The sequence below is a fragment of the Pongo pygmaeus genome, chromosome 20 (genome assembly GCF_028885625.2).
Source record: "Pongo pygmaeus isolate AG05252 chromosome 20, NHGRI_mPonPyg2-v2.0_pri, whole genome shotgun sequence".
NCBI classification, from domain to species: domain Eukaryota; kingdom Metazoa; phylum Chordata; class Mammalia; order Primates; family Hominidae; genus Pongo; species Pongo pygmaeus.
In genome coordinates, this window is record NC_072393.2 from 2,613,863 (window position 1) to 2,757,223 (window position 143,361).

Here is a 143,361-nt window from a genome sequence, read left to right on the forward strand (position 1 = left end):
ACTCTAGAGCTCTCCTGTTGATTCCATAAGGTATGTATTCAATAATAAGAGCATTGACTTTTTGCTCTGTCCTGGTTCTGCTTCTGTCTCCACTTACTTTATTGGGGCCTTCGCTTTTTTTGATCCTATTGTGTCAGCCTTGTTTAATATGTAGTTTACTCCCATTATATTCTTCTCGGTATGGAATTTGATCCTGGAAGAGAATTTGGCCTGGTTATTTTAAGAGCTGTAGAAACCATATGGTTCCAGCCTCTTTTTATCTTATCCTGCACTCTTGCTTATTGATGTATGCAAACTCCCACCCTACTCAGTTTCAGCAGCTCTTTTTTAATTACCTTGCACACTTTCTAAAGAATCCTTGTTGCTGACTTGGGGAGTTCTCAAATCTACATATGTTCTGTTCACCCTCTCTGCTTCATCCTGAAAGGATTCTGATTCCTCATGGATATTGCTGTTGCACCTGATTTGTCTATGAGTATTCATATTTGGGATTTTTGTAGAGTACATTGTCACTCAGTGTTGTTGTAGATATTGTTCATGAATTTTGATTTTGTTAGTCTAGTTTTTCACTGTTTTTCTTTAGAGGTTTGGAAATGGTCTGAAAGTATACTGCACCTCTCTATCTTTTCAGAATTTTAAGGTACAAATTTTTAAAATGTGTAAACAAGGAATGCCTCTAAACTGGATCTCAGTGTGTTTAGCAGGTTCCATGAGCTGTGTGTAACAGAAGACCAGAACAAAAGAATTGTAGAAGTAGCTTCTCCACAGGCATCATGGCCTTCTTCTCTTTAAGTGTTTAGGTATGCTGTTTCCTCTGTCTGGACGTCACTTCCACTTCCAATACTTCTTTTTTGAATTAATACTTGTTTTATCAAGGATAAATTTTGATTTAATTGCCTTGCAGAAACATTTTTACATTTAAAAAATTGTACTTTCTATCAATTGCATTGCATTCAAGGATCTCCCATTATTATGTACAAATATATATATAGTGTGTATACATATACATACACACATACATGTATATACACACACATACATATACACACACCCATAGAATCAACAACACTATTTTTTAAAATTTCTGGTACTTAGGTCAAAGTTGGGATCAAATTCTAGCAAGGGTGCAGGTCTTTATGCATTGCAGACGAATATCATTCACTGAATTTTTATTTATTGAATGTAATATATCTTGTTATGTCATATGCATTACTTAAAGATTTTGTTGGAATTAAATAAAGGAGAAATATGGATGGTGAAAGGAATAAAGGAGAAAAAATGTGAAAATTAACCTAACATTTTCTGTAAATCTACTGTGAGATAGGTACTTTATAAGCATTAAGTGTAACCTTTACCTATATTTAATCTCACTGTAATTTTTTTGTTTCATTTTTGGTTTTGTTTTGAGATGGAGTCTCTCTCTGTCACCTAGAGTGGCCCGCAGTGGCATGATCTGGGCTCATTGCACCCTCTGACTCCAAGGTTCAAGCAATTCTCTTGCCTCAGCCTCGAGTAGCTGAGATTACAGGCAGTGTCACTGCACCCGGGTAATTTTTGTATTTTTAGTAGAGAGGAGGATTCACCACGTTGGCCAGGCTTGTCTCGAACTCCTGACCTCAAGTGATCTGCCAGAGTCAGCCTCCCAAAGTGCTAGGATTATAGGCATGAGCCACCATGCCTGGCCTAATCGCACTGTAATTTTATTCCCACTTCAAGAATGTATAGATGAGGTAACAGAAAAGCAAAGAGATCATTATTTTAACCAATGATATTTTATTATAATAGCAAACTCAGAAGTTCAGTTTCTATTTGTCAGTACTTGCCCTTTTTAAACCAAATAATACCATCTTTAACTCTGAGTGTCATGAAGTCAAGAATTGTACCTTTCATCTGTGTGTCCCACACAAGGAGGGCAAGACTTAAAAAAGAGTAGGGGCTGAATAAATTTAAAAACACTGTATTTAAAATCACAAGCAAAGCCCCAACTGCATTTGTACATCTCACTATCTAGCCTGAGCTATAGGCCTTACTACCACTTAGTGGGAAATGTGACTTACAGTATCTTCTAAATTGGAAGTAAAAAGAATCAGATCTTTAAAGTTAATTTTGCAAACTTGAAGCGAAACAAGGGGCATAATATGCAAATACATTTTCTAAATAAATTCAACCCATCAGCCATCTAGAATTCATGAAAAAATGGTAAAAATGCCTAAATCCCCAGAATCTGTAAGAAAATGAAAGTGTGATGGTAAATTTTATGTGTCAGCTTGAATTGGTCTCTGTAAAGTAGATTTCCCTCCCCAGTGGCTCCTGAATAGAACAAAGGGCAGATGATAGAGGAGTTTGACCCTTTTGTTCCTGCCTCACTTCTTAAGCTAGTACATCCCATCTTATCTTCTCCTACCCTTGAACTGGGGTTGACACCACTGGCTTCCCTGGTTCCCAGGCCTTCAGACTCAGATTGAATGACACCTCTGGCTTTCCTAAGTGACCAGCTTGCACATTGCAGATCATGGTATTTTTTGCCTCCACAATTTTGTGAGCCAATTCTTCATAATAAAATTAGTCTTTCTGGGTGGGCGGATCACTTGAGGTCAGGAGTTCGAGACCAGGCTGGCCAACATGGCGAAGTCCCGTCTTTACTAAAAATACAAAAATTAGTCGGGTGTGGTGGCGGGTGTCTGTAATTCCTGCTGCTTAGGAGGCTGAGGCAGAAGAATCGCTTCAATCTAGGAGGCGGATGTTGCAGTGAGCCCAGATCACACCACTGCACTGCAGCCTGGGCGACAAGACACCGTATCTGTCTCTGTCTCCTCTCTGTATTATTCTATCTCTCTCTCTGTCACTCTGTTTCTCTCTCTATGTTGGTGCTACTTTTCTCTGAAGGATGATGACTAATACACTAAGGAAAAATTACATAAATATATGATAAATTTAACAAAATAAATTTGTTAAAAATCGATAAACATTATAAAGTCAACTTAATAATAATTACAGTAAATAGCAATTTTCTTTTTTATAAGTTATTTCAAATATACACATCAGCATAATATTCATGATTTTAAATTCTGTAAGCATTAGATTGAAAGTCAGAAGCAAGCCAAGAACATATTACTTTATTATTGCTTAACATTCTCCTGGATATTTTAATCTCATACATTTAGAAATTAGAGGTATAAAATGATAAATATTTTCATTATTCTCTGAAACTTATTTACCTAGAAAAAACTTATAAATAAAAATTTACTAAGATAACTAGGGACAAAATAAACACATGATAGTCAATGGTTTTCATATAAAAAGTATACAACTACTTCTGTAATGCTTATACTCATGAGAACAAAAAATGAAAATAGCCAGAAATGTTTAAGAGAATAAAGGTATACTGAGAAGGCACTAACCTTAGGTTGATTTTCAAACATATTAGTAAACCAAAAAAAATTAAAACAATGTTATATTGGTGCATGAATTCATAGAGAAGACAGTGAAATAGAATAGTGTATTTATCTATATGTGTCTTTCTGTGCATCTTTCTATCAATCCTGAGTGCTTAAGGTGAGATTCACTTGCACCTGAATCAGGAGTAAATATTTGGAGCTTCAAGAATAAATGCAGATGGCACTTACAGATGCTGTACCCAATGTCATAAGGGATTCTGTGGGGGAGCTCATTCAGATGAAATAGGTAAGTTTTTATTTTGTATTTTCAATTTTTTTTTTTTTGGAAATGACAAAGAAAAGTCTCAATGAAAGCTAAGAGTCAGACATATATATAGAAATATTGCTGCCTACTCCCAGGCATGCGAGTGACCAACTCCTTACTTCAGGGAGTGGAGGAGAGAGATATCAAGAGTACAACAATTTTCTTAAGACACCTACCCCACCTTTCATCAAATATCCCCAACCCTAGATTAAGTGCAGGAGTCCTGAAAAACATTTCCACAGGGAAGGTCAGGGTCCCAGGCTCATGGGTGTCTTCTTACTGCCTTTAGCAGAACAAAAATGAGTAAAGCAAAGCTTCTTGCTTCAGAAATATTCAGTCTAATACAGTGTGTACCCTACACCTAATCATCGCTTCATTCCAGAAGCTTTAATTGCAGAAAATTCACTGGGAAAGGGATGATATTTGCCTGTTTTTTAAGGATAAGGTTGGTATTGGCTAAAACTTATATTTATTCTCCCCAAAGAGTCCCTCCCAGGTTTGTAATCCTGATTTAAGAGGGTGCTGCACCAAGTTGCTTCTTTCCAACCTCTCCTACTTTGTGTAGAGGAGGATAGCGGGGAAGGCAGAAAAGAGAGAAAAAAAAAGCAAAGAAGTAAAAAGAGGCAGAAGGAGAGTCCCTTTTCCTTGACACGAATGGCATGAATGGGCTTTTGTGGAGAAACTCTGCCTGACCCTGGAGTCTGAGTCAGGCGGAGTCTGAGTCAGGTGGAGTCCCAGTTAGAAGTCCTCTGAGGAAGCTGCATTAGAGTCACTGCCCTCAGACATCAACTTCCATTTCTTCTCCACTACTGCAGTCTAAAGAGGTACTGCTTTCTTCCTCTTCGCCATCTTTCTTCCTGTTCTCTTCTGGTTCCATGGAGATGTGACAGTTTACCCAAATAGTCTGTGATGCATCTGCTCCTGCAGCCTGGAGCCCCTGCCCCTCCCCAAACCCTTCTTGCAGACCCTTTGCTGATGAGGACTGCGGATCTGTTTGTCTCAAGTTGGGGGCCGGACCTCCTGTCATTGCCATATTCTTACCCTTAGCATAGGTCGATTCTTTGTATGCAGCATAATCTTCAGGTGACAAAGTCTTGAGCCAGAGATCCAATTTCACTTTGTATTGCTTCTGCAGCTCCTCAGCCTGGCTCTTATAATGATCCTTCTGGCTCTGCGGGATGCGCAGCCAGCGTCTGCCAATCTCTACCATGCGCTCCCTCAGGGACAAATGTTGCAGCTCCTTACTTGACCAGGAATCTTGGTGAAACTTGTGGTATCCATTCATGGGGGGTTTCTGAGGCTCTCCATGAAATTTTACCTTCTTGAAAAATCAATCTGTTTTTGGAAGAGACCTCACTTCTTCAATATTTTTCTGAACCTTCTTTTGCACTTTGGTTTGAACCCTCTTGGAGATATCAGATTTCTTGCCCTTCTGGTCTAAGTCAGGGTGTTCTTCCCTGAATCGAGCAAGTTTTTCCTCACATTCTTGCTTTTCCTTCTGGAAATCCTGAATATATTTCTGTTTCATCTGCTCTGGGAGCGCCTTGTATTTCTTTGACAGGATTTTGGTCAGTTCCTGGCTTCTCATCCCAGGGTACATTTGGGAGTACTGGGGCCAATTCTCCTTGAAGAAGCGGATATAAGCAGTAAGGGGCCTCTTTGGAAAGTCTGGATGGTTCCTGCCTTTTTGGCTTTTGTTTGTATTTTTAACACATTTCTTAGCTTCCAGGACTAATTCTTTCAAAGTGCTGAATTTTCTCAAGCTGCAAGAAATCTCTAACCATTTGAGTCTGCACATTTCACCAGAAAAGTTTTTAAAAGCTACTTTTCCCCAGTCCATGTGTGACTGAGTTGAGCTGAACGTGCCGTTGTCATCAGATGGGAGATTATTCTCCATGCATTCCAGTAACCTCAAGATGTCTGCATTGGACCAATGGCTTTGGCTTCTAGGCAAAGCCATTTTGATGTCTTTGGCTTACTTATAAGATCCCGGTTATGTAGACATCAGAGTAAGAACACAGAGTTCCTTACTTTTAAGAGTCAGTGGATGATTTCTTTCTGGAAGTCCTGCAGTATGTGTGAGTCTGTATTTCTGAGGAGAAAGAAAGGAAAGTTTCTCTGCTTCATTGGAATTGATGAAAAAAATTACACCCTATTTGCCATACATCCCTTGTATAATTAATTTACTCTTAACGATATAAATAAAATATAGCCCATTTCTGAATTAAAATCCATATTTGCCTTTTATATGCTACATGTGCAATATTCAATATCTCCACACTCCACCCCAGTCTTCTTTCTGCCAGATCTCACATGAACCGATCTTAAATTGAGTTGCATAAGGCAAACACCAGACCACTCATCACTTAAGAAGCTTAATAGAACAGAAATGCCCTGAAGACAGAGTCAAAAGTTAAAGTGGAAGGAGAAATGCCTAAACGGGAAAGACTGTTCATTCTACAGTGCCCTGAGTATGGCTGTTTTCTAAACACAGCCCAAATGGCCATAGCTAAAGTTGCAGATGAGAAGTTAAAGATACAATAGGACAAGCCCAAGAGCTCCTCCAGACATGCATCCAACTGTTACCTTTTTATGAGGGAATGTGAACCTGTGATAAAAGACTGAATTAAAGATTCTCCAGGACCCATGCATGGGAATGAATGCTTTCTAGTGAACCATACTGCTTCTCCTTTTAAATATTAAGGATTTAATGGCAATTATAAAACATTTCAATTTTATTTGGTTAACTGTTCATCATCTTTAAGCCTCAGTGAAAGTTTGGCTTCCTCCGGAAAGTGCCTCCAAAATACCTGGCATTTTCCACTATAGAACTTGAAAACATGGCAGATCCGATAACTACTGCTTTTTTTTTTTTTTTCCCCACCAATTTTGTTTTGCCTAAAGTAATTCCTCTGGGGCATGATTTCCCAACTAATTCTCCAAATTCTCGTAACTCTTTCACTAGTCTTTTTAGGATAATCTTCTATTCTAAGACAAAGCCTAACTTCAGTAAAATTGTGTACAAATACATACAACATTAAATTAAACCAGATCTTAAATAGAGGGTGCATAAGGAGTGTAACATGGGGCCTTCGGGGGAAAATATGCATTAGAAGGGAAAGAGAACAGAGTTAAGATGCCAGTGAGAATGATGATTTCCAATTTCATCCATGTCCCTACAAAGCACATGAAAAACTGAAAAACCAAACACCGCATGTTCTCACTCATAGATGGGAATTGAACAATGAGAACACATGGACACAGGAAGGGGAACATCACACTCTGGGGACAGTTGTGGCGTGGGGGGAGGGGGGAGGGATAGCATTAGGAGATATACCTAATGCTAAATGACGAGTTAATGGGTGCAGCACACCAGCATGGCACATGTATACATATGTAACTAACCTGCACATTGTGCACATGTACCCTAAAACTTAAAGTATAATAATAATAAAATAAAATAAAAAAGAATTTCGGAAAAAAGTCAACAAAGTGAAAGGACACCCCACAGAAGGGGAGAAATTATCTGCAAACTATCTATCTGACAAGGGATTAACAAGCAAAACATAGGGCAGGCGAAGTAGCTCATGCCCGTAATCCCAGCACTTTGGGAGGCTGAGGTGGGTGGATCACCTGAGGTCAGGAGTTTGAGACCAGCCTGGCCACCATGGTGAAACTCCGTCTGTACTAAAAATACAAAAATTAGCTGGGCATGGTGGTGCGTGCCTGCTGTCACCCAAGCTGCAGTGCAGTGGCGTGATCTAAGCTCACTGCAACCTCTGCCTCCCGGGTTCACGCGATTTTCCTGCCTCACCCTCCTGAGTAGCTGAGATTACAGGTGAACGCCACCATGCCCGACTAATTTTTGTATTTTCAGTAGAGACAGGGTTTCACCATGTTGGTCAGGCTGGTCTTGAACTCCTGACCTCAGGTGATCCGCCTGCCTCAGCCTCCCAAAGTGCTGGGATTACAGGCGTGAGCCACCACCCCCGGCCCTCATTTCTTTTAATAGATATGAATTTAAAAATGTATGCTTTAGTATTCACACATGTCCGATGCAACGTATTTAACCAGTCATCTCCAGAAACGTTGTTCCAATTTAGACGTTCACCAAATTGGCCTGACTGCTTTTTTCTTCCAATGCATTGTGCAGTTATAATTTAGAATAAGTGACCAAAACACTTAAGAGCCCATCACGCAAATTGTTATCTGCTGGAAATCTACCTTAGGCTGTGGACGCTGGCGGCCGAAATCTGATCCGGGGTTGCCAAGACAACCTCAGAGCCCAGGGCGCTGCCAAGAGCCCGGCCGAGTGCAGCTCGAGCGCCGACGCCGCCAATGTGACGCACAGTGATGACGCAGGACGCAACTTCGTCAGAATGGTCCTCCGCCGGCTACGCCGCTGCGTCACTGGCTTGCGGGCGCTTTCCTCTTGGAAGTGGTGACTGCTGCGGGGTTGAGCGCTGGTCTCACGCGGCTGGGCAGCCAGGTTGGTGGCGCGATGAGGCGCAGCAAGGCCGACGTGGAGCGGTACATCGCCTCGGTGCAGGGCTCCGCCCGGTCGCCTAGAGAGGTGAGTGGGTCTCCAAGAAACCGACGGTCTCGACCTGGCCGGGCGGCAGCCTGGCGCGGCTCAGGCGTCATGGCTCCCGATGGGCGCTGCTCCCTGGCGCGCTCTGTTGAGGCGCCGGCCGGCTAGCGCAGTCCTGTGGGCGGCGTGGCGCTTGCAAGCGCAGGGAGAGTCCTGGGGGGACCGCGGTGGACGGGAGACCGTTGGTGCCGGCGCTTCCTTTTTCTCCCGGCTTGTTCCCGACGGTGCTCGCTCGTGGGCCCGCCCTGGCCCAGGCTTTCTGGCCGATGGCGCGCCGCGTAGTACCGGCGCGGCTTAGTTCTCGGGGGCTTGGGCACCCGGGTGCTATATCGGCGGGTTTCTTCCCATCTCCTGGACATTTACATTATATGCTGCGGCGGAGGTCGTACCTCTTTGGCCTGGAGGAACCCAGTGGGGACTGACGCAGCTCCGGGGTGAGCTTTGGCGGCTGTGTCGAGTGACAACGTAGGCATCTCAGCGCGGACATTTGCAATGGTCCGACGGAGCAAATGACACGGGAAATCCCCTTGTTTTGAGTATGAGGTGTTTGTCGCTGTCCCTTTATAAGGGTCCACCTCCACTGCGCTCCTCATACTCACCTCCCTCGCCCCCCTCCGCCTCCACCCAGAACACTTTGGTAGCTGCCTTTGCTTAAAAAAAAAAAAATTCTAAAGTTCTTACAAATCGTTAGTATGGCTTACAATTTTTAACCTTTTCCACAAATGTTTTTAGGGTATTTTTCCTCTTTACAGGTAAATAATGTGATCTATTTTGGATTCAATAAGACTTTAGTAATTGGATCTAAAGAGTGACGGAAGAAGCTATTAAAGGTGGATGTGCACAGAATCTTGAGTCAGTTTGCTTTGGCTTGAATAATCACAGCACTGTCGTTTATAAGCTGGGTATTTGGGGCCAGTTACGCTTTTCATCCATAGATGGAGTTGTAACATTAATAGAATTTGATAGGATGATCCATTTTAAACATTTAGGGTTGTGCTTGACACATAGCACTAAATGTTAGCTACAAGTCACTTGTTTTTATTGTTGATGTTAAAAGGATATTGGTGGGGCGCAGTGGCTCACGCCTGTAATCCCACCACTTTGGGAGGCCGAGGAGGGCGGATTGCCTGAGGTCAGGAGTGCGAGACCAGCCTGGCTAACATGTTGAAACCTCGTCTCTACTAAAAATACAAAAAAAGTTAGCCGGGCGTGGTGGCGCACGCTTGTAGTCCCAGCTACCCGGGAGGCCTGAGGCGGGAGAGTCGCTTGAACCCGGGAGGCGGAGGTTCCAGTGAGCCGAGATCGCGCTACTGCACTCCAGCCTGGGCGACAGAGGGAGACTCCAAAAAAAAAAAAACCGGAAACTCACGGATGACCGTGATTATAATAGTAGCACAATTGTGTCTCTTATCATAACTAAGCATAGGTTATCTTATTTTGCGCTTCCAGCAACCCTGTGGATATTGAGACCTGTAGAGATTTAAGATACTTGTTCAGGGTCAAATAGGTAGTGCAGCAGAATTTTGGCAGTGGGTCTGATTTAGTTTCTCTTGGGAACAGTGGAGTAAGTTACAGTCTATTCTTCCAGAGGAGGAGGATAGATATCTACTTGTACATTGTAATTTCAAACTGCTAGCATAGTATAAATATGAATGTGATGATAGAGTCTAAAACAGACCTTAATTGAGGGTTCCTGTAACTTCTGAAATTAAAGACTTCAATTTTTGTGTTATTTTATTTTTTTTGAGTTGGGGTCTCATTCTGTCAGCCAGCTGGATGCAGTGGCGCTATCTCGACTCACTGCAACTTCCGCCTCCCCAGCTCAAGCGATCGTCCCACCTCAGTCTCCCGAGTAGTTGGGACCACAGGTGTACCCACCACACCCGCTGTTTTGTTTTGTTTTGTATTTTTGGTAGAGACTGGGTTTCACCGTGTTGCCCAGGCTGTTCTCGAACTCCTGGGCTCAAGTGATTTCCCCGCCTCCACTTCCCGAAGTGTTGGGATTACAGGCGTGAGCCACTGCACCGGCCATTATTTTATTTTTGAGACAAGGTCTCTTTCTATCTCCCAGGCTGGAGTGCTGTTGCGGGATCGTGGCTCACTGCAGCGTTGACATCCTGGGCTCAATCCATCCTCCCACCTTAGCCACCTGGGTAGCTGAGACTACAGGCATGCCAGCTACAGGCATGCGCCACCATGCCCGGCTTTTTTCTTTAATGTAGAGACGGGGTCTTACCATGTTACCCAGGCTGGTCTCCAACTCCTGGGCTCAAGTGATCCTCCCGCCTTGGCCCCAAGTGCTGAGATTACAGGTGTGAGCCACTCTGCTCAGCCTGATTTTTTTTTTTTTTTAAACAAGCTTAAAAAAAAAAAAAAAGCAAGCTTAGAGCCTTTCTGAGATTCTTAGTGGGGACCTTGGCTTCCAAAAGATTAAAAACCACTGGTCTAGACAGAAATTAGAATGTTCTTTCAACTACATAACTTTTCCATTAAATAAAGTGGAGTGCTGGCAAAATTTTGAGGATTGGTTATTATGACCACCTCTCTTACACTTACGGAGTCTTTTTTTTCCCCCAAATTGAAAGTCATTTACATTAGAACCTGGGGATTTCAGCGGAATATGGATTAACTAGTGAGTAACTTTGGAACATGTGAAGCTATTCTGTAAAGTTAGGTTTGAGTGAAATGACAAAACAGGGTGCTTTGGATAGAAGGTAAAGAATGGAGGGAGAAGAGGCAGTGGCTGTGAAGAATATAAAGAGGTTAATATTCTCCCCCAGTTTGGCAGAGGCTGGCCATCTGTGAACCGACCATGCTTTCTAGAATGTCTGAGTTTTGGAGTGTGATGATGCGTCTGTATATTATATCTTTCTAGTCTTCCACTGTGCTTTCATTTGTTAGTCTCCTCTTGTTTTGCCATTTTTTTCCTCCCTCACATGTGCTTTTGCCCTTCTTAAAAATATTCTTCGTCTGTAATCCGAGCACTTTGGGAGGCCGAGAGACCAGCCTGACCAATATGGTGAAAATCCGTCTCTATTAAAAATACAAAAATGAGCCGGGTGTGGTGGCAGGCGCCTGTAGTCACACCTACTCGGTAGGCTGAGACAGGAGAATTGCTTGAACCCTGGAGGCAGAGGTTGTGGTGAGCAGAGATTGCGCCACTGCACTCCAGCCTGTGTGACAGAGCGAGACTCTGTCTCCAAAAAAAAAAAAAAAAAGAAAAAAAGGAAAAAAAATCATTCTTTCTCTAGTTTTTCTTTTTCCAGATGGCTTCTGTTTAGATTTTCTATGTTCTGTCAAGTTGCTTTCTTATTCTGCAGCTGATTCCTACTTCTCAAAGGCTACTTGACAGCACTTATTTTTATTTTTATTTTTTTAGAATAGGGTCTTGCTGTGTTGCCCAGGCTGGCATCAAATTTTTGGGCATAAATGATCCTCCTACCTCTGTTTCCTGAGTACTTAGGACTACAGGCAGGCACCTTTGACAGCTGTTAGTTATTTTTTCTGCCCTTTACATCTATACTTCATACTTCTGAGTAACACACATATATACTTTTGTTATTTTTAATTCCCTTTCTCCCATTTTAGACATTTTCTTTTCTTTTTTTTTTTTTTTTTTGAGACGGAGTCTCGCTTTATCCCGCAGGCTGGAGTGCAGTGGCGCGATCTCGGCTCATTGCAAACTCTGTCTCCCGGGTTCACGCCATTCTCCTGCCCCAGCCTGTAGCTGGGACTACGGGCACCCGCCACAACACCCGGCTAATTTTTCAGTATTTTTAATAGAGACAGGGTTTCACCGTGTTAGCCAGGATAATCTCAATCTCCTGACCTCATGATCCGCCCGCCTCAGCCTCCCAAAGTGCCAGGATTACAGGCGTGAGCCACTGTGCCCGGCCCCATTTTAGACATTCTGTACTGGCTATTATGCTCCTCCCAAACTGTCCTCAGACACTTAGGTTTGCCCCTCATTCTTTCAGTATTGTTATTGCAGTTTTTGTTTAAATGAATATTTAACATTTATATAAATATAAGGTAAATATTTTTGCATTTGAATTGCCCTTGTTTTGCAGTTTTGTTTTTCCTGGACTGAATAATTGCTTTATTTTTTGGTTTGCTTGTATGTTGTGTTACTACTTGTTTACTTAAACTCAGCAATTTAAACCCTCAAATGTGGTCAAACTGGTCACATAATCCCATCAATTTCAGCTTAAAACATTGATTGATTGGTTGATTGATTGATTGATTGTCTGTCTACCTGGAATACCCTTACTAACTGACTTCTCCAACCTGGATTGGTTTTTCTTCCTCTTTGCTACACAGCTGTGCTCTTGGGACTTCCCTTTATCATCAGTTTGAGAATTCCCTTCATCTTTTTTCTGAGTTAGACCCTTTGTTTCTTGTATCTCATGTCCTCTTGATTTACTTTCTTTGTTTTGGTGTAGCATGGTCTCACTTGCTTTGAGGAAAAGTGGTTGAGAGGTGTTTTTGTTTGTTTTTGTTTTGGGACAGAGTCTTGCTTTGTTGCCCAGGCTGGAGTGCAGTGGCATGGTCTCAGCTCACTGCAACCTCCGCCTCCCGGGTTCAAGCGATTCTCCTGTCTCAGCCTCCCGAGTAGCGGGATAACAGGTGTGTGCCACCACGCCCGGCTAATTTTTTCTATTTTTAGTAGAGATGGGATTTCACCATGTTGGTCAGGCTGGTCTTGAAACTAATGGTATGTCTGTAAAACATCTTTACTTAATACAGTTGATCATTTGGTTATCGAATTCTGAGTTTGAAATAATTTTTTTCGCAATTTTGAAAGCATTGCTCCATTTTCTAGAACTTCTGTTGTTAGGAGTCCGATGAGATTCTTGTTCTTGGTAACTTAAAGGTTTTCTGGAAGTGTCCTTTCAATTGGGATACTCATTTCTTTCAGTTCTGTAACATTTCTTGTATTATTTCTTTGACCGTTTCTTACCCTTTTTTTAATGACGTTTACCTGAAAGCTGGAGTTTCTCTAATTTTTCTCTTATTCTCCTCTTTTGTTTGTTCTGCCTTTTGAGAGATTTCCTTACCCTTATGTTCCAGGGGAAGAAGATTGGGGAACTCATGGTTCAGTATCTAGACTTTTCTTCATTGTCCTGTATAATCACGGCCTTCACCCTTGTTGGGACTCCACAGATTTGGAGCTGATCAGATGGGTTTATTGAGAACAGCAGCTTTTTTGGAGGATTTTAGGGGGAGGGAGATTCATTTGACTGTGCAAGATGGGCGACAGAGCGAGACTCCGTCTGAATTAAAAAAAAAAAAAAAAGAGAGATTTAGAACTGCATAATGAAAAAGTAGGCCACAAATATTAAGTTTTGAACAATTACAATTACATCTCTATCTTATTGTGCAAGATAGAGATGATGTGGCATCTCTTAGGGTCTTACTGTTCCTGTTTTCAGCCCTACATCAGTTCTTGATATTTGGCAGCTTAAGTGAATTCAGGTATTTGTTTATAGTGACATCTGCCGTCATGTAAAGAAGTACTGCTTGAATCAGATATTGTCTTGTTTACATAACATGGGCTGTGCTCCTTCCTAGCTGTATATCTTTAAACAAGGCATTTACCTGCTTGAGCTTCAGTTCTCTTGTAAAGTGAGCAGGTTAGAGGCAAAAGATCATATAGAAGAATAATTTGTAAAGTTGTTTAATTATCTTAAGATTGTCTAATAATATAGTTGGAAGCAAAGAAGGTAATGGAATTATTTTTCTATTATGTTTTGGCGTTGTATCTTGAATCTATTTCTTCATTTTGAAAAGGGGGAGCTGGCGGGGCTCGGTGGCTGACGCCTGTAATCCCAGCACTTTGGGAGGCGGAGGAAGTCAGATCACAAGGTCGAGAGATTGAGACCATCCTGGCCAACATGGTGAAACCCCATCTCTAAAAATTAGCTGGGCATGGTGGCGTGCGCCTGTAGTCCCAGCTTGTACCCAGGAGGCAGAGGTTGCAGTGAGCAGAGATCGAGCCACTGCACTCCAGCCTGGCGACAGAGCAAGACTCCATCTCAAAAAAAAAAAAAGGAAGGGGGGGACAAGCCTTGTTCCTTTACGTGCTGTCCTGACTGTTGTGTATTATTTTTGTTAAGATTGCTATAGTTCTTTTTTTTTGAGACGGAGTCTTGCTCTGTCGCCAGTGCTGGGATTGCAGGTGTTAGCCTGGCATTGAGCAACGTTTTGTAATTTAAGCATACAAGTCTCTCACCTCCTTGTTTACATTTATTCCCAGGCATTTTTTTCTTTTAGATGCGATTGTAAATGGAATTGCTTTCTTAATTTCCTTTTCTGATTGTTCGTTGCTGGTGCAGTAGTCCCTTCTTATCCACAGTATTGCATTATGTGGTTTTACTTACCTGCGTCACCCGTGGTCCAAAAATATTGAATGGAAGATGATATAAATAAACATTTCATGAGTTTTAAATTGCAAACAGTTCTGAATAACATGATAAAAATCTCACAGCTTCCTGCTCCGTCCTACCCAGGACACGAATCATCCCTTTGTCCAACATATTCATGCTGTATGTGCTAGTTACATACTAGCCATCTCAGTTATCAGATCAACTGTTGGAGTATTGCAGTGCTTGTGTTCAAGTAACCCTTATTTTATTTAAAATGGCACCAAAGAGCAAGAGTAGCGATGCTGGCAATTCACATATGCCAGAGAGAAGCCATACAGTGCTTCCTTGAAGTGAAAAGGTGAGTTTTTGACTTAGGAAAGAAAAAAGATCATATACTGGGGTTGCTAAGATCTATGGGAAGAACAAATCTTTTTGTCCATGAAATTGTGAAGAAGGAAAAAGAAATTTGTGCTAGTTTTTGTTGTGACACCCCAAACTGTAAAAGTTACAGCCACAGTGTGTGATAAGTGCTTAGTTAAGATGGACAAGACATTAAATTTGTGGGTGGAGGACACAAACAGGAAACATGTTTCGATTGATGGCAACCTGGTTTGGTACTATTCATCGTTTTGGACATTCACTGGGGTCTTGGAATTTCAAAAATAAGATGTTTGAGTAGCTGTATACTCTTTATCACATGGATGGACTCTGGTTGTATCAGCACTTTTTTTTTTTTTGAGACGGAAATCATTCTGTTGCCCAGGCTGGAGTGCAGTGGTGCGATCTTGGCCCACTGCAGCCTCTGCCTCCCGGGTTCAAGCGATTCTTTGCCTCAGCCTCCCAAGCAGTGGGGATTACAGGCATGTGCCACCATGCCCAGCTAATTCTTGTATTTTTAGTAGAAAGGAGGTTTCTGCATGTTGGCCAGGCTGGTCTCGAACTCTTGGCTTCAAGTGATCCGCCCGCCTCAGTCTCCGAAAGTGCTGGGATTACAGGTGTGAGCCACCGCACCCAGCCTGGTGTGCATCAGCATTTTGGACTTTGGAGTTTATGAACCAAGGAGCCAGGCTGTGGACCTTGTTTATTACTTGAAGAATTCATTATTTATTTCTGCTTTTTTGACTCCTTGACTGTAAAATACTGATCTGATCTGTAGAGAGAACAGTACATGGACCAGGGAATCCTCAGTGCCTTAATAGATCCTAAGTACTTACTTATTCTTTCCCATAGAGGCTTACACATGGTAGGAGAAGAGATTTCTGGAATACCTTTCCTCCCCAAAGAAAGCTGGTTTCTTTTGTTTGTTAAGTGAGAGAGTGGTACCACAGGGTTTCCAGGATTTCCAAGGCTGATGAAAATTCTTAACTTCTGTTGTCTGCTAGTCTTGCTTTCTTGAATTTATTTTTTGTATGTATGTATTTATTATTTAGAGACAGGATCTCCCTGTGTCACCCAGGCTGAAGTGCAGTGTCACAGTCATAACTCACAGCAGTGTCAACCTCCTGGGCTCGTGATTCTCCTTCCTTGGCCGCCTGAGTAGCTAGGAACACAGGCATGCTCCACTGTGCCTGGCTATTTTTCCCCCCGGAGACAGGATCTTGTTGTGTTGCACAGGCTGGTTTCAAACTCTTGGCCTCAAAGCTAGCCTCCCACCTTGGTCTCTGAAAGTGCTAGAATTAAATAGAATTAAAGGTGTTACCAACTGCACCCAGCTTATTGATGATGATGATGATGATGATGATGATGATGATGTTTGGGAGATGGAGTCTCGCTCTGTCGCCCAGGCTGGAGTGCAATGGCACGATCTCAGCTCACTGCAACCTCTGGCTCACTGCAACCTCCACCTCCTGGGTTCAACTGATTCTCATGCCTTAGCCTCCCGAGTAGCTGGGATTACAGGCACCCGCCATTATGCCTGGCTAATTTTTGTATTTTTGTGGAGACGGGGTTTCACCATGTTAGCCAGGCTGGTCTCAAATTCCTGACCTCAGGTGATCCGCCCACTTCGGCCTCCCAAAGTGCTGGGATTACAGGCATGAGCCACTGCACCCAGCTCTATTTTTTGTTTTGTGATAGGAAATTATAAAACATGGAATTATGCATTTGTCAGGCTTTAAAAAAAACTTTTAAGTGAATGAAAATGGCGTATTTGAACATAAACTTAGGACAGGTTTTTACTGCTTTTGAAAAAATGTTGGAAAATATTTCTGTATGAAAAGTAAAACAACTTTTAATTTTTTTTTAAAAGTCAATGAAAGGATTCTATTTTGCAAAGCTGTATTATGAAGCTAAAGAATATGATCTTGCTAAAAAGTAAGTACAAACTGTAACATGTATTCGTTTTTTAAAAATCAATGCCTTTTCTCATTTTCTTCTTTGAAATAGGTAAAAATATGTTCTTAGTAGTTCTTCCTAAGTGTATTCTGGAATAAGGGATTTATCACTCAGACTGATGCTAAGGACCAGCCTAGATTCCATTGAGATTGAAACTGTAATTAGTGTTTTCTGCATGCTGCTGCTTGTTTATACCAAGGGCAAGAAATTGTTTGGCTTAAAACACTTTTTCTAAAAATTGTCTTCTGTTGGAGTAAAAGAGGACCATGCCTATATCTTAATTTGTTTTTGGTTAGATATCTGATACCTTAATCAGATGGAAAATAGCAATGAATAAAAAATTAAACTGTAAGTGTAAGGCAGGAGGATAGCTTGTATAAAAGGTCTTTAATTGACACAATATGTGATGCTCTAAGGCTCTATCCTAGGGATAAGAAGCTTGGTGATTCTGATTTCCTGGCTTGGAGTGGATTAAAGCAGGAAATTAAGAGGGAGGCAGGCTTTTTTTTTTTTTTTTTAAGGCAGTATCTGTCTCTCTTGCTCAGGCTGGAGTGGAGCAGCTGACTCCATCTTTGCTCACTGTAACCTCTGCCTTCTGGGCTCAAGAGATCTTCCCACCTCAGCGCCCCAAGTAGCTGAGGATACAGATGCGCACCACCACACCTGGCTAAGGTTTGCATTTTTTGGTAGAGACAGGTGTCACTATGTTGCCCAGGCTAGTCTTGAACTTCTGAGCACAGCAGTCTGCCTGCCTCGGCCTCCCATAGTGTTGGGACTACAGGTGTGTGTTACTGCTTCCAGCTGGGAGGCAGGCTTTTAAAGGCATCCAAAGGAAGATGGAAATGCTGGTAAGAAAGGAAAATGGTGGTACATAAATTATGTAACTAGCAGCACTGTGACTGTTAACTCTTGTACCTTTTTACTGTAAGACTTTAATCCCTTAGTTTAGGTCTGGCCTAATTTCTCTGATCGTAATACTGTCAAGGAACCTAGAGGATATTTACTTATTTTAGTTGTTACTTGATTTGAGAAATGGAAATTTCCTGTATTTGGTACTGTAAGTAGTAATTTTTCTTTGTTCGATTTTAGCTGGATATAGTACTGTTAGAAATTACTTTCTTGCTTAAAGGGTAAATGTATTTCCCTTTGTTTGGGAAATTGTTGCTGTTTAGTATTTTGTGTTATGACAACTTTAAAAATGTTTACTATAATCACTTCTAATTTATTTGCAAAACTGTTAGTGCTTTATTAAAATGTGATCAGGAAGAAAAAGCAATTTATATGTTCATTTCTTATGTGTGGATAACACTGGAGAAAAATTTGGTAAATGTGACATTTAATGGTAAAATGAGTATGTGGTCAACTCTATGTACGTGTTTTTAAGTATTACCCATTTCTTTCTATGAATACTTTTGAGTTATCTGCATAAATAGTGGTAGTTTTGGGTAACAATATAAACGAGTTTAGTGGTTGCTTTGGTTTAAGATGTATTCTTCGGTTAGCATTTAAAAGTACAGTTCTAAGTTTAATTTACTTTTGTATTACTTTTAAAAAACAGATACATATGTACTTACATCAATGGGCAAGAGTGGGATCCCAAAGCTCATAGATTTCTGGGTCTTCTTTATGAATTGGAAGAAAACACAGACAAAGCCGTTGAATGTTACAGGGTAAGTTATAGGATTCAAATATAGCCTTTGCATAGCCAAACACATGATGCCCAAAGAAATTTATATAAGTAAGTCAAATATATTTTATGAATATCATAAAACAGGCATTGGTATCATAGTACAATTACGTGACACAGCTTGGAACAGCTGTAGAATTGTTTAACACCTATAAATTGTAAGTCTAACATGGTCAGAAATGGTGTTCTTTTGTGTTTTTTGCATTCAAATGACACAAATATAATTTTTATTTGATTCATTTCCAGAAAATTCCAAGACACTTTTATTTTAACACCTTTGAAGTAACATGTTTTCTCTAGAAGTAGAATTTTTTAAGGGTTGGAGTGATAATTTTTTAACCTTTATATATAAGTATATATACTCCTACATACATACATACTAATCTTTAATTTCTTTTCTGATATTAGCGTTCAGTGGAATTAAACCCAACACAAAAAGATCTTGTGTTGAAGATTGCAAAATTGCTTTGTAAAAATGATGTTACTGATGGAAGAGCAAAATACTGGGTTGAAAGAGCAGCTAAACTTTTCCCAGGAAGTCCTGCAGTTTATAAACTAAAGGTAAACAAACAAAACATAAAAGGAGAAAACTTAAGACATAACCATTTCTAATATTTGGAGTTTAAATTACTTTTCAATAGCAAACCTTAAGCCCAGGTGTTTGTGTTTCCTTTAAAATTTTTCTTTTAAAAAGTGTATTAAAACCTTTCTGAGCATCTACTGTCTTATTAGGCATAGTTATACTTTATAAGTGACATCTCATTTACCCTTCTGGAATAATTAATATTTTAGGGATTTTACAGTTTAGTAGCTGTAAACTAAGTAGAGCTAAGATTTACATTAAGTTCTGTCTGGTATCCAGTTTTTGCTTCTTTAAGTGAAAATTACCTACAGGATGACAATTTAGGGATATTTTAAAGAAGAGTTTTCTAATAACTATTGTCTGAAAGTAGAAGGGATTGTATTTTGAGATAGTAAGGTTTTCAGGCAAAAGATAAAAGGTGGTTTCTCTAGTATATAAGACGTAATTACTAAAAATGGTAGGAAGTTCTTGCTAGTGTGTTGACTGGTCCTGATATTCTTTATAGAGTAAAATATAGTTTACTAAGTAACTGTTCTGGAGAAAATCTACACAAATATGTTTGGCAAACATTTAAAATGTATATTGTAATGTTTTATATATTAATGTATACTTTATTGTGTATGTACAATATTAAATTATAAATGTATATTTGCCTTTAGTCTCCTCCTACCCCCATTATATATGTTTCTGATAGAAATGTAAAAAATTTTGATTTTGAAATAATTATAGATTTTTTTGCACAGGAAGTTGCAAAGATTGTACAGAAAGATCCTATATGCTACTTCATTTTTTCCCAATGCTTATACAGGTTGAGCATTTAAAATCCGAAATCCTAAATGCTCCAAAATCTGAAATTTTTTGAGCACTGACATGGTGCTCAAAGAAAATGCTCATTGGAAAATTTTGGATTTCAGATTTTCAGATTTGAGATGCTCTACCTGCTAAGTATCCTGCAAATATTCTAAAGTCTGAAAAAATTCAAAATCTGAAATACTTCTGGTCTCAAGCATTTTGGATAAGGGATACTCAACCTGTTTAACCCGACCAAAGCACAATATCAAAATCAGGAATTTTGACATTGGTACAATGTGTATGTATAGTTTTCTTTCATTTTATCACGTGTAGATTCATACCACCACTGCCGTCAAGATACAGAACTACTCTATTACCACAGAGATCTTCCTCATGCTGCCCTTTTTGTAGTCATGCTACTTACTTCTCTTCACTATGCCTGACCTCTGGCAACCATTAATCTGTTCTCCATCTTTATACTTTGATGATTTCAGAATGTTATGTAAATGTCATCATGAAGTGTGTGACTTTTTTTTTTCTTTTTTCATTTTTTTTGAGACGGAGTCTTGCTCTGTTGCCTAGGTTGGGGTTCACTGGTGCAATCTCAGCTCACTGCCACCTCCGCCTCCCAGGTGCAAGTGATTCTCCTGCCTCAGCCTTCCGGGTAGCTGGGACTACAGGCACATGTTACCATGTCCCACTTATTTTTGTATTTTTAGTAGAAACAGGGTTTCACCATGTTGGCCTGGCTGGTCTTGAACTCCTGACCTCATGTGATCTGCCCACCCCAGCCTCCCAAAGTGCTAGGATTACAGGCGTGAGCCACCGCGCCCGGCCAAGCATGTGATCTTTTGAGGTTGGCTTGTTCAGTCAGCATAATACCATTTGTGATCCATATAAGTTTTGTATATCCATAGTTGGTTCCTTTACTTCTGAGTAGCATTTCATGGTCCACAATTTAACCATTCACTATTTTTTTTTTTTTTTTGAGACAGTCTTGCTCTGTCGCCCATGCTGGAGTGCAGTGGTGCTATCTCGGCTCACTGCAACTTCTGCCTCCCGGGTTCTCAGGTGATCCACCCACTTCGGCCTCCCAAAGTGCTGGGATTACAGGTGTGAGCCACTGTGCCCAGCCTTAACCATTCACTTTTGAGGGGCATTTTGGTTATTTCTGGGTTTTGGCTATTGTTCAACTGCTATGAACAATCACGTACAGATTTTTGAAGCTGAAAAAGCATTGAAAATGCTTCCAAAGATAAATATTACTGATAAGTTTTTCTCCCCAGTAATAAGCAGCTGGATTTTAAATATTAGTCTAAAACGTGAGGTCTAGTTGTGCAGATTTCTTTACTCTCTTAGGAGTTATGCCTCAAACATAATTCCCATATTGGGCGTGGCAATCCAGTTAATCTGGTGTCAGTAGTGTTAAAGAACATATGTAATGATAGGGGATTCTTTTCTTGCAGTATAACAAGTTAGATACTTTGAAGCATTCTTTAAAGATTTTCTTTAATGACTTGAAGGCACTGTGACACCTTTCCTGTATCAGATTTTTTTTTTTTTTGGAATTGAAATCCATGAGATTTATAACTGTCATGCAAAGTAATTCCATTTCTCCTAAAATTTAAGGCTTGCTAAGGTAAACAGTTTCTGACGTTTGTTTAATAAATGAGAGTATCACTGTTGAGAAGGCTTTTTCTCTCAAGTATGAGATAGAACTTTTTAAAAGCACTCATAGTGGTTTTTAAAAAAATGTTTAACATAGAGTCAAAGACCAGGGCTTTTGCAATAGGGAGAGGCCAGGGTATCATCCATCTCATCCAGAAGAGGAGAAATTGATAAAGGAGAGAGGGGAATGAAATACAGAGTACTAATGGGCGGCTTGGTCTTGAGAGTTGGGGAAAGACGAATTTAAGTAGGTAAGGTAAAATGGAATTTATGTGTGATAGCATCAAGTTTCTCAGTGAAGGATGAATCTAGGTTATAGGTTGAAAGTGAGGGTCAAAGGAAGGTATGGGGAAGTTGAGGAAATAGGAGGAGGTGTGAAGTGTCAGGGAGTGGAGAAAGTGAGTCTGTTAGTACTAAAATGACATTTTGTTTTAGGCAGCACCAGTTTGATGGTTGAGATAATGAAAATGTAATCAGTTAGCTTGGGGTTATAAGCACACAGAAACCAGTTGGGAGGGTTCTTCTGAGGAAAAGAGGGAGTTAGTTGAAGGGATCTGTAAGCAAACAGTAATTATGGATATAAGGGATTATAGCATTTTTTGCCTGACAGAAGAAAGTGTGTGTATTTATATGTGTTTACAGGTGTTTAATACTTGATGATGTTATTGTCTTGAAGGGAACTTGTCATGTGGTGGAGAAGTATATTTCTGAAAGTAAGGGTATGTAGGCCCTCAGTGAGGTGGAAGAATAAGAAGGGTGGTACGGTGGTTTCGGTGGTATGTCCAAAATACAGATTTTGAAGACCTGTGTCAGTGGCAAGTGGATGGTTGAGGTTGGAGTGGAGGATAACATCACTGGAGATGAGGTGATTAAGGAACTGAGTAGTCAGCCTGGGCCACATGGCAAGACCCCATCTCTACAGAACGTTAAAAAAAAATTAGCCGGGCATGGTGGTGCATGCCTGTGCTCCTAGCTTCTTGAGAGGCTGATGGAAGAGCATCGCAAATGAGAAGTGAGTGGCCACAAACCCTGCTTCCTCTCCTTGTATGTAAGTTCAGAGAGAAAAAGCCATCACGGTAGTGGGGGTTATCCTGAGATGATACTGTCTTCATTTAAGGTCAGGAGGTGATGACAGTGCTTTGAGATGATGATGAAGGTAACAGAACAGTGGGAGGAGAGGGGATGCAGGATTGAGTCAGATTTAAGGAGATACAGAGCAGTTTGAAGATAAAGACCTTGTTGCTGAGGATTGACTGGGGAGGTCTAGGCTTCTGGTGGTGACTCAGTTGGACAGGGATGTGTGGCAATAGTCGTGGTGGTCTCTGAAGAGAGTATGAGCTACTGCAGTAATCACAGATGCTTTTCTTCACATACAGTTCTTGAGGCTTAGTTTCTGGGTTGTAAGCAACTCTCAGAAGGGATGAATAAGGTATATAGGATGGTGTTTTTGGTGGCATCATCATAAAACTAGACATAGTGGAATGGTGCTCTTTGGGAGCATGACTTGTTTAAAATTGCACAAGTGTTACTCTAATAATTTTTCTTTTTCCCCTCTAAATAGGAACAGCTTCTAGATTGTGAAGGTGAAGATGGATGGAATAAACTTTTTGACTTGATTCAGTCAGAACTTTATGTAAGACCTGATGACGTCCATGTGAATATCCGGCTAGTGGAGTTGTATCGCTCAAATAAAAGATTGAAGGATGCTGTGGCCCACTGCCATGAGGCAGAGAGGAACACAGCTTTGCATTCAAGTTTAGAATGGAATTCGTGTGTTGTACAGACCCTTAAGGTAGATAAAAGCTATTGGGTCTTTACATTTCTGTGTAGGCAATTAGCATACATCTTTTTGTACTAAAGCAGCAGTGCCCTGCTGGACTTAAATTTCTTTTATTTATGTAGAACAGTTATAAAATGAAATTTTTACCAGGTTCAGTTAAATTTATAATGGGAAGATTGGGGAGGTAACTATGATAACTGTATATGTTTTTGGTGTTTTCATTTTAAGGTTGATGTAAAAATCAATATAGTTTTACAAATGTGGTTGGAGTGAGAAAAGGAATTTGTAGGCATAAAATGGTTAATTTCTTAACATTTGATTAAGTTTTGTAACTTACTGTTCATTCAACAAAATAGGAATATCTGGAGTCTTTACAGTGTTTGGAGTCTGATAAAAGTGACTGGCGAGCAACCAATACAGACTTACTGCTGGCCTATGCTAATCTTATGCTTCTTACGCTTTCCACTAGAAATGTGCAGGAAAGTAGAGAATTACTGGAAAGGTACGTTGACTTTGAGGAGAATGCTTTAGTATAAATTGCAGTTTTTCTTTTTGCAGTAAGTTCATTGCTCTAAACTTCTTTACTGAATCATTATTTCTATAATGTACCTAGGAGTTATAGTTAATACAGTGAACCACTAGGAGGCAATCTTATTTTTCTTCTTTTATGGGGAAGTTCTAATTGGTTTTATATGACTTTCCTTTTTAGAGAACTCTTATAGTTCAAGCTTGATTAAAATTAGCCTTATGGTTAAATACTCAGTTTTGTCATGGTCAAGCTTAAAATGAATGTTCTAACTGCTATTTCATATTTTATTTTTTATAATAGTATAATCTTGAGTGAAAATTAAAGTTCATCTGTCATCAGATGGCTAGGTTCACATGTACTAGTATAAGCACTTAGCATCACTAGTATTTCAGAGAATACTGTTTTAGCTAAGAAAGAAAAGAACTCAACTATGTGATTTACCTTTTTTCCTAAATTTTGATTTTGAAAACCAGTGTCTCCATTTTGAAAATAAATTCCATGGAACAAAAACATCACTTGGATTTGTATAAAGATGTTAGTTTAGAGCAGGGGTTGATTAGAGCTTGTGGGCCAAATATGGCCCCTGCCTAATTTTGTTAATATTTATTGGAATACAGCATGCCTCTGTTTATGTATTGTCTGTGACTGCTTACATACTACAAGGTTGGAGTTGAGTGGTTGCAGCAGAGATTGTATGCCTGTAAAGCCAGATTAGTATTCTCCTCCTCTTTGTAGAAAAAGTTTACTGATTGCTAGTTTAGGCTGTCCATTTGTTTGGAAGTTAATTTATTTCCCCATCTGGTATAAGGACAGAAGTTCATTTCACTGAGTGCAGGGAGTAGGTAATTTTCTTGAAAAAGTACATAGTGTCCTAAATTGGTAGGGTAAGAGCAGTATCTAAAAGAACTAACATAACTTTAAGATTATTTTAGAAAACATGTAGGATGTTTTATTTTGTATTCTTTGTATACTCAAATTTTTTGGTCCCAAGTTCTTTTTACATTTTTCTTAAGGACATCAAAGATCTTTGTATGTGGGTTCCTTTTTTTCTTTCTTTCTTTCTTTCTTTCTTTCTTTTTTTTTTGAGATGGGGTCTTGCTCTGTCACCAGGCTGGTGTGCAGTGGCACGACCTTGGCTCACTGTAACCTCCGCCTCCTGGGTTCAGGCAATTCTCCTGCCTCAGCCTCCCGAGTAGCTGGGACCACAGGTGCACACCACCACGCCCAGCTAATTTTTGTGTTTTTAGTAGAGACGGAGTTCAGGATGGTCTCAATCTCTTTTTTTTTTTTTTTTTTTTTTTTTTTTTTTTTGAGACTGAGTCTTGCTCTCACCAGGCTGGCATGCAGTGGCGCAGTCTCGGCTCACTGCAACCTCTGCCTCCTGGGTTCAAGTGATTCTCTTGTCTCTGCCTCCTGAATAGGTGGGACTACAGGTGCCCGCCGCCATACCTGTCTAATTTTTTATTTTTATTTATTTATTTTTTTCAGACAGAGTCTCGCTCTGTCACCCAGGCTGGAGTACAGTGGCGCAATCTCGGCTCACTGCAAGCTCCGCCTCCCAGGTTCACGCCATTCTTCTGCCTCAGCCTCCTGAGTAGCTGGGACTACAGGCGCTCACCACCACGATCGGCTAATTTTTTTGTATTTTTAGTAGAGACGGGGTTTCACTGTGTTAGCCAGGATGGTCTCGATCTCCTGACCTCATGATCTGCCCTCCTCGGCCTCCCAAAGTGTTGGGATTACAGGCGTGAGCCACCATGCCTAGCCCACACCTGGCTAATTTTTGTATTTTTAGTAGGAATAGGGTTTCATCATGTTGGCCAGGATGGTCTCGATCTTTGATCTTTTTTTTTTTTTGAGATGGAGTCTCGCTCTGTCGCCCAGGCTGGAGTGCAGTGGCGCCATCTTGGCTCACTGCAAGCTCTGTCTCCAGGGTTCACGCCATTCTCCTGCTTCAGCCTCTCGAGTAGCTGGGCCTACAGGTGCCCGCCACCACACCCAGCTAATTTTTTGTATTTTTAGTAGAGATGGGGTTTCACCGTGTTAGCCAGGATGGTCTTGATCTCCTGACCTTGTGATCCGCCCACCTTGGCCTCCCAAAGTGCTGGGATTACAGGCGTGAGCCACCGCACCCAGCTGGTCTCGATCTCTTGACCTCTTGATCCGCCTACCTTGGCCTCCCAAAGTACTGAGAGGTCTCAATCTCTTGACCTCGTGATCCTCCTGCCTTGGCCTTCCAAAGTGCTGGGATTGCAGGTCTGAGCCACTGCACCCGGCCGTATGTGGGTTATTTCTATCAGTGTTTATTACATTAGAAATTAAAAAGAAATAAAAAATATGTAATCCATTAAAAATGTAATAAGCCCTATTGTGTGTTAATAATAATAGCCTTATTTTATTTTATTTTTTGAGACAGAGTTTTGCTCTTGTTGCCCAGGCTAGAGTGCAACAGTGTGATCTCGGATCACTGCAACCTCTGCTTCGCAGGTTCAAGCGATTCTCCTGCCTCATCCTCCCAAGTAGCTGGAATTACAGGTGCCCACCACCACGCCTGGCTAATTTTTTATATTTTTAGTAGAGATGGGGTTTCACCATGTTGGCTAGGCTGGTCTTGAACTCCTGACCTCAGGTGATCCACCCGCCTCAGCCTCCCAAAGTGCTGGAATTACATGTGTGAGCCACCGCGCAGGGCCAATAATAGCATTTTTTTATGAAAAATAATTATTTTCCAACAGCAAAAAACTAGTCAGAAAAGTGTCATTGTTTTTGCATTTTTGTAAATCTTTTTAATGTCTCGCTTAATAGAACATAGCTAGATTCTCATTTACTTCCTCTTTCAGTCTGTAAAACTATTACATGTCATGAAGCTTCTAGAAAACTCAGCTCAGTGGGGTGCGGTGGCTCAGGCTTGTAATCCCAGCACTTTGGGAGGCCGAGGCGGATGGATCACGAAGTCAGGAGATCGAGACCATCCCAGCTAACAACGGTGAAACCTTGTCTCTACTAAAAATACAAAAAATTAGCCGGGCATGTTGGCACGTGCCTATAGTCCCAGCTACTCGGGAGGCTGAGGCAGAAGAATTGCTTGAACCTGGGAGTCAGAGGTTGCAGTAAGCCAGGATTGTGCCACTGCACTCCAACCTTGTGACAGAGCGAGATTCTGTTTCCAAGAACAAAAACAAAAAAACTCAGCTCTACATACATGAGAAAATGAGTATGTAAAATATAAATTTTTTTTTTGGTATTATTGTGAAAGTAATTTTAACTTCATGGATCCCCTGAAGGGGTTTTTGAGCACCCTCAGAGATCTTTAGACCTCACTTGCTCTGGTTGCTTTATTGTAAGCCACTTTAAAATCATGCTTCACGTTTAAGTGTTTGCTTTTTGCTTTTACTTTTCTTCCAAAGTGAGGATTTGGAGAAACATTAGGATTTAGAAGCACTAATTTAGAATATAGATTACAAATAATAGGCCAGGCGTAGTGGCTTATGCCTGTAATCCCAGCACATTGGTAAGCTGAGGCGAGCGGATCATGAGGTGAGGAGTTCGAGACCAGCCTGGCCAACATAGTGAAACCCTGTCTCTACTAAAAATATAAAAAAAGTTTAGTGGGGCATGGTGGCAGGCACCTGTAATCCCAGCTACTCAGGTGGCTGAGTCAGGAGAATCACTTGAACCTAGGAGGTGGAGGTTGCAGTGAGCTTAGATCGTGCCATTGCACTCCAGCCCAGGCGATAGTGAGAGACTCCGTCTCAAAAAAAAAAAAAAAAAAAAAGGAAGACAATTTATTTAACGCTGTAATGATCTGTATAGTAAAGAGAGCAATTACTGTATTGATACTCAAATACCTGTCAGTTATTTACTTATAATTTGGAAATGGTATGTCTAATTTGAGAAATTACAACTGTTAATTAGATAATGAAATTATATGATCAGGAAGAAGCTACAAAATAGTCTCCCAATTTTATCCTGGTTTATTTTGAAATGTGCACCTATAATCACTAATCTTATATTTATCCTGTGATTGGAGGGCTGGAAATAACTGGGAATAAGACATCATTTGAGACGTTAAGCATGAAGTATAGGAAGCATGCAGGATACAAATAAGCATTAGATGATTCATAATTTATAACATGGGGAATAAGAATTATTAGAAGTTGAATGTGGAAGATGAAGCTTGAAATAAAATTTTTATTTTGTTTTGAATTAAATAAACCATGATTATTCATAGTGCAGTAAGTGTGTATTATCTGTTTGATATTTTCCTATTACAGTTTTGGTAGTGCTCTTCAGTCTGTGAAATCTTCTTTGGGTGGAAATGATGAACTGTCAGCTACTTTCTTAGAAATGAAAGGACATTTCTACATGCATGCTGGTTCTCTGCTTTTGAAGATGGGTCAGCATAGTAATGTTCAATGGCGAGCTCTTTCTGAGCTGGCTGCATTGTGCTATCTCATAGCATTTCAGGTAAGTCTTCCACTTGTAGGAGCAATTGACATTTCACTGAGTCTTGATGTGTTTTAAATGAAGGTGTGCTCTGGTATGTAATGACAGTATGTGAACAAACCTGTGGAATTAAAGTTAAAATGAAATAGTCAATTTGATACAGTGGAAAATAATTAAGCATACACAATACTGGTGAGGCTGGTGAAACAGGGATGTTGAATGCACTCTTGTTGAAAGCCTGCATTGCCATGATTTGTTTGTAGACAAATTTGAAGAGTTTAATCTTTTTACTCTGCCATTTTTGGGAACATGATAAAGATGTAATCTCGTATTATGGGTAAAGCTTGATTCAAAAAGATGTGTTACTTGGACAAAATCCTAATAAGTAGATGTAGGGCAGTGGCTTTATAACCTATGATAGAAGAATATGATTGCAATTTAACATGTTAATTGAAAAACATGTATATAACATTTATGACTGTATTGTGTATATGTAACAGTATATCTATTAATCTTGAAAACATAAAACCTTTTCTTATTTTTATTTATTTTTTTTTTTGAGACCAAGTCTCTCTCTGTCGCCAGGCTGGAGTGCAGTGGCGTGATCTCGGCTCACTGCAACCTCCACCTCCTGGGTTCAAGTGATTCTCCTGCCTCAGCCTCCTGAGTAGCTGGGACTACAGGCGCGTGCTACCACGCCCAGCTAGTTGTTTGTATTTTTAATACAGACGGGGTTTCACCATGTTGGCCAGGATGGTCGCAATCTCTTGACCTCGTGACCTACCTGCCTTGGTCTCCCAAAGTGCTGGGATTACAGGCGTGAGCCACTGCGCCTGGCCTTTTTTGAGACGGAGTCTCGCTCTGTCACCCAGGCTGGAGTGCAGTGGCACGATCTCGGCTCACTGCAAGCTCCGCCTCCCGAGTTCATGCCGTTTTCCTGCCTCAGCCTCCTGAGTAGCTGGGACTACAGGCACCCGCCACCACGTCTGGCTAATTTTTTTTTTGTACTTTTAGTAGAGACGGAGTTTCACCGTGTTAGCCAGGATGGTCTCAATCTCCTGACCTAGTCATCCACCCGCCTCGGCCTCCCAAAGTGCTGGGATTACAGGCGTGAGCCACCACTCCCGGCCTTTTTTTTTTTTTAATGAGCTTGCATAACTTTTGAAAGGAAAAGAAGAAATAAGCAGTCTTCCAAAAAAGCATTAAACCAGGCTTAGAAAAATGATTTAATTTTAGAGAAGGATTTTTTGCTTGGGGAGAGAAAAAAAGGATTCATTACTTTTAGAGAAGGCCCCTCCTTCTAATATAAATCTTTTTTTCTTTTTGAGACGGAGTTTTGCTCTCGTTGCCCAGGCTGGAGTGCAATGGCGTGATCTGGCTCACTGCAACCTCCACCTCCCAGGTTCAAGTGATTGTCCTGCTTCAGCCTCCCAAGTAGCTGGGATTACAGGCACGCGCCACCACCCCCATCTAATTTTGTATTTTTAGTAGAGATGGGGTTTCTCCATGTTGGTCAGGCTGGTCTCGAACTCCTGACCTCAGGTGATCTGTGTGCCTCGGCCTCTCAAAGTGCTGGGATTACAGGCAGTGAGCCACCATGCCCTGCCTAATATAAATCTTTTTATTTTTATTTGAGACAGAGTCTCGCTCTGTCACCAGGCTGGAGTGCAGTGGCGCAATCTCAGCTCACGCAACCTGTGCCTCCTGGGTTCAAGTGATTCTCCTGCTTCAGCCTATCACGTATCTGGGATTACAGGCACACACCACCATGCCTGGCTAATTTTTTGTATTTTTTAATAGAGATGGGGTTTCACCATGTTAGCCAGGATGGTCTCGATCTTCTGACCTCGTGATCCACCAGACTCGGCCTCTCAAAAGTGCTGGGATTACAGGCATGAGCCACCGAGCCCGGCCTGTAAATCTTTGAAAAACACTGTTGATAGACAGTTCACATGTTAAGTACTAATATTTAAAATGCTCAGTAGAAACTTCTGTGTTCATAAGGAATGGATTAGTGAAAATTAATGGATTTAGTGAGGTTCACTAGGTAATACAAACATTAAAAGGTTCTTATAGAAATTCTCAAGTAACTGATAGTTCTTATTTTTATTTATTTTATTTTTTTTGAGACGGAGTCTCACTCTGTCGCCCAGGCTGGAGCACAGTGGCACCACCTCGGCTCACTGCAAGCTCTGCCTCCTGGGTTCACACCATTCTTCTGCCTCAGCCTCCCGAGTAGCTGGGACTACAGGCACCCACCACCACGCCCGGCTAATTTTTTTGTATTTTCAGTAGAGATGGGGTTTCACCGTGTTAGCCAGGATGGTCTCGATCTCCTGACCTCATGATCCGCCCACCTTGGCCTCCCAAAGTGCTGGCATTACAGGCATGAGCCACCGCGCCCTGCCAATAGTTCTTATTTTTAATGGAAACTTTAAAATTTATCTGTCTGTGTCTATTAGAGTCTTGCTGTGTCACCCAGGCTGGAGTGCAATTGCATAATCGTAGCTCACTGTAACGCTGAACTGGGCTCAAGCTTCCCAGAGTGCTGGGATTATAGGTGTGAGCTACTGTGCACAGCCTAAAATTTTTTGATATGTAGTTTTGGGAGGCAGAGTCTCACTCTTGTTGCTCTGGCTGGAGTGCAGTGGCACAATCATAGCTCATTGTATCCTGGAACTCCTGGGCTCAAGTGATCCTCTCCTGCTTCAGCCTCAGCTCAGTAGCTGGGACTACAGGTGCCTGCCACCATGCCTGGCTACATTGTTAAATTTTTTGTAAAGACAAGGTCTTGCTATGTTTCCCAGGCTGGTTGGTCTTGAACTCCTGGCTTCAAGTGATCCTTCTGCCTTGCCCTCCCAAAGTGCTGGGATTACAGGTATGAGCCACCACACCTGACTGTGAACTTTTAATAATAAAAAGTTAGTTTCCCTCTTAATCCATTCACTCAGGACTCCTTTCCTAGATGACAACTACTGTTAGGAGTTTCTTGGGTGTTCAGAAATATTTTTTGCATACGCAAATGGGTAATACATTCTTTCTCTGCTTTTAAAAAATATTGTGCCTCAATGTGGGTGTGCTTTACCTATTGCCAGATGCCTTGCTTTTCTAAATGTTTCCTCATTGTTCCACTTCAGCACAGAGATACCTACCTCAGTCTTTAACTACCACATATTTCTGTAGAATGCATATATAATAGAAACATCTTAGATGCTTGTATTTTATTTTATCAGTTTATTTTAAAGCTTAATGATCAAATGATTATAAGCATAAAATGTAGGTTATGTGCTGGCATTTGGGTATTTAAGAATTGGCTAACTTTTATGGCAAGATTTTCAGACTCTTAATCAGAGGAATACTGTGGTTCTAGTAAGTACATCTGCATTGCAGCTAGGTATTTAACAAAGTATCTTGAAACCTTTTAGTTAAGATTAAGATGAGGAAATAGCCAGGGGCGGTGGCTCACGCCTGTAATCCCAGCACTTTGGGAAGCTGAGGCGGGCGGATCACTTGAGGTCAGGAGTTCGAGACCATCCTGACCAACATGGTCAAACCTGATCTCTACTAAAAATACAAAAATTAGTCACACATGGTGGCGGGTGCCTGTAGTCCCAGCTACTTGAGAGGCCGAGACAGGAGAATTGCTTGAAACCAGGAGGCGGAGGTTGCAGTGAGCCAAGATCTTGCCGCTGCAGCACTCCAGCCTGGCGACAGAGCGAGACTCCATCTCAAAAAAAAAAAAAAAGGAAATAGTGAATTGAGATGATTTGATTGAGTGGATTCACAACTAATTAACTGGTCACAAATTCAACTGTTGAATAATTTTGTAAAAGAGGCCAGGTTTATGAATTGAGGTCAGTTTGAAAACAAAAAGAATGATGTCAACATTTTGTTTCTTATTTTGTGTGCTCTTTTCAACATATAGATGACAAACTTTGACATGATGTTTAGAAAACTTGTGAGTAAAAGGATAGTTGATACAAATATTTCTGAAATTCAAAATCAGAAGCTTTTAGGTTCATAAATCATATATTTTGAAAAATGAGCATGTTTGGAAAGAATTATATATACATGGTTTAAAATTCTGGCGGCTCTTAAGAATATGCTATGAAGACTCCTTTCTGTTCCCTAGTTATTTACTTTCTCCACTCCCAAAGAAACTAATGTTATTGCTTTCTTGTGTATTCTTCAGGAAATGTTGTATGCATCTCCAAGTAAACACACATACATCCCCTGTCTTTAAAAGAAGGAGGAAAACATTTGAACATTGCATTTACTTTATTTCCATTAACTGTATCTTGGAGATATTTCCATGTCAGTATATATAAAGGGCATTCTCATTAGTTTGGATGCTTGCATATTATTCCATTGTATGGATGTACTGTAGCTTTGGAGTTTTTAAAACCAGGGTCCTAAAACCAGGACATTAGCTTGCTTTTACTTTTTTTTTTTTTATGCTACTTCAAGTAATTTAGCAATGATTAACTTGTGCCATGAATTCCTGAAAGAATTGCAGTATCAAAGTATATCTGTGTATTTATAATTTTTAGAGGTGCTGCCAAATATCTAACCGTAAAGAGGTTGTATCAAATTACATTTCCACCACCAATTAAGAAAGTGGTGATAGAATTAAAAGCCGATGCTCTAGTCACCCATATAGTTACTTTTGGCATGTTTCTAGTAAGTGGGCATTGCCTATGACTGGACATTTTCAGTGATGGACATTCATTACTTTTCAAGATAGCCCAGTGCATCTTTAGGTGGTTTGGCTCTTGGTACTTCCTTATATAGAATAAAAATATTCTTCAAGCCTTCTACCTGTTGGTCTTGTTTCTTCTTTTGATGACTGCTTTTATAAAATAATTTTAATATTTGAAGGCAGCTGTCATGTCTTCCCTTCGCCATTCTATTCATCATGATTTTTTTGTTTTCACAGGTTATTACATTAGGATCTCTTTAATTTCCTGGTTGTCCCATTTATTCCAGTGCTATCCCATATTATCCATCCTCTGAAAATGTGTTATCTACAATGCGGCATTTCCAAGTGTCATTTCACCTGTACTTTTTAAAGTAGGGTGTCATATCTACTCAGATAGGACAACATCTGCTGTTGTCCTATTTATGCAGGGTAGAAAAGTAATGTAATTAAATTTTCCATTTCTCTGAATGTAACATGAATGTGCTTTTAGTAGAAACTAATTTCTCAGAACTGCTCTGTGTATGCTTTTTTTTTTTTTTCTTTTTTTGGAGATAGGGTCTCACTCTGTCTCCCAGGCTGGAGCACAGTGGCATGATCATGGCTCACTGCAGCCTTGATCTCCTGGATTTAAGTGATCCTCCTGCCTCAGCCTCCTGAGTAGCTGGGACCACAGGTGTGTGCCACCACGCCTGGCTAATTAAAAACAACTTTTTTTAGAGATAGGGTCTCACCGTGTTGTTCAGGCTGGTCTTGAACTCTGGGCTCAAGTGATCCCCCCACCTTGGCCTCCCAAAGTGCTGGGATTACAGGTGTGGGCCACCATGTCTGGCCACTCTTTTTTTTTTTTTTTTGAGATGGAGTCTCACTCTTTCACCCAGGCTGAAGTGCAGTGGCACGGTCTTGGCTCACTACAACCTCTGCCTCCCAGGTTCAAGCTATCCTTGTGCCTCAGCCTCCCGTGTAGCTGGCTCTTTGTTTTTTTTTTTATTATTTTTAGTAGAGACTGGGTTTCACCATGTTGGCCAGGCTGGTGTCGAACTCCTGACCTCAAGTGATCAGCCCACCTTGGCCTCCCAGAGTGTTGGATTACAGGTGTGAGCCACCACGCCTGTACCTGGCCTGTCTTTCATAGGTTATATAAATTCCTTGGTTCCCAGTTTTTGCAGTCTTTTCCAATTCAGTTTAATTAATGGTTAACTGTTTATTCATTATTAAAAAAAGTACAGTGTAATAGATAAGACCATGTTACTATTAGAAGTATGGGTATCGTCAAATTAAGATTTTTGATTCTAAAATTATTAGGTTCCAAGACCAAAGATTAAATTAATAAAAGGGGAAGCTGGACAAAATCTGCTGGAAATGATGGCCTGTGACCGACTGAGCCAATCAGGTAATAGTAATATTAAACTAATTTGATTTAAAAAGAAAAAGGAATTTCTGTTAAGGCATATCTTATGATAAAATCTTCATCTGTCCAGGAGATAATTTGTCAAAATTATTTCTTTTTGCCGTATCAGTTAAGAGCAATAGGTATGGAAGAGATGCGAAGAAATAGCACATTCTTTAAAAAAAATGAATATTTGATATTGTTTGTTCCTAGGTGGAGAGGATTTCTTAACTCTTTCTTTATCTGGCTGCTAGAGCCTCTATCCTGAATATTTAGTCACTTCCTGAACTAAGTATAATTATTGATTTGCCAACCATTTAACACCAGCTGATTCTAAAAACACTGCTGTGCGGATATAAGGATGAAGAAGATATGGATCTGTCTTAAAGAGCTGAAAGCATAGTGAGGAAGATAGAAGATATATACTTACCTTATATTAGGCTCTTGGAATTTGTGGATTTTTTCCCCCATTTTTGGCTTGGGATGAATCCTAAAGGTCTGTTGCATATTACCTGTGATTTTGCTAAGATACAAACTTTAAGGTAGTTAGGTGGCCATTGAATCAAGCAGTGAACTGAAGAAACATAATGCTTTCTATAAGGAGCAGTTTTGATATAAAATTGGATGAATTTTGTAAAGAGCAAGATGTAATATTAAATCAAAGTTATTATAAGCTTTGGTATATAGTTAGGCTGTTGGCCAAAGCTCACATTGCTCTTTTATTCCATAGCCCACTTTTTTTGTGGGAGTTAGGCTTTCAATCGTTAAAGTGACTTTCTACTTTTCTCCTTCTACCCTTGCAGGGCTCTCATAAGTGCCTTTGCATGGTCACAGTTAGATAAAAATGGCCTATTTTTTTATGTCTTTGATCTGGGCATCCCGAGGGTGCCTCTGTAAGTGTGCTGAGACACAACTGTGTAGTGGTAACCAAACCTAATTGCCCAGCAGAATTAACTCGAAGGAGGGTTTTTAAAAAAAGTTCCATTGAAATAGAATTCGTATACCATACGCTTCACCCATTTAAAGTGTACAGTTCAGTGGCTTTTAGTATGTTCATAGAGTATTACCATTGTCACGACAATCAGTTTTAGAAGATTTTCATCACTCCATGAGGAATTCCTTACCTATTAGCAGTTACTCCCCATTTTACTCAAACCTCTCAGCCTTGGCAACCGCCAATCTGTCTCTGTAGGTTTGCCTATTCTGAACATTTCACATAAGTGGAATCATATAGTATGTGGTCTTTTGTGACTGGCTTCTTTCATTTAGCAAGGTTTTCAAGGGTCATCTGCGTTATAGCATGTATCAGTACTTTATCCGAGGACTATGATTTTTTGATTGCTTACTGTAAGCCTGTGGAATAAAAATCTCTGGGAACAAGGCTTGGAAATAGTTCTTTTTTTTTTTTTTTTTTTTTCCTGAGACAGAGTCTCACTCTGTCGCCCAGGCTGGAGTGCAGTGGTGTGATCTTGGCTCACTGCAAGCTCTGCCTCCGGGGTTCACGCCATTCTCTTCCCTCAGCCTCCCCAGTAGCTGGGACTACAGGCGCCCGCCACCATGGCCGGCTAATCTTTTTTTTTGTATTTTTAGTAGAGACGGAGTTTCACTGTGTTAGCCAGGATGGTCTCGATCTCCTGACCTCATTATCCGCCCAGCTTGGCCTCCCAAAGTGCTGGGATTACAGGCATGAGCCACCATGCCCAGCCGGAAATAATTCTTAAAAGCTGTTTAAAGGAGGATTCTGATCAGCCAGATTTAGAAATCAGTGTATCAGATCAGAGGATAAGAGCTTGCCCCTGTTCTCCTATGGCCGCTTAAATCCAGACCTTTTCATCTAAAATGCAAATATGTTTGGCATTTTTCATGCACATTCCTGTCTTTTTTCCCCCTTCTGCTGTCTTCTGTAGATACTGAGAATATGAAACCTGTACTCTTTTCATTTTCTATGTAAGCACCCGTTTTGTTGTCCAGCTGTATTTTTTGGGTTGGAGGGTTAGGTCTGCAATAATCATGTTATTTCCCCTTTGGGTATACAAATGAGACAATGTGAGCAAATACAATCTGTATTTTTAAAGTGATGGAAATAAATTTTTTTTTCAGGGCACATGTTGCTAAACTTAAGTCGTGGCAAGCAAGATTTTTTAAAAGAGGTTGTTGAATCTTTTGCCAACAAAAGCGGGCAGTCTGCATTATATGATGCTCTGTTTTCTAGTCAGTCACCTAAGGATACATCTTTTCTTGGTAGCGATGATATTGGAAACATTGATGTACAAGAACCAGAGCTTGAAGATTTGGCTAGATATGATGTTGGTAAGTTATATGTTTCAGAGGAAACGGTCTCTGTCTTAATTCTTATAAATTGCCCATAATCTTATTACCCAGAAATAATGACTTAATATTTTCCTGTATTCCTTTCGTGTGTGGGTTGGGCTGGGGGGAGTTTGAATGTGGTGCTGTGGGGGTGGCATGTAGTTTTTGTTGTTGTTGTTGTTTTTGAGACCAAGTTTTGCTCTTGTCCTCCATGCTGGAGTTCAGTGGTGCAATCTCGGCTCACTGTAACCTCTGCCTCCCGGGTTCAAGTGATTCTGCTGCCTCAGTCTCCCAAGTAGCAGGATTACAAGTGCCCGCCACCACGCCTGGCTAATTTTTTGTATTTGTAGTAGAGACAGGGTTTCATCATGTTGGTCAGGCTGGTCTCAAACTCCTGACCTCAGGTGATCCACCTGCCTTGGCCTCCCAAAGTGCTGGGATTACAGGTGTGAGCCACCGCGACCAGCCTTGTTGTATTTTGAGACAGGGTCTTGCTGTGTCACCTGGGCTGGAGTGTAGTGGCATGATCGTAGGTCACTGCTACCTTGAACTTCTGGACTCAAGGGATTCTCTTGCCTCAGCCTCCTGAGTAGCTGGTACCATAGGCACATGCCACTCTGCCCAAATAATTTTGTTTTTTAATTGGTAGAGACAGGGTCTCCCTTTGTTGCCCAGGCTAGTCTCGAACTCCTAGGCTCAAGTGATCCTCCCGCCTAAGCCCCCCAAAGTGTTGGGATTGGGCCCGGCACAGTGGCTCATATCTGTAATCCCAGCACTTTGGGAGGCCGAGGCGGGTGGATCACCTGAGATCAGGCGTTCGAGACCATCCTGGCCAACATGGTGAAACCCCGTCTCTACTAAAAATACAAAAATTATCTGGGCGTGGTGGCATGTGCCTGTAGTCCCAGCTACTCGGGAGGCTGAGGCAGGAGAATCGCTTCAACCCGGGAGGTGGAGGTTGCAGTGAGCCAAGATCACACCGCTGCACTACAGCCTGGGCGACAGAGCGAGACTTCATCTCAAAAACAAAAAGTGTTGGAATTATAGGCATGAGCCACTGCATCTGGCCATATTTTTCATCTAAATGGTTGTTTATGTATGATTTATCTTGCTTCCTTCATGAATTCTCTCCCATAGTCTCTGTATTAAACCTATAAATATCACTTTTATTGGCAATATCATCTTTTTTATAAAGTAGTCATAATTTGCTTGCTACTTTCTGTTATTGGGCATCCAAGTTGTTTTCAACTTTTCCACTGTTAATAATCATACTCTGATAAAAACTTCAACAAAAAGTGTCTTCATTGCAAGTTATTTCCATAGAGATACCTAAAAACAGAATTACTGAGACAAAGGACATGAACATCTTTAAGTCTTGCAAATTGCCAAAATGACAGAAAGATTATACTTCTTTATGCTTCCAGAGGCACATAACCTTTTCTTTTCTTTTCTTTTCTTTTGAGACAGAGTCTCACTCTGTCACCCAGGCTGGAGTGCAGTGGCGCAATCTCGGCTCACTGCAACTTCCGCCTGCCAGGTTCAAGCAATTGTCTTGCCTCAGCCTCCTAAGTAGCTGGGACTACAGGCACGTGACACCATGCTCGGCTAATTTTTTGTATTTTTAGTAGAGACGGAATTTCACCATGCTAGCCAGGCTGGTCTCGAACTCCTGACTGCGCATAACCTTTTCAATATTGACTTTCTTATAGAAAAACAGATTTCTTTACTGTACTGATGGATTAATATAGTGATGTTCCATTGCTTTAATGACTTAAAGGAAAACCCATTGTTTTGGGGTTTCTTATTAGGTTAGGTGTTCTTTATTTGGCTTTTGTCAGTTGATTTTGGTTTATTGAGTTCTAGTCAGTGTCACTTTTTAAGATGGACTTAAACATTCTTCATCACTACTATTAAAATTTCTAGAAATAATCAAGTGAGAATGCATTTAATAAGAACATGAGATTTTGCCTAACATAGAATTCCCTCCGGCTTTGATATAGAAAAGCAGTTATATAATTAAGATATATATAATGTGAATTGCTTATGTTGGCAAAACTAATGGCACAAAGAAAAATTTCAAACCCTTAAGCCAATTTTTAAATTTGATTTCAGGTGCTATTCGAGCACATAATGGTAGTCTTCAGCACCTTACTTGGCTTGGCTTACAGTGGAATTCATTGCCTGCTTTACCTGGAATCCGAAAATGGCTAAAACAGCTTTTCCATCATTTGCCCCAGGAAACCTCAAGGCTTGAAACAAATGCACCTGAATCAATATGTATTTTAGACCTTGAAGTAAGCAAAGATTTTAACAAATTAAATATTCTGAATTTTGTTTAATTTTTTTTTCTAACTTAACTTTTCCTTAAATAAAACAGGTATTTCTCCTTGGAGTAGTATATACCAGCCACTTACAATTAAAGGAGAAATGTAATTCTCACCACAGCTCCTATCAGCCGTTATGCCTACCCCTTCCTGTGTGTAAACAGCTTTGTACAGAAAGACAAAAATCTTGGTGGGATGCGGTTTGTACTCTGATTCACAGAAAAGCAGTGTAAGTAGTAAAACAAAAATAGTGCTTTCACTTAGTGCATAGGTTTTACCAGGGATTTAATCCTCATGTGAAGATTTAATTTGTCATGTGACCAATTAACATATATGTATGTAAGCACTGAACTGTGTATTTAGAAAGCAATTTTAGTAAATTGAACTATTTTTTAGACCTGGAAACTCAGCAAAATTGAGACTTCTAGTTCAGCATGAAATAAATGCTCTAAGAGCCCAGGAAAAACATGGCCTTCAACCTGCTCTGCTTGTACATTGGGCAAAATGCCTTCAGAAAATGGTGAGTTTTAAAGTATAAGCATTTTTAAGGAACATTACCTTAATTTTTTTAAATCATGAACTTTTCATTGAAAGTTTTTTTGTTCTGAAAACAGCAGCTTGGTCATATTATGACGGATGTGTTTTTTATTGCTGCAAAATAGTTAATATAGTTAAATATAAGCACTTAGAGGAGCAGTACCTGGCACACAGTGAATGTTACATATTAGCTGAGCTGTTACTGTTATTCCTTAATAATTAAGTTCTGATAATTATTCAGCCTGAAAAATTAAAAAAAAATTAGCACAAGGCTTTGTAGGTAAGACCATTGTAGATCTTTCTAAATATTTAAGGTGTGTTTTGTGTCACCATTAGGTGTAGATGGTCAGCCTTTTGAACAGACTGACGCTACAGAAGAGGCAGGTTTCAGCTATCTAAAAATGGTAACTGTTAAAAAGTAGTTTGGATTGCTACGTTAGGGTGGTATCATTAGAAGCGTTTAAAAGTTGAGTGTAGAGGCCGGGTGCGGTGGCTCATGCCTGTAATCCCAGCACGTTAGGAGGCCGAGGTGGGCAGATCACAAGGTCAGGAGATCGAGATCATTCCTGGCTAACACGGTGAAACCCCGTCTCTACTAAAAATACAAAAAAAAAAAAAAAAATCAGCCGGGCGTGGTGGCAGGCGCCTGTAGTCCCAGCTACTTGGGAGGCTGAGGCAAGAGAATGGCGTGAACCCAGGAGGCAGAGCTTGCAGTGAGCCGAGATCATGCCACTGCACTCCAGCCTGGGCTACAGAGCGAGACTCTGTCTCAAAAAGAAAAAAAAGTTCAGTGTAGAATGATCACTGGTATTAAGGTGGTTTCGTTATTACAGTATTTGGAAGCTGAACAAATGACTATTGAGGTACCATTTGGTTTTGACTTGAAATTTTAGCCAGTTCTTACAACTTGTAAATGAACTTTAGATCTAATCATGCGTGTTCCTTAAAGTTGTGTGCTTTTAACTTTCTTTTTTAGGGCAGCAATCTTAATTCTTTTTATGATCAACGAGAATACATAGGGAGAAGTGTTCATTATTGGAAGAAAGTTTTGCCATTGTTGAAGATGATAAAAAAGAAGAACAGTATTCCTGAACCTATTGATCCTCTGTTTAAACATTTTCATAGTGTAGACATTCAGGTAACAGAGTTCCTTTATGAATTTATTGGAGATGGGAATTTCCAGTTTATAAACAAAGACATGGAGCTATAAACTGCTTAAATTAATTGCCTTGTTATTTAATGGTAATCTTGTTTTCTAAATTCACTAGCTCTCACAAATAAGATATGACAGAGAAGAATAATGAGATGTTTGTCTCTTAAGATCACATAAAATCTTTGGAAAATCATTTGGGTTTTATATTCTGAGTATAAACAATTTGACTAAAAACTATTCTGTGTGTTTAGGCATCAGAAATTGTTGAATATGAAGAAGACGCACACATAACTTTTGCTATATTGGATGCAGTAAATGGAAATATAGAAGATGCTGTGACTGCTTTTGAATCTATAAAAAGCGTTGTTTCTTATTGGAATCTCGCACTGGTAAGTAGATGTGGTACTTGAGCTAAAAGTTTTATTTATTTGTTTATTTTTTTTTAAAAGATGGGGTTTCTCTGTTGGCCAGGCTAGAGTGCAGTGGCACAATGTTGGCTCACTGCAACCTCTGCTTCCCAGGCTCAAGCGATTCTTGTGCCTCAGTTCCCGAGTAGCTGGGATTACAGGCATGAGCCACCATGCCTGGCCAAGCTAAAAGTTTTTTGTTTTAAAAACCTAATGATTTCATAAAAGCACTATTTGTATAGATTTTTCACAGGAAGGCAGAAGACATTGAAAATGATGCCCTTTCTCCTGAAGAACAAGAAGAATGCAAAAATTATCTGAGAAAGACCAGGGACTACCTAATAAAGATTTTAGATGACAGTGATTCAAATCTTTCAGTGGTCAAGAAAGTAAGTAGCAGGTTGTCGTATGTACGTTCTTACTGATAACCCACTGGTCAATGTTTTTGCATTGGTCTTATATTTTGGTAATTTCAAAAATACTCAGTAATATGTTGTTACTAATGCACAGAAGGGATGTGTGTGTCTAAATGCTTATATTTGCTTGCTTTGTCTTAGGTTTGGTGTGTCTTTTTAAACTTGGGAATCTAGGTATATGCTCTTAAAAAGTACTTCTTGGGGAATTAGAAAAGATTGCTAAGATAAGACATTGATTTTGTTATCTTAGCAGTGTAATCAAAACAAATATAGCCTCAGGACTGATTCTTAATGAACTTTGCTGAAATTGAAAGTTGTTGCTGACAACTTAAGAGCATTTCTTCTCATCCTCATCAGCCATTGTGAACGCCCTTGTTTTCTTGCTGTCAGCTGTTTGAGATTGTCATGAGGATGTTAAATTATGTTCAGTCTTCTGAGTGTTTTGTTGATTAATTTGTGTTACCACTCTTTTATTAGGATTTATGTTGTCTGGTGTATTGTAGCATCTGTATTTCTGTCACCATTGAAAATCAGTTAGAAAACATCAGTAACTTATTTTGTTCACTTGGAAAAGCTTTCCAAGTTAACATTCCTCTACAATTGTCATGGTTAACAGAAGTAATAGAGAGAGCATGGACTTCAGAATCAGAAGATTTAGATTGTACAACACTTTTCTGTGTTCATGAAGAAAAAAATTACAGAATAAAGACAAAAAATAAAAATAATAATACCAAACAACAGAAAAACAAAGAAAAAAGATAATTAAAAAACACTTTCACGCGTATTATTATTTGAAGTGTAAAGTGCTTATTAAAGTGACAAAAATGTAAATAAGATAAAATATATCATTTTAGAGTTTTTACTTTTGGAATTTTTTGCAAATGAAAGCCCTTAATTAATGTCTTTTTAGTTGCCTGTGCCCCTGGAGTCTGTAAAAGAGATGCTTAATTCAGTCATGCAGGAACTCGAAGACTATAGTGAAGGAGGTCCTCTTTATAAAAATGGTTCTTTGCGAAATGTAGATTCAGAAATAAAACATTCTACACCATCTCCTACCAAATATTCACTATCACCAAGTAAAAGTTACAAGGTAAACAGGAAAGAATGGAATCATTTCATTGTGAAATTGTTTCTGTTCTAAGTGTTTTAAATGCTGTTTTGTGATTTTTATTTTTTTTAGTATTCTCCCAAAACACCACCTCGATGGGCAGAAGATCAGAATTCTTTACTGAAAATGATTTGCCAACAACTAAAGGCCATTAAGGTAAGTCACTTAATTTCTCTAGCTGTACTTTTTATTCCAAGATTCCTTTCCTGGACACTCTCTCACTTTTTTTCTGAAGCTGGTGAAAATGTCCCCTGCTACCCAAATAGTATGGCAAGGGGACATTTTGGTCTTTTTTTTTTTTTAAAGACAGGGTCTTCTTCTGTTGTGCAGGCTGGAGTACAGTGGTATGATCACAGCTTACTGCGGCTTCGACCTCCTAGCTCAAGAGAGCCTCTTGGCTCAGCCTGCCACGAAGCCAGGACTACAGACAGTCACACGCCACCAGGCCCAGCTAATTGTTGTATTTTTTGTAGAGACGGGATTTTGCCATGTTGCCCAGAGTGGCCTTGAACTCCTGGCTCAAACAGTCCTCCTGCTTCAGCCTCCCAACGTGCTGGGATTGCAGGCGTGAGCCACTGTGCCCAGCCTACATACCTCGGTCTTGACCCTTTACCATATTTTGTTTTGTTTTGTTTTGAGATGGAGTCTCACTCTGTTGCCCAGTCTGGAGTGCAATGGTGCGATCTTGGCTCGCTGCAAGCTCCACCTCCCAGGTTCAAGCGACTCTCCTGCCTCAGCCTCCCGAGTAGCTGGGATTACAGGCACCCGCCACCATGCCCAGCTAATTTTTGTATTTTTAGTAGACACAGAGTTTCACCATGTTGGCCAGGCTGGTTTTGAACTTCTGACCTCAGGTGATCTGCCTGCTTTGGCCTCCCAAAGTGCTGGGATTACAGGTGTAAGCCACCACGCCCAACCCTTTACCATATTTTTGAAAGTACTTTATGTGTCTCTCTCCTCATCTTCCACAAAATTTGAGACCTTCAAAGGTAGAAACTGTTTTATTTAAAATATAAGAGTTCCTGGCACAGAGAAGTTTCCTGAGTGAACGAACTGCTACACTGTACTAATCATACTCTGGTCTATGAGTTCATTCCCAGATTAGCTGTGGATTACATGTGTTTCAAATGTATAGCTAGGAATTGAAAAGTGGTCTGAGCTTCAAAAAGTCCTACTATATTTTAATACTTCCATATGAATTTGACTTAATTATGTAAGGAAATAGTTATGTATATATATCTTATTTTAACAATAGGGTTCAAAGGAGCTTGACTTTTTTGGAATTGGAAATAAAAGTAGGTTCTTTCATGCTTATCAGGCAAGAACTAAATTACTCATACTGCTAAAGTTACATCAAAGATATGCTGATGTGTGGCGATTATTACAGTGTGATCAGCAGTATTTGCAACTTAAGAGAATACTATTTGGTGGGGAAGACATTTTTGAATTTGCACAAAAATTTTGAATGTGAATTCTGTGTAGTCGTGGCCTGTGACAATTACATACAATTTTGACTTAACATACAGGTTTCAGGCTCCCAGCATTGTATTCTGTGGAAGTATAGTGGAGCACTAGTCCATGAGCTTGAAAAGCTTGGTACTAGTACTGACTCTGCCATTAATTAATGATCTTGGGCCAGTCACTTTGTTTGTGACTGTTTGGCTTCTTATCTTTAAAAATGAGAGAATTATTGAAGCCAGTTCTCATCACATTGAATGTTTAAAATTACAGTTACAGCAGTGATTGCAAATTCAAAGCTCTGGTGCGGATACCAACAGTGACCATAAAGTTTTCTAGGTGATTCCACTAGTTTCTTATTTCTTGGATGTGTATGTGTAGCATCTGGACTAGGCACTGTAGATGGATGAGTGGGGGAAATTTTATTTAGCTTGAAAATTGAGATGGTTTTGGACCTCATGGTTAGGTCTTTCTGGGAAATTTTTATTTGAAACACTTGTGGAAAAAGAAAGCCGACATGCTAGATCTGTCCCTGACCTCACTTGTTACAAGTGGTCGGATTCCTGGGCTGATACAGAGAAGTTTGAAACTTTTCAAAATTTACCTGTTTTCTGATACCACTACAATTTCTTTGGAAAAACAATTTCCTGTTAAGTGTCTGTTTTGTAAGGGGACATTTTGTAGGTTCTAGGGTTGGGTATGGTGCTGTCATTTAGTTTTCTTCAGCAGAGATCAGGTAGCCACATAGCTACACTAGACGGCGTTGTATCTATCTGCCGTCTTGTCAAGGCAGCAGAGTTGGGTTAAGAAACCATTTTTGGAGTCAGATCTGGTTCAAATTCCAGCTGTTATTCCCTGCATCCCTTTCTCTCATTTTAAGATAGGAGCTAATATTGTTTACCTAACAGTGTAGATAGTATAAAAATTAAGAGTTTAAGTGTGTTGGACATATTATTATATACATAATAAATTTCTCTGCAGCTACTACTTTTTTCCCTTTCCTGGTGGAGCATTTGAACATCACCTTGAGAATGAGTTGTATTTTGTTTCAGCACGGGGTTAAGTGAAAAGCTAATTTGGGGAGGTGATTTGGAATGTCAGGTAGTCCAGATTGCAGTGTAGAAAGAACACACTGAAAGGATGGTCAGTGTAATGTTAGAGGACTGTGAAAGTTGTGGAAAGAAATTTAGTTTCTAGGTACTTGTTTTTTTGAGCAGGGAATTGTCTTGGCTGGAGGTGAACATCAGAAAGGTTAATGTAGGCAAGTGTAGAATGGAAATGAAGGTGTGATCATTTAGGAGGTTATTTGTTTAGGTGAGAGAGTTAATGAATTAGGTTTTGTATTAACGAATGAAAATGGGAGCAGATAAATTTTTAACAAATTAAGAATCATATTTTAAAATCAGCACCAGGTACCTAGAACTCATTGGCAAATAGAAACTTTCAAAAGATATAATCAGGTCCGGGTGTGGTGGGTCACACCTATAATCCCAGCACTTTGGGAGGCTGAGGTTGTGGATCACTTGAGGTCAGGAGTTCAAGACTAGCCTGGCAAACATGGTGAAACCCCATCTCTACTATTATACAAAAAATTAGCCGGGCGTGCTGGCTGACGCCTGTAATCCCAGCTACTCGGGAGGCTGAGGTGGGAGAATTGCTTGAGCCCAGGAGGTGGAGGTTGCGGTGAGCCAAGATTGTGCCATTGCACTCCAGCCTGGACGACAGATCGAGACACCATCTCAAAAAAAAAAAAAAAAAATCAGTTATTTAAATTTAAAAGAGTAAGCTTTCCCAGCACTGTTTCTGGCATGATATAATTAAATGTTTAAAATTATTTGATTTTTTTTTTTCTCCCAATAGAAAGAAATGCAGGAGTTGAAACTAAATAGCAGTAACTCAGCATCCCTTCATCGTTGGCCCACAGAGAATTATGGACCAGACTCAGTGCCTGATGGATATCAGGGGTCACAGACATTTCATGGGGCTCCACTAACAGGTGAGCTGGCAAGTGGATAATTGCATATTTTAGTAAAACTAATTTACTTCCCTCTTTTAAGTAGATAACTTGTGAAATCACCTTGTTTATATATGTTTGTTAATATACATGTCAACGTCTGTTTATATGTTACTTCAAAAGCTGTATTTGGTGTTAACGGAGATTTTTATAACCCCAAGCAGAAAAAACGAGCTGTGTGTGATCACGTGTATATAAAGGCTTAAAGAACACTTAATCCACACCTCAGATGAGCTGAGATGAGATTATTCCTTAAATTGAAAAATGTTAATGAATAGAGTTATGCACTAAGAAATGCTTAATTAAGAACCTACACCTCTGGGGAATTATTTTGATGATAATGATGAGAGGCAGGACATTATATGGGAAATCTTACTTAATTTGAAATATTATGGTTATATGAAGAAAGAAAAGGAGTTTGGACCTGAATCATACTGGGTTTTTAAGTTCTGCTCTATCACTTACTATAATAGCTGTGTAAGTTAACCTGTCTGAAATGTGGAGATAATACTTGCCTTACATAATTACTATGAGCATTTGTGTATGTGCAGGTGGGCGTGGGTGTGTATCAGACATTTATTAGAGTATACAGTAAACAGTTAATGAACTAAGGTTACTAATAGTGTTTACTGTGGGTTGGCTATGTGCAAAAGTGCTTTGTGAATGTAATTTTATTTAATTACAGTAACTTAGAATGGCCGGTACCATTATTAATCCCTTTTTTATAAATAAAGAAATGGGATAAAGAAAGGTTAGGTAACTTACTCATTATTATACAGCTAGTTATTGATAGAGCCAAGATTCACACTCCAGTGGTGTAACTCCAAAGCACTTGCCAGTATAATACATTGCTCCCAGGCAGCCAGAAATAACAAAATTGTTCCTTTTACGTACGACAGACTTTGAAATGGTAGTAGTAGTGCCCTTTTTTTTTTTTCTCTTTTTAGCCCAGGAAAGATTTAGAATAAAATCTAGTTTAGATTAGCACATTTGTGTGATGGTTCATATAGTTAAGGCAACCCCACTAGCCTTTTGTGATAGTATCTTCTCAACACAAGCAAAATAACAGAAAATCTTTGTGAAGTCAAGCTTATTAAATGTCATAAGTCATAGATAAGTATATGAAATGTCTAACGTTCAAACCTTGTTACTTAAAACCTTATACATCATATAGGTCCTTGTAAGAGGATAAACGAACTGGCTAGCCTTTTCTGGGGCTTTTTTAGTGATGTGTGCAGTCAGTTATTTGGTGCCTTGTGGGTCATGTTTCCATTTCTTCTGTGTACAGGCATAAAAGGTCTTCTGTTCTTATACAAGCATGTAAATACAACATTCCCATTGTCTCATTTTATTCTTGCAATGACCCTATGAAATGTGTAGAAGCAGCACATCCTCATTTTACAATTGAGAAATATGGAGACTCCAAATGGATTATTTACAGGTTCACAAAACAGCTTTGTGGCACTGAAAGGGCGAGAGCCAAGATCTCCTGATTTCTGTTCCTGTGTTCATAGATTCTTTTTCCTTAATAAAAGTAAACATATATCAAGATGGTCCTTGTTTTTTTTAAAGTAAGATGATTAAAATTAAAGATTAATGAGCTCATAGGAGATACTCAGAAGTACTGAACAGGGTGAAGAAAACTAAAAACTAACCACCTTATTAACATTTCTTATATTTGAGAGCATTTCCTTCTGGTTCTTTCTCTATACATATAGTATTTTTTATGAGATTGTTACCATGTTATTACGTTGTGTGTAGATGAGCTAGCCAGTTTTTTAAATGTTACTTTAGTTCTGAGCATTTTTAAACTTAAATGTTTTTTGAATATTAATGAGTTCATGGTATCCCATCACATGGAAGTACTGTAAATTCTGTTCCTTTATTTATGTTGTTTCTGGTTTATGCCATTACAAATTCTAGGACACCGTCCTAGTTTTGTAGGGTATTCAAAATATTCAGTTTATGCTCTTACCACTAGTATCTGATAGTGCCATCTTCGCACTTTTGCTAATGCTGACTTACTAGTTTATAAAATCCTTTGCCAATTTGTAGGAACAAAAGTGATATCAATTTTTAAGGTTTTTTAATACTAGTCATGCTCAACAATTCATGCAAATGGCTGTTGGTAGTTTTGCCATCTTCAACGTGGGTACCTTCCAGTTGTTTGGTTTCTTGGTAAAACTCACACAAAACAGTTGGAGAAGAATTTGTATATCAACATGAATGTTAATGTGATTTTTTAAAAGCCAGCGAACACATTTGTGTTCCTTGTGAGATCCTTTGCATGAATTTGTCAGGTAATTTTTTTGACCTGAACATTCTCATAATAGCTTCAGTTTGCACAATGCAACCTCGTCATTTTGCGGATTTTCAAGGCTCACTTCAAAAACATGTTCCTTGAGGCCTATTATATTTCTTTCCTAAATTGTCTATTCATATGGTGCTTTTAAAAATTAGATTACTTTTAGTAGATTTATTAGAGCTCTTTAGTTTTTTTCCGCAGTTTAGAGTCAGTAGTCAATTAAAGTCCCTACTTAAACTTCAGACTAAGATTTTTTTTTTAATTTAAAATTATATTTTTTCTTTTTGCTTTCATGTAGACAGACATCTTGCAAGACTTTAAGATTCTTGGGCCATTTCTGTCAGGTTGTTCTGTGTTCTGTGCCTGCTTCCTCCCCATAGTAATTTCAAAATAGCTATCCTCACCTCTGTTAGGTTTCCAAAATCAAACTTGGGCTTCTGGCTAGCCTTTTCTCGGTCTTGATTTTTCAGTGCTTTGCAGAGGCAATTGTTTGGAACCTCTTGGCACAGTTTCTGTTTCTTCTTCCATGTACAGGCATAAAAGGTCTTTTGGTTGTTTTCTGGTAAAACTATCATAAAACAGTTCAAGCAAATGACTATTGGTAGTTTTGCCGTTAACATGGGTGCCTTCTAGTCGTTTTGTTTCCGGGTAAAACACACAAAACAGAGGGAGCAGATAGTTTGTACATCAGCATGAGTGTTGATGTGCTTTTTATTTTAAGCCAGGGAACACATTTTATGTTGTTTATGACATCCTTTCCATGAATTTGTCAGGTGATTTTTGAGCTGAACATTCTCAGTAATAGCTTTAGTTTACAAAATACAACCTAGTCTTTCTGCAGATTTTCTAGGCCCACTTCAAATGCATTGACCATCAGATGGCATCTTGGTTCCTTACGTCCTTTCTGTGACTGAATGTCCATAATTCCACATCATACTGATCTTTCTTAGAAAAGGCAACAGTTACTTTCTTCTTTATTCCTTTTTTAATGCTTGTGAGGTAGTTGTTCTTGTTGATCACAGTGATGCTATTCTCTTATTCTTCATGTCATATTTAGCAATTTTTTTCTAGTTTGTCATTTGATAATCTTGATTGGTGTATTTTGATGTACAGAAATTTAAAATTTATGTAGTTAAATCTTTCTTTAATTTCTATTGCTTTTGTATTTATAGCTCTTGCCTAGATAGTCTTAACTGTAGTATAGACTTTAACAGTGTTTTCTTTATTTTCTTTTTTTTTTTTTTAGTTGCAACTACTGGCCCTTCAGTATGTTATCGTCAGTCACCGGCATATAATTCCCGGTATCTTCTCAGACCAGCAGCTAATGTTACTCCCACAAAGGTAACAAAGGAATAATTTATACATTTATAATTATTTCCTTTTTAAATTGTTTAGGGTTCCTTCAAATAAATTCAAGAGAGCAGTAGTTCAGTATTAAAACTTTTATGTCCCTTAAAATGTAGATATTTTAAATTTATCTCCAAATACAGAAATTATACTTCTTAGTCACCTTATTTTTGTGTTACAATAAGTGTGAATATTTAGAATATTTTAAAAATGGGAGTGGTGGTGGTGGATCCTTCATCATTCTGTTTTAACAGAAATAGAACTGTAATGCCCTTGCTGACCCACTATGTGGTAAGTACTTTCAGGCCTGATACAGCTATATGTATAACAATTGATTGAAGACTCAATATTACAGTGGTAGTTGAATGTGACAGCTTTGAGGACAGAGTGTTGGGGTGCATTTAGACCCTTGCTCTTCTGCTTATTTTGACCACAGGCAAGTTTCTTAACCTCTCAATGCATCAGTTGCCTCATATGTAAAATGAGGATAATAATAATACCTGAATTCATAGGGTTTTTGGGGATATTAAAATGAGATAATAATGTAAAGTGCTTAGGACAGTGCCCAGCTGGCACATTAATAAATGCTCAATGAATGTTATCATCATCATCATCATCATCATTATTGTTAACATCATTTGATAAATTGTTTAGGAATGAAGAAGGTATTTATTTTATGACTTTAGCTGTAGATTTTAAGATGCTATAATTAATTTTCATTATATGCCAAGTATATATGCAAGTATCTTTGTAGTAATGTGGTTTTCTCTTAACCTACTTATGCCTAGTGCTCCATTATTGGAACACTAAGCTTATGGGAGTTATTTATATCCTACTGCTCAAGGTCATTGCCAAGGTCTGATTTTTCACACAGAAAATTTGCAGCCTCTGGCATAAACGGGTTAATGATGTGTACTACATCCCCTAATGAGATCTTCTTCACTTCATATTCATGTTTGAAGTTTGTGAGAATTGGTTTGCATTTAGTTATCTGTAGTTTTGTAGACAATCTACAAAATGTTTTAACTTTCTGTCTTTTAGGGCCCAGTCTATGGCATGAATAGGCTTCCACCCCAACAGCATATTTATGCCTATCCGCAACAGATGCACACACCGCCAGTGCAAAGCTCATCTGCTTGTATGTTCTCTCAGGAGATGTATGGTCCTCCTGCATTGCGTTTTGAGTCTCCTGCAACAGGAATTCTATCGCCCAGGGGTGATGATTCCTTTAATTACAATGTTCAACAGACAAGCACAAATCCACCTTTGCCAGAACCAAGATATTTCACAAAACCTCCAGTTGCAGCTCATGCTTCAAGATCTGCAGCATCTAAGGCTATAGAATTTGGGAAAACTAATTTTGTTCAGCCCATGCCGGGTGAAGGAATAAGGCCATCTTTGCCAACACCAGCACACGCAACACAGCCAGCTCCTTTTAAATTTAACTCAAATTTCAAATCAAATGATGATGACTTCACGTTTTCCTCACCACAGGTTGTGACACAGCCGCCTCCTGCAGCTTACAGTAACAGTGAAAGCCTTTTAGGTCTCCTGACTTCAGATAAACCCTTGCAAGGAGATGGCTATAGTGGACCCAAACCAATTCCTAGTGGTCAAACCATTGGGCCTCGAAATACATTCAATTTTGGAAGCAAAAATGTGTCTGGAATTTCATTTACAGAAAACATGGGGTCGAGTCAGCAAAAGAATTCTGGTTTTCGGCGAAGTGATGATATGTTTACTTTCCATGGTCCAGGGAAATCAGTATTTGGAACACCCACTTCAGAGACAGCAAACAAGAATCAGGAGACAGATGGAGGAAGTGCCCATGGGGATGATGATGATGACGGTCCTCACTTTGAGCCTGTAGTACCTCTTCTGGATAAGATTGAAGTAAAAACTGGTGAGGAAGATGAAGAAGAATTCTTTTGCAACCGCGCGAAATTGTTTCGTTTTGATGTAGAATCCAAAGAATGGAAAGAACGTGGGATTGGCAATGTAAAAATACTGAGGCATAAAACATCTGGTAAAATTCGCCTTCTAATGAGACGAGAGCAAGTATTGAAAATCTGTGCAAATCATTACATCAGTCCAGATATGAAATTGACACCAAATGCTGGATCAGACAGATCTTTTGTATGGCATGCCCTTGATTATGCAGATGAGTTGCCAAAACCAGAACAACTTGCTATTAGGTTCAAAACTCCTGAGGAAGCAGCACTTTTTAAGTGCAAGTTTGAGGAAGCCCAGAGCATTTTAAAATCCCCAGGAACAAATGTAGCCACAGCATCAAATCTGGCTGTCAGAATTGTAAAAGAACCCACAAGTCATGATAACAAGATAAGCAGGGCTCCAAAGAGTGGATTTGAAGGAATGTTCATCAGGAAACGACAGTGGAACTGTAGTGTTTGCTGTGTACAAAATGAGAGTTCTTTCTTAAAATATGTGGCTTGTGATGCCTCTAAACCAACTTATAAACCTATTGCAGAAGCTCCTTCAGCTTTCACATTGGGCTCAGAAATGAAGTTGCATGACTCTTCTGGAAGTCAGGTGGGAACAGGATTTAAAAGTAATTTCTCAGAAAAAGCTTTTAAGTTTGGCAATACAGAGCAAGGATTCAAATTTGGGCATGTGGATCAAGAAAATTCACCTTCATGTATGTTTCAGGGTTCTTCTAATACAGAATTTAAGTCAACCAAAGAAGGATTTTCCATCCCTGTGTCTGCTGATGGATTTAAATTTGGCATTTCGGAACCAGGAAATGAAGAAAAGAAAAGTGAAAAGCCTCTTGAAAATGATACTGGCTTCCAGGCTCAGGATATTAGTAGCCAGAAGAATGGTCGTGTTGTGATTGTTGGCCAAACAAGTAGCACGTTTACATTTGCAGATCTTGCAAAATCAACTTCAGGAGAAGGATTTCAGTTTGGCAAAAAAGAGCCCAATTTCAAGGGATTTTCAGGTGCTGGAGAAAAATTATTCTCATCACAATGCGGTAAAATGGCCAATAAAGCAAACACTTCTGGTGATTTTGAGAAAGATGATGATGCCTATAAGACTGAGGACAGCGATGACATCCATTTTGAACCAGTAGTTCAAATGCCTGAAAAAGTAGAACTTGTAACAGGAGAAGAAGATGAAAAAGTTCTGTATTCACAGCGGGTAAAACTATTTAGATTTGATGCTGAGATAAGTCAGTGGAAAGAAAGGGGCTTGGGGAACTTAAAAATTCTCAAAAATGAGGTCAATGGCAAACTAAGAATGCTGATGCGAAGAGAACAAGTACTAAAAGTGTGTGCTAATCATTGGATAACGACTACAATGAACCTGAAGCCTCTCTCTGGATCAGATAGAGCATGGATATGGTTAGCCATTGATTTCTCTGGTGGTGATGCCAAATTAGAGCAGTTGGCAGCAAAATTTAAAACACCAGAGCTGGCTGAAGAATTCAAGCAGAGATTTGAGGAATGCCAGCGGCTTCTGTTAGACATACCACTTCAAACTCCCCATAAACTTGTAGATACTGGCAGAGCTGCCAAGTTAATACAGAGAGCTGAAGAAATGAAGAGTGGACTGAAAGATATCAAAACATTTTTGACAAATGATCAAACAAAAGTCACTGAGGAAGAGCATAAGAGTTCAGATACAGATGCAGCCAGTGCCTCAGACACAACAATAAAACCCAATCCTGAAAACACTGGGCCCACATTAGAATGGGATAACTATGATTTAAGGGAAGATGCTTTGGATGATAGTGTTAGTAGTAGCTCAGTACATGCTTCTGTATTGGCAAGTAGCCCTGTGAGAAAAAATCTTTTCCGCTCTGGTGAGTCAACAACAGGATTTAACTTGAGTTTGAAATCTGCTTTGAGTCCATCTAAGTCTCCTGCCAAGTTGAATCAGAGTGGGACTTCAGTTGGCACTGATGAAGAATCTGATGTTACTCAAGAAGAAGAGAGAGATGGACAGTACTTTGAACCTGTTGTTCCTTTACCTGATCTAGTTGAAGTATCCAGTGGTGAGGAAAATGAACAAGTTGTTTTTAGTCACAGGGCAAAACTCTACAGATATGATAAAGATGTTGGTCAATGGAAAGAAAGGGGCATTGGTGATATAAAGATTTTACAGAATTATGATAATAAGCAAGCTCGTATAGTGATGAGAAGGGACCAAGTATTAAAACTTTGTGCCAATCACAGAATAACTCCAGACATGACTTTGCAAAACATGAAAGGAACAGAAAGAGTATGGGTGTGGACTGCATGTGATTTTGCAGATGGAGAAAGAAAAGTCGAGCATTTAGCTGTTTGTTTTAAACTACAGGATGTTGCAGACTCGTTTAAGAAAATTTTTGAGGGGGGAGGGGGGAGGGATAGCATTGGGAGATATACCTAATGCTAGATGATGAGCTGGTGGGTGCAGTGCACCAGCATGGCACATGTATACATACGTAACTTACCTGCACATTGCACACATATACTATAAAACCAAACGTATAATAATAATTTTTAAAAAAGGGTAATTAAATTAGAATAAATAAAATAAGAATATGTTCTTTTTGGAAAGCTTAAAAAAAATTTTTTTTTTGATGAAACAAAAACAGCCTAGGAAAAAGATTCTTTGATAACACCTCATGTTTCTCGGTCAAGCACTCCCAGAGAGTCACCATGTGGCAAAATTGCTGTAGCTGTATTAGAAGAAACCACAAGAGAGAGGACAGATGTTATTCAGAGTGATGATGTAGCAGATGCAGCTTCAGAAGTTGAAGTGTCTAGCACATCTGAAACAACAACAAAAGGAGTGGTTTCTCCTCCAAAGTTTATATTTGGTTCAGAGTCTGTTAAAAGCATTTTTAGTAGTGAAAAATCAAAACCATTTGCATTTGGCAACAGTTCAGCCACTGGGTCTTTGTTTGGATTTAGTTTTAATGCACCTTTGAAAAGTAACAATAGTGAAACTAGTTCAGTAGCCCAGAGTGGATCTGAAAGCAAAGTGGAACCTAACAAATGTGAACTGTCAAAGAACTCTGATATGGAACAGTCTTCAGATAGCAAAGTCAAAAATCTCTTTGCTTCCTTTCCAACGGAAGAATCTTCAATCAACTACACATTTAAAACACCAGAAAAGGGTAAGTACTTTGTTGTTAAGTTAAGCAAAGTTTTTCTTTCTTTTAATGTTTAGCTTGATGCAGACTGTTTGTAGGATACTAATGTTGGGATATAAATGATGCTTTGTGAACACCCCCAAAATATTTGAGCAATTTTTTTTTCTCCCTTAATAAGTTCACGGTGAGGTTTCAAAGAGCAAGAGAACTTAGTTTAAGACATTTCAGTAACTGGAAGATACTTCTATCATGCTAGGGCAGAGCAAAAGAACTCAGTACAGTATACGGACTCATGCTTGAATCATGCGCATTAACGTGAGTCTTTTTTTAAAGTGTTCATTTTCATTTGTTCAGTTTCTTTTGTCACTCAGAAAACATGATATTGAGGCTGGGCACGGTGGCTCACTCCTAGAATGCCAGCACTTTGGGAGGTTGGGGTGGGCAGATCACTTGAGCTCAGGAGTTCGAGACCAGCCTGGCCAACATGGTGAAACCCTGTTTCTACTGAAAATACAAAAATGAGCTGGGCATGGTGGTGCGTGCCTATAATTAGCAGCTACTCAGGAGGCTGAAGCAGGAGGATCGCTTGAGCATAGGAGATGGAGGTAGCAGTGAGCTGAAATCATGCCACTGCACTCCAGCCTGACTGAGTGACTGAGGGAGACTTTGTCTCCAAAAAAAAAAAAAAGAACATGATATTGAGATGTTCTCATTTTATATGTTGTATGTCAGTCTTGCTCATTTATTAAATGAGCAAAGAATGAAACTACAGGGATAAATGAATATGTAAGACAATCAGATTGGTGGTATAAATTGAGGGATTCTGGCTTTTTATGTTTTAAAAGCATATTCATTTTGTTTCCCAAAATGTTAAAAAATATTCTTTATTTTCTAGGATTTAATTTTAGCCTTTTTAAATCTAATCCCATGGCCTTTTGGACTAGCACCCCTTCCTCACAGCCTGAGAACAAAGGTATAGAACTAGCATTCTCAGTGTGACATAACAGCAGTTTTTAGCAGCTGGTAGCTCTTAGCAAAGTATTAATAACTGTGGCTGTATGAAATTAAGTACTTAACCACTACAACATGCATGTTAAAGAATGCCAGTTTAAGCAAAGTACCTTTTGACTGGTGGCATGACACCCTTGTTGGTTTGTTTTTTTAAAATGTACTGGGATGCTGATTTGTAATGTACTTCATTGCTCTGTTATTTCAGGTCTGCTCAGTGAAGACCTATGTTTTATCTAATGTTTATCTTTAGCCACTAACGTCTGCCAGTATTCAAATGTAGTGGCAACGGCATGTATACAATATGGAAGAGTGTCCCTGTAGGGCTGTTCTTTTGTGCATGGTTTAGAAAAATGTTGTATTTGAAAATGGACCCCATTTTTAACAGCCAGCATTCTACAGCTTGCGTATTATATATGTTTCACAGATCATTTTTAGAAGTGTGGCTACTAGAGTGGAAGAAGAAGTGGGATCTGTTGAAGGCCTTCAAGAACAGGTTAGGGAAGTGAAATCTCACCATTAGTGACCAGTAACACATCTTAGCCATGCCAAACAAGTACAATGATAAAGTAACAATCTCTGAATTTTTTTTTTTAAGTATACCGGTTTTATTACTAGCTAAGGTAGCTCTTAATCTTTTATTTTTAAAGATACGGTCTTTGAGAAATGTGAAAAGTGTTAACTTAAAAGTGGATGTATACTTGCGTATAGTTTCTGTGAGCTCTAGGTTAGGAATCCCTGACCTAAGAACGAATGTGCCTATACACTACTGTAGAACATAGAGCCTTATTCTGTTTTGAATCTGATAATGTCATTGTCCCAAGGGACCTTAGAAATGAAGACTTTAGACATGAGTAAACTGAGGCCAAGAGAGGCTATCTGATTTACCCAAGGTGTCTTTACTGAGTAATAGCAGAAGTGGAACAAGAATCTGTATCTTACGGTGTACTGTTATTTCTCCTAGCTAGGAAATGATACTAATTTTTTGTTTATAATGAAGGAGAGGGGCCCTCTCCCTCCCCCTCCCCCCTCCCCTCCCCCTCCCTCTCCCTCTCCCTTCTTCGGTCTCCCTCTCCTTCTTTTTTCGGTCTCCCTCTGTTGCCGAAGCTGGACTGTACTGCCGTGATCTTGGCTCGCTGCAACCTCCCTGCCTCAGGCTCCTGTGACTCTCCTGCCTCGGCCTGCCGGGTGCCTGGGATTGCAGGCGCGCGCCGCCACGCCTGAATGGTTTTTGTATTTTTGGTGGAGACGGGGTTTCGCCGTGTTGACCAGGCTGGTCTCCAGCTCCTGGCCTCGAGTGATCTGCCTGCCTCGGCCTCCCGAGGTGCTGGGATTGCAGACGGAGTCTCGCTCACTCAGTGCTCAATGGTGCTCAGGCTAGAGTGCAGTGGCGTGATCTCGGCTCGCTACAACCTCCACCTACCAGCCTCCTGCCTTGGGCTCTTAAAGTGCTAAGATTACAGCCTCTGCCCCGCCGCCACCCCGTCTAGGAAGTGAGGAGCGTCTCTGCCTGGCCGCCCATCGTCTGGGATGTGAGGAGCCCCTCTGCCCGGCCGCCCCATCTGGGAAGTGAGGAGCGCCTCTGCCCAGCTGCCATCCCGTATAGGAAGTGAGGAACATCTCTACCCGGCCGCCCATCGTCTGGGATGTGAGGAGCGCCTCTGCCCAGTCGCCCAACGTCTGGGAAGTGAGGAGTGCCTCTGCCCGGCCGCCCTGTCTGGGAGGTGAGGAGCACCTCTGCCCGGCCGCCCTGTCTGGGAGGAAGTGAGGAGCGCCTCTGCCCAGCCGCCACCCCGTCTGGGAGGAAGTGAGGAGCGCCTCTGCCGGGCCACCCCGTCTGGGAGGTGTACCCAACAGCTCCGAAGAGACAGCGACCATCAGGAGCAGGCCATGAGGACGATGGTGGTTTTGTTGAAAAGAAGGGTGGAAGTGTGGGGAAAGGAAGGAGAGATCAGATTGTTGCTGTGTCTGTGTAGAAAGAGGTGGGCATAGGAGACTCCATTTTGTTCTGACTAGGAGAAATTCTTCTGCCTCGGGATGCTGTTGATCTATGGCCTTTCCCCCAGCCCCGTGCTCTCTGAAACATGTGCTGTGTCAACTCAGAGTTAAATGGATTAAGGGCGGTGCAAGATGTGCTTTGTTAAACAGATACTTGAAGGCAGCATGCTCTTTAAGAGTCATCACCACTCTCTAATCTCAAGTACCCAGGGACACAAACACTGCAGAAGGCCGCAGGGACCTCTGCCTAGGAAAACCAGAGACCTTTGTTCATGTGTTTGTCTCCTGACCTTCTCTCCACTATTATCCTATGATCCTGCCACATCCCCCTCTCCGAGAAACAACCAAGAATGATCAATAAATACTTCATTAAAAAAAAAAAAAAAAAAGTAAGGTGGGAAGGGAGAAGAGAGTGAGTGGTAATCAGGCAGGATTTGATGAAAAAAAAAAAAAAAACCCACAGCAGCCATAAAATCCAATCTTAGGAAGCACTTAAATGAGAAGTTTTGGCACTTAATGAAGAAAACTGCAAAACTTATATAGGACGACTATTATTTGAACTATCAGTTCTCAGATTGGTTTATAAATTCTAAGACAAATTCGTTAAAAATTGTAGATTTTTTTTGGCTGGATCTTGAGAGGATTCTAAGTTTTAAGTAAAAAACTAGCAAGAGTAGCTAAATTTTTTGTAAATGAAGAGAAAAAAGTGACATCCTACTGAAAGAGACACTAAAACTTATCACAGTTACAGTAATGTGGTAGAACTCTGATGCAAGAATGGTACAGATTAATGTAGCAGAAGAGATGGATACTTCCGCATAACAACAAACAGGTGCCAGGCTCTCTTCTAAGCACTTTACATATCTCAATACACTGAATTCTCAAAACAACCCCCAAGTATATTAGCATCAACACTTTACAAGTGAGGACTCTGAGGCATAAATAGATGAAGGAACTCAAAGTCACAGACTCAGATTTCTTAAGACACCTCGGGGTCACAGAACAAGTAACAGAGCAGAGCTGAAATTTTAATTCAGGGAGTCTCGTTCCAGATCTATTGTTTCATCAACTAAACTATACCATCTCAGTAAAGTTTGAAACAGAAACCAATGAAGAAAGAAATTCCTTCTAAGGAATTAGGTTTTTATTTCACTCCACATACCAAAATGTATTCTGGATGGGTTAAAAAATTTTGTGAAAAATATTTTTTAAAAACCTGGAATGAAGTACTTGATCTTTTTTTTAACTGACTTCTGGATACAAAAGACTTTTTCAAACTTTAGATACTAAATTTAGGCCAGGTGCAGTTGCTCACGCCTGTAATTCTAGCACGTTGGGAGGCCAAGGTGGGTGAGCCACTTGAGGCCAGGAGTTTGAGATCAGCCTGGCCAACACAGCGAAACCCTGTCTCTACAAAATATACAAAATTTAGCTGGGCATGGTGGCACACACATTCATGGTGACTGTAGTCCTAGCTACTCGGATGGCTGAGGCACGAGAATCACTTGAACCTGGAAGGTGGCAGTTGCAGTGAGCGGAGATTGTACCACTGCACCCCTACCTAAAGTATTTTAACAAATTACAAAGGAAAAGATTGATTTAACTACTTGAAATTGATATGTCTGGTCTACCTCTGGAAGAAATTAATAGATTATAGGGTCTCTTAAAATGTAAAGAAGCAAGTTCCTCATGTAACTTGCTCTTACGAAGAAGCCCATATATAAATTTTAAATGGGTTTTTTAATGGATTTATAAGATCTTTATATATAAGCATACTAATTCTTTGTCATGTATAAATTTAAATTTTCAAATTTCATTACCATATTTTCATATGTAATATAAACTTATGTATAAAAATGTGACAGGATTTAAGGTAGAACCAGAGGTGCTGAAATGTTTAAGAATGTTGATCACTTTTAAAAACACATATACCTATGCTCTATTAGGTTCTTCAGGATGCATCATTATAAAGATACTGAGTAATTTTTGGAGTTTGTTAATTTGGCTAGTTTTTTCAGTGTTCATATCACTTGTAATAACTTGTATCAGTTTATTAAAAGATCTGAACACACAGGAGTCCTAGAGGGACAATAATTTGTAATTATTCAGATGTTTAGAAGTGTCTACCCTGCATAAGGAAAGTAGACTCTGGTATGCATGGCATTCGTTTTTGTTCCAAGACTCCCCTTAGGAATAATACTTGATTAAAATCAGAATTTCCCAAAGGGAGCCATTATTTATTATGCCTTGGCATAGCAATTCAGTTTTTACAGCTATTGACAGCAATTGGAACCAGAATGAGTAAAAATGAAGAAGGCCAGATAGAGACTAAGAGGATAAATATCTCTGATTTCTAGAGGAGCCTACCCAAATACTAAACAAGCACAGAATCTTCTTTCTATGGAAAAGAAAAGACCCTAGTGATACCTCAACCCTGTATGCATGTGTGCCAAGAAGTAGCAAACTCAGATAAATAAACATAGAAAAACATACTTTGGGAGGCCATAGCTTGAGGATTGCCTGAGGTCAGGAGTTTGAGACCAGTCTGGCCACATGGGGAAACCCCATCTCTCCTAAAAAATACAAAAAATTAGCTGGATGTGGTGGTTGAGGCAGGAGAATTGCTTGAACCAGGGAGGTGGAGGTTGCAGTGAGCTGAGATCGCGCCACTGCACTCCAGCCTAGAGACAGAGCGAGACAACGTCTCAAAAAAAATAAAACATAAGCCAGATTCTAGATTCCCAAGTCTTGTCTTCTGCCACTGAAATCACTAAATGGACAGACTATAAAATCAAAATTCAGATTGTAACAGTCAGCCACCAGTTGAGTCAAATAATTGACCATATGTAAATGAGAATTAGAAACAAAAGTGCGTTAGTCAAGGATCTGATCTGGGAAGCAAGAGCCGGGCATGGTGGCCCACACCTGTTATCCTAGCACTTTGGGAGACCTAGGCAGGCAGATTGCCTGAGCTCAGGAGTTTGAGACCAGCCTGGGCAACATGGCGAAACCCTGTCATCTACTAAAACTGCAAATATTAGTTGGCTGTAGTGGCACACACCTGTAGTCCCAGCTACTTGGGAGGCGGAGGGAGGAGAATCGCTTGAACCCAGGAGACAGAGGTTACAGTGAGCTGAGGTTGCACCACTGCACTCCAGCCTGGGCGACAGAGCAAGACCCCATCTCAAAAAAAAGATTTCGCAAGCACGATCCAAAAGAGCATAAATGCCACACAAGACCTAGCAGAGGCCAGGCTCAGTGGCTCATGCCTGTAATTCCAACACTTTGGGAGGCTTGAGGCATGCGGATCACATGAGGTCAATTCAAGACCAGCTTGGCCAACACGGTGAAACCCTGTCTCCACTAAAAATACAAAAATTAGCCGGTTGTGGTGACACATGCCTGTAATCCCAACTACCCCGGAGGCTGAGGCAGGAGAATCATTGGAACCCAGGAGGCGAAGGCTGCAGTGAGCCAAGATCGCGCCACTGCACTCCAGCCTGGTGACAGAGCGAGACTCCATCTTAAAAAAAAAAAAACCACCAGAGAAGCCTGTGGAGGTGAGCCAAGGACACAAGAGGTCCAGGTCCTCAGGAAAGCCACTGCCAGGCTTCACAGTCCTCTTGGTTAATGTCGTTTCTCTTTTACGCATAATATCTCAGTGGAACTTCCAAATATAAACTTTGCAAGAAAACATAAACAGTGTGCTAGCAATAAAACCACAATTAGATACCACCTCACATCAATCAGGATGGCTACTATTAAAATGTCAAAAAAATAACAGGTGCTGGTAAGGTTGCAGAGAAAAAGGAACACTTACACTTTTGGTGGGAGTGTAAATTAGTTCAGCCATTGTGGAAAACAGATTCCTCAAAGACCTAAAAACAGAAATACCATTTGACCCAGCAATCCCGTTACTGGGTATATACCCAAAGGAATGTAAGTCATTGTGTCATAAAGCCACATGTACGTGTATGTTCTCTGCAGCACTATTCATGATAGCAAAGACGTGGAATCAACCGAAGGGCCTGTCAGTGGTAGACTGGATAAAGAAAATTGGTATATATACACCATGGAATACTACACAGCCATAAAAAATATGAGATTATGTCCTTTGCAGGGACATGTATGAAGCTGGAAGCCACTATCCTTAGCAAACTAATGCAGGAACGGAAAGTAAATACCACATGTTCTCATTTATAAGTGGGAGCTAAATGATGAGAACACATGGACACATACAGACGAGCAACAGACACTGGGGCCTAACAGAAGGTGGAGGGGTAGGGGGAGGGAGAGGATCAGAAAAATAAGTAATGGGTACCAGGCTTAGTACTTGGATGGGGAAATAATCTGTTCAACAAACCCCTGTGACACAAGTTGGCCTACATAACAAACCTGCACATGTACCCCTGAACTTAAAAGTTAAAAAATTTTTTTAAAACACCATTTTGCTAGTAATTTTGCAGGCACATTTATGGGAAGAAAATAGAAGTTTTCCAGAAACGAAGGCAAAAACAGGATTTATAAGGAAGGAGAGAGAGAGAAAAACATAAAGAACTACATGCAATCTCGAAACTGAATCTCATTTACATATTTTGGTGGATAACCTAATTAGCTTGTGTGTGGCAAAAAAGTCTGATCATTCTGTCCTTCAGTAGGCCAACTAGGAATATCAAAGAAAATTCAGTTGGCTTTGGATTCTTAAGGAAATACTGAAAGTGTCACTGCAGAGTGTGAGAGACTAAATCTATGAATGTCTTCCAGTGTTCTTTCATTAGCACCTTTACCTTATTAGGTCAGGCCTGGAATATTTCTCTCATCAGAATTCTTCAGGTGGAGTTAGGTATCCAGGTTAAACTTTTTATCCTCTGTCCTTAAATTGTGTTTATTAAACGTTTTATCTATCCTTAAATTGTGGTTACATTTCAGAAGTTCATTTTTGTTAATGAGTAGAATATTTAACCTTGGAGCTATTATATTGTTTATATTTAAAATTTTCTTCTGCTTTCATATGTTTCCCCCACCCTTCAATACTAAAAGTTACCCAAAATATGCTAATTTTATTACCTAATGCCAGTTAGGTATTCTCTTCAACTTGGGTAAATATTTTAAGCATCCAGAATGGACTCATGAATCTTAAGGTGGCTTGATGATGAAGTCTGACCTGTTGAATGCATAATAATATGCCAAAGTTAAATCCTTCTTTTATTGAAGAATCTTTTATTAGAATATGAAAAGCAGTCAGAGCAACTGGATGTGGAAAAAGAACGTGCTGATAATTTTGAGCGTCATATTGAAGACCTTACAAGACAATTAAGAAATTCGACTTTGCAGGTAATTTTTTAATAAATCCAAAAATGAAAACTATAACAGGTATATTTTAATCTCAATACTTTTTGCATAAAAAATTAAATATAGTCAGAAACAGAATTTATTCCCCCCCACTTCACCCTCCTTCCCACTTAGGAGAGAAGAATAAGACGAAACAGCTAGCAACTATCTTGCTTATTATTCTAATCTCAGTTCCCCTAGAGAATTGTTTGTTTGTTTGGGGGTTTGTTTGTTTTTCATTTCTGCTCTTTGCTCTGCCAGTGCAACCTGATCTCTTGTAAGGTTTACCATATTAGTATTTCAATGACAGATTTTAAAACTGATTCTTAATATTATTCTGTAGCATGGACTTGGAAATCTTCATTTGTCACACTATGCCAATATTCTCATTAATGTACCTGTTCATTCTTCCTCTGCTGTATATGTTTTCTGCATGTTTATAGTAATGAATCATTTGTCATTTCAGTGTGAAAAAATAAATTCTAATACTGAAGATCTCCTGGCTCGTATTGAGACACTACAGTCTAATGCCAAATTATTAGAAGTACAGATTTTAGAAGTCCAGAGAGCCAAAGCAATGATAGACAAAGAATTAGAAGCTGAAAAACTTCAGAAAGAACAGAAGATAAAGGTAAAAACAATCCTGTGAGATTGATTCACATATATATGATGCATTTACCAAAATATTATTTAAATGAAGGGAAGACTTACTAAAGAGTAGCATTTATGAATACAGCAGAGTTCATTAATTCCTTAATACCAACCATAAATTTGAGAATCCATGCTGTGATTTGGGGGTGTATACATTTTAAACATTGAAGTATTCCCAAACTTTCTGTATTTTAGCATGTCAGATTTATTTTATTTATTTATTTATTTTTATTTTTTATTTTTTATTTATTTATTTTTTTTTTTTTTTGAGACAGAGTCTCGCTCTGTCGCCCAGGCTGGAGTGCAGTGGCGCAATCTCAGCTCACTGCAAGCTCCACCTCCCGGGTTCACACCATTCTCCTGCCTCAGCCTCCCGAGTAGCTGGGATTACAGGCAGTCACCACCATGCCCAGCTAATTTTTCGTGTATGTTTTTAGTGGAGACGGGGTTTCACTGTGTTAGCCAGGATGGTCTCAATCTCCTGACCTTGTGATCCACCCGCCTCAGCCTCCCAAAGTGCTGGGATTACAGGTGTGAGACACCACGCCAGGCTGTCAGATTTATTTTAAAGCCCCTTAAAAATACCTTTTTAATGTTGGTTGGGTTGTGTGGGTTGTTTTTATTTTTAATTTCAGGAACATGCCACTACTGTAAATGAACTTGAAGAACTTCAGGTACAACTTCAAAAGGAAAAGAAACAGCTTCAGAAAACCATGCAAGAATTAGAGCTGGTTAAAAAGGTAAAATAAAACACTAGGATGAAAATTGATGTAATGTTCACATTGTTCTGTTTTGTTGTTCTATTTATTCTGTTCTCTCTGCGATCTCATGCTGTGGCCCAGGCTGGAGTGCAGTGGCATGATCTCGGCTCACTGCAACCTCCGCCTCCCGAGTTCAAGCAATTCTTGTGCCTCAGCCTCCCAGGTAGCCGAGATTCCACGCATGCGTCAGCACACCCGACTAATTTTTTGTATTTTTGGTAGAGATGGAGTTTCACCAATTTGGTTAGGCTCATCTGGAACTCCTGACCTCAAATGATCCACCCATCTCAGCCTCTCAGAGTGCTGGGATTACAGGTGTGAGCCACCGCACTCAGCCTGCATTGTTAAACTGTTCTATACATGTTGAAAAGAAGTATTTTAGAATGTTACTTGTGGTACTAAAATAATGCTTTATAAATTATCTGCTCAAAAAATTGAAAATTTAACTTAATTCTCTAAGTACCAGTCCTTTCAGAAGCATCTAGGCTCCTGATTTACAAGATTTTGGTTTGACATTTCATTTTGTATACATGATTGTTGTATGACACATTAAGATTTAATTAATGTCAAAGCTTGAAATTTGTATTATACTTAAAACTTTGGCTGACTTTACTCCTTCAAAGATGAGGCTAAAAAGAAATGTACTATAAGAGCCACTTGACATATTAGTATTTTATAAGTAAGAGCTCCGCAAGCTACAACTGTCAGTTGTAGTTAGTTATAATGAAATAAAATGAAACTAAGAAAGTTGGGTTAAACTACTAGAAAATATTTTGTGAAATTAAAAACTAGAAAATATCCAACTCCTCATTTCTTTGTTACAGTGTAAACGATTTCAGTATTACAGAAAAGCACCCATTTATTGCTGTGGCATCATTTTAGCAATTTTACAAATGACAAAAAAAATTTACAAATGAACTGATCTACTATTGTGTAAATCTTCTACTTATAAAATGTGCAGGATGCCCAACAGACCACATTGATGAATATGGAAATAGCTGATTATGAACGTTTGATGAAAGAACTAAATCAAAGTTAACTAATAAAAACAACAAGATAGAAGATTTGGAGCAAGAAATAAAAATTCAAAAACAGAAACAAGAAACCCTACAAGAAGAAATAAGTGAGTTAAAGAAAATTCACTTTACCTTTTAATTATTTCATCATAACAACTTGATTTGGTGGGGGGCATTACTTGTTTATTTCACCAGTCTTTCACTGTCAGTCGGGTGTTTAACACAGTGATAAATGTTACTGGGGACCCAGAATGGGTGTAAAACTATTTGCCATGAAGATGTTTATAGTCCACATTTATTCACTTTAACATTTCTTAAGTACCTTGCTGTTTCCTGGTCTGGGTTCACTACGATTGTCTATGGGTTGTAATTGTTACAGCCAGGAGATGGGTACAGTAGAGTTTATGGCACTGTTGTTACTACTGTCACATATGTCTGAAGTATTCCGTAATAAAAAGCTAAAACAGGCTTAAAGATAAGCCAATACAAAGAAGACATATTTGTGTATTCAAATTCACTGATAAAAATTGTTACATCTTTTTCTGCTGAAATTATTTCTTGTGCTAGCTTCATTACAGTCTTCAGTACAACAATATGAAGAAAAAAACACCAAAATCAAGCAATTGCTTGTGAAAACCAAAAAGGAACTGGCAGATTCAAAGCAAGCAGTACGTTAATTTTTCAGTTTCGTATTTTAGTACTTGTTCATAATTTATTTATGAGTAACATTAAAAAAAATTTAACCAAGATTCTCATTCTGTAGGAAACTGATCACTTAATACTTCAAGCATCTTTAAAAGGTGAGCTGGAGGCAAGCCAGCAGCACGTAGAAGTCTATAAAGTAAGGGTTTTACTTTTTAAGATTAAAAAAAGTTTTTTCATGTAGAAGTGAAGTACCATTTAGAGATTTTATTAATTATCCTATAAGGATATCTAGAAAGATTCCTCAACATTTTGAGGAAATTACAACAATAAATCAAGTCTGGCATATAACTGGAGTATATTGGTTAGCTCAAGCTAGATTATGTTCACGTATTTGGAAATTCATAATATACTATAGAATAGTGCAAAATAAAATAAGCCTGCATCTGAACTTAATGATATTGCAGTCACAAGAACAGTTTATAAAATGATTTTATACGTTTGCTATGTTTGTGTATATTTTTATATATATAATGTCTTGAAGTATTTAAACATTGTATGTTAAATATGTAGTCTGGGATGTTCATTTTTTTGAATTGATGTTGGTTTAAGAAAAGATAGCTTAGTGAGAAAATGTTCTACTTGTCTCTACTTTTTCAATAATAATACATAAAAATATTTCACTACTTAATTATGCCTTATATGTACTTATGTCTCAAACCTAAAGTTTGTATTTTAAGGAAAACCTCTTTAACTAGTGAAAATAGGATTTGCTAAAGCTAAATTTAAAGATTTACCCCCAGATACAGCTGGCTGAAATAACATCAGAGAAGCACAAAATCCACGAGCACCTGAAAACCTCTGCGGAACAGCACCAGCGTACGCTAAGTGCGTACCAGCAGAGAGTGACAGCACTACAGGAAGAGAGCCGTGCTGCCAAGGTGCGTTCTTCAGCCACAGCAAGCCACTGGGATTTTATTATCAGCTAGTCATTGGTTTACTCCAGGGCTGTGCTCTCCCTTTTTAGTATTTTGCTGTTAAGAGCACTTATTAGATTAAGACCTGTTCAGTTAATCTGGGTCTAACCCCAATCCCATGCCAACCCTAATCGTAACTTGGATCACTTTTTTTGCCAAAAGGAAAAACATGATGTTTTTTCCATTTCAACCTTGTTTTGCAATTTATGTGTCACTTATTTATAAAGCTTTTTTTATGAGAAAAGTGTTACAGTTCTTAGGGCTAAGTGATTATAAATAACATTTTAATAGCATGGCTGTGGGGGGCCTGCTTTCTTGTCATCATCCGAAACAGACACAGTGCCGTGGTTGTGTTAGATGCAGCTCTTATTTAAGCAATCATGCCAACACTGTTGTGGGAGTTTACAGATCACTTCAAGAAAGTGGAACACCTAGAACTTAACACTTATCCACCCTGTTTTGAAAACTGAAGTTCAAATAACTTAATTTCTTTGAGTTAATTTGCATGTTAATCATGTAAACCAAAGTTTCAGGGAAGATGTACCAGTTTTCTAACTGCCTATCACCAGGGTTTACCACGAGATCATCTTATATATAGTGATGTTTGCTTGATATTCTCCAACACTTATTCTTTAGGAAAGTTACTGCAAATTACATTGCTAACACAAATAAAGTACTGTTGATTCCTCTAAAGTAATTCAGTCTTTCAGTAAGTGTTTTTTGAGCACCTACTATGTGCCAGTCAGTTTTCATAGCATTTTGAGATATCTTTAGGAGTCTTTCCTCTTCTTCAGAAATATTAAAAACTAATGGTATTGTTACTGTCTGTGCCCAAGTATGAAGAAATAGCCTTCTCTTTATATAGTCTCCACTTTTAAAAAATGTTTTAATATTCATACTTTCTCTATAGCAGATTGTGAAAATGGTTCCAGAGGAATGTGATAATTAGGCTAACTAATTAATATCTGTATTACCCAGAGACTACAGTTAATATAAACACCTCTGTAACAACTGAGACAGAACAGTGAACTTTTGTCAGCACAATCATTCTGATTCCAGATGGGGGGTTTAAGCATTTAGCTTTCAAATTGGTAAATTCATAAATGTCAGTGATACTGCCTGAGAATAGACACTTTACCCTACCTCTAATTTTTATCCTGCTTAGACTATTTTTGTAACCTCCGATGGTTCTTCCTTCGCTTTCTTGGTAGATATTGTTTGAACAAAATGCTTGCAGAGAAATGTGTATACACTAGTATTTTCTAGATTCATTAATCAATATGAACTTAGTAATGAAGATTTCTTTTCTGAAACATGGTATTTTATTGCATTTCTCCTTTCAGCCACTAAACCCTGTTTTAAACCTTGTATGGTGCCCATATGTGTAGCAGGTAGAAAAAATATCTTGGAAAAGTACAGACTAAACTGTTAACAACGTTTATCTACCTGTGGAATTGGGATTTTATCCTGCCAGGCATGAGAGTAATAATAAGGGGCTTTTACTTTTTTCTCTGGCAGCTTTTGTATTTTTTTAATTTTTATGAGAGAATTCTGTGGATCCCCTGTATAAAAGGAAATTTATTTATTTATTTATTTATTTACTTTTTACCAAAGCCAAACATATAAAACATGAAAACTACAGGTAAACCATTAAAAGTGATGGTTCCCAAATTGTAGGCCCACTGGTTAGTTTCAGGCTGAGTACATAAAAATCACATTGAAAACTACTAAAAGTAGGGAATTCCTAGAACCACTACTGAGATCCTGATTCAGTGGGTGTAACATGAAAACTAGACGTCTCTATTTTCAACAAGGTACTCCAGTGATTCTCATGTGCAGTGAGATTTGAAACAGCGATAGTAAACCAAGTCTGTGTTTGTTGTGGTTCATGTTAATCGACTCAAAAATGGATACTGTCCGCTAAAGTTTTCTGAGTAAATCAAAAGAGTGTGGGTTTTGTTTTTTTTTTAATGTTTTCAGGGTAGTAGATAAAAGGGAGATTAATCTTACATTTATGTGAGCTACCACATACGATGATGTGAAGAAGTGGACTAATTAAAAGTATAATTATTTTATGCTTTAAATATAGTCCTATTTTCTGATGAACCATGAAAGAAGTTCCTAATCTGGACAACACAACACAGTTTCTTAACTGGAGTTCTTCATCTGAAATGTGTGACAGATTATTTGAACTAGATGACAGCCAGTGTCAGTTCTCATCAAGTTATTTCACAATGAGTACAGTGTAGGTATGTAGGAGAGAAGTTGATTCATACATTCAGTAGAGGTCTTAGAGCTAATTCTCTTGCAGAACCCAGTTGAGAAAGGCTGTCAGCATATAAAGTTGAAAGATCTTCTGTAACTAAGTTTCTCATCTTTCAGATTGTGTTCAATACAATCAGAGAACATGATGATGAAATCTGAACATACACAGACTGTGAGTCAGCTCACATCCCAGAACGAGGTCCTTCGAAATAGCTTCCGAGATCAAGTGCGACATTTGCAGGAAGAGCACAGAAAGACAGTGGAGACATTACAGCAGCGGCTCTCCAAGATGGAAGCACAGCTCTTCCAGCTTAAGAATGAACCGACCACAAGAAGCATGTATGTACACATGGAAATATTAGTTGTTCATGTTTTCAGGTATTTATGTCTCTTAAATACATTCTTCACAAATTCATAAGAAAGAAAATTTACTAGGTGTCACCAGTGTCAAATCTGATAAATGAATTTTGGATTTGCTTACTAGAAAGATATTTGAACCATCTGAATCCTTCCCTCTTGATTATACTTACAGAAGCCTGTATAACCTCTTAGAATGCTGACTTTGACGTATTCCTTACCCTCAATGGAAAGGAGTATTTCTTTTTCTCTGACTTAAACATGCTCTGTCAGTCTCATGACACGTCTTTTTTTTTTTTGAGACGGAGTCTTGCTCTGTCGCCCAGGCTGGAGTGCAGTGGCGCGATCTCGGCTCACTGCATGCTCCACCTCCTGAGTTCACGCCATTTTCCCACCTCAGCCTTCCGAGCAGCTGGGACTACAGGTGCCTGCCACCAGGCCAGCTAATTTTTTGTATTTTTAGTAGAGACACAGTTTCACCGTGTTAGCCAGGATAGTCTTGATCTCCTGACCTCGTGATCCACCCGCCTCGGCCTCCCAAAGTGCTGGGATTACAGGCATGAGCCACTGTGCCTGGCTGACACGTCTTAATTCTAGTATTCACCAGATTTGTTTCGTGTTCTCCGTTGTTAGTCATCAAATTTGTCTACTTTTTAAATAGAAATGTTAGATAGAGCAAGGAACTTAGAAACACTCAAGCGGCACTGAATGTATAGAATTGCATAACCAATATAGCTTCTTTGCTTTCACATTTACAGCTATTGGAGTTTTAGTTCAGCCGCACCCAGTATCTTCCATTCTGCTTCCAGGAAGAAATGGAAAAATGTTAGCCATGATGATGCAGTATTTTAGTAGCAAGTTGATGGTGTTTTGCTTTCCCATGGGAAATATTGTCACTGGAGCATTAGCAGCTATCAGTCACTTATTAGGGTAAAAAAGCAACTTCAGAAGAATTTAACATATGCCAAAGAATCAACAAAGGAAGTAATCAGCCAGGGCAAAGGTCGCACAAGAGATTGTAATCTAGCAATCAGCAGTGGAATAAGCAGTCAGCTTACCAGAAACCCAGGAAAATGCTTCAGAAAGGGCAGTCAGGACTAAGGCAACTTAATGAAATGCAAAATAAATGAAATCTGAAGTTTAAAAATCTAGATTACAATTCTGGTTTCTAACTCAGTTATGAGACCTTGGGCAAAGTCATTAAATTTCTCTGAACTTCAGATTTTGGGGAGTCAATAAACCAATACATGTCAAAGGGCCTGATAAACTTTACAGTTTAGACCGGGCGTGGTGTCTCACCCCTGCAATCTCAGCACTTTGGGAGGCCAAGGCAGTTGGATCCCATGAGGCCAGGAGTTTGAGACCAGTCTGAACAACATGGTGAAATCCCATCTCTATTAAAAATACAAAAATTATCTGGGCGATGGCATGCACCTGTAAGTTCCAGCTACTTGTGGGGCTGAGGTGGGAGGATGGCTTGAGCCTGGGAGGCAGAGGTTGCTGTGAGCCAAGATCGTGCCACTGCACTCCAACCTGTGTGACAGAGTGAGACCCTGTCTCAGAAAAAAAAACACTTTACAGTTTATCAGCAAACAGGAAAGTCTTGCTAGACAATGTAATTGATTATTTCCATGCCCTGGATTCTGGGCTCTTACTGTATGAGCACTGTAGGTATGAGCAGCAACAATTAAGAAGCTGCAGAGGTAAAGGTATAAGGGCAGTGATTGAGGAGTCTGCCAAGCAGATTTCAGCAAGTATGTTTCAAGAAGTATGCAGCAATCTGAAATACCTAATCCTGAAAAATTGCTACAATCTAGTTTTTTAATTTTGGCCAGTATTTAGCAGTAGTTTGGCCCTCTACTCTAAATTAATAAAAAATAAGTAGTACTATATTATGAGCTGTGTTATCTAACCGTTTATCTTAGCTAGTAGCAATTAATTTATAGCTTCTATTAAAATGACTATCGTAGTTAAAAGTTTGATGACTAAGTTTTGTTTTTTTGTTTTTTTGTTTTTTTTGAGCTGGAGTCTCGCTCTGTTGCCAGGCTGGAGTGCAATGGCGTGATCTTGGCTCACTGCAACCTCCACCTCCTGGTTTCCAGCAATTCTCTGCCTCAACCTCCCCAGCAGCTGGGATTACAGGCACCTGCCACCGTGCCTGGCTAATTTTTTGTATTTTTAGTAGAGATAGGGTTTCACCATCTTGGCCAGGCTGGTCTTGAACTTCCCGACCTCGTGATCCACCCACCTTAGCCTCCCAAATTGCTAGGATTACAGATTTCAGCCACGCCCGGCCTTGATGACTAAATTTTAAGAAATGTTTTAGCAATTCTTCATACACCTTTCACTTATCTTATAGTTACTTAATTCCTCTACTCTTATCATTTGATATTTTCATTTTATTGTGTATCTCTGTAAGGCCGAATCAATAGATTTTGAACAATCTCACACTTAACCTTTAAAAAAAATCTAATAGGCCCAGTTTCCTCTCAACAATCTTTGAAGAACCTTCGAGAAAGGAGAAACACAGACCTCCCACTTCTAGACATGCACACTGTAACCCGGGAAGAGGGAGAAGGCATGGAAACAACTGATACTGAGTCTGTGTCTTCCACCAGCACATACACACAGTCTTTAGAGCAGCTGCTTAATTCTCCCGAAACTAAACTTGGTATGTTACTCTGTCTAAATATGTTTTTCTTATTTAATTTCACTGTCTTATTTAATTACTATTACTCTAAGTTACATACGCTTTTTTGGGCTGCTCCAATAAAATTTCTTTCAGTATTCCACTACCTGTTTGTATTAGGGTTCTCTAGAGGGACAGAACTGATTGGATGGATGGATGGATGGATGGATGGGATGGATGGGATGGATGGATGGATGCTTATTAAGTATTACCTTACATGATCACTAGGCCATCTGCAGGCTGAGGAGCAACGAGAGCCAGTCTTAAGTTCCAAAACTGAAGAACTAGGAGTCTGATATACAAGGGCAGGAAGCATCCAGCACAGGAGAAAGATGTAGGTTGGGAGGCTAGGCCAGTCTCGCCTTTTCAGGTTTTTCTGCCTGCTTTATATTCACTGGCAGCTGATTAGATGGTACCTACCAGATTAAGGGTGGGTCTGCCTTCCCCAGCCCACTGACTCAAGTGTTAATCTCCTTTGGCAACACCCTCACAGACAACACTCAGGATTAATACTTTGCATCCTTTAATGCAATCAAGTTGACACCCAGTATTAACCATCACACTGTCCAAATGGAAAATTATTAAACAAATCTTTTTTAAAATAAAATGCTAGGTCTTGCCCTAGGCTTGAACCATAAATAAGTGGTGGGAAGTTTATAGTCACAAATAGGTGGTGGATATTAGAAAGCAGGATAAACTATCCTCTCACCCTTCCAAGAAACTGACAGTTTCAGTTTATTCCTCTTGATGAAGTAATGCTAAATTTTTGTAGTGATGTTTTGGTATATTTTATTACCTGTAATTAATGTTACTGTTCAAAATTTAGGGGGAATCTGTTTGTCATCTTCCTGAAACTTCAGGATCACCTGGAGTAAGGGTCATTTGTATTCATGGTCACTGACCACGTGGGGTAGAAACTGCAAGTCATGGTTCCTTCAGGCAAAGTTAATAGTGGTGACATGGAGGCATCATGATAGAGCAGCAGCAGGCTCCAGAAGCCAATTTGACTTTGTGATTTCTGCAAAAATTACCTGTCAACTGTGAGCCTGTTTCATCGTCTGTAAAGTTTGAATAATGATATCTACCCCACCTGATAGAAGATTCTTAGGAGGGAACATGATACGTGACCAGTAAATGTTAATGCTTTCCTTATACGTGAAATGACATAAAATCTTGGTATATTAATAGATGGGAAGAAGATGTGTAATAAAACTGTCTATAAACACAATTCTGACAAATTTCAGAACTGGGACTCATAGGGCTTGTATTCAGTTAGATTACATGCTTTACAACAGAGATACTGTTTTATTTGTGTCACCTACAACATATAATCTGTTGATTGAGGTATGCTGAATAGATGAATGGCAAAGAAAGCAGACCTATAAAATATCACATAGTAAGATATTTATATTTAGATTTTTCTTACTTAGAATCTTCATCTGTAATCTATGATTTTGAAAATTAATTCTTGGAACAACATCTTGCAGAGCCTCCATTATGGCATGCTGAATTTACCAAAGAAGAGTTGGTTCAGAAGCTCAGTTCCACCACAAAAAGTGCAGATCACTTAAACGGCCTGCTTCAGGAAACAGAAGCAACCAATGCAATCCTTATGGAGCAAATTAAGGTGAGATCAGAAAACCTGGCCACCGTGAAAACTGCCAGTTTGGTTTTCTTGACCCTCCGTACACATGCACCCAAATTTAAAAATTCACATTGCAGATGTATCTATAATGTCTTGATCTTTATATTAGATTCCTGATGGTGAGAAATATTGCCTTTTTTTTTTTTTTTTTTTTTGAGACAGAGTCTTGCTCTGTCACCCAGGCTGGAGTGCAATGGCACGATCTCGGCTCACTGCAAGCTCCACCTCCCGGGTTCACGCCATTCTCCTGCCTCAGCCTCCCGAGCAGCTGGGACTACAGGTGCCCGCCAACATGCCTGGCTAATTTCTTTGTATTTTTAGTAGAGACAGGGTTTACCCTGTTAGCCAGGATGGTCTCAATCTCCTGACCTCGTGATCCACCTGCCTTGGCCTCCCAAAGTGCTGGTATTACAGGCGTGAGCCACTGCATCCAGCCAAAATACTTCTTTTACACCTATTACATAAAGATTATTTCTTATTCCTACTTTTTCTAAGAAACCGTAATAGATTTAGAAACTAGAGAGATGTTCACAAATCATTGTTCACATATGCTTAAATAAAACTTAAATGGATGTGAGTCTTTGAATTCTAAAGATAAACAGTAAATTTAAATTATTCAGCTGATATTTATAGTACTGAACTACTAAACAGTTTTCAGGTGGAGATGGCAAAGTGGCATGGGAAGTTTTTCCTGTTTAAAGTAGACACCAGAAACATCTAGGAATGTTGCAGAGCAGTTGAGGATTACTCAAATGAGGTATTTCCACCCTGGCTCACTGATAAATCACCCCTCAGAATAGAGTCATACTGCTTATTGAGGAGTTCTTATGACCCAGGCCCTGGGCTTTACATATATTATTTAATCTCATCACTGGTTGAGAGAAAAATTGAAGCTGGTAAATGGTGGAACAAAATTCAAACTCATAGCTGTCTGAAAAGTACATGCTTTTCCCCTGTACTTTGCTGCTCCTAATAGATCTGTCCTGCCACTGTGCAAGGCCACTAGCTATCCTTGTCAGATTATTTTAAAGCTGAATTCAGTTATTTTCAGTAACTTGTATATATCATGACATTCCACCATTAAAAATCATCTCTATAAAATAACATTTTCCCACTAATAAAAACATTATCATAGCTAACAAATCACTAACTAGCCCAGTAAACCTAAATGACTTATTTAAATGTTATATTTTCTTTTTTTTTTTTTTTGAGATAGAGTCTCGCTCTGTCACCAGGTTTGGAGTGCAGTGGTGCAATCTCAGCTCACTGCAATCTCCGCCTCCCAGGTTCAAGCGATTCCCCTGCCTCAGCCTCGCAAGTAGCTGGGACTACAGGCACGCACCACTATGCCTGGCTAATTTTTTTTATTTTACTAGAGACACGGTTTCACCATGTTGGCCAGGATGGTCTCAATCTCCTGACCTCGTGATCTGCCCGCCTCAGCCTCCCAAAGTGTTGGGATTACAGGCGTGAGCCACCATGCCTGGCCAAATGTTATATTTTCATAAATTTATACTCTCTTCATGATTTCTTAGTCTTCTTTATTGTCACTTTTTTAAATGGTCTTAGGTTTGAGGACAAAGTTCGCTAACTTTCTTGTCTAACCTAAAATGAAAATATACTAAAAGCTATGGCTTGGTTTCAACCTGGAAATCTTCCTCAAAGACTTGAACATGCTATTACCTTTTCTGTATCATTCTTTGCCTCATTTCTCTGATAGTGTTTCACATTGTCTTATATTCCTGAATTTTCACTGTGTCTGAACTTTTGATTAAGTGCCGTTCACTGTAGACGTCTTAACTGCCTGGGACTTTAGGAACAGGGTAGGGGCAGGGGGTTAGTGGAGGCTACAGATGTTCCCGTCAGCCCATTTTCAGAGCCCCATGCCATACTGGCTTAGTTTCTATAGAAAGTAGAAGGCAGAGGGAACATCTTGGTACCAACCCATGGCTCCAGTTAGCTGCTCCTCATGGAGATGTTCCATCAGTTCCCCAGCTTTCAACTCCAATTTCCATGATACCCTGTGCTTCTGAGACAAGAACCCCAGTATTTACACAGGATGCATCCTCTCCTCTTGTCAGTGATACTTGGTAAGCTGCTGGACTGACTCATTTCCACCTCTTCATCTGTTTATCGTGAGAATTTCTTGATGTGTCTCATCTACTTTTTCTCCTCTTGTATTAGCTTGTTGCTTTTCTACTTCACCCCTCTTCCCTCCAACCCCAAACAGCTTAGGACAATGGAGTCATATAGCCCAACACTTGGTTCATATACAGCAATCCACTTTCTAGGCAGATGCAGCTTTGAAACTATCTCATAGTTGGAGTTCCGGTTTTCATGTCAAATGGATTTTATACTGTGATGTCATAAACTCCTTTGAAATGCTTGACATACAGCTGCTGTAGTTAACTGAATTCCTTCCTTTATTGCCATATGGAGGGAAGGGAGAAATTTGCGGGGAAGAGAAGAAAAATACATGAGTTCAGTCTGCCATATTTAATCAGAAGCTCCTAAAGCCCATTTTTAACTCATTTCTCTAACACCAGCTTCTCAAAAGTGAAATAAGAAGATTGGAAAGGAATCAAGAGCGAGAGAAAGTCTGCAGCTAACCTGGAATACTTGAAGAACGTCTTGCTGCACTTCATTTTCTTGAAACCAGGTAGTGAAAGAGAGAGACTTCTTCCTGTTATAAATACAATGTTGCAGCTCAGCCCTGAAGAAAAGGGAAAACTTGCTGCGATTGCTCAAGGTGGGTAAAAGGAGAGTCTTAGAACTTCTGACTTATAACAAACTAAACAGCCTGGTGGTTGAGAATTTGTCTGTATGTGTAACTTTTAAATTTTGCTCATTTGAATTGGGTCTATCATATGAGTAGGCCGTGACTAGATTTGAAAAGCTGACTTTTTAACATCTTGAGGCAACTGTAGTACATTTATATAATTTTAACATTCAGCAAAATACAGTAAGTGCTTAGCTTGATCTTCTAGCTCTTTGAAAATTGGATTTTTATCCTGGTGTTGAGTTCTGGTGTTCAGCTGAATGTGGTTTTGTTTTAAATTCTACTTTTTAAAAAACATTTATTAGCTTGTTCCTTTTCTACTTCACCTCTCTTCCTTCCTCCAACCCCAAATAGCCTAAGACAATGGAGTCATATAGCCCAACACTTGGCCTATATACAGCAATCCACTTTCTAGGCAAGTGCAGTTTTAAAACTGTGCCATAGGCCAGGCACCAGTGGTTCACTCCTATAACCCCACCGCTTTGGGAGGCCGAGGCAGGCGGATCACAAGGTCAAGATACTGAGACCATCCTGGCCAACATGGTGAAATCTTGTCTCTACTAAAAATACAAAAATTAGCTGGGCGTGGTGGCATGCGCCTGTAGTCCCAGCTACTCAGGAGGCTGAGACAGGAGAATCGCTTGAATCCAGGAGGCGGAGGTTGCAGTGATCTGTCACGCCACTGTACTCCAGCCTGACGGCAGAGTGAGACTCCATCTCAAAAAAAAAAAAACAAAAAAAAACCTATGTTGTAGTTAGAGTTGGTTTCCATGTCAGATGGATTTCATACTGTGATGTCATTAACTTCTTTGAAATGCTTCACATACAACTGCTGTAGCTAACTGAATTCAAGCTGCATCTTAAGAATTATGGTTTTGTTTTTGTTTTAGTTTTAAATTACTTTTATTTTTGACATTTTCAAGCATACAAGGAGGACACTATAATCTCTCTTGAGTTGTCACGCATCTCTAATAGTTTTCAACTCATGGATAGTCTTTTGGCGTAAATAGGGGAGAGTTAGAGACTTAAATCCCACACATCATTTCTTTCCCCAGTGAATAATTCAATGTTTATTGGATTTCTCTGTCACCTATACCTAGTTTATGTTCATTTTGCCTGTGTTATTGTGAATGTCTTTTTATAGTATCCTAAATAGGGCTCATATATTGGATTTGGTTGATGTTCCTTAAGCTTTACTTTGTTGTTGTGTTTTTGTTTGTTTGAGATGTAGTGTTGCTCTGTCACCCTGGCTGGAGTGCAGTGGTCCGATCATGGCTCACTGCAATCTCCACCTCCCGGATTCAAGCGATTCTCCTGCCTCAGCCTCCCGAGTAGCTGGGACTACAGATGCATGCCACCATACCCAGCTAATTTTTCTATTTTTAGTAGAGACGAGGTTTCACCATGTTGGCCAGGATGGTCTCAATCTCTTAACCTTGTGATCTGCCCGCCTTGGCCTCCCAAAGTGCTGGGATTACAGATGTGAGCCACCACGCCCCGCCATTTTGTTATTTTTGTATCTATAACAATTATATATATAAATGTATTTTTTAATGTGCCACTTATTAATTGAAGAAAGTGGTCATTTATGCTATAGCAGTCCTATATTTGGGTTTTAATCATTACAGGGTAACACTGAACTTGTTCCAGTTGCCTATAAATAGGAAGATCCAGGTGCAATTGGGTGGGATGGTGGACAAAAATATATCATAGATGGTATTGTGTGCTTTCTAAGACATCAGGAGGCCCAGAATGTCCAGACATCTTGCTTTTGACTGACTGACCTTATCTAGTTGGTGCTCTTTAACATGTTCCCCTATCCCCTGTAAATCCTAATAACTAAACTGATGAGTCATCCTCAAAATTGAGCAGGCATCTGAATCATCTGGTATACTTACTAAAATTCCAATTGCTGGTCCCCAATTTCTGACCCAAGAGTCTGCATTTTTAACAATTTGTTGCTGATGCTTCTGGTCTGGGGCCCATACCTTGAGAAACCCTGGTCTAGAGTCCTGATAAGATTCAGGCTTAATTTTTTTTACAGACATACTTCATAAGTAGTATTGATAGTTTCTTTGAATCTGGTTTTTCATAATCTTTCTAATGATGAAGGTAGAATGTTCTCAATACTGACAGTAATCTCAGTTCTTCAAACTATAGGATAGATTTCTATGGCCACAATAGTATTTTTGTCACAAGGGCCCAAATAAGAATACATCTTGTATATTTTTAGTAAGTAGTTATTCAAATTACAAATTCACTGTCTTTAATTTATTCTAACAAAAGTAAACCTAATTTTATAGTTATAAAAAAGAAGAAATCTACTTCTAGTCATCTAAGAGTAAAACTGCCCCTATAAAAAAAAGACAGAAATCTCAAAATTATAACTAATTTTATAGTTATAAAATTAACCAGGACTTTAAAACGTTTGCATTTTAAAATTAAAGTTTTCAATAGTTTTCAATACAACAATGATATTATCTCAAAATACTTAGCATGTCTAACAGCCCTCTTTTAAAACCTCAGTATGTTTAATGTAGATGTTGCTAACATCCAGGTGGCTCCTATAAGTTAAGGGTCCATTGATTTAGAAGTTCTAAAAGAGACTAACCTAAGGGATACCAATAACAGATATTTTTAAAGGATTTCATAGAGGAGATACACATTAGAAACCCAGAACTCTAAGATGTGCATTTGCTAAGTCCTGTAAACAGACAGGAAAACACTTACATTTAAATTAGTTTGCGCTTTAAAGATTATTTACTACTTGTCTCTTATCAATGTGAGTACATAAAAGATACCTTATTACAATTAAAAACGATGGTTTAGCAGCAGATTTAGATACTTACATTCTCTCTTTAAGAAAGAGAATGTAAGGCCTGGCACGGTGGCTCACACCTGTAATCCCAGCACTTTGGGAGGCCGAGGAGGGTAGATCACCTGAGGTCAGGAGTTCGAGACCAGCCTGGCCAACATGGTGAAACCCCTTTCTACTCAGAATACAAAAATTAGCCGGGCACGGTGGCACATGCTGTAATCCCAGCTACTTGGGAGGCTGAGGTAGGAGAATCGCTTGAACCCAGGAGGCAGACGTTGCAGTGAGCCGAGATGGTGCCATTGCACTCCAGCCCGAGCAACAAGAGTAAAACTCTGTCTCAAAAAGAAAAAAAAAAGAATGTAAACTAGAAGATAGTTCAAAAGAAATTACACAGAATTCAGCATGGGAGAAACAAAAAACGAGTGGGAAAAGACATCAAACATGTTTTTACTAATCGAAGTTCTAAAAGGAGAGAAAAGAATACAGCACAGATAATATATGAAGAGAATGGCTGGAAATCTTTCAGAACTGTTGAAGGATATCTATCCACAGATCAAAAACCCAATAAAATCTCAAGCAGTATTAAAAAAAAAAGAAGAAATTTTTTTTTTCTAGTCACATAAGAGTAAAACTGCCCCTAAAAAAGACAGAGAGAAATCTCAAAAGCAGCCGGAGAAAGAAGACACATTGCCTCACAATAGACTTCTCAACAGCATTGGTGTAGTACTATCTCATGTACTAAAATAACTGCCAACCTTTTATATTTTCCAAGATCTCTTCTGGAAAACAAAAACTTTAAGAATCCGCCTTCATTGAAAATTCTTAATGATGTACTTCAAGCAAAAAGAAAATGTCCTAAGTAAAAGATCTAAGACGCAAGAAAGAAAGACATGCAAAGGAAACTTACCACCATATTACAGATATGGACTGTCAGTCTGACTGGTCACACTAGGGGCATTTTGTTACCAAGGCCTTGAAAATAATAACCAACACTGCATACATGAGGGATGCCAGAAGAAAGGTCTGAGAGCCACTCTTCCTGGCACTGAAGGAAACAGGGCCCATCAGAGCAAACAAGTACCTTTTGCCTCTTTCATCTCCTTGGAAGCAAATGTTTATAATCTCTGGTTTTGTGTAAAGTTTATAACAGTATTTTTCATTCAGGTTGCTACCTATTAGTGGATGGTGAAATTAATTTGGTGGATCACATTCAGAATTTTTTTTTAAATCAAAAGAATACAAGCTGGGCTCAGTGACTCACACCTGTAAGCCCAACAGTTTGGGAAGACCAGGCAGGAGGATTGCTTGAGAACAGGAGTTCAGAATCAGCCTGGGCAACATGGCGAGACCGTATGTCTACAAAAATTTTAAAATATGCCAGATCTGGTGGCATGTGCCCATAGTCCTAGCTACTCGGGAGGCTAAGGCAGCAGGATTGTTTGTTATAAGGAGTTCGAGGCTGCAGTCAAACTTCTGGTCAAAATCCTGGTCACGCCACTGCATTTCAGCCTGGGCAACAGAGTAAAACCCCATCTTTAAAAAAAAAATTAAGAAATAAAAATAATATGTCAAACATTAGAATATGTTGAATCTAGTAAGGGTAAGCAATTATTTCTTGAAACTCTACATATATACATGAGTGTTGGTAAATACCTGACTGTATCATCAGCTCTAGATATAAAATGTTTATGATGTTGGCTGTAAGTTTATGAGGAAGGAATAGTTTTCCTTTCTGTGGGTTTGGGTGTATTTGGGAAACATTAGCTTAGGGGGTAAAGTAGGTTACCCAACTCTGAAAAGCAGCATCAAAGTCCTTATAATAAACACATATTAGAGGCCCAACTTAAATTTCAAGCAGATGTCATGAGCTGCTCAGAGTAGCGTGTTACAACTCTGCGTTATAAGGTAAAATGACTTAGAGTGTAGCAGTAGTCCCCAAACAATGTCAAATAGACACTGGTAAGTATAGATTGCTCCTCTCCTTGCATCGCAAATATTAATTCACCTTGCCCCCACACGCATTAAAACTCAGCGTATTTCACAAATTGAGTGTTTCATTTCTATTTGAGATAGACTTATGGTAAGTCAGCTTTGCTCCCCAAATAAGTTAGCCATATAGTACTTCTATATGCAAAATTTGAATCTCAATTTTACTACTCAAGCGGGAAGTAAAAGTCATTTTTCTGTATCCTCTTTGCTCCCAGACTGGGTTACAGTTTACAGATCTGAATACTGTCACTTGTACACCATACATACACAGAGGTCTAAAACTCTCTACAAGTAAATAAAGAGGAAAAAAAGCCCAGCAACCCAATAGGAAAATAGGCCAAGCTGTTACAGGCTTTTTGATCATCTCCAGACTGGCAGGAAGAGAATGCATACTCACACTGTAAGTGCCTGATTTGATTTGCAGAGGATATAGAACCTTATCAGAAAACAACCTTCCAAAGCAAGAGCAAATGCACCCTATCTCAGCGCAGCTTTTCTTCAATTCTTATTTACCTAAGGAGATGAATAGCTGCCAGGAACATTGTTTGCACAAGGGCAGGAGCCTGCCAGATCTGAGAACACAGCAAAATTTTTATTTTGTCAAAAATCTTATATTCAGCTTACACCATTCATTTCAGGTGAACATACAACAATCTGCATTTCAGTTCAGGGAAACGTTTACAGACATCTGGTTCTCTTTATTCTTGGGAACAAGGTTACCTCACTTGGAACACAACCAGTGCCAAGTTGTCCATCCCTAAGCAATATCGCTTCCTCCTACTTTCTAGAAGTCCTTCAGATTGTGGAAGACAGACTTCTCAGAATTCTTTGCCCTCATTTCCTCCTCCAGAAATTCATGCCTTTGTATAATCTCTTCCCCTTGAGAGCCAGTAGGCTTAACCTAATGAGTTATTTTTAACCAGTAGAATACAGCAAAAATGATAGATTACAAGAGATTGTGGCTTCTGTCTTGCTAGTGGACTCTCTCTGTCTTCTCTGCTTGCACACTTGGTTGAAGCAAGCTACCATCCCAGAGGCAAGGAACACAGGCCATCAGTTTAGCAGCCTTGAGGAACTAAATTCTTCCAACTACCACATAAGTTTGGAAGTAGATTCTTCTGCAGTCCAGCCTTCAGATGAGACCCCAGCCATGCCAACATCTTGATTGCAGCCCTGTGAGAGACCTTGAAATAGAACCATTTCTGATCTCCTGACCCACAAAAACTGTGAAATAAATATGTGTTAAGGAACTAAGGTTGTAGTAATTTGTTATGCAGCAGATTGTAAATAACACGCAGATAAAACCAGACAGAACAGAAAAATAAAATGGCTTTAACTCTAGAAAGTTTCCCCATGTAAAATTTTGAAAATGCTACTCTGCCTAAGGTCAAACTGTCATACATAGATACATATGAAAACACAGAAAGGTGTCTGGAAGGGTAATACCAAATTAAATCTTTATCCAAGAGGAATGAAAACCAGTATTCACACAAAAACCTATGTACAAACCTTGTGAATATATTAAAAACCAGTGAATTATGCACTTTAAAAAGGTGAATTATGTGGTATATGAGTTATATCTCCAAAACATTTAATTAAAAACCTGTATACAATTATTCATAGAAACTTTCTTTAAAATTGCTAAAAACGAGGAAGATCTCAGTTATCCTTCACTTGGCAAATGAATAAACAAACTGGTACAGCCATGCAATTGAATACTGCTCAGCAATAAAAAAGAATGCACTGCCAGTACAGCAACATGGATAATTCTCAAATGCATTATGCCAGTTGACAGAGGTCAGACTCAAAATACTGTGTACAGTGTGATTCTACTTACATGCCACTCTGAGAAAAGTAGAACTATAAGGACAGAAAACAGGTTAGTGGTTGCCAAGGAGTGGGAGAAGCAGCCGGGGAGAACTTTGAGGAGGGAAAAATGTGCCAGGCCTTGGTCGGTGGTGGTACATAACTCTGCATTTGTCAAGACTCAGTGCTATATGCTGAAAATGGCAGGTTTTACTATAAGTAGGTTGTACCTCAATAAACATGATTTTTAAATGATTAAAACTTTGGTTTTTGTTTGTTTTGGTTCAGTTTTAAGGTTTACCATAAATCTATTGGTTTTAGATTCTAAGTTGTATATAAGCTTCTATTTTAAAAGAATTTTTTTTTAAATCCTCTTATTGTCAACAATATTTAGTTGTGCTGGAAATTTTATTTTGGAATTGTTAAATAGAGAAAGACAATAAATAATGTTCAAGAACAGACATTGATTCATCAAAGTATGTTCTGAGAAGACGGTATTTCAGAATAGAGGAAGAATTTCTTACGTGCTGGTAGGATTGTTTGTAGATAATCATTTCTGCATAATTTTCATAGCTGGATTTCTTTAATAAAGCCATTTAAAAGTTAAGTTCTAGATTGCTTCATGTTGCTTATCAATGTTTTAAAGCTAAAATATAAAATTAGCTGTTAAGTTGGCTCAACCGGAAATTCAGTATATCCTTTAAAAAGAGAAATTTAGTAAGTAATGTGTCTAAAGAATGACATATGGATGGGTACAGTGGCTCGTGACTGTAATCCCAACACTGTGAGGCCGAAGTGGGAGGATCACTTGAGCCCAGGAGTTTGAGACTAGCCTGGAAAACAGTGAGACCCGCATCTCTACAAAAAAACAGAAAATTACCCAGGCATGGTGGCACACACCTTGTGGTCCCAGTTACTTGGGAGGCTGAGGTGGGAGAACCACTTGAGCCTGGGAGATAAGGCTGCATTGAAGTCTTATCACGCCACTGCACTCCAGCCTGGGTGACAGAGCAAGACCCTGTCTCAAAAAAAAAGAACCCCCCCCAAAAAAGACATGTAATCAGTAAAAGAGACATTATTTGCTTGTATTGTAAGAGTGGTTCTAAAATATAGATTTGACACTGAGAAATTTTAATACTCTCTTTTTTCTTTTTTTTTGTTTTACTTTCCAAAGGTGAGGAAGAAAATGCTTCCCGTTCTTCTGGATGGGCATCCTATCTTCATAGTTGGTCTGGACTTCGATAGGTTGATGGAAGGAATATTTTTATTAACCAAATAGAATCTATTTACAAAAATGGTTCATGTATATTACCATCATTCTTTTGTCAAAAAGTGTGTATATATGTTTGCATCTACATATATTTGTACATCTATATGACAGATGTATTTTAAAAGTTTCAACTTGAAGTAAAAGTACAACAGCTTGAAGTGTTGATACCAGGCCACAGCCCTCTGACTCGTGATCTCCCGTGCATGCTGCCAGAATAAAACCACCAGGAATGAATTCACTCCCCACTTCTCTGAAACCTCAGGACCCGCCCATTTCTCGGCAGTACTGTGAATTTTGAAGTTAAACTAAATTTTGGTACCATACCAACTGGAATTTAGGCTTTAAAAATAATGTTTCAAGGCCAGGTGTGGTGATTCATGCCTGAAATCCCACTACTTTGGGAGGCTGAGGCTGGAGAATCACTTGAGGCTAGTGAGCTGTGATTGTACCGCTGCACTTCAGCTCAGGGAACAGAGCGAGACCTTGTCTCTAAAAATAATAATAGTAATAAAATAAAAATAACGTTTTATGACTATTTATTGCAAGGTCAGATTTACAGATTGTTATAAATTGTTGAGAAATTTTTGTGATTAGAATATGAATGAAAAAGCTTTATTGGTAAAAGTGACATGTTAAGGGGCTATGAAGTAAATATGCTGCAGTTAATTATGCTAAGTTAAACTACAATTTAGTTATTTGCTTTAAAATAAACTGTTCTTTTTTTTTATACTATCTTAAAACTCATTATGTTGTCAGAGCCCTAGAGCTAGCTAGTATAACACTGACTATGAATAGGTGGGCCCACCACCTGAGTCGAGGTGATTTCGTGGTGCCTCTCCAGGCTCTTGGCATGGTGTCACTGCATGCAAGCCATGAATCTGTTTTCAGAATCCTCTCCATTTTCCCAAATAAAAACCTATCACAACAGTGACTATATCACTCAGCATTGTATCTAAATATAAAACTGGTGCTTTCAGTGTTTTTGGCAGATAGTGTTCCATAAGCTTTCCATCAGAAGGGATTTTAGAAAGACATCTTAGAGGTCCGTGCTACATCTTCACAGTTCCTCTGAATAACCTTAGGGTGGTAGTCTTACTTGCCTTTGACACCTCTGCATATGTTTTAATGACTAGATCAAAACTAAATCAAAAATTGGATAATTTTTAATATTTATGTGTTAATCACACAGTATGCTCTCTGAAGTTCTCTTAAGCCTTCAGTTTGTACTCTTAATTTTCTTTCTGAGCTGGAGAACTGACTTTGCACTTTGGTTACACAGAACATTGGTTTCCAATTTAGTTTAACTGAAATTTGCTGCTGGATATGTTGAGTTTGTTCTTTAAAAAATATCTCATATATCTTGTCTTTCCTCCTGTCTTAGAAGAACAGACCTAACTAGTGAATGTATTAATGAAAATGCATCTATTTCAGAGCTGACATGAAGAGTTTAGTTTTTTTACTTTATAAACTGTGAATATGAGTATGCCAGCTGCATACAATGTAACTAATCATATTTAAATATATTTCACTTTCTCTTTGACTTTAGACCTTTTGAAGTCTGTATAAACTTGTTTTGAAATATAGTCTCTACTTAACGAATGTCATAACAATACTTTTTTGCATGATAAAAAATTATTACTTTGATTACAAAAGGCATATTTTCTCATGGTTTCCGCAATGAGAGGAAGTGTAATGATTATTTTAATATTTCTATTAAATATGTTTAACTGTATACTTTTATGGCTGCTCTTTTATGTTAGACACTGTCTCTTTGGGGTTGTTAATTGGTTTCTGAAAGGGAACTTCAAACTCCTTTACTAGTGGCCTTACATGATTGGTCCCTATTAGGTTGTTGAGAGAACGTCGACCAATTCTTTGATACCCACCAGGTAGACCGTAGTACCTGCCATGTCTGACACCCTGCATCCAGCTAAAACTAGAAACAGCACTGGGCCTCCCTGTGGACAAGACATTGATTTGACCAGAAGCAGATGTCTGGCTAAGGCTGACAACCAAAGTTGGCCTTAGATGAAGGGCTTTGTTCAGTTAGGGGCAGAGGTCATTAATTTTTTTTTTTTTTTTTTTTTTTTTTTGAGACAGAGTCTTGCTCTGTCGCCCAGGCTGGAGTGCAGTGGCGCGATCTCGGCTCACTGCAAGCTCTGCCTCCCAGGTTCACGCTATCCTCCTGCCTCAGCCTCTTAAGTAGCTGGGACTACAGGCGCCTGCCACCATGCCCGGCTAATTTTTTGTATTTTTAGTAGAGACGAGGTTTCACCGTGTTAGCCAGGATGGTGTCGATCTCCTGGAGGTAATTAATTTCTTTGGATGTTTGGACTAGGAGATAGGGAGAGACAGAGCAGAAAGAGAAACACAGATGCCACAAGAAGGAGGAACAGAGCTAACCCTGGATAGGACTGGATACAGCAGCCAGACCAAGAGAGGCATCTAGTGAGAAGCAGCTCTTCAGCCCTGGGCCTGGTGCACACATCAACTCCTTGGTTTCTAAGAACCAAATTTGGCCCAGCACAGTGGCTCACGCCTGTAATCCCAGCACCTTGGGAGGCCAAAGCAGGTAGATCATGAGGTCAAGAGATCAAGACCATCCTGGCCAACATGGTGAAACCCCATCTCTACTAAAAATACAAAAAAAAAATCAGCTGGGCATGGCGGTGTGCGCCTGTAGTCCTAGCTACTTGGGAGGCTGAGGCAAGAGAATCACTTGAACCTGGGAGGCAGAGTCCAGTGAGCCGAAATCACACTACTGCACTCCAGCCTGGCGACAGAGTGAGACTCCGTCAAAAAAATAAAATAAAAATAAAGCCAAATTCATACAGTCCCTGAGGAGTGGGAACTGATGCACATCTCTTGTATACAATAAGCTATGCTTGTGCTCTGAACAGTGTAAGATTGAGAATTGTATTCCTTTAAAGAAAGTTTGGCAGAACTGTAACTGAATTACTAACAAGGCACTGAGAAGGCATACCGTACTTTGTATTCTTTTTAAAGTCCATGTTAGGTGGTGGTGTAGCTGGAAGTGTATAGTTGAGATATAAAGTTTCCCCTAAAAAAATTTTGGTATTTGGCGAATGGCATAACACATCAAAAAATTGGTTGTGTCATATGATTAAATTGCAATGTGATGATTTCAACTTGGTGGAAGACTTCTACTTTGTCTTGGTATCTGAAAATCCCCTTTGCTTCAAACTTAATACACACCAAGGAAAACAACCTGATACAATTTTGCAAGTGTCTTTGAGCTAATGGTTTTTCATGGGTATTAAAAAGCATTGGGTTATTTATGTATAATTTCTATGTAGAAAGAAAACGTGTGTTCCATTCAAGATACGGTTACACGAAAAGGCATCTAGTTGTGACCTTCAAATTATTACTTATATACCTATAGAAAATTTCTATAAATAGGCTGGGCGCGATAGCTCACACCTGTAATCCCAGCACTTAGGGAGGCCAGGGTGGGCCGATCACCTGAGGTCAGGAGTCCAAGACCAGCCTGGCCAATATGGTGAAAACTTGTCTCTAATAAAAATACAAAAATTAGCCAGGCATGTTGGCCCATGCCTGTAGTCCCAGCTACTCAGCAGGCTGAGGTAGGGGAATCACTTGAACTCGGGAGGGGAAGCTGCAGTGAGCCAAGATCACACACCACTGCACTCCAGCCTGGGCAACAAAGTGAGACCCCCATCTCAAATAAGGAAAGAAAATTCCTATGAAGAAACACTATACCACTGAGTTTCAATAATACAGATGATTAACCCAGTTTCCCTGCAAGGATGTGCTCACTGTGAACAGATGTAGTGGTTACCACTCCAGATGTCTGCCTAGCATTTGAGACAACAGTCCCTGTCACCCCTGCCTCTCTCTGGGAACTTTTGCCCCACCACCATACAGAGGGGCAGTAGGCCCAGCCATAATCAACTGAAACAGATAGAGTTATAACCTGAGCCTAGGCAATTAGGTTTTCTCAGGAATATGGATCTGGGACTAAAGAACTCAGCATCTTCCTATGACTGGAATTGTAGCATGTAAGTACAGAAGCTTTGGAGTGCCCACGAAGAGCAGAGAAAGCCAGCCAAGAGAGTGCTAGGTTTAAGTTGACATAAGAGGTCAACAAAATCGTGAAGTGAGTGTTCTGGGGACCTGAGAGTCAAGGGACTGGACTCTGTACAATGTCTCTGCATCGTCATAGTAAACTTTCTACACATGCTTTGAAAGTAAATATCAGATATTTTGGAGCACAGTATAATGGTAAAGTATAAACTGTGAACTTACACAAGAACACCACAATTTCCGCTTCACTGACGAATAACTTGGGGCATGTTCTTCTTGACTGCTCTGAGCCCCCTCTTCTTTATCTGTAAAAAGGAAATAAATTACATAGTTGTGAGCCCCCACTTCTTTATCTGTAAAAAGGAAATAAATTACATAGTTGTGAGCCCCCACTTCTTTATCTGTAAAAAGGAAATAAATTACATAGTTGTGAGCCCCCACTTCTTTATCTGTAAAAAGGAAATAAATTACATAGTTGTGAGCCCCCACTTCTTTATCTGTAAAAAGGAAATAAATTACATAGTTGTGAGTTATTGGATGACATCATAAAACCCAGCACAGAGGGCTGCACGCGGTGGCTCACTCCTGTAATCCCAGCACTTTGGGAGGCCGAGGTGGGCGTATCACGAGGTCAGGAGATCGGGACCATCCTGGCTAACACGGTGAAACCCTGTCTCTACTAAAAATACAAAAAATCAGCCAGGCGTGGTGGCGGGCGCCCGTAGTCCCAGCTACTTGGGAGGCTGAGGCAGGAGAATGGCGTGAACCCAGGAGGCAGAGCTTGCAGTGAGCCAAGATTGCACCACTGCACTCCAGCCTGGGCGACAGAGCAAGACCCCATCTCAAAAAAAAAAAAAAAAAAAAAAAAAAAAAACCAGCACAGAGCAGGCATGCCAGCATTCTCTCTCTTCTCAGCCTGCAAAAAGATTTATCAATTTACCTCATATTCTTCTGTTCCTTGTTCTGACCTCAGTGCATGACCCATAGCACCAAGTGTTACTGTCGTTTATGAGTAAACAATTGAGTTAATAAGGAAATAAATTGAATGTTTCCCAGCATTTTGACCTTAACTTATTTTTTAAAACTTTGTACCTCCCAGAGCTGGGAAGAGATTCCAGATTTCCAGACTTAGTCCAGAGTCATGACTAATGCTGGACTTTGTCTATAGCTCTTATTGAAATGTCAGAAAACATTTTTTGCCCCCAAAACTATTAACTGATAAATTTGTAGCATCAAAATGCATTTTTTAAAAGAGGCTTTTTGTTTTTTCTTTTTTGAGAGAGAATCTTGCTCTGTCACCCAGGCTGGAGTGCCTTGGCATAGTCTCAGCTCTCTGCAATCTCTGCCTCCCGGTCTCAGGTGATTCTCCTGCCTCAGCCTCCCAAGTAGCTGGGACTACAGGTGTGCACCACCACATCCGGCTAATTTTTGTTTGTTTGTTTTTGGTAGAGATGAGGTCTTGCCATGTTACCTAGGCTGATCTTGAAGTCCTGGACTCAAGTGATCCACCCACCTCGGCCTCCCAAAGTGCTGAGATTTCAGGTGTGAGCCACCACACCTGGCCAAAAGAGACTTTTTTTTTTTTTTTTTGAGACGAGTGTCGCTCTGTCGCCAGGCTGGAGTACAGTGGCATGATCTCAGCTCACTGCAACCTCCACCTCCTGGGTTCAAGCGATTCTCCTGCCTCAGCCTCCCAAGTAGCTGGGACTACAGGCACGCAACACCACGCCCGGCTAATTTTTTGTATTTTTAGTAGAGATGGAGTTTCACTGTGTTAGCCAGGATGGTCTCGATCTCCTGACCTCACGATCTGCCTGCCTCGGCCTCCCAAAGTGCTGGGATTACAGGCGTGAGCCACCGTGTCCAGCCCACCCATGGCTAATTTTTTTTTTTTTTTATTTTTTATTTTAGTAGAGACAAGGTTTCACCATGTTGCCCAGGCTGGTCTTGAACTCCTGAGTGCAGGCAATCCTCCCACCTCGCCTTCCCAAAGTGCTAGGATTACAGGTGTTTGGTTTTTTGTTTGATTTTCAAGCAACCTTTCTAAGTTTTGCTATTCTCACTCTTTCTTCACATGTTGGTACTGGCTAGATACAGATTTTGCTTTCCTATTGGAGACTCTTTTGAGAGCTAGCTATCCCCTCTTGCTCCTTTTCTTTTTTCTCTTCCCTACTTCCAAGTTTCTTGCTCTTTTTCTTACCCCATAAGTTACCAGAAATTCATACCCCCTTGAGAGGGCTTTTTGTTTGAACTTCAGTCTTTAGTTTCATCAACTTTTCTAAGGAAATTGATCTGTTAATGAAAGTTGGCTTGCTTGACTTCAGAATATCTGTATTATTCAGTGACGGGTTTTTCTGGTTGCTTTGTTTGAGCATAGTGTAAATATCACCCATTGCATAGCTATGGCAGTGACATAAATCTAGCAGTGTAAGATCGAGAAAAGCTAGAAGTCCCACCACAGATTGTATTTCAGTGAAAGGGATTCTTTTTAACTGCTTATAAAACTAAAGAAAACTTATAAACATGGAAAACAATTATTAAACCCACCATATGCTCATACTGATATTAAATGGTGTGCCAGATTCTGGAAAGAGTTACCTTTTGGTAAGAGCACTGCTTGTTAACTATAGTTGATTGCTTTAGATGTCTAGTGTGTACACAAAAGCATGAATTTTATTCCTTATAACCAAAGTAGAAACCTACTCTGAGCAATTTGACAAAAGTTGACATTATTTATTTTAGTGTAGTTTAAGATTACAGTAAGATACAATTCCTAAAGAGTGAAATATAAGGCTGGATGCGGTGGATCACGCCTGTAATCCTAACACTTTGGGAGGCTGAGGCGGGTGGATCACCTGAGGTCAGGAGTTCGAGACCAGCCTGGCCAACATGATGAAACCCCTTCTCTACTAAAAATATAACAATTAGCCAGACGTGGTGGCACACACTTGTAATCCCAGCTACTAGGGAGTCTGAGGCAGGAGAATCACTTGAACCCAGGGGGGCAGAGGCTGGAGTGAGCTGAGATCACACCATTGCACTCCAGCCTGGGCGCACTCTCAAAAAAAAAAACAGTGCAATATAATTTTTCACAAAATATGGAACTGTGGTAGTCTGGAACAATGTCTCAATATACCTCCTACACTAAGTATAATAGTAAATATCTGTATTTGGTGGCATAATATGCTCTTAGTATAAACCAAAAACACATGCTGAGCACTGGACATTGTCCAATGTTTAATTCATATGATTCATTCTGAGTTTCTGACTGAGATCATTCTTTCAGACTATGTGTGTTTCTCCTGGGACCCATAAAATATGCAGCCCTAACATGATTTCATTTTTGTTTCCTTTCCTGGAAAAGGAGAAATCATTCAGATCAGCTTTCATATTGCCTTATAGACTATGACTTCAAAATATTTTTAAAGGGACTCCTTTGTTCTAGAACTGCTCTAACACAGTAACCACTAGCCACATGTGGCTATTGAAAGATTGAAATGTGGTTATTCAAAATCAGGATGTACAGTAAATATAAAATACACACCAGATTTCAAAGGCTTACATGAAAAAAGTAATGTGAAATATCTCACTAGTAGTTTTTATAGTGATTACATGTTTAAATTTTAACATTGTGAACATATTAGTTTAAATAAAATATATTGTGAAAATTAATTTCATGTTTCTATTTACTTTTGATGAAAGTACTACTAGAGGCTGGGTGCAGTGGCTCACACCTGTAATCCCAGCACTTTGGGAGGCCGAGGTGGGAGGATCACGAGGTCAGAAGACCGAGACCATCCTGGCTAACAGGGTGAAACCCCATCTCTACTAAAAACATAAAAAATTGGCCAGGCGTCGTGGCAGGCACCTGTAGTCCCAGCTACTAGGGAGGCTGAGGCAGGAGAATGGTGCGAACCCGGGAGGCTGAGCTTGGCAGTGAGCTGAGATCGTGCCACTGCACTCCAGCCTGGGCTTCAGAGTGAGACTCCATCTCAGAAAAAAAAGCACTACTAGCACATTTTTAAATTACTTGTAGTGATCTCATTTGTAACACATTACATTTCAATCATATACTGCTTTTCTAAAGAGTCACTGCTAAGCCCTGAAATTAACTCCAAATACCTCCCTGGAATACAGTGCCAAGGCAGGGGCTTCCTTGAACTTCAACCTCTAAAAGTAAGCAAGAATTGAGAAATATCTTCTGCTTTGAAAAATATTCACTCCCCAACCCTAATACATCAATTACATATTATCTGGGGGCTAAGCTCCTATTTTAAAATGTAAATTGAAGAAATTAGGCCAGAGTCATTCCCATCTTAGTGCCAATCATATAATCAGATAATTAGATTGCTCTTTCCCTAAAGCCTGTTTAGATTTTGTTTGCTGGTTTTGTTGTTGTTGGGTTTTTTAATTTGTTGTTGTTGTTGTTGTTGTTGTTGAGATGGATACTCACTGTGTCACCTAGGCTAGAGTGCAGTGGCGTGATCTCTGCTCATTGCAACCTCCAACTCCTGGGTTCAAGCGATTCCCCTGCCTCAGCCTCCTGAGTAGCTGGGACTATAGGTGCATGCCACCACGCCCGTCTAATTTTTTTGGGTTTTTTTTGTTTTTTTCTTTTATTATTATTATTATTATTATTCTTCTTCTTCTTCTTCTTCTTCTTCTTCTTCTTCTTCTTCTTTACGTTTTATGGTACATGTGCGCAATGTGCAGGTAAGTTACATATGTATACATGTGCCATGCTGGTGCGCTGCACCCACTAACTCGTCATCTGGCATTAGGTATATCTCCTAATGCTATCCCTCCCCCCTACCCCCACCCCACAACAGTCCCCGAAGTGTGATGTTCCCCTTCCTGTGTCCATGTGTTCTCATTGTTCAATTCCCACCTATGAGTGAGAATATGCGGTGTTTGGTTTTTTGTTCTTGCGATAGTTTACTGAGAATGATGACTTCCAGTTTCATCCATATCCCTACAAAGGACATGAACTCATCATTTTTTATGGCTGCATAGTATTCCGTGGTGTATATGTGCCACATTTTCTTAATCCAGTCTATCATTGTTGGACATTTGGGTTGGTTTCAAGTCTTTGCTATTGTGAATAATGCTGCAATAAACATACGTGTGCATGTGTCTTTATAGCAGCATGATTTATAATCCTTTGGGTATATACCCAGTAATGGGATGGCTGGGTCGAATGGAATTTCTAGTTCTAGATCCCTGAGGAATCGCCACACTGACTTCCACAAGGGTTGAACTAGTTTACAGTCCCACCAACAGTGTAAAAGTGTTTCTATTTCTCCACATCCTCTCCAGCACCTGTTGTTTCCTGACTTTTTAATGATTGCCATTCTAACTGGTGTGAGATGGTATCTCATTGTGGTTTTGATTTGCATTTCTCTGATGGCCAGTGATGGTGAGCATTTTTTCATGTGTTTTTTGGCTGCATAAATGTCTTCTTTTGAGAAGTGTCTGTTCATGTCCTTCGCCCACTTTTTGATGGGGTTGTTTGTTTGTTTCTTGTAAATTTGTTGGAGTTCATTGTAGATTCTGGATATTAACCCTTTGTCAGATAAGTAGGTTGCGACTATAGCTGGGACTATAGGTGCATGCCACCACGCCCGTCTAATTTTTTTGTTTTTTTTTTTTTGTTTTTTTTTTGTTTGTTTGTTTTGAGACAGAGTCTCGCTGTTTCCCAGGCTGGAGTGCAGTGGCACGATCTCGGCTCACTGCAACCTCCACTTCCAAGGTTCAAGCGATTCTCCTGCCTCAGCCTCCCAAGTAGCTGGGACTACAGGTGCATGCCATTATGCCTGGCTAATTTTTTGTATTTTTAGCAGAGATGGGGTTTTGCCATGTTGGCCAAACTGGTTTCAAACTTCTGGCCTCAGGTGATCCACCCGTCTCAGATCAAAGTGCTGGGATTACAGGCATGAGCCACCACTCACAGCTCTCTAAAGCCTTTTGCCAAGACAAATTAGCTCTCAGAGAACCACAGGATTCCTTTTGTAATGTATTACAAACTAAAGTCTTACCTACTCTTGAAGAGTAGAAAACATGAAAAAGTTCTATGTTAGCCCTTAGAATAATTAAAAATTCATAAGCTCTGAAATACAGGTAATAAAATCATTGCATATGACAAAACAAAAGTTTAAATTGGCGTTTGTAAACTCTGCATGAAAGCCAGGTTTCTCACTACTAGAAAAAGAAAAAATGTTATAAATAAGCCAAGGAGAATTCCAGAATGAATCCTGTGGTGCCAGATATATGTTAACTACAAGGGATAACAGTGACCTTACACTGGAAACACCTTAACCATGGGCCAAGGTTAGAGATATAACAGCATTCTCACACCCCCTTGCACAGCTACCCCCAATGTTAACATAACTGTTAACAAATTATCAAAACTAAGAAATTAGTCTTGGTATGTATCACTAATTAAACTCCAGACCTCAGTCAGGTTTTCCCAGTCTTTCCTTCAGTGTCCTTCCTCTGTTTCAGGATTCAATCCATGATCCTTGACACTTGGTACTTTGTCAGATGTCCCGCTGTATGGGTTTGTTTGATGTTTTCCCATGATTAGGGATAGACACTGCAAGACTCACAGCTACTTTACAAAGAAGCCTCTAGGGAGCTCCCCAGAGAAGACAGGGGAGACAACACAAGGACACTAGAGGAAATTTTAGCCTCTGACATCCATGACTATATAGCAAATAGTAAACAAAGCCTAACTCCTAGCCAGAGAAACACAAAATCCCATACTAAAGCCTTATTTAACTCAGTTCCTTTCACCCAGTACATCATATACAGCCTCAAACAAAAAATTACAAAGCATACTAAAAGAAAAGAAACCCCACAGTTTGAGGAGGCAGAGCAAGCATCAGAACCAGACTCAGATGTGAAAGAAATATTGGAAGTATCCAACCAGGAATTTAAAATAACTAAGATTAACATGCTAGGGGCTCTAATGTAAAAACAGCATAACATGAAAGAACAGATGGGTAATGTAAGCAAAGAGATAAAAAACACTAAGAAGAAATAAAAATGAAATACTAGAAATAAAAAACACCATAACAGAAATGAAGAATGCCTTTGATGGGTTCATCAAAAGAATGGATATGGCCAATGAAAGAATCAGTGAGCTCGAAGAGATGTCAATAGATACTTCAAAAGCTGACATACAATGAGAAAAAAGAATGAAAAAGAAAAAACAGAACAAGAGTCAAGAACTGTGAGACAATTACAAAAGGTGGAACATGGAGACTTTTTGGAAATACCAGAAAGAGAAGAAAAAGAGAAAGAAAGCCGGGCGTGGTGGCTCACGCCTGTAATCCCAGCACTTTGGGAGGCCGAGGCAGGCAGATCACAAGGTCAGGAGATCGAGACCATCCTGGCTAACACGGTGAAACCCCATCTCTACTAAAAATATAAAAAATTAGCCAGGCGTGGTGGCAGGCGCCTGTAGTCCCAGCTACTCGGAAGACTGAGGCGGAGCTTGCAGTGAGCTGAGATCGTGCCACTGCACTCCAGCCTGGGCAACAGAGCAAGACTCCGTCTCAAAAAAAAAAAAAAAAAAAAAGCGAAAGAGAAACAGAAGAAACATTTGAAGCAACCGTGACTGAAAATTTCCCCAAATTAATGATAGATACAGCTATGGTCTGAATGTTTGTGTCTCCTCGAAAGTTATATTGAAACTTAATCCTCAATATGATAGTACTGAGGTGGGGCTTTTGGGAGTCAATCAGGTTATGAGGTTATAATTAATATAAGTCAGGTGGATGCTTATCTTGCTGGATTCCTCAGTAATAGTTGATATGGTTGATCCCTTCCTCATTTCTTGAACAGCCGTCTGGTGCGGTCATTCTTTAACATAAACTTTTTATTTTAAAATAACTTTAGATGTATTAAAAACTGCAAAGATAGTACAGAGAGTGTATCCCTCACCTCATCCTCTTTGCTAACATCTTACATCACTGTGATGCATTTGTCAAAATGAACCAACGTTGACTTTAACAAGACTTCAGACTTTATTTGCTGTTCACCAGTTTTTCAATTAGCATCCTCTTTCTATTCCAGGATCCAGTCCAGAGGGCTACATTGCATTTAGTTGTCAACTTCATTTTATGTAATAAAAACTTTACCTACATTTCAGTAGTTGGTAATTTTGTTTAAGGAGGTGATCCCTTAAACAAAAGGGAGAAAGTGAGTTACTTTCTGCTAGCTGAAGTGTTACTTTACATCCATTTGTAAACTTTTGTTCAGATATATCAATCATTACCATTTACTGAACACCCCCATTTGTGCTTGTTCTGGTTTTATGTTTTATGCTACAATGTGCTCTAAACATTTTACAAATAAAATTAGCAGTACTTTGTGTGAAGTGGCAACAGGCTTCCTCCCCTTGACCCCTTCTGTCCCCTTATTTTGAGACAGGGTCTCACTCTGTCACCCAGGCTGGAGTGCGGTGCGGTGGCGTGAACACAGCTCACTCACTGCAGCCTGGACCTCCTGGGCTTAGGTGATCCTCTCAGTTCAGCCTCTCTGGTAGCTGGAACCACAGATGAGTGCCACCATGCCTGGTTAATTTTTAAATTATGTGTAGAGATGGGGTCTCCCTGTGTTGGCTTTTCTTCCATTTTAATGAGGTATTTTAATGAGGTAAAGTGATGTGCTGTGGAGCTTATTAAAAATGGGATTCTGAGGCCATGTGAGGTGGCTCATACCTATAATCCCAGCACTTTGGGGAGACCCCAAGACAGGAGGATCCCTTGAGGCCAGGAGTTCCAGACCAGCCTGGGCAATATAGTGAGACCCCATCTCTAAAATAAAATACAAACAAAAATGGGATTCTTCCTGTCTTGAGTAGACGGATCTAGTACCAGCTTTCCCAGGACTAGTGGTGCTTATAAAATCCTGATCATTCCCTCCAGCTATCTTATTAGAAGTGTTTTCCTTAAAATCATACATGCATGTATCATGTCGGATGGTTAGTCTAGCATATGTGTGTTTGTGTTTGGTGGCGGGGCAAGAGTGGGGGAAGAGGAGGTTGTATTTCTTCGTAGGTTAAAATTGGCTTTAAAGACAGAGAAAGAATAGAGTAGAAAATATTCGAGGGTATTGCCTGTAGTAAGACCCATATCCTGCATGAGGCAGTCCAGAGTCTCAGCTTTTTCAGCAAGACGCCCCCATCTGCTGTTGCCTTCTTCCTCCTGGGCCTTTGCCTAATGAGCCCTTTGCTGTGGGTATTCTCAGTGGCAGTTCTGAGAACCATCTGCGGGCCCAGGCATCCCTAGCGTGGTGTGCTGTGTTCTTGTGTTCCTACTGTCCTAGATGTTTCATGCTGGTTTGCTGTGTGTCTTAGTTCATTCGTGTTGCTATAAGAAAATACCTGAAGTTGGGTGATTTATAAAACAACGGATTTATTTCTCACGACTCTGAAGGCTGGGAAGTCCAAACTAGGTGCCAGTGTCTGGTGTGGGCCTGGATTCTGCTGCTAGGTTGGTGCCTTGCAGCTGAGCTCTCACGTGGTGGGGGGGCCGAGGGCCCTTTTCTAAGGCTAATCTTCTTCTAAAGGCACCTCCTCTCTCTACTCTTGCATTGGGGATTAAGTTTCGGCATGAATTGTGGAGGGGACACAGATGTTCAAACCAGAGCACTGTGGTTTTGCCTCCCCCAAATAGAATGCTCGTTGTGGGAGGGGATAGGATTTTCACCTCTGTGGTGAAATCGGCTCCATAATGTGGGGCAGATGTCTTTCTCAGTCCTTGTTGGGGCTGAGGTAGGGGCTCGGCAGGGGCGGGGCCGAGACAAGTATCCAGTCAGTGACGCCCAATCGGAATCCGGGGAACTGCCCAATTTACAGCGCCAGGGGACGGACCGGGGAATTCTCCAGTCAGAGTCGCCGGCATTGGCAGCACTGTCCAATCAGAAGCGCGGCTTCCCGAGCTGTGTCCAATCAGGCCCCTGGGACGGGACATCTCTGTCCTAGTCGTGAGTGCCCCGCCTACCCCTAGCGGTCCCCGGCGTCTCGGTTCCTGTGGCGCTCACCTGCGCCGGTAGCGGAGAAATCGCCCCGGGACATGGTGAGTGTGGCGCAGGAGACGATCCCGGTGCAGGGCGGCAGGAACCGGCGACCGCCCGAGACCGCGGCTGGGGGGAGCTGAGGGACGCGGGGGGCGGCCCCGGCGAGGGCGGCGCAGGACTGGAGCCTGGGCCCCCGGGGTCCCACCCGGCCCCGCCTCCCGCGCTGAGGTCGCGGCTAGGGCGCTCCGAGCTCTGGGTCCCCGCCCGCCTCTGGCCCCAAGGCTGCAGAGCGGGGAGCGGCGCCCGGAGCCCGACTCCGTCCCCGTCGTCCCGGGGCCCCAGCGTCCCTGCGCTCCCGACCCCCCACGCCCCGCCCGGGGCCGCGACGCCTCTGAGCGTTTGGCTGCGGCTTCGGGACCCCCGGGCCGCGGGAGGCAGAGTCGCCCGAGATCTCGCGGTGCGGTCCATGCTCCCCCGGGACCCGCCCTGGGGCAGACGCCGCGGGGCCTCCTGGGGTGCGGGTCCCTGGTCGGTGCCGCCTCCGCCCGTGCTCCTGCGGCTCAGCTCCTTGGTGGCCCCGCGCCCCCGGCCGCGGTCTCTGGGGGACCGCGGGCTCCTCCCGGGACAGCCCGGGAGCGGTGGGGCTTTGGCGGGGGCGGATGGGGGGCGTCTCTGACGCCCCCATCTGCAAAGGCAGCCCCTGGGGCGTGCGAGGTTTCCTCCCCTGAGTCCCGGTTTTCTTTCTTGAGGACTTCTTGTCCCCTCTGACCCCAAGATGCCTGGGGTAGGTAAGGGGAAAAAAAACAAGGGTTCCTGGTCCCTGGGTTCTCGCACACAAGGAAGAAAAGTAACTGAAAAGACTAGAGAAACAAGGGAGAGCGAGGACCCCAAAAGCAAACGCTCGCAGACCCACATCGGGGACGCCCGGGAGGCTGGTGTATTAATGTCCTCGGACTGCTGTAGCAACTGACTGCAAACGAGCGGGCGAAAACCACGGAAATATATTCTTTCACGGTTCCCTAGAAAGTGTGGATTTCAGGAAGTTTCTCAGATCTGTTTTGAGTACTAGCAATGGGATTCCTTGCTGAGGGAACACCTGAGTTGGGGGTGGGAGGGCGTCCCTCGTGGTAGCCTGGCCAGACTTGACCCCTCCCTGGGTTTGTCACTGTGAAAAGATTTTCACTTTTTCGAGTCAGCAGTTTTTAGTAAGTGAAACGTACATTTAATTAGTAGAAGTTGGAAGGTAAAATATTTCCAGGCCGGGCGCAGTGGCTCAAGCCTGTAATCCCAGCACTTTGGGAGGCCGAGGTGAGCAGGTTACTTGAGGTCAGAAGTTGGGGACCAGCCTGGCCAACATGGAGAAACCCCGTCTCTACTAGAAATACAAAAATTAGCTGGGCGTGGTGGCGGGTGCCTGTAGTCCCAGCTACTCGGGAGACTGAGGTGGGAAAATCACTTGAACGCGGGAGGCGGAGGTTGCGGTGAGCTGAGAACGCGCCATTGCACTCCAGCCTGGGTGACAGAGCAAGACTCCGTCTCAAAAACAACAACAACAAAAAACTTCCAACGGGGTGAATTTCAGGAAAAAAATTAAAATCTTTGTCTTACGTTCCATTTGTTAAACATTCCCTGGAGTGTGTGTAGTTTCTCAGATCTGTTATTTTCTGTTTTCTTTTATTACTATAATTTTTTTGAGAGCTCTGTTGCCCATGTTGGAGTGCAGTGGTGCGATCACAGCTCACTGCAGCCTCCACCTCCTGGGCTCAAGCAATCTTCCTGCCTCAGCCTTCTGAACACAGGGACTCCAGGTGTGTGCCACCATGCCTAAGTTTTTGTATTTTTTTTGTTTTTAGGGATGGGGGGGGGGGGTCTCACTTTGTTACCCAGGCTGGTCTCGAACTCCTGAGCTCAGGTGATTCTCCCTCCTCGACCAGACTTGTTCTTTTCTTTTGAATGACAACAAATAGGATTCCAGGGCCTAGACTTCAAAATGTTACTGGGGAGAAGAGTCTCAGAGAAATAGAGAAAAATCTCCTTTCCACCATAGGTGCAGAAAAATGAATACATTGCCACGAAACATGTTGCAGATAAATTATAAAAATTTACCAAAATCTGTTATTCTCCTTGACATGGCAGAGAATTTTTGACGGTGGATGATTCTGTTCTGCTTGCAATACTGCAGCACCCTCTCCTTAATTCTAGAGTACATTTTTTGTTGTTCCTGAAATAGGTAGAACACAAGATATTTTTCTTGTTTAGATGACAATTTGTCCCAGCTCCATATATTAAAGTGTTTATCCTCTGCAATGCCGGCCCTGGCACTGATCAGATTTCCCCAAACACAGGGGCTGCCTCAGGGCTGTGTTCCTTTACTTTGTTTTTGTTTTGTTTTGTTTTGAGACAGGGTCTCGCTCTATTGCCCAGGCTGGAATGCAGTGGTGCTGTCTCGGCTCACTGCAATCTTTGCCTACTGGGTTCAAGTGATTCTTCTGCCTCAGCCTCTAAAGTAGCTGGGACTGTAGGCACCTGCCACCATGCCTGCCTAATCTATCTTTTCTTTTCTTTTTTTTCTTTCTCTCTCTTTTTTTTTAAGAGGGAGTTTCGCCCTTTTCACCCAGGCTGGAGTGCAGTGGCAGGAACTTGGCTCACTGCAACCTCTGCCTCCCGTGTTCAAGCAATTCTCCTGCCTCAGCCTCCTGAGTAGCTGGGATTACAGGCATCCACCACCACGCCCAGCTAATTTTTGTATTTTTAGTAGAAATGGGGTTTCACCATGTTGGCCAGGCTGGTCTCAAACTCCTGACCTCAGTTGATCTGCCCGCCTCAGCCTCCCAAAGTGCTGGGATTACAGGCGGGAGCCACTGCACCCGGCCATTTTTATGTATTTCTAGCAGATACAGGGTTTCGCCATGTTGGCCAGGCTTTTCTCGAACTCCTGACCTCAGGTGGCCCGCCCGCCTCAGCCTCCCAGAGTGCTGGGATTATAGGTGTGAACCACCATGCCCCCAACCAGGGTGTTTTAAAATTGGCGGCTGGTCACAGAGGTACCCTGTGCCTGGCTGTGCCAAGATTTCAGACACCCAGGAGGAAAGCAGATCTTTAGGGTAAACACATTGTTGCATAAACAGTTTCAGCACGGTAAGCAACTCCTCTATTGGGATGAGAACCCTCCCCAAATCCAGGCTCAGTTATGCCAGCCAAGGGCCAACTTTGCAGGCAGGACTTTCTAAGGTTAGGGGCCCTCAGGCCTTTGGGTTGGCTCTTCCTGCAGTCTGCGCCTAGGCCACTGCACAGGTGTCTTTACCACGCAATTATTATGGGAGGCCCCTGTGAAGTAGGATGAGACCACACTGCAGTAGTGATTTCACTTGTCCTGTTTAGGGCTCCTGGACTTGGCCAGTTAAGGTAAATTCCATTGGCTGCAATGGAATTATTATTTTTTCAATTTCCATTTTTATTTCAGATTCATAGGGCACATGTGCAGGTTACCAGGGAATATTGCATGATGCTGAGATTTGGGCTTCCATTGAGCTTGTCACCCAGATAGTGGACATCGTAGCCATGAGGAAGGTTGTCAGCCCTTTCCCCCTCTGTCCCTCCATTTGGAATCCCCAGCGTCTATTGTTTCCAGTTTTATGTCCATGTCTCCCCAAGATTTACTTCCCACTTATAAGTAAGAACATGCCATATTTGGTTTTCTGTTTCTGCATTAGTTTGCTGAGGATAATGGCCTCCAGCTGCATCCATGTTGCTGCAAAGGACATGATTGAGTTCTTTTTTACGGCTGTGTAGTATTCCACGGTGTAGACGGACCACATTTTCTTTAGCCCACTGTCCGTGGTCACCTGGGTTGATTCCATGTTTCTGCTATTGTGAATACTGCTGCAGTGAACACACAAGTGATGTGTTTTTTGGTAGAATGATTTCTTTTCTTTTGAGTAGATGCCCAGTGGTGGGATTGCTGGATTGAACGGTGGTTCTGTTTTTAGTTCTTTGAGAAATCTCCATACTGCTTTTCATAGAGGTTGTACTATTTACATTCCCTCCAACCATGTATAAGCATTCCCTTTCACAGCCCTGCCAACATCTGTTATTTTTTATTTTTTATTTTTTTTGAGACAGAGTCTCGCTCTGTCGCCCAGGCTGAAGTGCAGTGGCGCGATCTCGGCTCACTGCAAGCTCTACCTCCCGGGTTCACACCATTCTCCTGCCTCAGCCTCCTGAGTAGCTGGGACTACAGGCGCTCACCACCACCCCCGGCTAATTTTTTGTATTTTTAGTAGAGACGGGGTTTCACCGTTTTAGCCAGGATGGTCTCGATCTCCTGACCTCGTGATCCGCCCGCCTCGGCCTCCCAAAGTGCTGGGATTACAGGCGTGAGCCCCCGCACCTGGCCAACATCTGTTATTTTTTAACTTTTTAATAACAGCCATTCTGACTGGTGTGAGATGGTATTTCATTGTGCTTTTTATTTGCATTTCTCCGATGATTAGTGGTGTTGAGCATTTTTTCATATGCTTGGACCACAAAGGTCTTAGAAAGCCAGGTGGCTTATTAAGTTTCTGTATTATTCTCTTCCTGCCCCCGTTACTATTTTTCTACTGGAGAGTGGCACCAATTCCTGCACAGCGTAACTCTGGCCAGTAAGTCAAACTTAGACCTGTGTGTCTTCCAGGGACAAGGCAGTGTCCTGAGTGCCAGGGTAAGTACAAAACAAGTCCAACCCCCGAGGAGACAGCTAGTCAGACCCCTTGGAAACACACTGTTTGCAATGGTTGGGACACCCCAAGCAGGACTTAACATTGGTCAGGCAGTCGGGTTAGCAGAGCCCCCAGTGTGACCTCCCACTGTGGGCCTCCTGTCCTAGGGTTCTCAATGTAGACCAAATAAATCAGTTTAGTCCTCAGTTTCAGAGGCTCTGCCCGAGGCATCATTTTCAAGCAGTTTTGCATGTCTGTGATACCAGTTCATTGACCTCTCCAGTGTGGACGACACCTGGAGGTGTCCTTTATGGAAAGTTCAGGAAGTGGGGCCACTTGCTGCTGTCTCAGCATTGTCGGGTGTGATCGGAGGCTTAGCAGCCAGCCTGAATTCAGAGCACTCACAGCTGCATGCGACATTTCCTTCAGGAAGAGGGGAGCGTTTCGGTCACAGCTCTGAAAAGAGCAGCTTGATTTCAGACAGTTCCATCCAAGGTCAAGCCAGTCCTTCACTGTGGGCAACTGTGAGTGAGCCACACGGACCAGCCACCACCCCTGATGTTTTTCATAGTTCAGGGCCTTACCCGGGAGCGTCTAACTCTGCAGTGTTTCCTGAATTAGAGTCCTGTTCATTGAGCCTAGCCCTGCTGTCAGGTCAGCATAGTGAAGGCTAAGTTAGCAGTGGACATAGTGAGGATGAATTAGCAGTGGGCAGTGTCAGGTTTCAGCTTACAGTCAAGTCCACGCAGTTGGGATCTGAGTTCAGAATTCTATAAAACACTGAAGGCTTTTCTTCTGCAGCAGTAAAGCTAGGTATTGCCGGGTTGGACAGCTGTGTTCCAAGATCAAGTTGCAAGCGAGAGTTTCCTAAGCCCTTTTGGTCTCATGAATCTAGAGTTCAAATTGACCCAGTTAAAAATATGCACATCTGGTTTGAAAACCGTCAACTCTTGAGGTTGTCGAAATAGGTTTTCATAAGAGCGCATTAACAAACTAGAAACTACTACTTCAAATTCCAAAAGTGTATCTCCACTTAGAGATTGCCTCTCTTTTCATTTGTTTCCGTTTTCCCTGAACCTCCAATAGGAAAAATGATAGTAAAAATCAGTTGTGGAGACCTAATCTTATTTCTAATACTTAGAGTTTAAATTCCAATCCATGCACCAGGGGCAAAGAGCAAGGAAGTTGTGTCTGTCACTTAAAAAAACAAAACAAAAACTGATTGAGATGATCCCTGTAGTGTTTTTAAAATGACAAAGATTTTTCTACCATTTTCTCTCATTTTTATCACACATGCCGATGCAGTAGTAGTCCTCGTCTCTTAGAGCTTCTGGTAGCCCCAGGTGTTCCTTTGCTTGTGGCACCAGAATTCAGTCTCTCCCTCCACCTTCCATGTGTGTTTCTGTCTTCATGTGACATTTTCCTCTTATAAAGACACCAGTGGGGGGAGGGGGGAGGGATAGCATTTGGAGATAAACCTAATGTTAAATAACGAGTTTCTGGGTGCGGCACACCAACATGGCACGTGTATACATATGTAACTAACCTGCACGTTGTGCACATGTACCCTAAAACTTAAAGTATAATAAAAAAAATGGTTAAGATGGTAAATTGTATGTTATATGTATTTACCACAGTTAAAATATTGGAGAAAAAATCCTTGGAATATAGTAGATGCAGGTTCAAATCCTGCCTTCAGCATTTATTAGCTGAACTGATGCTAATAAAGTTACTTAATCTGAAAAAAATAAAAAATAAAGACACCAGTCATATTGGAGTAGGGCCCATTGGATTAGATGATGTCATTTTACTTGATTACATCTGCAAGGACCCTATTTACAAATAAGGTTATAGTCACAGCCACCAGGAATTAAGACACGGACATATCTTTCTGGGGGACCACGTCACAACAAACCACTGCCAGTTCAGCATTTACAGAGATAGCATTATGCTAGCAGGGAAGACCATGGCTGGTCAGGAGGTAAACCAGGGGGAAGCAGGGAACACTCCAGCCTTTTTTTAACCAGCAGCAGGTTTTAAAAAAGCGTGGAGTGTCCCCTGCTTCCCCAGCGTTTACCTAAAATTGTGCTCCAGCCTTGGGAATTAACTTTATTTTCCCTCCCAATGCAACACAAACTTTTACCATTTTCCTCACCCAAAGCTCACCTTTCAGAACATGGGGCCCTTTCTCCTACCTGGAGGAGAGAACAAAAACCAAACACTGCTCTTTGTTTTTTTCCTTTTTCTTTTTTTTTTTTTTTTTTGAGCTGGAGTCTCGCTCTGTCCCCCAGGCTGGAGTGCAGTGGCGTGATCTCGGCTCATTGCAAGCTCCGCCTCCCGGGTTCACGCCGTTCTCCTGCCTCAGCCTCCCGATTAGCTGGGACTACAGGCGCCCGCCACCGCACCCGGCTAATTTTTTGTATTTTTAGTAGAGACGGGGTTTCGCCGTGTTAGCCAGGATGGTCTCAAGCTCCTGACCTCATGATCCGCCCATCTGGGCCTCCCAAAGTGCTGGGATTACAGGCGTGAGCCACCGCGCCCTGCCACCCAGGATTTTTTTTAGATGAAGTCTTACTCTGTTGCCCAGGCTGTAGTGCAGTGGCGCGATCTTGGCTCACTGCAACCTCCACCTCCCGGGTTCAAGCTATTCTCGTGCCTCAGCCTCCCAAATAGCTGGGATTACAGGCACGTGCCACCACGCCCGGCTAATTTTGTATTTTTAGTAGAGACAAGGTTTCACCATGTTGGCCAGGCTGGTCTCAAACTCCTGACCTCAAGTGATCCGCCTGCCTCAGCCTCCCAAAGTGCTGGGGTGACAGGTGGGAGCCACTGCGTCTGGCCAGTGCCCAGGATTTTTATTGCTGGCTGATCACATAAGCATCCCCTGCCTGGTATGTACACAGATTCCATTTCCAGAAGGAAAGCAGCTGTTCAGCATTAACAGTAGTGTTTGCGCCATGAGTAATCTGAATTAGGGTGGAGTGAACCTTCCCAAAACCCAAGTTCCCAGACACCAGCTAAGGGCAACATTGCCAGAAAGCCTTTCTAAGGATAAAATCTAAGGCCTGCAATGTTAACTTCTTTCTGCATATGGGAACTTTATTATTAAAAAAACACTGCAAATACACTGTACTGTGAGCAATTAAGGCTGACCCAGGGAGCTCATATTGTCCCCTGTGCCAGTAGGAGGGTCCTGTAGATACTCTGCTGGTCTGTGAATAGGGGTGTTCTAGCATCAGAATTGCTGCGTGACAGTATTTTGTCTGTCTCCTGCTCATGGATGGTGAGTTGATTTTTCTCAGAAAGCAGGTTTGAAGGAACCGTGCATCTCGGGGGTTCCATGCACCTGTGCCCAATATGCAATATGGAAATAATGAGAAATCGAGAGTACAGCCTCTAGAGTGGTATGTGGGGAATCACTTCCTCCTGGAATTTGAGACACAGAATTTTCTAGGAAGGCACTATTGAGTCCTTTATGTCTTTTATAACCATGGCAAATTCACCGGGCGCAGTGGCTCACACCTGTAATCCTAGCACTCTGGGTGGCCGAGGCAGGTGGATCACGAGGTCAGGAGATCGAGACCATCCTAGCTAACATGGTGAAACCCCGTCTCTACTAAAAATACAAAAAATTAGCTGGGCGTGGTGGCGGGCGCCTGTAGTCCCAGCTACTCGGGAGGCTGAGGCAGGAGAATGGAGTGAAGCCAGGAGGCGGAGCTTGCAGTGAACCGAGATTGCGCCACTGCACTCCAGCCTGGGTGACAGAGCGAGACTCCATCTCAAAATAAATAAATAAATAAATAATAAAAATAAAATAAACATAAAATAAATAACCATGGCAAATTGGCAAATTCGTAGTCAAATGGTTTGGACTTCAGTTAACTCCTTTGCAAAGTGGGACTCCTAACCTTATCCTTAAGGTTAGCAAGAATACTTTTTTTTTTTTTTTTTTTGAGACTGAGTCCTGCTCTATCACCCAGGCTGGAGTGCAGTGGCGTGACCTTGGCGCACTGCAACCTCTGCCTCCCAGGTTCAAGCAATTCTCGTGCCTCAGCCTCCCAAGTAGCTGGGACTACAGGTGTGCACTACCATGCCTGGCTAATTTTTTTTTTTTTAAATTTTTAATAGAGATGGGGTTTCACTATGTTGGCCAGGCTGGTTTTGAACTCCTGACCTCAAATGATCTGCCTGCCACGGCCTCCCGAAATGCTGGGGTTACAGGCATGAGCCACCATACTTGGCCCAAGAATACTTTCTTTTGACTCTGGTGAAAAGAGCTGTTTTGGCATAGTGTGCACCCCACTTGGTGTATACCTAGTGAGTGAGTGAGCCTGTGTGTATAAGAGAGAGCCCAGAATTAATTCTTGGGCTTCCGTCACTGAGGCTCAAAGTATAGGGAATGTGTGGAGGTCTATGTTCTCATGTCTTTTTCCTCTTTCCTAAGGTCTAATTTCTCAGTAACTTCTAGTTTCCAAGTTAAAATCAATACTTCTCAAAAGAATGTTTTCATTCAGCCAGTTGGACCTGGAGTTCTTTAAGATGCTGTGGCTACCTGGCCCTTGTTGCAACTTGGGTCCTCTCAGGCGCCTTGGCCTGATGTTTGGTGAAGGAAACAGAAGGGAATGTTCCCAGTCCTTCAGTGTTTTTATCCCGTAAAACTTCATTCAGTTTTGACCCTGTGCTTTGTGTAGTGCCGAAGGATGGTGTGTGCAGCAGGCGAGGAGATGAAACGGTTTGTGTGACAAGGGACTGGTGGTCTTAAAATACAAGTATTTGTTTCACTTATATAGCATTTGTTTGATATCTCCAATGTGGTCTGAATCCTTTTGATAGAGTATAATGTCTTCAGTTGGTCCCAGTAGAAGTATAGAGATAAATTCAGTGTGTTAATGGTCCTGTGAAATCTATGAGGAAGTGAGTGTAGAGTAGACAGGAAGGAAGAGGTGTGACAACTGAGTCACAGGGTAGATGTCAGGGGACCACAGAGTCTTGTTTGAACTACATACAGATTGAGTACAATGCTCCTGGGCTGTCAGTCTCAACCATCCTCCCATAAATATGTTGAATGTTTTAGGACTCAGTGGTCTTTGAGGATGTGGCTGTGGACTTCACCATGGAGGAGTGGGCTTTGCTGGATTCTGCTCAGAGGGACCTCTACAGAGATGTGATGCTGGAGACCTTTGAGAACCTGGCCTCAGTAGGTAAGGATGACATCATTCCTTCCTTCACATAGTTATTTAGAGAAGAAGTATTTCTTACACATCAGACCTGTTCCAAGGCTTGGAATGTGGAAAGGGAATAAATTGGTAAATAAGACAGACATAGTCACGGGTGTCATCGAGCTAGAATGTAATGTTTTTCCATGAGGATGAGAATCTGTATTTCAGCTTTTTCTTTTTGTAGAGAAAGCTCCCTTCGTGTCATCATTGTGGATAGAGCTTTGATAGGCCTAGTGAAATTTGTTTGTGTAAGCCAGTGAAAATTTGATTTTTTTTTTTTTTTTGAGATGGAGTCTCGCTCTATCGCCCAGGCTGGAGTGCAGTGGTGTGATCTCGACTCACTGCAACCTCTGCCTCCCGGGTTCAAGCAATTATCTGCCTCAGGCGCCCAAGTAGCTGGGATTACAGGCGAGCGCCATCATGCACGGCCGATTTTTGTATTTTTAGTAGAGACGGGGTTTCACCATGTCAGTCAGGCTGCTCTTGAACTCCTGACCTCGTGATCCACCCCGCTCAGCTTCCCAAAGTGCTGGGATTACAGGCGTGAGCCACTGCGCCTGGCCGTGATTTTTTTTTAAATAATTTTTCTATGCTTACTAATACTGTGTTTATTGAGTTGCTTACCTTTTTGACCATTTTGTGTTTGATGAAGTCCTGAGATCGCTAAACTCCTCAGTGTCGTTTTCCGCTAACAAGTGCTTTCTTATATGATTTGTTTACTTTTTGGTTTCAGATGATGAAACTCAATTTAAGGCCAGTGGGTCAGTTTCTCAGCAGGATATTTATGGAGAAAAAATACCCAAAAAATCTAAAATAGCTGCGTTCACCAGAAATGTTTCCTTGGCCTCTGTTTTAGGAAAAATTTGGGACAGTCTTAGCATTGAAGATCATCCCACAAACCAGGGGCAAAATCTCAGGTGAGTTGCATTCGCAAGAGAACACAGTATTTCAGGAGAGAATCTTAGTCTGTCATTAAATTTTAAAAAAGCAAGCAAACAGAAAACTCATCCAAGCCTAGCTCCAATTTGTTTAATCCACAGAATTTTTACAAAAAATATTTCTTTAAATGTGACATAGACAGTGAGTGATATTAGAAACATAATTCATATGGAAACCATTATCAAGAAACCCTAGGCCGGGTACGGTGGCTCACACCTGTAATCCTAGCACTTTGGAAGGCTGAGGTGGGCAGATCACTTGAGGCCAGGAGTTCGAGACCAGCCTGGCCAACATGGTGAAACCCTGTCTCTACTAAAAATACAAAAATTAGCAGGGCATGGTGCCACAGGCCTGTAATCCCAGCTACTCGGGAGGCTGAGGCAGAATTGCATGAACCCAGGAGGCAGAGGTTGCAGTGAGCTAAGACTGCACCACTGCACTCCAGCCTGGGTAACAGAGTAAGACTCTGTCTCAAAAAAAAAAAGAAAAAGAAAAAGAAACCCTATACATTAAGAAACACTGTTTTAATAATGGCAGTGGTCAAACCGTCTTCCAGGGCATTCAGTTTATTTCATTTTCAGATAGTTTACATGGGGTGAAAAACCTATGCTTTCACTGAAAATGGTTAAGATGCAGTCCTAATCCTAATAAATACTAACAAGTCATTATTAATCAAACCAATAACATGCTTCTCATTTTTAGTAGAAATCATGTGTTGGAGAGACTCTATGAAAGTAATGATCAATGTGGAGAAGCCGTCAGCCAGGTTCCACATCTTAATCTGTACAAGAAAATTCTGCCTGGAGTAAAACAGTATGAATACAACACGTACAGAAAAGTCTTCATGCATCGCCGCGCATCCCTCAAGAGTCCCATCACAGTTCACACTGGACGCAAACCCTATCAGTGCCAGGAATGTGGGCAGGCCTACAGTTGTCGTTCACACCTAAGAATGCATGTGAGAACCCACAATGGAGAGAGACCCTATGTGTGTAAATTATGTGGGAAAACCTTTCCTCGTACTTCCTCCCTCAATCGGCATGTAAGGATTCACACTGCTGAGAAAACCTACGAATGTAAGCAATGTGGGAAAGCCTTTATTGACTTTTCAAGTCTTACTAGTCATCTCAGAAGTCACACCGGAGAGAAGCCATATAAGTGTAAGGAATGTGGGAAAGCTTTCAGTTATTCCTCAACGTTTCGAAGACACACAATAACACACACTGGCGAGAAGCCATATAAATGTAAGGACTGTGGGGAAGCCTTTAGTTATTCCTCAACTTTTCGAAGACATATGATTTCACACACTGGAGAGAAGCCACATAAATGTAAAGAATGTGGGGAGGCCTTCAGTTATTCTTCAGCTTTTCGAAGACACATGATAACACACACTGGAGAGAAACCATACGAATGCAAACAATGTGGGAAAACCTTCATTTATCTCCAGTCCTTTCGAAGACATGAAAGGATTCACACTGGAGAGAAACCCTACGAATGCAAACAGTGTGGGAAAACCTTCATTTATCCCCAGTCCTTTCGAAGACATGAAAGGACTCATGGTGGAGAGAAACCCTATGAATGCAACCAGTGCGGGAAAGCATTCAGTCACCCCTCCTCCTTTCGAGGACACATGAGGGTGCACACTGGAGAGAAACCCTATGAGTGCAAGCAATGTGGGAAAACTTTCAATTGGCCCATATCTTTACGAAAACATATGAGAACACACACTAGAGAGAAACCCTATGAATGTAAGCAGTGTGGGAAAGCCTTCAGCTTGTCTGCTTGCTTTCGAGAACATGTGAGAATGCACCCTGAAGACAAATCCTATGAATGCAAGCTATGTGGGAAAGCTTTCTATTGCCACATATCCTTACAAAAACATATGAGAAGGCATACGGCAGAGAAACTCTATGAATGCAAGCAGTGTGGGAAAGCTTTCAGTTGGCCTGAACTTTTGCAACAACATGTGAGAACGCACACTGTAGAGAAGCCCTATGAATGTAAGGAATGTGGGAAGGTCTTCAAATGGCCATCATCTTTACCAATACATATGAGACTGCACACTGGAGAGAAACCTTATCAATGTAAGCATTGTGGGAAAGCATTCAATTGTTCCTCATCCTTAAGACGACATGTGAGAATACACACTACAGAAAAACAGTATAAGTGTAATGTAGGACATCCTCCTGCAAATGAATTCATGTGCAGTGCTTCAGAAAAGTCACACCAGGAGAGAGATCTGATCAAAGTTGTAAATATGGTGTTGCCTTTATGAGTTCCTTATCCTGAAAGTGGACACTCAAGGAGTGTGTCTGTAGTTCATTTGCAAATAAACATTTAGTTGAAAAATAATTCTCCAAATACTCTCAGCTGTCCTACATGAACTTTAACAGGTAGTTTCTTACAATTCAGTAAATAAAACTTTCATCTTAGAGTGTTTTGGACTCATGGATGATTTGAAGTGTATTTTTAATATGCAAGTAGGTTCAAGTTTTATTTAATTTCTTAAATTGTAACTGACTTAGTATGGCAGGTATTGGATATCATGTATCTATTATATTTTCCACCTTTCTTACTGGGAGTATTTTTATTGTTTGGCCAGAGGAGTCTTATTCCATTTTTTAAGAAGTAGTTGGCAGAATTTTGTAATTATGCAAAGTTGTTTAAGGAGTATAGCCTTAAATGAATTGTAATTTTTAATGTTTGCCCACTGCTGTTTGTCTTTGCTTGTGATTGTGAATTGGACAGTAGGCTTTGACTTGTGATATGACAGAGAAATCCAGAGTTGCAGATAGTTCTTCTGCATTGTTGTCAGTGTGGGTAATGTTAGGAACTTCATTTGCTGGAATGCATTTCCTTTATGGTTCCATGTCCAAATTTACCAATAGCAATAACTTGAATGAAATTTAGAATGAAGAAGTGAAGAAGTAAGTCATTGCTGAGCTTTTGGGGTCACATTAAATGGAGATGGACAGATGCATAGGGGCTTCATGAACATCAACCTTCAGCTTATTTTCTAGATTCTTATTCCTGCCAGTCAAGAGTATCATCAAAAGAAACACTTAAGTGCTTGACTTCCACTGTGTCAGAGGTGTAGTCTTCCTCAGACATCTCCATTAACTTGGTATCAGGGATATGCCTGTGTGGTCAGTCACCTACAGTCTGGATTTTTCTCAAAACCCTGCATGACCTCTTGACCACTGATTCAGACTGTCTTGTTTGGCAGTCTCTGAGCTTCTGATTCTCCCGTTCTGTAGATCTTAACATATTTGCATGGGGTCTAATTTATATAGTGAACACCTTGTTATCTTAATACTTCCAGTGGCTCTGTGATCCTGATTCCACCACAAAAGCCACAGTATTGCAGTCAAAGAAGAAAAACAACACATGGGACTTTGTACCCTATTGCATTTTTAAGTGTGCCCACCCAGTCCTATGTGAGAACAAATACCTTCCTCATATATTAGATTTAGGGAGATTTCTGTTACTCACAACTAAATGCAGTTTCTTGATATAGGTTAAATTATTAGGTTTGATTATGTATCATTAAAAATATTGTGGATTTTGTTTCAAGGAAAACCTTCTGTAGATATTTCTTAGAAATATCCTATTTAGCTGGGCACAGTAGCTCACGCCTGTAATCCCTGCACTTTGGGAGGCTGAGGTGGGCAGATCACTTGAGGTCAGGAGTTTGAGACCAGCCTGGTTAACATGGTGAAACCCTGTCTCTACTAAAAACACAAAAATTAGCCAGGCATGGTGGTGAGTACCTGTAACCCCAGCTACTTGGGAGGCTGAGACAGGAGAATCACTTGAACCCAGGAGATGGAGGTTGCAGTGAGCCAAGATCACTGCACTCCAGCCTGGGAGACAAGGAAAGACTCCATCTCACAAGCAAAAAAAGAAAAAAAATCCTATTTAGTGTGCTTTCAAATTAGTTGTTTAGAGACTATATTAATTTCCCAGGGCTGCCATAACAAAGTACAAAAACTGGGTGACATAGGAAAACAAACTTTTTGTTTCTCAGTTCTGGACCCAGAAATCCAGAAACAAGGCATTGGCAGGACCATGCTTTTTCTGAAGATGCTAGGGAAGGATCTGTTTCAGAACTCACCTAGTTTCTGGTAGTTCCTTAGCTTGTGGCAGCATAACTCTAATTTTCACATGGCATTCTCCCTGTGTGTGTGTCTCTCCATGTGACAATATTTTTATACATACACATCACTCATTGGGTTAGGCCCCACTCTACTTCAGTACGATTTTACCTTAACTAATTACGTTGGCAACAACTCTCCGCATACTGAAGTACCATGAATTAAGATTTCAACGTAAAAATTTTAGGAGACCCAGTTCAACCCATAACACTAAGATGTTATTTTTTGTTTACCGAGAGAATTATGGATTTCAAATCAACTTTGTAATTTTGATAATTTAAGCATGTTACATTTTGAATCAGTATTACCAGGTATATACAAATACAGGTATTTTTTGTCATATAAATGTTATTTTTAATTGCTATATACTTAACATTTGCCATTAAAATGATTTTCTTTTTTTTTTTTTTTTTGAGACAGAGTCTCGCTCTGTCACCCAGGCTGGAGTGCAGTGGCACGACCTTAGCTCACTGCAACCCTCATCTCCCAGATTCAAGTGATTCTCCTGCCTCAGCCTCCCGAGTAGTTGGGATTACAGGCATGCACCATCACACCCAGCTAATTTTTGTATTTTTAGTAGAGATGGGGTTTCACCATGTTGGCCAGGCTGGTCTTGAACTCCTGACCTCAGGTGATCTGCCCACCTCGGCCTCCCAAAGTGCTGGGATTACAGGCGTGAGCCACCATGCCTGGCCTAAAATGATTTCTTATTTTTGGTTAATAACAATTAAAAAGTGGAAATAATGGTTTTGTCAATGCCCTCTACCCAGAAACCACCAGGATCACACTGGTAGTCAAAGAAAATTCGCTGTGTTGAGTTGAAGTTTGAATACATGATCAAGAAAGGGGGCTGTGGCTTGTATCAGTCAGAGGGTGTTTAAAAGGATTTACTATCAGATTTGGCCTTGTGTTCTGTGATTTTGGTGAGTGTTCAAGGAAGCCGGGCTTTGGTTTGGATTGGATGTTCTCAGGTCACGAATATAATTCTCTGGGAACTCCCAAAGTTCTCATCTACAAAGCAGAAGTTAATTGGAGCTGAAAACTGATCAGTAAAGCAGCAGCAGCCAGTCATATTGGGGAGAAGAGGGGGATGTTTGATCATTTTTGTGGTTTAGAGGTGAGTTCCGGAACAAAAGAAGACATGTTTGACATCCTGAAATGAGAAAATTTTTCATGTGTTTTATAGGCCAAGGAGGCAGAAGCTTTTGTTTTAATGAGCCAGAAAGCCCCAAAAGCCTATTTAAGTTTTCTCAGGTATCATTTCAATCTCTGAACTTCCAGAATTAACTAGGGAAGAGGAAAAACATGTAACACCTTAGAGTTTTATTAAAGAGCAAACAATATCCAATAATCTCCATTACTTTCCATGTTAACATAAATTTTCATAATGCTCTATAGATGCATGTGATTTCTTAACACCCACTTACCCATCATTCCCTCTTAGATGAAGAAAGTTAAGCCCAGGGACCACAGTCTTGTATATTCATGTATATTCATGTAGCTCATGATGATGGAATCAAGTTTGAAGGCTTAACCTGTGCTTAACCTATATTGGGCATTGTCAAAACTTAAATTTAGAACACTGGAAAGCAAGTATAATTAATTTTACAAATAGGGCATCAAATTTTACAAAAAGACTCCTAAGGCTATATGGTATTCCTTTTATAAGACATGGAAAAGGCAAAGATAAAGGAAACGAACAAATCGCTGGTTAGAAGTAGGACATTTGAGTACAAATGGGCGTAAGAGTGTTCTATCGTGATTGTAGTGGTGAAAACAAGCATTTATGAAAACTCATAAGGCTACTCTTAAAATAGCAAATTTTGTTGTATGTATATTTTAAAGTTAAACAATAAAAATGCTTTCAGTATGTTAAAGAACTCAAGACCAGGTGCAGTGGCTCATGCCTATAATCCCAGCACTTTGGGAAGCTGAGGCGGGAGGGTTGCTTGTGCCCAGGAGGTTGAGGCTGCAGTGAACTATGATCACGCAGTGCACTCTACACTGGGTGACACAGCAAGAACCTGTCTCAAAAAAAAAAAAGGAATTCAAAACTTTCCTGAAACTTGATATGTAAGTTCGCAGTAAGACTTTTCCCTAGCTGGGCACGGTGACTCATGCCTGTAATCTCAACATTTTGGGAGACTGAGGCAAGAGGATCACTTGAGGTCAGGAGCTAGACACCAGTCTGGGCAATATAGAGAGACCTCAACTCTACAAAAAAAAAGTGACCCAGGTGGGGTGGGGCATGTCGGTGGTCCCAGCTACTTGGCAGGCTGAAGCAGGAGGATCACTTGAGGCCTTGAGGAGCCATGATCGTGCCACTGCATTCCAGCTTGGGTGACAGAGTAAGACTGTCTCAAAAAAAATAAAAATAAAAAAATAAGACTTCCCCTACCATCTTGGAATTCTCTGGAGGAAATGTAGGGCTGGGTGACAAGGATTGTCATCAGACCCTGTTTGAAACCCAGTCTGAAGTTTTGCAACACCCACAAGGGCCATACCTGACTTCATCTCATGCACATAACAGGAGAGAAGAGGGAGGTCTTCCAGAACCTGTCTTTGAGTTTACACCAGGTTCTTCCCATCTGATCTTTGGGAATGCTGTGGTTCTGAAACATAAAACGGGGACTCTACACTTCTTCCCAGGAATACCCTGCCTGGGAGCATCCTGATCCTGTCTTCAGACAAGGGGCATCCGCATCTTGTTTTCTAGGGCCTTTCCTGAGGCCACTTCCAGCTCCAAAGTTCTCATCTCGAGTTCAGCTCTGTGTCTTCATGCTGGGAAACGTCTTTATGGATCCCCAAACTCCTCTTGCTGTTGGGAACATGTGGCAGCCCTGCGTTGTGAGGCGAGATAGAAGAGGCAGTGGCAGAACCCATGCCATGGAGACACGCCCATCAGCCACAGCAGCTCCTGCTACTGCATAAATCCATAGGCACAATCACACGCCTCACAGTGTCAACATCTCCCATGACATCACAAAGATGCCCAGCTGGGGACCCACCTACAGTGATGGGGTGATGGGGTTTCACCTATAAGCGGGCAAAGAGGTACTCCTCCTCACTGTCCAGTCACCTGACGTGCTTTTTCTGCACACTCAGGTCGTGACACCCCAGGAGGTGCCCATCGCGCCCCAAGCTCCTTACGTGCCTCCTCCCCACACTCCAGGACGCGCCTTACTAACGCCTCACCAGAGCGCATGCGCCCTCCTCAGGAGCAGCCTCAACGCGCGCAGCCTCAGCCCATTGGCCTGCGGGAAGTGGAGTTCCCGAAAAGAAGCCCCTCGGTCTCCGGAAGCCCCGCCCTGCAGACTGTTCCCAGGATGCAACACGGGCCCGCGTCTAAAAGAGCTGTGCTTTGTTGGGGCTATCTGGGAGTTTCCGCCTTCAATGAATGAAGTGCGCAGGCGCACTTAGGCGAGGCGGGGTGACTCTAAGTGGAGACATCAAGAGTGGTACTGAAAGTGACGGAAGCTCTCCTCTTGCCCTCTTTAGCTTCCGGTGTGGTGGGTCCCGGATATCGCGTGGCTGTGGCAGGTAGACAGCCCGCGCTCCGGAGGCCATCATCTTGTAATGGCAGATGTACTTGAGTAGACACGACAGACGGGGAAGGACCCTGATGGTCTCGAGGGACCTTCCACAGCAAGTAGAAGGCACTGCTGTGAATATGGTGGCGTCAGAGGTGACTGCAAAAAAGGACAGGGTAGCTGAGCGAGGAAGAGATACCAGTGGTGTCTTAACTGAGCTCCCTGGGTCTGGTAGTGAGGCGCTCTTTCTTAGAATTTGAGCCGCGTCAGGGGCTACAGCATCATGACTCTTGTCCTGTCGCGGACTCAGGCTCCCTGTTCTCAGGTTCTTATGTGGACAGTGAGGGCTCAGGGAGGCTCCCACCACCACCACTCCACCAAAACGGCTGAAGGACCTTCCTTTAGGGTTCGAGGGATCTCCTCCTTCTACAAGGGATGGATGTGAAGACAACTCATTCTTTGATGTTCAGATGGATGTGGCCCTCTGATGAGATGTGTGCACACCTCACCGAATGCATATGTCTGCTGAGCCTGGACATTAAGTATTTCTTGATGTTCTTCTGTGTAACAGGTGATGTCCTAGGTGCTGCAGTGAACAGAAGAGACAAAATATCCCTGTTCCCTTGAAGCTAATGTCGTAGGGACAAAACAAAACAAAACAAGGGATGCAAGTCAAGTACACTTTGTATGGACAGAGGTAATTCCTAAGAAGAAAAACAAAGATGGGCTTAAGAGGTGCAGAGGGCCTGGACTATGTGTGTCTGCGGGATAGTCTGTTACTACCTCTGGGACTCTCATCTCTTGAGTGTGCGTGGGTGTGTGTCCAACTGTCCAACTGTTTTTCCTAGTGACAAAGTCTGGGTGATTCTGTGGGGACATATATTGGTGTATCTGGGAGGTCCCATGTGTCTCAGTGGTGGTCCCTGTTTTCAGGAAAGAGTGTCTGTGAATGTCCATGTGTCTCACTGCACAGTTGTGATTTTTCTGTGTCTCTGTGTTTTCCAGTCTTTGTGTGATGAAATATAAAGGCCTAGCAGGCTGAGAGTTGTTAATGAATTGTATTTAAGCATTGAGAGCCATATATTTATTGCACTATTAAATTCTTCCAAAATATAGTTTAAAAAAAAAAAGCTTCACAGTTTTTTTAGTAAGTTTGAGTGAATTTTTTTTTCAGGGAGTAGGGGACAGAGTCTCTATCCGTTGCCCAGGCTAGAGTGCAGTGGTGCAGTCTCGGCTCACTGCAACCTCTGCCTCCCGGGTTCAAGCGATTCTCGTGTCTCACCCTCCCAAGTAGCTGGGATTACAGGTGTGTGGCACCATGCCCAGCTAATTTTTTGTATTTTAGTAGAGATGGGGTTTCACTATGTTGGCCAGGCGGGTCTCAAACTCCTGATCTCAAGTGATCTTCCACCCACCTCAGCCTCCCAAAGTGCTGAGATTACAGGCGTGAGCCACTGCGCCCAGCCTCAAGTTGATTTTTTAAAGTTTGGCATTCATTGTTTATTAAAAAACAACAATTGGGCAGGGATCAGAGGCTCACACCTGTAATTCCAGCACTTTGAAATGAGGGAGGTGGATTCCTTGAGCTCAGGAGCTCAAGACCAGGCTGGGCAACTTGGAGATACCCCATCTCTGCAAAACATGAAAATTAGCCAGGTGTGGTGAGGCTTGCCTGTAGTCCCAGCTAATCAGGAGGCTGAAGCTGGAGGATAGCTTGGACCCAGGATGTCGAGGCTGCAACAAGCCATGATCGTGCCACTGCACTCCAGCCTGGAAATAAGAGCAAGACCCTATCTCAAACAAACCCTTTCTCAAACAAACAAATAAAAACAGCCATATTTTATTTTAAAATATATATCAAATGAGTAGAATTATTAACAGGAAGCCTGTTTTCTAAATGGTAATCTTTTAAACACTGATTTTTATGAAAGTGGCCAGTACTTTTTGTAAATCATAAAACATGAGTGTTTTCTTCAATTTGGTTTGTAAATAAATAATATCAGACTTTGCACTTCCATTGGTTCTTAAATAGAATATTTTCAGAAATGGAAGCATATAAAATGCATCAGGAGTTTTGACTGAATTTCCTAGTGATTGATGGAGGCCAGCCAATCCTCAGTTGCACCTCAGAACCTGCCATTAAATTTAAAATAGAAGATCAGAAACTAAACTTCTAAATTGACAGTGGTCCGACTTTCTCTACCAGCTTCTCAGAGGACTCATCTCCACTGTCATTTTTCATTCTATTCAAGCTGTCAGAGTCTTTAGGCAACCTGTTTCATCACCCATGTCTCAGGCCACACCAATATCCTCAATTTTGATGAACAGTCATTATAGCTTTCTAGTTTCTGAAGCCTCACTGGTAAACTTTCTAGGTAGTGATTTGTTACATAAATTTAATGCCATCATACAATGTAATGGGAAAGGTGTTTTTATTCCCCTGAAATCAAACCAAATCTCAAACTTTCTATTTTCTCTAATTGAGACTCATCCTCTGAAGAGGATGCAACCTCAAGTGATGTTCCAATTACTTCCAATTACTGATGTTCCAGTTAGTCTCTGGGCCTCATATGCAAACGAAGTTGCATTGCTAGAGAGCGCAGAGACTGTGCACGTTGCCCGGAAAAGGAATAAGCCTTTTCAATCAATGCCCTCTTGTGTCAATATGCAGAACAAGGAACTGAATCTATACTAGACTCTATTACAGCACAGTGTCCATTATCTTTACTTTCTCCCACTATAATACCCCAGTCTTGCCAGTAAAAATGAGAAGGGAAGTTTGACTTTGATGAGCACCAAATTTACCAATTTTACAAAATCTAATAGCCATAATTCTTGTAGCTCCTCACCACCCTACAGTTCCCAAAACAACCACTATTTTTACTCCAGTTCCTGCTTATGCAGCCTGGTTTGCATGAATGGACCTCTGCTTAGCTGTCTTTTCCATTCCTTTGCACCCTGATTCCCGGTTCCTCTTTGCAGTTCTGTTTAGAGGAGGACAGTGGGTATGGCCTGCACACCTCAGGAATATTGTTGGTACCCCATCAATATTTTCCCAAGTCCTTAAGGCCTACTCAGACTTTGTAACATTTATCCAAGGCTCTACTCTTGTTCAGTATACTGATGATCTCTTTGTAGCCAAACTAAGCAAGCTGGTCTTATGGATTTCCTCATTCTCCTAGAGACACTAGCTGAATTAGGCCATAAAGTCTCCCAATCTAAATTTCAGTGGGTGTAGATAGCTATTACTTAAGATGCGAGATATCTCAGGGCACCCAAAGCTCACTCAGAACGCCTTGAATCAATTTTATCCACTGCTTTCCGCAAAATAAAAGCAGGTATGGGCCGGGTGCAGTGGGCTCATGCCTGTAACCTCAGCACTTTGGGAGGCTAATGTGGGCGGATCATGAGGTCAAGAGATCGAGACCATCCTGGCTAACACAGTGAGACCCTGTCTCTACTAAAAATGCAAAAAATTAGCCGGGCGTGGTAGCTCACGCCCGTAGTCCCAGCTACTTGGGAGGCTGAGGCAGGAGAATTGCTTAAGCCCAGGAGGCAGAGGTTGCAATGAGCCGAGATCGTGCCATTGCACTCCAGCCTGGGCAACAGAGTGAGACTCTGTCTAAAAAAAAAAAAAAAGCAAAAAAAACGGATATGTATAATTCTAGGAGCAGCTGGCTCTCTTCACTGAGAATTCCTACTTATGCTCCTTTGCTAAACCTCTGTATGCCGTCCTTTCACATGCTGCCTCAGAGCCTATTATCTGTTCCTCAGAGATATTGACCTTCTTTGTTTTTGTTTTGTTTTGTTTTGTTTTTTTAGACAGAGTCTCGCTCTGTCGTCCAGGCTGGAGTGCAGTGGCGCCATCTCGGCTCACTGCAAGCTCCGCCTCCTGGGTTCACGCCATTCTCCTGCCTCAGCCTCCTGAGTAGCTGAGACTACAGGCACCCACCACCACGCCCAGCTAATTTTTTTTTTTTTGGTATTTTGAGTAGAGACGGGGTTTCACCGTGCTCGCCAGGATGGTCTCGATCTCCTGACCTTGTGATCCACCCGCCTTGGCCTCCCAAAGTGCTGGGATTACAGACGTGAGCCACCACGCCCGGCCCAGACCTTCTTTGAATTATTACTATTAGCATTGTCCACACGTCTGCTCTTGGCTTAGCAAAATTGCCAATTTTAACGAACTTTTCATCCATATTGCCATGAAAATGATGGGATTGCTGCAGGTATCCCAACAATTGCTGCAGGTATCTGAGAGGCAAAGGACAGCCCTCTCGGATACATTCTATTGCATATTTCTCTTGTTAACTAGATACCAGGCACGCCCCCACGCCCGCCTCCTTGTCCACATCTCGTAGCTGTAGCTGTGATGCAGGATGTCCTGGTGCTGCTTCACCAGCCAGAGGCCTCTGTGGCCAGTGATGTCCTTGCCCGGGCCTTGCTTGGCTCCGGGATCGCAGCTGGAGGTACCCCACCCCCCAACCCAGCGGGCTGCACTTAGCTTGCATTCGCCACAGGGTCTGCACTCAGCCCATAGCTGGGTCATGTATGCAGCGACCTGCTTCTGCCTTAGGCACCAGTGTCTGGATGACGGGAACGTGATGGCATCCAAAAAACTCAGAGGTGCCATGACCCCAAAGCCCTAGAGGGGGCGTTGCAGCATGCAACAGCTCTCCTCCCTTCCGCCACTTGTAGCATGGTGAATGGTTGGGTGTGTTTCCGCCCGTTTGTGTTACAGCTCATTCAGTCCCGCTGCTCCACTCTGGCCTGCAGCTCTGGGGCTGGGCTGGCTCCACTGCTGCTTCCTGTTGCATGAGGCAGCTGCCTGGTGCCAGCAGAGGGCAGAGGTCCACAACGTTACAGCCTTTTTTGTACCTGTGTTCAGTGGGTCCAAAGTTCTTGTCCTGTGTCCAAGAAGAATGAAGTTATACTGACAGCTGAAGGGTGAACAGGGCAGAGAGTTTTATTGAGCAACAGCTCTCAGCAGAGAGGGGAACCTGAGTTGGGCAGCCCTCTACCTGAAGTCGGGTAGTCTCCCCCACCGGAAGGTGGGTAGTCCCAAAGTCTATCTGAGCCCGGGGCTTTTCTGGGCTCAGAATGGCAGAGCACATGCTGATTGGTTTGTGAGTATGCAAAAAAGCCTAAAAAAAAGGCACCACTCAAAGATGGGCACAACGGTGCCAAAAAACCAATTAGGGAAGGGTAGGTATATGTAATAGGTGAAAGGTGGCATCAATCAGAGGAAAGCTCACAAATGGGAAGAGAGGTTCTCAATCTGGTCCGTGGATTTATCCAAGACTTGTAGCTTGGGCCTCAGGCTTTAAATTGTCTTCGGCTTGAAGGTTGGGTTTCACTGGGGACCCACCCCTGTCTGCCTATGAGTTGCCTGCCTCCTGCCTCTATCAGCTGCCCTGACAATTGACAAAGCCACACTCTTACACTGGGCTGTCCCATTCATCTCTCCGTTCCCCATGTCATGTCTGCTCTCTTACAAGCTCACAAAACACAACACCTCTGTACACTGTGAGAGCCTATGAAGAAGCCCTATTAACAAATCTCTCCATCATCTCACATCTTTCTAACACTTTAAATCCATCTACGACCCCCACCCCTGATGGTGGAGCGCCCTACTCTATTCCACATGGTTACCCTGCAGAAATAGAAATTATTTCAAAGCCAGGAGATCTCTTAGACATCCCCTTAGACAACCCAGACTTACTTCTGTTTTTTGTTTTTTGTTTTTTTTTTTTTTGAGACATAGTCTTGCTCTGTCACCAGGCTGGAGTACAGTGGCCTGATTTTGGCTCACTGCAACCTGCACCTTCTGGGTTCAAGCAGTTCTCCTGCCTCAGCCTCCCGAGTAGCTGGGATTACAGGCACACACAACCATGCCCAGCTAATTTTTGTATTTTTAGTAGAGACGGGGTTTCACCATGTTGGTCAGACTGGTCTCGAGCTCCTAACCTCCGGTGATCCGCCCACCTTGGCCTCCCAAAGTGCTGGGATTACAGGTGTGATCCACTGTGCCCAGCCTCTCAGGTTAAATTTTAAGAGCACCCTGGCCACAGAGAACGTCCATTCAGATGGTTGGGGAAGTGGGGGGGCTTAGAATTTTATTTTTGGTTTACAGGCTCTTGCAAATGAAATTCCTGGAGAAACATAATAACTGGTTATTGCCATAGGTTCCCCATGAGAAACACTTGAGGCATACTCTTTATTCACCATAAAATCAGCCCAACCTGCTGAACCCATAGCTCTTACTAGAGTTTGCATATGGGCAAAGGGAAACTGCACAATTCACACTGACTCCCATGGTTTTGGAGTCTGCCATGATGTTGGCACAATTTCGAAATGCCATGGATTCTTCACCTCTACCAGTACTGCATGCTTTATACGTTCTGTGATGATCATTGCTTTCAACGATGCCTTCCGTCAGGCTGTGTAACTTCCCACCCATTTCTCAACTGCAAAGGGTTTTCATGTGGATGTCCATGCTCAGTATTATCAACAGCTTTTACTCTATATTTGTTCAGATGATTTGACATATTTTCCCCTTAATGTGGTATTGTGATATATTAATTGATTGCATAATATTTTATTGTAAAATATAACGTATGCAGAAAATGCACCAAACAACTGTACTGAAATATTCTAAAGCGGACGCTGTGTAATGACAACTAGGCCAAGTCTTGGAAGAAGCCTTCACACCAGATATCGCACCTAAAACGATGCCGCGTGGCAAGCCCCTCTCTCCAGAAGAGGCCAATGTCCTGAATTATAAGGAGAGAATTTCCTTATTTCCTTGCTCTTCTTCATAGTTTTTTTGTTTGTTTGTTTTGTTTTGTTTTGTTTTTGAGACAAGGTCTCAATCTGTTGCCCAGGCTGGAGTGCAGTGGCATGATCTCAACTCACTGCAACCTCCGCTCCCAGAGTTCTATCAATTCTCCTCCCTCAGCCTCCTGAGTAGCTGGGATGACAGGTGCCCACCACCATGCCTGGCTAGTTTTTTTTCTATTTTTAGTAGAGACAGGGTTTCGCCATGTTGGCCAGGCTCATCTTGAACTCTTGACCTCAGGTGATCCACCCCCCTTCAGCATCCCAAAGTGCTGGGATTACAGGTGTGAGCCACCATGCCTGGCCACTTCTTCATAGTTTTATTACTCATGTACGTGTCCTTAAGTTAATATATATTTTGTTCGCTTATTTTTTTATGCAGATGGTATCATATTGCGAGTACTGCTGTTTATCATGAACTACCATTCCAGTTATAAAGATTAGCATAACGGTGGAATGGTTCATTCACTTTTGTTGCTAACATAGAAAGTGCTCCCTTGTGAGAATATGCCATTTTCATGTTTTTTGTTTTTTGTTTTTTGTTTTTTTGAGACGGAGTCTCGCTCTGTCGCCCAGGCTGGAGTGCAGTGGCGCGATCTCGGCTCACTGCAAGCTCCGCCTTCCAGGTTCACGCCATTCTCCTGCCTCAGCCTCCTGAGTAGCTGGGACTACAGGCGCCCGCCACCACGCCTGGCTAATTTTTTGTATTTTTAGTAGAGACGGGGTTTCACCGTGTTAGCCAGGATGGTCTCGATCTCCTGACCTCGTGATCCGCCCACCTCGGCCTCCCAAAGTGCTGGGATTACAGGCGTAAGCCACCACGCTCGGTCATGTTTTTTGTTTTTGTTTTTGTTTTTTGAGACAAGAGTCTCGCTCTGTCGCCCAGGCTGGAGTGCAGTGACACAACCTCGGCTCACCACAACCTCCGCCTTCCAGGTTCCAGCGATTCTCCTGCCTCAGCCTCCTGAGTAGCTGGGATGACAGGCATGTGCCACCACACTCGGCTAATTTTTGTATTTTTAGTAGAGACGGGGTTTCACCATGCTGCCTAGGCTGGTCTTGAACTCCTGACCTCAGGTGATCCACCTGCCTCAGCCTCCCAAAGTGCTGGGATTACAGGCGTGAGCCACCGCGCCCAGTCCCCATAGCATTTTCTGTGTGTGCCCTTCTGTCTTGTGGTTGGCCTTTGAATGGCAGTACCAGCCCCCACCTACCAAAATGGGTCTGGATTTCACGCCACACCCACCAAAAGGACAAAAAACATCCCTAGGCAAGGGTATTCTGCAGAGATCTCAGGAGGTGGGAGCTGGTCCAGGTGGCTTGAAGGAAGCAGAAACCGTGCATTAGTGAGCTTGGCCTCTATAGTGGCTCAAGGCTGGGGTGGGGGTTTTGTGAGTCTTGACCTTCCCACCTACTGGAACCAGAGTGAGTGGTACCCGTGGACCTTCTTATCCAGTTACATGATGGGTGGGAGGCCAAGGAGGGCGGATCACTAGATCAGGAGATTGAGACCATCCTGGCTAACATGATAAAACCCCATCTCTACTAAAAATACAAAAAATTAGCCGGGCGTGGTGGCGGGCGCCTGTAGTCCCAGCTACTCGGGAGGCTGAGGCAGGAGAATGGCGTGAACCTGGGAGGTGGAGCTTGCAGTGAGCCAAGATCACGCCACTGCACTCCAGCCTGGGCGACAGAGCGAGACTCCGTCTCAAAAAAAAAAAAATCAAATTAACCTCTTTACTACATTTTACCACCCCCACCCCCCGCCCCGCCCCCGTATTTGATCAGTGGCTGAAATTCACCATGTGTCATGTACTTGAATTTTAATTTGGCTGAGAACAAATTTTAAAAGCCATTTGCCCAAGCAACGTAGTATAATTGAAAAAGCAGGTCTTGGCCAGGCACAGTGGCTCACACCTGTAATCCAAGCACTTTGGGAGGCTGAGGCAGGCGGATCTCCTGAGGTCAGGAGTTCAAGGCTAGCCTGGCCAACATGGTGAAACACCGCCTCTACTAAAAATACAAAAATTACCTGGGCATGGTGGCGGGTGCCTGTAGTCCCAGCTACTCAGGAGGCTGAGACATGAGAATCACTTGAACCCCGGAGGTAGGGGTTGCAGTGAGCCAAGATCGCACCACTGCACTCCAGCCTGGGCGACAGAGTGAGACTCTGTTTCAAAAAAGTAAAATAGGCTGGGCATGGTGGTTCACGCCTGTAATCCCAGCACTTTGGGAGGCCAAGGCAGGCGGATTATGAGGTCAGGAGATTGAGACCATCCTTGCTAACATGGAGAAACCCCTTCTCCACTAAAAATATAAAAAATTACCTGGGCATGGTGGCAGGTGCCTGTAAGCCCAGCTACTTGGGAGGCTGAGGCAGGAGAATCGCTTCAACCCAGGAGGCGGATGTTGCAGTGAGCTGAGACTGCGCCACTGCACTCTAGCCTGGGTGACAGAGCAAGACTCCATGTCAAAAAATAATAATAAAAAAATAGTAATAAAATAAAAAATTAAAAGCAGGACTTGAAAGAGCGTTCAGATGCAGTCGTTTCGGGACATTGGAGAGAGCCAGGAAAATATGTCATTGGAGTTCCATGGCATCTTTTCAAATATTTCAGGAAAGTTTTAGACCACTGTAGTCCGTTGTCTTATTTATTGTTGTTGGGGGAAAGGCTTGTGGGGTGCCTATATAAACTGGCCATAAAAATATGGGACAATAAGTTGTGGAAAGCCACAAGAGGCCTCTGAGGAGGAAAGCCTCCTAATTGCCATCATGTTCCCATGCTCAGAGCAAGACCCGCTATAAACACTGTGTTCAAGGAGAAACACAATCCTTTGAAGTATTGGAATGTGGCCAGACATGCAGGCTTCCAGTTAAACCTGCTCCCACTAGCTACTCTCCAATAAGTTAAAGATATGCTGTTTGAGCACAAAGGAGATTCATTTAAACTGCCACTGCTATAGATTACAAGTATAACGCACTGCCTGCCTTTCACCATTTTGCCCTGAACATCTGCTTTTATCTTTTCTTTTCTCTTTTTTTTTTTTTGAGACAGAGTCTTGCTCTGTTGCCCAGGCTGGAGTGCAGTGGTGCGATCTCAGCTCACTGCAAGTTCCGCCTCCCGGGTTTACGCCATTCTCCTGCCTCAGGCTCCCGAATAGCTGGGACTACAGGCACCCGCCACCACACTCGGCTAATTTTTTTTTTTTTTTTTTTTGTATTTTTAGTAGAGATGGGGTTTCACCATGTTAGCCAGGATGGTCTCAATCTCCTGACCTTGTGATCCACCTGCCTCAGCCTCCCAAAGTGCTGGGATTACAGGCGTGAGCCACCACGCCCGGCCACATCTGCTTCTTAGATCTAAGTGACTGTACTCAATAAATAGTGAGGAGACCAGAGCTTGGCGCCTTTTGCAGCCTCCATTTTGCAATTGGCCCCCTAGCCCCCACTCTTTATGCAATCATTTTTTTTTTTTTTTTTTTTTGAGACAGAGTCTTGTTCTGTCACCCAGGCTGGAGTGCAGTGGTGCGATCTCGGCTCACTGCAAGCTCCGCCTCCTGGGTTCACATCATTCTCCTGCCTCAGCCTCCCAAGTAGCTGGGACTACAGGCGCCCGCCACCACGACGGGCTAATTTTTTGTATTTTTAGTAGAGATGGGGTTTTACCGTGTTAGCCAGGATGGTCTTGATCTCCTGACCTCGTGATCTGCCTGCCTCGGCCTCCCAAAGTGCTGGGATAATAGGCGTGAGCCACCGCACCTGGCCTCTTTATGCACTCTTAACCTGTCTCTTCTCATTCCTTCGTCGCCACTGGACTTTGGGTACCCTACAGGTGATGTTGAGGCTGGTCCCCAACAATTGTTATTTGTGAAAACTTTCCAGTACCCACGTATAGCCAGCAGCCCCTTTAAGGGAACATAACTCTTCCTGGCTGGCCAGCAAATAGTCCGGAGCCAAGCAGTCATCAGCTGTCGCGTCTGCCAGGGAGTCTTGTCCTTCACGGAAAGCATCTAAAGCATTAGCTCTCTGCTGTGTGTGGTTAGAGTGTGCTGAACGTTTTCCAATGGCTTCACGGTTTGAGTTGACAGGATGACATCATGTGTGCCTAAGGCAGTGCCTGTGATGGCCCGAAAAGTATGTGCAATGAGCAGAAAATTAGCACACTTGTGTCAAGAGGAGGTTTGGGAGTGTGTGTGAGATGGAGGAGGGACTCCCTCTTCACGGCCTGTGGATCTCCCAAGCACAGAAATAAAGAACAATCTTGCGTTTCTTCAAGGTAAATTTCAGTCACCTAGTTAGCCCCAAGAAGTAAATAGGAAACTTGATAAGCAAGAAGGTAACAGTAGCCTAAAACAATAGCCAAGGAAGCTAGAAGCATCGGATGTGTAGTTCTCCTATAGAAACTAAAGATGGTGGCCGGGCGCGGTGGCTCACGCCTGTAATCCCAGCACTTTGGGAGGCTGAGGCAGGTGGATCACGAGGTCAGGAGATCGAGACCATCCTGGCTAACATGGTGAAACCCCGTTTCTATTAAAAACACAAAAAAATTAGCCAGGCGTGGTGGCAGGCACCTGTAGTCCCAGCTATTCAGGAGGCTAAGACAGGAGAATGGCGTGAACCCTGGAGGCAGAACTTGCAGTGAGCCCAGATCGTGCCACTGCACTCCAGCCTGGGCAACAGAGAGAGACTCTGTCTCAAAAAAAAAAAAAAAAAAGAAAAAGAAAAAGAAAGAAAGAAGCACATGTTATGGGTTGCACTCTAAGGTGCCAGTAAGTCTGATGATCAGGACAAAGTAAGGGGCCCTAAAGGCTGGGGTTGAGCCTAAGTAAAGCTGCACACAGTGGAGAAGACCCATTTAGAAGACCATGTGTGGTCTGTAATATCAACAAGGTTTGTTTGAGCCATCAGTTCTAGGAGGCCTCTAGCCCGAGAGTATAAGAGAGCAGAAAGTTGCTTTGAATGCCTTGTTCAAGAGCCCAGTGTTGGCCAGGCGTGGTGGCTCATGCCTGTAATCCCAGCACTTTGGGAGGCTGAGGCAGGTGGATCACCAGGTCAAGAGACCAAGACCATCCTGACCAACATGGTGAAACCCTGTCTCTACTAAAAATACAAAAACTAGCCAGGCGTAGTGACGGGCGCCTGTAGTCCCAGCTACTGGGGATGCTGAGGCAGGAGAATCGCTTGAACCCGGGAGGCAGGGGTTGCAGTGAGCTGAGATTGCACCACTGCACTCCAGCCTGGTGACTGAGCAAGACTCCATCTCAAAAAAAAGTACATATATATAATATAAATAAATAAATAAATAAATAAATAAATAAGCCCAGTGTTGTGTTGGAACAGGAATTAAAACAAATTGAAAGAATGTGTAAGCAGAAACTCAGTTGTATGTAAGAAAACCCAATTCCCCCTGAGAAAAAGAAAGAGCTGGAGTCTTTTAAATATTAACTGCCTGTTGTTCTGTGGCTAGTGAGCCTTATCTCTCCTCCCTTCCCAGGCATTGTGAAGACCCTGTTTCCCTAGTTGTGCAGCTGCAAGGTCACTAGACAGATAAACTCAAGTTGCAAAACATGTTTTGCCTTGAAAAGTAAGAAATGATGTAATGCATGTCTCAATTAATTGAATAACTGTCTTTGTCTCTCGCTTCTGTAATATGCTTCCCCCTGCACAGATCTCCCCCCACCCCACAAAATGCTTAAAAGGTAACTTAACTCTTTGTTCAGGGCTCAGTCCTTTGGATGTTAATCCGACTGGGCCAGTGCACCTAAATAATAAATATCCTCCTGAAACCCATTGGTCTCTCTGATTCCTTATCAATCCAGCTACAGTGTAGTTTGAAAAAAGAACTGAGCACCTTGATCACTGTCAGTAGCATCTGTAACCCCAAGGGAAGGGCGGGTCTTGGTGAAACCCTGTATTGTGGCTCAGCAGGAGAACGTCTGGTGGGATTGGTAAGGAATATGCGCATTTAAGTGGCTCCCATGATCACAGTATAGGGAATAGCCTCTGCAAAGTTGGGCGGGGACCCTATAAAATCTATTTGCTCTCGGCCCTACCAACAGGCTTGCAGGGATTATGCCTCCTTGATTATATGTCGTTTGCCTGTAGAATATTCAAGCCGTTTCATCTGCCTGCACATTGAGCGCTCAGCTCTGGAGTTTGAGTTTTCATAGGTACACAGATATTCGTGACCTTGATTTTTACCTGGGAAACTGTGAGGCAAAATATCCCCGGAGTGCTTTAACCTCAAAATATTGACCTAGGATAGAGTTGTTGCCACAATTTTTTTTGTGTGTGTGTTTTCGGTTTTTTTTTTTGTTTTGTTTTGTTTTGTTTTTTGTGTTTTTTTTCTTTTTTTTTGAGATGGAGTTTCCCTCTTGTTGCCTAGGCTGGAGTGCAGTGGGGCAATCTCAGCTCACTGCAACCTCCACCTCCCAGGTTCAAGCAATTCTTCCCCCTCAGCCTCCCGAGTAGCTGGGATTATAGGCACCCGCCATCACACCCGGATAAATTTTTGTATTTTTAGTAGAGACAGGGTTTCATCATGTTGGCCAGGCTAGTCTCGAACTCCTGACCTCAGGTGATCCACCCACCTTGGCCTCCCAAAGCTCTGGGATTATGGGCATGAGCCACCGCACCCGGCTGGCTAGACCATTGCTAATGGCTCAAGAGTTCAGTTCTAGCAATTGTGCTGACCCTAGTTAGGGAATGGTAAACCTTTCTTTGGTCGCTCATTTGACCCCATGGGCCTCCCCAGGTGTCTACTGGTCAGGAGAGAGAGGGGACCTCATCCAGCGTCATGGAATCTGGCAACAGACTGAGGACAGAAGAAGCTGCTTTTTTCTACAGGTAGATACCCAAAGGACCCAGGTTTCCCTCTAAGTCAGTACCATTTTCATTTCAGGAAGGAGACCACTGTGGATGGGAGCTGCTGCCTGCAGGACCCAAGACCTGAGAACTGACCAATCAGGCAGCTGGGGTGGGGCCTAGAGAACTGACCAATCAGGGTAGCTGAGGTGGAGCATCCAGATGAGAACTGTCAATCAGGGGGGTTGGGGCAGAGCCTGGAGACCTGTCAAATCAAAGGAGCTGAGGCAGGGCCTGGAAACCTGACCAATTAGGAAAGCTGGGGTGGAGCCTGAAGAACTGCCCAATCAGGGGAGCTCAGGGGATAGCAAGCTGACCAACCAGAAGAGGAGGGGCAGAGTCTAAAGAACTGTCCAATCAGGGGATTTGGGATGTGACTGGTGAACTCTCCAATCAGAGATGAGCAGAGAAGAGAACCATCCAATCACAGCCCCAGGGGCGGGGCGTTGCTGTCCTCCCTGCCGAGCACACCCGGCCTGCCCTGGGTGACCACAGGTGTCTCCGTCGTGCTCACCTGCACCGGCTGTGAGGCGCAGGGAGCTCCTCAAAGGGCTTAAGAACAGGCAGGACATGGTGAGTGCAGGGCAGGAGCCGAGCATGAGCCGGAGCCCTGGGAGGGGAGGGTTGGAAGCGGCCAGAACACGCTGAAACTCCCGGGGGAGCCGCCCGGGACCCCGCCCCATGCAGCCTCTGTCCCTGTGTCACCCCCGGGTCCTGCGGGGAGTTTCCTCCCCTGCCCCAGTCTTCATTCCCTGGAAAGTCGTAGTTGTCAGGACGCTGGGATGGAGGGGAAAAAAAGACAGAAATGACTCCTGCCCTGTGGGGTCTCACAAAGTTAATTGGAAGAAAAACTAACCCAAAGTACAAAAAAAAAAAAAAACCTCACCCCAGCGAGGCGGTGCAACAACCCCAAAGCAGAATGTGCTTTGGATGCAGACTTTGGGCCGAGGCCCACTTCCCTGGGAGGGGCGAGGGGTGGACAGGTGGGGCGGGCGCTCCACGTGGCGGGACGGCCGGGCCTGACCCCAAAGGCCGGCACGCCGGACTCCAGCCCAGCCGCCCCTGCCTGGGCCTCTTTCCTTCTAAAGATTGATTTGGTTACTTGAGCTTCAGATTTTTTCAGTCAGTGGAACATACAGTAAAGAATAGAGTTTGAAAGATAAAATATTTCCAAGGAGGTGAATTTCGGAAAAAAAATAAAGTTCTCGTCTTACATTCCATTTGTTAAAAATTCTAGCGTGCCTTTTTTTTTTTTTCTGTTCCTTTTTTGCACGTGTGGTTAAGTTTCTCACATCTGTTGTTTTATTTTCGATGATGACAAATGGGATTCCAGGGCTTAGCCCTTGACAGGGCTCCCGGGAAAAAGAATCGCAGAGAAAGAGAGAAAATCTCTCTTTTATTATGACACCCCCCGAAATGAATGCATTCCTACAAGAAAAAAATGTTTGGTATATGATTTGGTGAATTACAAGAACTCGCTAAGATATCAGTTATTCTCCTTTTCCAGGGTGGAGAATTTGTGACACATGATAATTCTGTTCTTTTATTTTTTGTTTTTATTTTGTGAAACGGAGTCTTGCTCTGTCACCCAGGCTGGAGTTCACTGGCGCGATCTCGGCTCACTGCACCCTCCGCCTCCTGGGTTCAAGCGATTGATTCTCCTGCCTCAGCCTCCCCAGTAGCTGGGACTACAGGTGCGTGCCACCATGTCCAGCTAATTTTTGTATTTTTAGTGGAGACAGGGTTTTACCATGTTGGCCAGGCTGGTCTAGAACTCCTGACCTCAGGTGATCCACCCGCCTTGGCCTCCCAAAATGCTAGGATTACAGGCAGCATGTGCCACCATGACTGGCTATTTTTTTTTTTTTGAGATGGAGCCTCGCTCTGTCACCCAGGCTGGAGTGCAATGGCGCGATCTCTGCTTACTGCAACCTCCACCTCCTGGGTCCAAGCGATTCCCCTGCCTCGGCCTTCCGAGTAGCTGGGATTACAGGCACGCGTGGCCACACCCAGCTAATTTTTGTATTTTTAGTAGAGACGGGGTTCCACCATGTTGGCCAGGCTGGTCTCGAACTCCTGACCTCAGCTGATCCACCCACATCAGCCTCCCAAAGTGCTGGGATTACAGGCGTGAGCCACCACACCCGGCCCCTTTATCACTCTTTTATATTCACTCATAGGGATATATTGTTAGTATTTATTAATCCCACTGCTTGCTAGTGAATTAATTTGGGTATTTTCAAATTTTTTCCATTGGAACCAGTGCCCCTAAAGACATTATTATATGTGTGTCCACTTAAATGTCTTATTCTCAGCTGCATTGCAGTATATCCTCATCCTCTCCCCGAGAGCCTGGTCCACATATTACCACCTACATCTCAGTTGCTGGTAACTCCATTATTCCAGTTTTCCTGCGTGAAAAAATCAGTCTTCCTTGATTCTTCCTGTCCTGTCTTGCCCCAACTTGAGCCCACGAGGAAATTTTATATCTCCTCTTTTTTTTTTTTTTGAGACGGAGTCTTGCTCTGTCACCCAGGCTAGAGTACAGTGGCGTGATCTCAGCTCACTGCAAGATCTGCCTCCTGGGTTCACGCCATTCTCCTGCCTCAGCCTCCTGGGTAGCTGGGACTACAGGTGCTCGCCACCGTGCCCGGCTAATTTTTTTGTATTTTTAGTAGAGACGGGGTTTCACCATGTTAGTCAGGATGGTCTCGATCTCCTGACCTCGTGATCCACCCACCTCGGCCTCCCAAAGTGCTGGGATTACAGGCGTGAGCCACCGCGCCCGGCCTATATCTCCTCTTATGCCGGTCCTGCACACAACTACACTGTGACACCCAAGCTGACACGCCTACTTCTCACCTAGTGCGGCTTTCGCCTCCTAACAGGTGTCCCAGTGTCTGTATCTGTCCCCTGTGATCTAGTCTCAGCTGTCAGATGAGATCACTGCTCTGTGCAAAGGCCTGGAGTCATTCAGAGCCAAAGCCAAAATCCTCACTGTGGCTGATGAGTTCCCCACAAAGTGATGTGCCTCACTTCCTGTCAGTCGACCCCCTTGGCTGTCACTCCCCATTCCCCTCTGTCCAGTCACACAGGCTCTGGCTGTGCCTGAAAGAGCCAAGCCCCACTCCTTCCTTAGGGCCTAACCTCTGGCTGTTTCTCCCGCCCAGAACAATTTTCTCCTTTCTATATTTTTTCATTGTATACTACATTTGCCATGATTAATTTAAATTGGATCACTTCTGAAAGCTTCTCTTGTTGCTAATTTCAGGGAGCAGATGACATTTTACTATTTTGGGTTGGGCCCCCATGCCTGTAATCCCAGCACTTTGGGAGGCCGGGGCAGGTGGATCAGTTGAGGTCAGGAGTTCGAGACCAGCCTGACCAACATGGTAAAACCCTGAGTCTACTAAAAAATAATAATAATAATAAAAATTAGCCAGGCATGGCGGCACACACCTGTAATCCCAGTTACTTGGGAAGCAGGAGGATGGCTTGAGCCCAGGAGTTCATGGCTGCAGTGAGCTCTCATTGCGCCATTGCACTCCAGCCTGCACAGCAGAGTGAGAACTTGTCTCTAAAAAATGTTCTCGCCAGGCGTGATGGCTCACGCCTGTAATCCCAGCACTTTGGGAGGCGAAGGCAGGCAGATTGCCTGAGGTCAGGAGTTTGAGACCAACCTGGCCAACATGGTGAAACCTCATCTCTACTAAAAATACAAAAATTAGTTGGATGTGATGGCACATGCCTGTAATCCCAGCTACTTGGGAGGCTGAGGCAGGAGAATCGCTTGAACTCTGAAGGCGGAGTTTGCAGTGAGCCGAGATCATGCCATTGCATTCCAGCCTGGGCGACAGAGTGAGACTCCATCTCAAAAAAAAAAAAGGGCCAGGCGCGATGGCTCACGCCTGTAATCCCAGCACTTTGGGAGACTGAGGCAGGCGGATCGCAAGGTCAGGAGATCGAGACCATCCTGGCTAACGCGGTGAAATCCTGTCTCTACTAAAAATACAAAAAATTAGCCGGGTGTGGTGATGTGTGCCTGTAATCCCAGCTACTCGGGAGGCTGAGGCAGGAGGATCACTTGAACCCTGGAGGTGGAGGTTGCAGTGAGCCAAGATCGCACCATTGCACTCCAGCCTAGGTGACAGAGCAAGACTCTGTCTCAAAAAAAAATTTTTTCTAAAGACTATGACACAGGATAAAGAATATATGACACACAGAGGTTGCAGTGAGCCGAGATCACGCCACTGCACTCCAGCCTGGGCGACAGAGCGAGATGCGGTCTCAAGAAAAAAAAAAGTATATGACGTACACATATATACAGTTAAATGTTATTCAGTCATAATAAAGAAGGAAATCCTGCCATGGCGACAGCATGGATGAACCTGGGGCACATTATGCTATGTGAGACAAGCCAGGCATAGAAAGATGAATACCGGATGATCTTACTCAAATGGAGAATCGAAAAGAACCAGATTCCTAGAGGAAGAGAGTAGAAGAGTGATTGCCTGGGGCTGAGGGGCAGGGGAAGTGGGGAGAGATGTTGGTCAAAGTGAACCAACTTTCTGTTGTAAGATGAATAAATTCTCTACATCCAGTGTACAACATGGTGACTGTATTTAAGGATACTGTAGTGTATACTTGAAATATACTGGACCGGGCACAGTGGCTCATGCCTGTAATCCCAGCACTTTGGGAGTCTAAGGTGGGGGGATCACGAGGTCAGGGGTTCGAGACCAGCCTGACCAACATGGTAAAACCCCATCTCTACTAAAAATACAAAAATTAGTTGGGCGCGGTGGTGGGCACCTGTAATCCCAACTACTCAGGAGGCTGAGGCAGGAGAATTGCTTGAACCCGGGAGGCGGAGGTTGCAGTAAACTGAGATGGCGCCACTGCACTCCAGCCTGGGCGACAGAGCAAGACTCCGTCTCAAAAAAAAAAAAAAGAAATATACTAAAAGGCTGGGTGTGGTGGCTCACACCTGTAATCCCAGCACTTTGGGAGGCCAAGATGGTTGGCTCACTTGAGGTCAGGAGTTCAAGAGCAGCCTGGCCAACATGGTGAAACCCCATCTCTACTAAAAATATAAAAATTAGGCATGTTGGTATGCACCTGTAATCCCAGCTACTTGGGAGACTAAGGCAGGACAATCGCTTGAATCCAGGAGGCAGAGCTTGCAGTGAGCCAAGATCGCCATACTGCACTCCAGCCTGGGGCGACAGAGCAAGACTCCATCTCAAAAAAAAAAAAAAAAAAAATGAAATGTACTGAGAGTGTAAATCTTACTTGTTCTTACCATCAGATTTTTTAAAAAGGTAACTGGTAACAGATATGTTAATTAACTTCATGACAGTCATTTCCCAGTGTATACGTGTATCAAATCATCACCTACACCTTAAATGTATACAACTTTTATTTGTCAAAGACAAAAACACCTATGACACAGGGAGTGATTACAGACAGAGGGGAAGAGGTCTGAGGACTGAGTCTTAAATAGATATTGGGAGACTGTAGGATCTTGTGTGAGTGTCCTATGAACTGAGTTCAGTTCCCCAGTGCTGTGAGTTTTACACCCATCCTCATGTACACATATGTGGTTTGTTTTAGGACACAGTGGTCTTTGAAGACGTAGTTGTGGATTTCACGCTGGAGGAGTGGGCCTTACTGAATCCTGCTCAGAGAAAACTCTACAGAGATGTCATGCTGGAGACCTTCAAGCGCCTGGCCTCAGTAGGTAAGGATGGCGTTATTTCTTTTTTTTTTTTTTTTTTTAATTTCTGAAGTATTTATTGATCATTCTTGGGTGTTTCTCGGAGAGGGGGATATGGCAGGGTCATAGGATAATAGTGGAGAGAAGGTCAGGAGATAAACACATGAACAAAGGTCTCTGGTTTTCCTAGGCAGAGGACCCTGCGGCCTTCTGCAGTGTTTGTGCCCCTGAGTACTTGAGATTAGGGAGTGGTGATGACTCTTAAAGAGCATGCTGCCTTCAAGCATCTGTTTAACAAAGCACATCTTGCACCGCCCTTAATCCACTCAACCCTGAGTTGACACAGCACATGTTTCAGAGAGCAGGGGGCTGGGGGAAAGGCCATAGATCAACAGCATCCCAAGGCAGAAGAATTTCTCCTAGTCAGAACAAAATGGAGTCTCCTATGCCCACCCCTTTCTACACAGACACAGCAACAATCTGATCTCTCCTTCCTTTCCCCACACTTCCTCCCCTTCTCTTCAACAAAACCGCCATCGTCCTCATGGCCCGCTCCCGATGGTCGCTGTCTCTTCAGAGCTGTTGGGTACACCTCCCAGACGGGGCGGCCGGGCAGAGGCGCTCCTCACCTCCCAGACAGGGCGGCTGGGCAGAGGCGCCCCTCGCTTCCCAGACGGGGCCGCCCGGGCAGAGGCGCTCCTCTCCTCCCAGACGGGGCGGCCGGGCAGAGGCGCTCCTCACTTCCCCGACGGGGCCGCCCGGGCAGAGGCGCTCCTCGCTTCCCAGACGGGGCCGCCCGGGCAGAGGCGCTCCTCAGTTCCTCCCAGACCGGGTGGCAGCCGGGCAGAGGCGCTCCTCACCTCCCAGACGGGGCGGCCGGGCAGAGGCACTCCTCACTTCCCCGACGGGGCGGCCGAGCAGAGGCGCTCCTCACTTCCCAGAGGGGGCGGCCGGGCAGAGGCGCTCCTCACTTCCCAGAGGGGGCGGCCGGGCAGAGACGCTCCTCACTTCCTCCCAGATGGGGTGGCGGCCAGGCAGAGGCGCTCCTCACCTCCCAGACAGGGCGGCCGGGCAGAGGCGCTCCTCAGTTCCCAGACTGGGCGGCCGGGCAGAGGCGCTCCTCACCTCCTAGACGGGGCGACCAGGCAGAGGCGCTCCTCACTTCCCAGACGGTGTGGCGGCTGGGCAGAGGTGCTCCTCCCTTCCCAGATGGGGCAGCCAGGCAGAGGCGCTCCTCACTTCCCAGACGGTGTGGCGGCCGGGCAGAGGTGCTCCTCCCTTCCCAGATGGGGCAGCCAGGCAGAGGCGCTCCTCACTTCCCAGAGGGGGCGGCCGGGCAGAGGTGCTCCTCACTTCCTCCCAGACGGGGTGGCAGCCGGGCAGAGGCACTCCTCACCTCCCAGACGGGGCGGCCGGGCAGAGGTGCTCCTCATCTCCCAGACGGGGCAGCCGGGCAGAGGTGCTCCTCACTTCCTCCCAGACGGGGTGACGGCCGGGCAGAGGCACTCCTCACCTCCCAGACGGGGCGGCCGGGCAGAGGCGCTCCTCACCTCCCAGACGGAGTGGTCAGGCAGAGGCGCTCCTCACTTCCCATATGGGGTGGCGGCCGGGCAGAGGCGCTCCTCACTTCCCAGATGGGGCAGCCGGGCAGAGGTGCTCCTCACTTCCTCCCAGACGGGGTGGCAGCCGGGCAGAGGCGCTCCTCACCTCCCAGACGGGGTGGCCGGGCAGAGGCGCTCCTCCCTTCCCAGACGGAGTGGCCAGGCAGAGGCGCTCCTCACCTCCCAGAGTGGGCGGCTGGGCAGAGGTGCTCCTCACTTCCTCCCAGACGGGGTGGCGGCCAGGCAGAGGCGCTCCTCACCTCCCAGACGGGGCGGCCGGGCAGAGGCACTCCTCACCTCCCAGAGTGGGCGGCCGGGCAGAGGCGCTCCTCACTTCCCAGAGTGGGCGGCCGGGCAGAGGCGCTCCTCACTTCCCATAGGGGGCGGCAGCCGGGCAGAGGCGCTCCTCACTTCCCAGATGGGGCAGCTGGGCAGAGGTGCTCCTCACTTCCTCCCAGACGGGGTGGCGGCCAGGCAGAGGCGCTCCTCACTTCCTCCCAGACGGGGCGGCTGGGCAGAGGCGCTCCTCACTTCCCATATGGGGTGGCAGCCGGGCAGAGGCGCTCCTCACTTCCCAGACGGGGTGGCGGCCAGGCAGAGGCGCTCCTCACTTCCCAGATAGGGCAACAGGGCAGAGGCGCTCCTCACTTCCTCCCAGACGGGGCGGCCGGGCAGAGGTGCTCCACATCTCCCAGACGGGGCAGCCGGGCAGAGGCGCTCCTCACTTCCTCCCAGACGGGGTGGCAGCCGGGCAGAGGCGCTCCTCACATCCCAGATGATGGGCGGCCGGGCAGAGGCGCTCCTCACTTCCCAGTTAGGGCGGCCGGGCAGAGGGGCTCCTCACATCCCAGACGATGGGCGGCCAGGCAGAGACGCTCCTCACTTCCTAGACGGGGTGGCGGTGGGGCAGAGGCTGTAATCTTAGCACTTTAAGAGGCCAAGGCAGGAGGCTGGTAGGTGGAGGTTGCAGAGAGCCGAGATCACACCACTGCACTCCAGCCTGAGCACCATTGAGCATTGAGTTAGCGAGACTCCGTCTGCAATCCCAGCACCTCGGGAGGCCGAGGCAGGCAGATCACTCGAGGCCAGGAGCTGGAGACCAGCCCGGTCAACACGGCGAAACCCCATCTCCACCAAAAATACAAAAACCATTCAGGCGTGGCGGCGCGCGCCTGCAATCCCAGGCACTCGGCAGGCCGAGGCAGGAGAGTCACAGGAGCCCGAGGCAGGGAGGTTGCAGCAAGCCGAGATCCCGGCAGTACAGTCCAGCTTCGGCAACAGAGGGAGACCGAAAAAAGAAGGAGAGGGAGACCGAAAAAAGGGTGAGGGAGAGGGAGAGGGAGAGGGAGAGGGAGAGGGAGAGGGAGAGGGAGAGGGAGAGGGAGAGGGGATGGCGTTATTTCTGTACTTAGTTATTAGATAATAAATGTTTTGTCTGGTTGCAGTGGTTCATGCCTGTATTCCCAGTGCTTTGGGAGGCTAAGGCAGGAGGATCACTTGAGGCTAGGAGTTGACAACCAGCCTGGGCAACATAGTGAGACCTTGTCTCTACAAAAAAAAAATCAAAAATTAGCCCAGTGTGGTAGCATGCTCCTGTAGTCCTAGCTACTTGGGAGGCTGAGGCAGGAGAATCACTTGAGCCCAGGAGTTCAAGGCTACAGTGACCCGTGATCTCACCACTGTACTCCAGCCAGGGTGACAACTTGAGACCCTTTCTCAAATAAAAAAGAAAAAATAGCTGGGCACGGTGGCTCACGCCTGTCATCTCAGCACTTTGGGAGACCAAAGCGGGTGGATTGCCTGAGCTCAGGAGTTCGAGACCAGCCTGGGAAACACGGTGAAATGCCATCTCTACTAAAAATACAAAAAATTAGCTGGGCGTGGTGGCGGGTGCCTGTAATCCCAGCTACTCGGGAGGCTGAGACAGGAGAATCACTTGAATCCGGGAGGCGGAGCTTGCAGTGAGCCGAGATCGCACCACTGCACTCTGACCTGGGTGACAGAGTTGAGACTCCGTCTCAAAAATAAATAAATAAATAAATAAAACAAAATAACATAATGAAGTCATGAAACAATTAAACACCTGAATTACTTCTTTGCATATTGAACCTCATCATATTGGTTCACTTTTTTGTTTCATATAATGAGGCTCAACTTAAAGCCAATGGGTCCATTTCTCAGCAGGATACTTCTGGAGAAAAATTATCCCTCAAACAGAAAATAGAAAAGTTCACAGGAAAGAATATATGGGCCTCCCTTTTAGGAAAAAATTGGGAAGAACATAGTGTTAAAGACAAGCACAACACCAAGGAGAGACATTTGAGGTGAGTTGCACTTAGAAGAAAAAGGCAGTATCGCCAGGCATGGTGGCTCACGCCTGTAATCCCAGCACTTTGGGAGGCCGAAGAAGGCAGATCACCTGAGGTGAGGAGTTTGTGACCAGCCTGACCCATATGGTGAAACCCCGTCTCTACTAAAAATACAAAAATGGGCGTGGTGGCATGTGCCTGTAGTCCTAGCTGCTCAGGAGGCTGAGACAGGAGAATTGCTTGAACCTGGGAGGCGGAGGTTGCAGTGAGCCAAGATCGTGCCACTGCACTCCAACCTGGGCTAGGCAACAGAGTGAGACTCTGTCTCAAAAAAAAAAAAAAAAAAGATAATTCTGTTAGAAACAATTATCAGAGAACCCCCACATATTACTATTGATTTTGTAATGGGCTATGGTTGAACTTTCTACCAGATTATTTTATTTATTCCAGTTTGAAATAATTTCAACAGTACAGGAAACTTACCCTTGTACAGAAAATGGCAAAAATGTTATCCTAATATTCATTAATATATATTAAGAAATAATTGGCTGGTGCAGTGTGGCTCATACCTGTAATCCCAGCACTTTGAGAGGCCAAGGTAGGTGGGTCACCTGAGGTGAGGAGTTTGTGACCAGCCTGACCAATATGGTGAAACCCCATCTCTGCTAAAAATACAAACATTAGCTGGGTGTGGTGGCATGTGACTGTAATCCTAGCTGCTCAGGAGGCTGAGACAGGAGAATTGCTTGAACCCAGGAGGCAGAGGTTGCAGTGAGCCAAGATCGTGCCACTGCACTCCAGCCTGGGGAACAAGAGCAAAACTCCATCTCAAGGAAAAAAAACAAAGAAATTATTAAGGCATAAACCATTAATAATGTGCTGCCCATTTTTAGCAGAAATCCAAGGGTGGAGAGACCATGTAAAAGCGGTAAAGGTAACAAACATGGAGGAAACTTCAGAAAGACTCGAAATTGTAATCGTCATCTGTGCAAGAATCATCGTACTGGTGTAAGACGGTACGAATGCAGTCAGTGTGGAAAACTCTTCACCCATTCTTCATCCCTGATGAGGCACAAAAGAGCTCACTCTGGACAAAAATTATATAAATGTAAAGAATGTGGGAAAGCCTTCAGTCGCCCTTCCTACCTACAGACGCATGAGAAAACTCACAGTGGAGAGAAACCCTATGCCTGTCAATCTTGCGGGAAGACATTTCTTCATTCCCACTCTCTCACTGAACATGTAAGGACTCACACTGGAGAGAAACCCTATGAATGTGGGCAGTGTGGGAAAGGCTTCAGTTGTCCCAAATCCTTTCGCGCGCATGTGATGATGCACGCCGGAGGGAGACCGTATGAGTGCAAGCACTGTGGGAAAGCCTTCAGGTGTCAGAAATCCTTTTGAGTCCATATGATGATGCACGCCGGAGGGAGACCATATGAGTGCAAGCAGTGTGGGAAAGCCTACTGCTGGGCAACATCCTTTCAACGACACGTGAGAATTCACAACGGGGAGAAACCCTATAAATGTGAAAAATGCGGGAAAGCGTTCGGTTGGCCCTCATCCTTACACAAACACGTGAGAACACACGCTAAAAAGAAACCTGTGAGTGGGGGCAGCGTGGGAAAGCCTTCCGCGAGGCCTCGTCCCTCCACAGATGTCAAATTGCAAACTAGAGAGAAAGTCTATAAATGTGAAATGTGTGGGAAAACGTATGGTTGGTCGTCATCTTTACACAAACATGAGAGAAAGCACACGGGAGAGAAACCTGTAAATGCAGCCAGTGTGGGAAAACCTTCAAGCGGGCTTTGCTCTTCCAAAAATGTAAGAACGCAGTTTGGACAGAAGCCCAGTAAATGCGAAAAATGTGGGAAAGCTTTCACTTGTCCCAGAGCCTTTCACGGTCATGTGAGAAGTCACACAGGAAAGAAACCCTGTACATCTAAGTAACGGGAAAACCTGTGCAAATCAATTCACATATCACGGTTCAGAAAATTCACAGCAGGAGGGCCGGGCGTGGTGGCTCACGCCTGTAATCCCAGCACTTTGGGAGGCCGAGGTGGGCGGATCACGAGGTCAGGAGATCGAGACCATCCTGGCTAAATGCCAGGATTTGGTGAAACCCATCTCCTAATAACCCCATCTCTACTAAACCCCATCTCTACAAAAAAAAAAAAAAAAAAAAAAAGGCATGGTGGCAGGCTCCTGTAGTCCCAGCTGCTCGGGAGGCTGAGGCAGGAGAATGGCATGAACCCGGGAGGCGGACCTTGCAGTGAGCCGAGATGGCGCCACTGCACTCAAGCCTGCGTGACAGAGTGAGACTCCGTCTCAAAAAAAAAAAAAGAAAATTCACAGCAG

At 42.2% G+C, this 143,361-nt stretch overlaps 5 protein-coding genes across 15 annotated transcripts in view; 4 read left to right on the forward strand and 1 right to left on the reverse strand.

Annotated features, from left to right (window-relative positions):
• Nucleotides 1–4,361: 4,361 nt before the first annotated feature.
• Nucleotides 4,362–8,025, reverse strand: LOC129021016 (putative upstream-binding factor 1-like protein 6). The gene is given in 2 exon segments (XM_054466093.2): nucleotides 4,362–5,794; nucleotides 7,927–8,025. A coding segment is annotated over 1 exon segment (1,182 nt). The 5' UTR covers nucleotides 5,663–5,794; nucleotides 7,927–8,025; the 3' UTR covers nucleotides 4,362–4,480.
• Nucleotides 8,026–8,084: 59 nt separating this feature from the next.
• LOC129021015 (E3 SUMO-protein ligase RanBP2-like) lies at nucleotides 8,085–54,481 on the forward strand. 7 transcript variants are annotated; one of them, XM_054466087.2, is made up of 20 exons: nucleotides 8,085–8,275; nucleotides 16,907–16,971; nucleotides 18,551–18,662; nucleotides 19,088–19,240; nucleotides 23,284–23,514; nucleotides 23,859–24,004; nucleotides 28,306–28,498; nucleotides 34,479–34,566; nucleotides 36,664–36,873; nucleotides 38,986–39,167; nucleotides 39,251–39,426; nucleotides 39,594–39,717; nucleotides 40,711–40,872; nucleotides 41,139–41,276; nucleotides 41,537–41,683; nucleotides 42,621–42,800; nucleotides 42,891–42,974; nucleotides 46,137–46,272; nucleotides 49,842–49,936; nucleotides 50,984–54,481. In XM_054466087.2, the coding sequence occupies exons 1-20, from the start codon at nucleotides 8,204–8,206 to the stop codon at nucleotides 54,332–54,334; spliced, it is 6,045 nt and encodes a 2,014-aa protein (XP_054322062.1). In that variant the 5' UTR covers nucleotides 8,085–8,203; the 3' UTR covers nucleotides 54,335–54,481. The 7 variants fall into 7 exon arrangements, with proteins under 7 accessions (XP_054322062.1, XP_054322064.1, XP_063514383.1 ...); XM_054466089.2 differs by lacking the exon at nucleotides 42,621–42,800; XM_063658313.1 differs by lacking the exons at nucleotides 46,137–46,272; nucleotides 49,842–49,936; nucleotides 50,984–54,481 and adding exons at nucleotides 43,149–43,368; nucleotides 45,905–46,012 and having other exon boundaries at nucleotides 8,119–8,275.
• Nucleotides 54,482–54,674: 193 nt separating this feature from the next.
• On the forward strand, nucleotides 54,675–86,777 carry LOC129021018 (GRIP and coiled-coil domain-containing protein 2-like). The gene is given in 19 exon segments (XM_063658250.1): nucleotides 54,675–54,679; nucleotides 54,914–55,067; nucleotides 55,939–56,016; nucleotides 56,479–56,547; nucleotides 63,264–63,383; nucleotides 63,847–64,011; nucleotides 64,667–64,771; nucleotides 65,754–65,820; nucleotides 65,823–65,915; nucleotides 66,376–66,476; nucleotides 66,572–66,649; nucleotides 67,254–67,391; nucleotides 69,572–69,672; nucleotides 69,810–70,027; nucleotides 72,526–72,720; nucleotides 74,226–74,365; nucleotides 76,930–76,977; nucleotides 76,979–77,132; nucleotides 84,950–86,777. Coding segments are annotated over 19 exon segments (2,100 nt in total). The 3' UTR covers nucleotides 85,021–86,777.
• A 12,301-nt stretch (nucleotides 86,778–99,078) lies between these two features.
• On the forward strand, nucleotides 99,079–112,427 carry ZNF555 (zinc finger protein 555). 5 transcript variants are annotated; one of them, XM_054466095.2, is made up of 4 exons: nucleotides 99,079–99,192; nucleotides 108,908–109,034; nucleotides 109,786–109,969; nucleotides 110,694–112,427. In XM_054466095.2, exons 1-4 carry the CDS (start codon nucleotides 99,190–99,192, stop codon nucleotides 112,264–112,266), a joined length of 1,887 nt encoding a protein of 628 aa, XP_054322070.2. In that variant the 5' UTR covers nucleotides 99,079–99,189; the 3' UTR covers nucleotides 112,267–112,427. The 5 variants fall into 5 exon arrangements, with proteins under 5 accessions (XP_054322070.2, XP_054322071.2, XP_054322072.2 ...); XM_054466096.2 differs by having other exon boundaries at nucleotides 110,697–112,427; XM_054466097.2 differs by having other exon boundaries at nucleotides 109,909–109,969.
• A 23,493-nt stretch (nucleotides 112,428–135,920) lies between these two features.
• ZNF556 (zinc finger protein 556) overlaps nucleotides 135,921–143,361 on the forward strand; it is a 9,268-nt gene continuing 1,827 nt past the window's right edge. The window contains exons 1-4 of the mRNA XM_063658251.1: nucleotides 135,921–135,950; nucleotides 136,991–137,113; nucleotides 140,843–141,018; nucleotides 141,897–143,361. The exon at nucleotides 141,897–143,361 is cut by the window's right edge and continues 1,827 nt beyond it. Of these exons, the coding sequence (XP_063514321.1) occupies nucleotides 135,921–135,950; nucleotides 136,991–137,113; nucleotides 140,843–141,018; nucleotides 141,897–142,407 (840 nt within the window). The 3' untranslated portion in view covers nucleotides 142,408–143,361. The remainder of the gene's footprint in view (nucleotides 135,951–136,990; nucleotides 137,114–140,842; nucleotides 141,019–141,896) is intronic.

Coding starts and splice junctions, on each gene's coding strand:
- LOC129021015 (XM_054466087.2), top strand. CDS start 8,204: ATGAGGCGCAGCAAGGCCGACGTGGAGCGGTACATCGCCTCGGTGCAG. Junction 19,241..23,283: donor CTGCAGTTTATAAACTAAAG/GTAAACAAACAA, acceptor CCCTCTAAATAG/GAACAGCTTCTAGATTGTGA. Junction 40,873..41,138: donor TTCATAGTGTAGACATTCAG/GTAACAGAGTTC, acceptor CTGTGTGTTTAG/GCATCAGAAATTGTTGAATA.
- ZNF555 (XM_054466095.2), top strand. Junction 109,035..109,785: donor TGAGAACCTGGCCTCAGTAG/GTAAGGATGACA, acceptor TTTTGGTTTCAG/ATGATGAAACTCAATTTAAG. Junction 109,970..110,693: donor AACCAGGGGCAAAATCTCAG/GTGAGTTGCATT, acceptor TCTCATTTTTAG/TAGAAATCATGTGTTGGAGA.